General features: G+C 39.7%; 1 protein-coding gene across 1 annotated transcript; it reads right to left on the bottom strand.

The window, feature by feature from the left end:
• Nucleotides 1–6019: 6019 nt before the first annotated feature.
• On the bottom strand, nt 6020–89711 carry gabra3 (gamma-aminobutyric acid type A receptor subunit alpha3). Its single transcript, XM_068331793.1, has 11 exons — nt 89259–89711; nt 63832–63935; nt 48001–48122; nt 43157–43224; nt 26321–26541; nt 23046–23128; nt 22612–22755; nt 20004–20156; nt 16454–16659; nt 11229–11267; nt 6020–11086 (listed from the first exon to the last, which is right to left on the bottom strand). Exons 2-11 carry the CDS (start codon nt 63915–63917, stop codon nt 10766–10768), a joined length of 1443 nt encoding a protein of 480 aa, XP_068187894.1. The 5' UTR covers nt 63918–63935; nt 89259–89711; the 3' UTR covers nt 6020–10765.
• Nucleotides 89712–138514: the final 48803 nt, after the last annotated feature.

A 138514-nucleotide genomic window follows, 5' to 3' on the forward strand; every position in this document is an offset into this window, starting at 1 on the left:
CATGCTCATGGTGCAGCTAGACGAGCCTAAACTACTTCCATATGCATTTAAATCTGGATGATTTCAAAAGTTAGTTAATATTCCATGATTACTTAAGACTTCATTGAAGAAAGCAGATTTGGTATGGTTACAGGTTTTAGTCGGGGCTATTAAAATGTTTATTTTTTGACATGGCTGGAAAATGTCTTGTTTATTTAAAACCTTTCATTTATTCAAAATGTTTACATTATCAATACATTGTGGGGGGGGGGGGGTGTCAACAGTCCAGAGCAATGGAGAGTGTGGAAAAGAGGTGAAGAAGCGTGTACAGGCAGGATGGAACGGGTAGAGGAAAGTGTCAGGTGTGATGTGTGATAGAAGAGTTTCAGCTAAAATGAAAGGAAAGGTGTACAAAACTGTGGTGAGACCAGCGATGTTGTTTGGTCTAGAGACAGTGTCACTGAGGAAAAGACAGGAGACAGAGCTGGAGGTAGCAGAGATGAAGATGCTGAGGTTCTCTCTGGGAGTGACCAGGAAGGATAGGATCAGGAATGAGTACATCAGAGGGACAGCACATGTTAGAGGTTTTGGAGATAAAGTCAGAGAGGCCAGACTGAGATGATTTGGACATGTCCAGAGGAGAGATGGTGAATATATTGGTAGAAGGATGCTGAGTTTTGAACTGCCAGGCAGGAGGCCTAGAGGAAGACCAAAGAGGAGGTTTATGGATGTAATGAAGGAGGACATGAAGGTAGTTAGTGTGAGAGGATGCAGAAGACAGGATTAGATGGAGGCAACTGATTCGCTGTGGTGACCCCTGAAGGGAAAAGCCAAAAGGAGAAGAAGACATTGTGAGGGGGTGGGGGAGAGTGTCGGACTGTGGCGTAGTGAGTAGCACTGTCTCCTCACTGTCGTTCTCTCTGTGTTTGTGTGGGTTCTCTCTGGATTCCCCATCTTCCTCCCACCTCCAAAAGCATGCTGTTCATGTGAACTGATCATCAAATTGATAGTATGTGTACAAGTGTGTGTGTGTGTGTGTGTGTTTGTATGACTGGTAATTTGTCTTTCATGTGGCCCAGCGATGCGTCTGCGACGTGTCTGGAGTCTTTTTAAATACCTTGTTAACGCCGTATAAATCCCACTGTGTCTGAATGTGACAAGATAAAAACTCAATTTTGGCATCAATTCACATATTTGGATGAGAGTTTAATCTCAATCTACACACTGTTTTCACCGGCTACTCATACCCATCTCTGTCTCCCTCCTCTGCCTCTTGTCCTGACGTGTCATGTCTTCTTGTCTCCAGTCAAGTCATCGTTGGTACCTCTGGAAATCACCTCTGTTCGGCAGCTCCTTTCATGGAATATGTCCATCAGGCTGTATTCAGATCCATCCATGCTTGCAACAATACCTTGTTGCTAACAGTAACCGTAATCCAGTCCGTTAATCCCACTACCTACACCACATGTGTCAAACTCCTGGCCTGGGGGCCAAATGTGGCCCGCCACATGATTTTTTGTGGCCCGCGAGAGCATAAAAGGTCTAAAACAAGTGCCTAAATAGGTCAAAAGTGCTTTGAACAAAACTCCATTTCACACAGTGAGGTAATTCAGCCCATTTCAACTTCGACAAAAACATTTTGAACAAAGTTTGTGTCCTAACTTGTGTGTTATTTTTGTTTATTCACATTGATAGTTTGATCCTTGATTGATGGAGTTCTGTGGGTTTCATAACCTGAAAAATTAAAAGGATTTATGTTTGTAACTTGAATAAGTAATAAATTCAGTGTTATTTAACATTAAGGATTAGTTACATTTATTTTACATTACATTGATTTACATTAGTTACATTTATTAGTTACATCTGGCCCTTTGAGGACAGCTTTGAGGACAGTTTGACAGCTACCCTGACAACCAAAGACACGTATAGCAAAAATAGAGTCAGCAGCGGTTGAGCAGTGGGTGGTTGGTATAAAGGTTTCCCCATTCAGATATCTACTGCTAGTAAATTACATGAAGAGATTACCTGGTTTATATAGTGATGTCATTTCTAATTTTTTTTGCATGTTTAATTAGCTTCAGTCAAGGAGCATTTGATGCACATGCCATCTAACTGTGACTGCATATCAGCTGTACTGCCAACATTTCCCCATTTCATATTAAAGGTTTATTCTCTGCAATGTAAAATGTGCTTTGTTGTTTTAAAATATCTGAGAATTGGTATGACCACTGAAAGCATTCCACACATTCCATTCCAGTTTATTATTGTCTGTATTTTCTGCAGAGCGATACCAAGAACTGAACTCAATGCATGCTGACTTACATGATATGACAAATACCAACCTCTTCTGCACTCGTATTAATCTCCTCTGTGAGCTGGTTGACTTGAATATTAAGATGTATCTCTGCATCTTTGAAGTACATCACAAGACCAAGAGTGCAGTGTCTTTTATGCAGTTTATCATGTATTTTACCAAACATTCAGCCATGCTAACAGATGCTGAGTGTCTTTAAAAAAACCCCAACATTTCTGGGTGAAAAAAGGGGAAACAGTTTGTCAGGAACCACACAAAAAACAGAAAATAAATAAAAAACAGAAATAAAAAAGTGAACTATTTTCAAACGATGGTTAACAGAGGATAAAAATCAAACGGAAAGATCTTTTATGCCTGTTAGGATTACCCGGTGCCACCCTCATAAGTCAATGAAGATAAGATACCAGCTTCTCTCTCTATTCTATTCTGCACAACAGTGAGAGGGCACTTCTACACAACACCGACTTCACAACAGGGAGAAAAACACATTAGGCCGACTGCTAAATTATGCAATTTAACAACTGCATTATGTTTTTCTCATGCATGAATTATTGAAATAATTCTTAGCAATATTTTGGAAATGAAATCAGGCATGCTTATGTGAAAAAACATGTTTGTCGTTTAACACTTCAACCCCTTTCTTCCAGACTTTCTCACTTTCTTCGAACACATATGGATAATTTATTACTTCATACCACTCTGTCTCATATCTGTCTTTCATTCACACTTGTGTTATCAGCTTTCATGTCATGCTATGTATCTAAATTGCCATCTATCAATGAAATGATGAGTCACTGATTTATTCCAGTGCACTCATTTCTTGCTGCATGTTATTGGAATAAAGCTGCTGTTCCACCAGAGAATGACCTTCAGCTTGACTAAAGATTAATTTGCACACGGCCTTGGTCTCATTGCAATCAAATCCTCCATAGGTTTTTATGTGTATGAGATCAAGGAGATAAGAATAGCAATGGTACAGCTCACAAAAACAAAGCACTTGACTGTATGGTGCTATAGCTGATATGAACACCAGCCTGTAAATGTATAATGGATTGTTTCATTTATCACAGCAAGCAAGCAAATAGCTTTATATGTTCACATGGGGAGCTTTAGAGAGCTCATTTTCCCCTGGCGTGCTGAGAAAAATGAGGTGTTTTAGTCTTAGAGATAATAGCGTTCCTGTCTGGTTGAGGGAACCTACATACAGCCAAGATTGGATCGCGGCCAGATGACATAGGGTAACCTCAAAGTCCATAAAAAATCTTTTCTGAAAATACTAACCCTCACATTGTCACCCCTGTGTTTTAAGCAACACTCCATGCTTGAATAACTTTTATATTTTGACACTTTAGTATCTTTTAAATTGATGTTCAGAAATTTTCAGTTTAGACATTGTGGTGATTTTATGAGTAATACTGAGACTAAAAGAACTTATGCTTCCTGGGAAACTTTTGGCTGTATTTTTGTGAGAGAGGAGCTTTGAGGATTTTCAGCTTTTACTCGCTAAATCATTTATACATTGAAATGGGTGAATTGTTGCAGCAGCTTCAGGCCAAAGTTCACCGGTGCAGCCCTTAAAACATGTTTACATGCGAGGCTCTGCCTAAGAAAAATGGTGCTCTGTGACTAACTATACTACTTCTGTTTTATGAGGCATTTCTATCAGCAGCTTTCACAAGTGAGCACCGCTGAGCTGTGAATAGCAGCGGCTTTATGGGCAACTCCTTAAATACTGACCATTAAAAGACTTTCAAAACAAACAGTTTGAAGAATTTGATTTGAATGGTTTGTTGACCCTCATCAAAATCTAATATTGTACTGAATAGAATAAAATATATGACTAAAGCAAATAAAATATATGACTAAAGCAATACAGTGTTTATTATAACCTACAGTCATATATATTGGTTTGGTAATGCAACAAGAGCCATAAAAAAACCCACGAGGAAGTTGGTAACTACTGACAGCAAACTGCTAAGCATCGATCTTATGATCCCAAATGACATTTAGAAACCCTGATCAATTCATAAAGCAGACAAAATAATGCTTTTCCTCAGACAGCCCCTCCACACAACCCTCTGGGTCTGAGTCCTGGTTCCAACCTGCTCAAAACAGGTCAAAGCTGTCGATCATAGCACAAATTGTTAATCTGTCTGTAAACTCCTCTTTGCTAAGACCTCTGCACAATGCAGAAAAACTGCATTTATTCAACGGACCACTTTTCATTATGGCAAACCTGTCATGAATGCCTTCTGTAGTAAAATAGCAGCTTATTATTATTATTATTATTATTTGTTAATGTACTGCATAGTTGTAAATATTCTTTTAATGAAACATTACTTGTAAAAAAAATATCCGATATGTACTTTGGGTAGTTTTGAATGCAATTTATTGACAACTTCAATATTTTTTTTAAGTGACTTGTGTTTTATTCTCGTCTGAAGATGAGGTAGAGAATTTAACCCGAAGCCATTGCTCCCACCCACAAAGTGTGTAAACAACAAGAATTATTAAGAAGGAAATATACAACAAGTGAGGAGTGTAAATCAGTCAACAAGGAAACAGTTGTTCAATTGTTGTTAGGTCAGGTCCAGGCTTGTTCAGGTCTGGTAGACGCTCCAATCACTGATCCCAAACCTTTCCTGCAGCCACCAGTTTGCTTGTTGCACGTCTGGCAGGTGAGTCACAGTCATCAACTTAGAGCACTCTTGAGAAAATGAGAAACAGGTTCACTCCTCCATTCTCTCCATCTTAGAAAGTCGATACAGCCTCGCCTCTACACCTGCTAACCCCCAACTAGGATTAGCAGCTCTATGTAGCACACAGGTTGGTCTCATCCATTTTTTGATTTATTTAGTTGTCCCTTTATTTGTGAAAACTACCCAAATGCGTCATCTCCAGTTTCAGACTTCAGTTTAATGACTGGTGAGATCAACAGATGGGAAACTGTGCATCTCATGGACTCCGTTACATCTGAGATCAATCAGCAGAACACTGTGTGCGTTGTCTCTCTGAGGTTGTGTGTGACTGACTCTGTGAACTGCTGGGTCAAAAACAACCAGATGGTGTGCAACACTGGTGGAAATATAAATGAAAGAGCAGATTCACTCTTTGTTATGCTGTGGCCACTCCTGGAAAAGATGACCACTGATCAAACTGATAAAAGACAATTTAGAAAGATTTTTCTGCTCTTACACATGCTGGAGGGGTCACAACAAACGCGTTAATGCTTGAATAAAAATACTTAATCCCAATTTGTGCAATATTCTGGTTATACTAGCATTTTTTATGTAGGCTTTGTGCAATATTGTGGTTCTACAATTATACAGATATTTACTTGTCCAACACTGTGATTAGTGCGATATGTTGGGTAAACCTGATAAACAGGATTGTGTAAGACTGATCTGTACAGTTTGTATTGTGTCAGTGTCTTCTATCGTGTTATTCTTTATGTGTCTTGAGTACTGTGATGAATGGAGTCTAACTTATAAAATACGTGGCCTGCCATGACCTTATATGCCGTATTTGCACTCCCTAATTCAATCTTTAGCAAATAAATCAATGTAAACACGAAATGCCTTAATAATAATCTTTTCCACTGAACCTATAAAAGCACCTTGGACGGGTACACTGAGTTGAAAATTGACCCCTTTTGAGGTTTTAATTTTTTGACAAAGAAGGACAGTATAACTCCAAGCCAAAATACAACATCTTTTTAATCCGTATTTCCATTTGTTACATCTCATACAGTAAGACCATAAAGAAGAGAGGAACATACAGAGTCCAGTCATTGAGCATATACTGTAGAGAGCAACCTCCCAACAAAAACACAAAGTCCATAATGTTCCTGGAACTGTCTTTGTGGAGGAAGTCCTTCATCGTCTCTCAGTGCGTTGGGACATGCAGTGAAATCATCGGCGAGAGAACACAGTGTGTACAACTCTGCTTGCAGACAGCTGCTAATTCACAGTTAGGTTTGAAAAAGTGCACACAAGGTACTGATCTTGTAAGTAGCTTGATGAGTATTATCTCTACTGTACGTCTTTAAAATCATAACACGCAGTGTTACTGAGCTCAATGTAAGACAGCGGTACCTATCCAATGTAAAAATAAACGACGTGACATATCAATATTCACAAAAACTATTGGAATTCATTTCACAATATCTACAAATTCACAACTTGGTAACACGATTCTGAGAAATTAGAATTGTTGCCATTTAGTTTATAATAATTTGTTTATTTTGTCTAAGCGGTTTTCTACCCATTAAGAGATTTGCATCAATGCTGCAGACATTATGTCATATGAAACATATAATATTTTTAATGCTGCACTGAATAGCATAAATACACTCCTATAGCAATATAATGTTAATATACTGTATCTTATAGGGTGACATGTTTCTGCTGATACCTCTGGCCCCTGTGAGGAAAAGATTTACAGCATGAGTAATCCAAACTGAAGCTAAATGGCAACAATAGACTCCTCCTTATCAAAAGAATTTCAAAATAGTCCTGAATTACCACAAATGCTGGACCTAGTATGCCACTTGTACATACTTCATGCTTATCTCTTCAAACTATAGTTCATTTCATCTCTAATTCTTTTACATTTGCATGTTTGGAGAACTTTCGGACTTCCTGCAGCTCATCTTTAGTGTGCAGGTTTTTTGGGGTCGTAACTCTTTAGTGTTTCGTTCCTTTTTTTTTTTTGCTCACAAAAGGTGTGAATGAACAAAAATAAGGTGATCCCGAAAAACATTTTGACCAGTGAAGAAGTGGCTCAAAGCTGGCATCAAGCATGAAGTTATGAATATGAATATACAATGCAATTATAAATCATAAAATACATTCATGAGTGAAATAATATGGAATAGATCCAACTGTGAACTCCTGGTAAACCATTTAGTTTAATCACATACATTTTCTGTTCATATATCCATTTAGGGCACATTACTATCCTGTCATAACGATCAATATATTTAATAAATGACGCCAACCCTCAAAAAAACTAAATCTTTCACATTATGAACATCTGATGAATCTTAAAAATCACGGAAAAACAGAGTGAATGTATCTTTGAAATAGATTCTTGCTGGCCATAGGCTGGTGAGCACATCGGTTATACGGTACTTCTGAGAAGGATGATAGGGTAAACGCTGGACGGCTGCTGCTCCTCATAGCTACCTATGTACGGAACATCAGTCACATTACTAAGAGGAACCATCCATAAACATGAGCACTCTGCGTCACCAGCAGGATTTAAAAACCCTCAGCTGTATCCTGACTCACTTTTTTTTCCAGATAAAATGATCAGAATCCCATCTGAGAAAGGGAAAGTGACTCACTCTAAAGCCACATTTTGACATGATTCAGACTCGCCCATGAAGAATACCTGTCTGATTTGTGTTTCCAGTGGAGGGGTCTCATGATGTGGTTATAAAAACGTAATGAGCTCCACACAGGTCTCACTCAGAGTTTATATTGTCATGATATTTCATGTCAGTCGGAATTTTTTAGCGTGTGAATTGTTTAAACATGAAAATGGTTTACCAGGAGATATTGATTGCGTGCAGGGCAAACATTATGTCAGCAAGCATGTGGGACAAACACATCTGTCACATGCTTTGCTTCGATGCAGTGGCTTCAATGATGAATAAATAAATATTTGATCAGTTTGTTCATATTTATCCAGAAAAATAAGCCTTCATTTAGTTATATGAACACTGAGCCTTAGCAGTTAGGGTCTATCCATTAACGGAGGAGGCGAACAGATTTGGAGGCAGGTCATTTCTTTCTTTCTTTTCTTTTTTTTATTTGTGGGAATTTATTAGTCAGTATTTGTTGTGTGAATGAAACAAATATAAAATCTAGTGATCTAATGTTAATGAATATATACAGCACAATCTATTGTATGAATTTTATTGATATTTCTGGCCATTTAAAGAAAAATAAATACTTAAACGTCTTTATATTTGTCAATCAATTGCTGTTCTAATACTATATTACTTATACTTGTTTTACATCTAAATAATTCTATTTTTGCATGACTAAAACTTTTACTTTATCATTTTTCTGTGTTGAACATTTATGAACAGCTTTTATTGCTGTTTGTTCTGGAAACTATTTTCGATTGCTCCAGTTTTTCAGGGAGGTTTTTGACCTCCGAGGACTTTTATAGTTTGGACCTGAATGCATTTTCAGGCTGCATCCAGAACCATAGTTAGTGTGGTCATGCATACCTGCTTGTACACAGACTGACTTCCCTTTACTTTTTAATGTGTGTGACTGAGATGGATGTAGAGCTAGCTCGGTGTGTGTGTTAGTACATGGATTTAAACCGAAACCAAAAAAGGGTAAAAACATTTCCGGAACACTACGCCAGCCATGAATTATTAGCATCACATCAATATAAAGAAATAATTGATGTTTAAACTTGTTAATGCAGTTGTGGCTGAGGTTAAGAGCAAATAATTAAAGAGGAACTGTCAGAAACATTAATACTAAGCCCTAGACCAGAGTGACAAACACCATTATTGAAGGTTGCAGACATAAACATGTACAGATTGTCATGCATTAACCTATGACTGATACATTATATATGTTTTGTGTTATTAACACACGTGTAAAAAGGCAACAACACAGTACACTCATTATCCTATGCCTAACGCCGAAGGTAGAGTTTGAGGAGATTCACTGTGTGTTGGGATTTTATGCACTCAAGATGATGTGAGATGTCCAGAGTGCATCCCATAAAGACGCAGTGGACACTAGATCGCATCATATTTGCAGAAGCACGTACAAAAACACATAACAAAAACACAAAATGCAAACAAATTTTGGAGACTGTCACCAAAGCTGGAGATCAATATGATGTGCAACTTTGAAAACATGATCGCATGTCAATAAATGATCAGTTCGCTCATTAGTTTGCTCTTCAGTGCGATAACAACAATTACGTAACCCCTTTATCATTGGAGAAATCAGGCAGTCTGCATTCCCTTTACTGTCTTGGCAGCATTTTTTAGCGCCATAGCCCCCAGTGACGATAGTGTCGTGAATATTTTTTGAGAAATACTCTACAACTGCGACAAATGTAGACAATCAATTAGATAACAATATACTCCACACAATCAATTCTAAAAGGGCAAAAAAGTGAAATGCAGATTAATTGTGATGAAGCCAAAAGCATCTACAATGACCGATGCACAGAAAAGAAAGAGAGAAAAAGGTGTCTGGTGTGATTTAATGTAAAAAAAACACTTGAGTGTTGTTTGCATTGCCATGGAAAAATATGTAATAACTTCAGTCTGAGGTAATGGTGGTAGTTTTGCTTTGACTGCTCTGCTCATGAGCCCAAACATGAATGCACATCGACACTCGATCATAAAATCTCTTTGCTTCATCTTTTCTCAAGCAGAGAGGTCTGGTAACCTTCTGTACTAATGGGCCACTTTACACCGGGTGCTCGTGTCCATGGGCCGAGGGCGAGTGGGGTGGATGGGGCAGAGCGTGGAGCCTGCAGACACCAGTTTGCGTGTCATATACACACAGGCCGTTGTGCATATGCAAGCTGTAAATGTAAGCGTGAGCGTGTCAAAGCCTTTTTTTTTCCTATATCATGTGTGTATTCACCAAGGCACATAGCTTCTCTGTCACTGAATATAGTCAGCCAGTTAAAACAATAAGAGCCACTGGACTGGAAAAATGTACAGACAGTCTCATGGGATGCAAAAGCAATTCCAAACGATACTGCATTGGGTCTGTGAGATTCAGCATGAGCTGAAGGCCAGACACTGACGATTATTAATGATGTTCCTATGGAACTATACAGGCTGCCCCCAGCTAACGGCGCACAGTAAAGCAACCAGCGAATGGCTCCTCTGGCATGTTCTGACGCATCGCTGTGTGTCTGTGTGTGTACATGCATGTGGTTAACTGGATGGATGTGTCAAAACCTTATCATCGGTAATGAGCTACAATGAAAAATTCAAAGGCATGCTTGCTCTAACTTATTACAAGCAAAGCGCAAACATGTCAAAACATAGTGAAAACACAATTGAACTACTCTACGAAACAGCAAGCAATCAAGATAGAGCGAGGGGAAAGCTTGGTTTCTTACAACAAGGAAAGGGGCCAAAGCCAAGTGTGGAGGGGAGAAAAGAAAGCCTACACACAGACCAATGTGATAATGTGATCCCTCCGCTAGTGAATGTGAATCTACTGAATGTTAAAATTTGCCACCCATCTATAAAGACGTGCAAAATATCAAACAGTCGAGAAAAAACACATCAACCACGCTCATACACACACACACACACACGCACGCACGCACGCACGCACGCACGCACGCACACACACACACACACACACACACACACACACACACACACACACACACAATAAGATGCAATGGACTACAAATCTGTCTATCCTCCAAAACAAGACACATCAAGCTAACATTTGGTCAAATTCAATTTAGGTTGTTTTCCTCCATGATAGCAGGCTTTCTGTTGACATACGTGGCCCAGTAACCTAAGTTGAAGATGAAGAACAGAATTGGGAAAATGATGCGTGATATCTGGTCCACTTTGCTGACACGGTTATAGGACTTTTTAGCCTCCGTGTAGGGGTCATCCATTTTATGTAGATAGGACTGTTTGGCCGATGCCACGGGGGCACTCTTGGAAATGGTCGTCAAGCCTTGGTCTTTAGCTACGTTGATGGCATAGGTGGTTCCAACAATATTGAATGTGTTGTTGGCCTTTTTGGACAAAGTCGCTGATTCTCTTCTCTGAAAAGAAAGAAGGCAGTAAAGTAAACATCGTCAGGAGCGAGGCACTAGACTCAACAATACTTCCATTTGAACTCATAAAGAGGAAATAGAAGCAACACCACGAGACACGACACACACAAGAACAAAACAAAAGCCTAACCATATCTTTAATCCTGGCCATGTTAGCCTGAAACGGTTCCTGAAAAGAAAAGTAGAAAAGAAAAAAAGTTTACCAATTATATTAAAATTACCCAACTTACATACTCTATTCATCATGTGTCAATTCAAAACTGCATCATACAAATCTAGATTGTAAAAAGAAAAAAAAAAAAAGAAAAAAAAAAAAGTCATGATAAAAAGTCATGACGAAACGATCGGGCTGGAGTGCAGAGACAGGATTAATTATTATGTTTTTTGCGTCGCTGCAGAACCGGGATGGATGGATCTGATGCTGCTGATGGTTGCAGTAACAAAACGTAGAAGGAAAAACCCGAAACGGCCTGAAGACACTTCTGACAAAAGGTATCGGTGACAGTGGGGGGTCTCTTTGGGCAAAATGGTAAAACAAAATCATGTGTGTTGATGAATCTGGCTGGAGAAACTGCCTTCTTCCTACTAAACAGAAATCATTAGGAGGCCTTTCAGAGTGAAATCGCACAGGGAGACAGACTTTTATTCGCACTTAGAGAGCTCATCTTATATCACCAGAGGATTCTGTCAGCCTTGATGAGTACAGAGTAGCGCACACTGTAAACGAGGGAGAACAGAGGGCACTGGGATTGATCACGTGGCAGATTTTTGGTTTCATACAAGATGCGTATAATTTTTCTTCACACCGTACCACTGAGGGTTTCTGTAGCAGAAGCTAAAGTGGTATGTCTATCACTTTCAGGACTCCTTGTTTTGCTTTGAGCCCGGCTCTAATTCCTGCTCCACTTTTTCAGCTTCATTTAATTTCTTTTCCTTTTCTGTTGAATCCATCTTTTTAATTAGCATAACTAATGTCCCCTCTTTACCCTCCTCTAAAACGCTTCACGGTGGATCTCTTCCCGCACACAGCTTATCCCCAAATGTTTTGTTTGGTCTTTTATTTCCGAATGTTCACAGACACTTTCAAATGGAGTCGGAAAAACGGGTTTCACACGCAACACAATGACGGATACGTGCTTGGTCAATGTTTGAACTAAACCCCTGTGTCACTCTTATGTACAAGGAATCCAATTTTAGATGTAAGACGTGGACAGAAATGGGACATTATTATCTACAGGAGTCACAATGATGTGATGAAGTGGTGGATAAGCCTCAGACGATCTGTCCGAGGAGATGCAGGCAGCAGGATTGAGGGGGAAAGGCGTTGGGCGTGATCAATGTTTCCTCCTCAAGCGAGCAGGACAACAGATCCTTCAAGCTCCTGTGCAGCAGACAGCAGCTAACCAACCTAGCAGACGGTTGATTGCATTAAGGGGAAAAATGGTGAGCCGCTGCCTGAAGGGGTCTATCTCAAGTCAATTAGTACAGAAAGATAAAGAGTTGCACTGTACCCCCCTGGATAATCAGATCCTTTTCCAGGATATTGATTCGTCCACTTCTAAAACCACCCTGAGCCTATTCTATCACAGCGATGCCTTACATCAGCAGGAAAACCCAATGACTACTATAACGTGTCATACGACCTTAATCATAGCCCCTAAACTCTTTAGTCCTTGGCATTAAGGATTTTCTTCGCCCAGCAACCTGACAAACGAGCCAAGCAAAGTAATTTTCTGACGCTATGTAGCTTGGCCGGGCCCGCGCTGTAATATATATGGTCTAATTATTGGGGAAACCAAATGTGGCATTGGACTGTGCATGTTTTTATAAAGCTAACGAGACACAGCACATCACTCGCTTCAGGCCAGAGATTCTTGCGCACTATTCAAAGTCATTTGTTGAGCTGCCGGAACAAATATAAAAGGCATCTATTGACCTTGTCTTTGTAGTGTCTGCAAATTGCTGCATCCAAACATCTCTCTGGGTGTGATTGAGCATCCTGGGGGTAACTGTGCCTTATGGTGTTCTGCTGTTCGAAGCTCATGTGGCCTAACCTTGAGACAGTCTGTCCCTGTCTAAGATTGGACATGAGGTGTTGGCATATCTAATGATCTTAAATATGAGAGCACACACATGTGCATAAGCTTGTAAAACAAATTTTTTGAGGAACTTGCACAACCAAATTCTCTGCATGTTGCAGTTGCAGATGTGCCCACATTTCTGTTGTGTTACAGGTTACGTGAATTTGCATTAGTTAAACACACATTTTAAACACTTCTTTCATTTTTTTCTTCTTGTGGCTCATCTTCTTCATTTTCTCCTTGTCTTGTTCAGGCTCTCTTCCTAAAAGCAGCACCAAACCTTTGTCTACTTTTCACTGCTAAAATAATGTATTTGCTCCACTTTGGATTGAAAATTGGGCTTACAGTATAATAAACACGGCTTAGGATGGTTAGTCACATGTAACCACTCCATCTTACTGTATTACAAGGTTATTTTAGTCACAGATGTGACCGAAATGGAGCTTGCCAAGAATAGAATTGTGCATGACTACACCTGTATCTCAAAAAGTAACGCATGGAAAATATTTAATCAAAAAAAGTCAGTGGAATTCCTTCAAGAAATTGCTTTGTTTGGTCTTTCAGGTGAGTTTCTTTCCATTTCACTTCACAGAATTTCCATTCCAAACACAGATACAAAAAGTTACGCTTCACTAGCAAACTTTGTTGTACAACTTGAGTGTTTTCCAGTAAAATGAGTGGCGGTGTCAAGCTGGAATGTGCCTGCGAGGAGTGATTTTGACAGGCGGTGTCTCCTCCGTTCTTTTACAAACGGTTGTATTAAAGCGTCAGTAAATGTCACACTCCAGCAGTGAAGCCCACAGCACAATGAACTAGTGCTCCTGCCTCTGCTGATGAAACCAGCACATTATATCGAACACAGCAGTGTCCAATCATGTGTCATGGAGAGGCTTGAATATCCCGGCTTTCATTCCAGCCGAACTCCCCACTGGCTAATTTGTGTAATAAGCACACCTTCAGCATGCAAGCAGAGAGCTAATTAGTTAGATGGCTTGTCAAACAGAATGTTACGTGACAAAAAAAGGAAGGCGAATGGTACAGATGCTCCATAACCAGAGAGGTAAATTAGTGTACATTTATTTGTCCACAGCTCACAATTTAAGGCCTAAAAAAAAGAACAAACCTTGAGGCGATGGTGTCATTGTTTGGCTCAGAAAGCAGCAGTGGTTGAAACTCTCCTTCTAGCGATACTGCTTTAGCAGAGCTAAAACTCCTGCTCTGTCCTCACAGTTTTCTCCTTCTTTAAGTTCTCTTTATTGTTCAAAAATATGTTAAAAAGGATGTATAGGCTGATCTTCTTGCTTTTTTAGCAGATAAATTCCAGGAGGGAGGGAGATGACGGGAGAGCATTCTCTCCCTCACTGACCCCATTCTTTTTTTTATCTATTATGACAGACAACTGCATGCTCAGCACAGCCCCCGAGAAGGCAGCCCATGATGTTGCTATTAAGATGAGGCATCATAAAGGAAAAAAAACCCCCCAAAAAACCCCAGAGAAAATAAAATAACCTCCACTTTGCTCGCCACTGACTGCAAAGTTTTGCGGCGGTGGTATGCATTCCTGCCAATCACTCAGAGGACCAAATATCGAGCTATAAAAAAAACTGTAAAGCCTGTACTGATTGTGTCAAACAGTTTGTACTCTGGGAACAGAAAATAGATCTGTGACGCTGTTTGTAGCAGCAGAACAAATATGTTTCATTCCATGTTGTGTCTGCGGCTGATTTATGAGCTTCCAGCAACGTAACAACTGCTTTTACCTCGTGACTATTTACTGCAGGGACAGTTCCATAAGGTTTCAAATGTAGTTTTCACATATATATATATATATATTTTTTTTAAGCATAGCACCGAAAATCCTACAATTTTAAAGCTCTTAGCTCAACGCTGTTGATTGCTACTGCTAATATGTTTAGAATATCAATTTAAAAGTCTTTTCAGCCTGCTTACATTGTTGTCATTGTTTGGTTTTGCTTGTTTGAACAGCATTTTTGTGCTGTCATCCCAACCACAGTTCCTCCTAGAAAGAGATTTAAAGCGCAACAAAAACCTTTCATTAAAAAAAGGAAACACGATATAAAAGAAACTAAAGCGGTACATTTTCTGCTGTCGCTAGCATCAGAAATAAATATATACCAGTATTTGTTAGATCCCATGCTGCCAGAGGCTGGCTTGACTTTGTAAAATTGATATAAAAGAGATGTGCTGACTTCAAAAAACATCAGAAATACATTATTCATTGATAGATACATTTTTTGAAGAGTGGTTAGCATATTACTGACATAACTTGTCAGCACTGTAAATCAAAGTCACACCCAGCTCTCTCTGTTTTATAGAGTCACACATATGATCTGTATGAAAACTGGAGAATGTACATTTTCCTTATATCTGTGGGAAGACTGAGGCCATTTGAAGCTCCAGGAAGAGGCAATTGTTTAAATTTGTCTCTCTGGAGACAAAAAATGTGGCTGCTCTAATCCAACATCACGGCTCAAAATCTATTTCATTGATCAGATGTGAAATATCTTTGAAAAGCTGAGGTTACCATGAGAACCTTTCCTTTATGTGACAGCTTCAGAGAAATGCATCTTGTTAAAACTCCTGGCAAATAAAACAACAGTCTTTAAATTCAATCAAGCACTAAAAGAGACTTTGTGTCAAATCCAATATATTGTGTATTTATACTTTATTGCCTTGATGCAAATTTGCTCCCTGTCCCATGTCCTCATAAACAATAAACCAAACGCTGACAAATTAAAGTTTGCCAGTTGTGATTTATGAGATCTCATGCTTAAAATAAAAACACTGGCCTCAGGTGACTCATTTTAAATAATGCACACTCACTTCTTTAATCAGAGTGCTGTTACATGACACATAACTGCACATAAGCATGCCATCTTTCCTGGGGAGGATGAGTCTGCACTAACTTTGGGATGAGGCTTGAACATATGCTGCCTTTAGAAATCAAGGCCAGTGTCTCTGGGAGTTTACCACAGATCTGCTCTCACTGTTCCACCCCGCTGTCCCTGTTCCATTTGGCTGTTACTGAATAAATAAAAGCTATCTTTATAGTCTTTACATAGTGCTGTTCTGCTTTAAGAAAGCATCTTTCTATCAGCGGTTTCAAAGAACAATTGGCCTCAATTGTATTTCTTAAACAGGGTTATCAAATCAAATGATGGGGAACAATTACTATGGAAATCAACAGGAAGAAAAGACGTGAGAATGGACACTGTGCTCTGTGATGCATTCTGTATTTTAGCAAATCACTCACCCTTATTTCCATGCCCTCCTTTTTCCCATCCCATGCCCAGCTGCGCTTGGTGAAGTAGTTGACTGTGGCAAACTCAATCAGTGCAGAGAAGACAAAGGCATAGCACACAGCCATGAACCAGTCCATGGCAGTAGCGTAAGCCACCTTAGGAAGGGAGTTTCTAGCACTGATGCTCAAGGTGGTCATGGTTAGGACAGTGGTGACTCCTGAAGGTAGAAGAAAGAAGAAGAGCCACTTTATTAATCCCCTAATGGGGAAATTACTCTTTATACTCTATATACTGTATCTTTGTTAAATGGTAAAATGGAAACATCAGTAAATGGAATCTTCCTTTTTTTTTTTTAAGCAAACACTTTAAAAGGAAGTTTTGTTTTTACAACTGGGTCAAATTCTCTGTGGGTTTTATCGTCATTTCTATCAGATAAAACATTTTACTTACTTATTTCTAGGGATTTTAAGAACCAGGAAGCCATTTGTTTCAAAAGATGAGCTTGTATATTCAATTATAATTTAGATGACATGCATTTGTCTTGCATACAAGCCTATGATTGAATTGGCTTTATATATGATCTCAAACTCATAGGATCTCAAATACTAAGTGTTAGTTTTTTTTTTAGGTGAAATGACACCTTTAAAGCAGATAAGCCTACTATGATCATGTAAGAGAAACTTCAAACAACAATCATCTAAACTACTTAAAAATCAGAAGTTACAATAGAGGAATTGATAGAAATTAAGGTCCACTGTGCAGGAGTTTTGACTTTACATAATTTACTGTGACACCAGTTAGAGATAGATAAAACTAACAAAATTCAAGATGTAAACAAGTACTCTGGGTAAATACTGCAGGTTTAAACTAAAAGGAAGTAGCTTACTAATTGCTAGCTATTTATTTTGAACAGAAATGAAATATTCTTTTTGTATTCTGTTCCAACCAGTCTCTAGCATCAAGCTCTGTGTGGCTGAACTGCAAAGGGTAAAATATATACAGGAAGAATACAGTGCACATTCGCGCATCAATGCTCGAGACTTCACCTCATTACGGATATTTGGTATTCTATTGGCTGACGGCATCCGGAAGTGCGCTCCGTTCCGTGAGTCTCGGACTTACGTGTGACACATAAGTGCTTTAAACAGTCTATCAGAGTGTGGGAAAAGGTAATACAGATAGAAGGTGGTTTAATATCAGTATGGGGAGGGTTCATAAACGTTTAAATTATCGTAAATAATAAGATTAATAGTTTGTCGTTCTATCGCGGAATTCGTTAATTTCGTGTGGTTCCTGGAATGCATTAACCGCGAGGAACGAGGGTGCACTGTAATGCCAATAAGAGTTTCTTCATGTTCATGAATGGAGGCAGATGACTCTTAAGCTGTGTTCGTGCAGCACAAGCAATCTCAAGAGTCCTATTACGTACAAAAAGTCAACTGCAATCAAGACTTCAAATTATAATACTTGAAAGCAAAAACAGAACTCCATCTACTAAAATAAATGAATTTGGAATTGGATCCTTTGGCGTAAAACTCTTTGTAACCTTTCCATTATAACTTCAGTGCCTTTGGAATGAAATGTGTTTCGGACAACAGCTACACATCTGACCACATAAAAGAAATGAGCTCAACCATTTCAATCAATCTGAGTTGATGAGATAAAGGCAAGGTGATGTAAAAGAAAGCACTAAATCACAAGAGCGTTGGACAAATCATTTCTCAAAAGTCATGGGTAAGAGATTGTAATTGATATAGAACTTACTATTGACTTAAATTAGTGATGGATATTGAATTATAATCTGGTGATGATTTTTGCTTGACTTTAAACTTAAAAGCCATTCGTTGTTGCCTAATGACGAAATGAATGCTGGAGGCAGTATGCAAAGTTTATGTGCTCAAGGCGTAGCCTGTGAATATCTGTATTTCCAGGTCATGATCTCATCTTCAATGCACTGGTTACTGTTTACACTCTGATTACAAACCTGAATTTGGCTTCACATGAAAGCACATGCATTCATTTTACTTTTTCAGAAAGTACTCATGTGTTTTAAACTGCAGTATAGCTGAAACCTTCTGTCTCTTCTGCCCTCCACTGGGACTGGTTACCTCCATTTAACCAAAATTTTGTTCCCGATACTCAGAGCTACTTTGCTTTACATGCAGGTATCTGCATAACTTGACTATTTCAGCATTTTAACCGTGTGCTGTTTAATTAGCTCATCACAGCAGTGAAGGGATTTTTTTTATTTTTTATTAGCCCAGTGTTAAAAAAAGGCTGCTAATAAATTCAAGGATGTGGAAGTACTGGTAATATCAAGGAGGGAATTCTTCAGTAAGGTCATTAAAATGTGAAAGACTTTAAAAAACGACAAGATTTTAATCGCTCCTACATAATACAACCTGAAAGCAGGGAACAGAAGTGATGAATCAGTTTTAGCTGCTGGTGATATTCAGAACACATAACCGCTATTTTAGAACAAAAAATAGAAAGATATGAATGTTGCTGGTTTCCACTGAAACAATGACGCTGATTACAGCTCCTCTCATGAAGGAAAGGGTTCTTTAAAAATTAAATCTCTTATATGACTGGAATGATTTTCAAATAGTACAGTGTATCTGTATGAATGGAGGAGCTGATTATTCAAAGAAATGCACTAAGGTAGGTGGCTGTTTTTCATTTCCACACCGATGAAAGCTGCACCTTGCTCGGCGTGTTTAATCATCCATTGTCCAATGTGTGAACCTCCACTTGTGATTAAGTTCCACTTAAAAAAATTCAAATTACTCAATTTTCATTGATGATGCAACAATTGAAAGGAGATGGGAAAACAACAAATTAGATCTCATCTTCAAGTGTGTGTTCTTAAGGTGGATGTGCCTGATTTAAATTAGATCAATTATGATTCATAGCAAAGGACCACACCAGTGTATACTCAGCATTAAAAAAAATAAAATAAAAAATTAATGTGTCATTGTACAAAAGTGAATGTTTTCTGATGATTTTGTGTTTCTTTCTGTTCCTTTGCAGCATATATGTAATTTGACCATTATAATTAAGAGTCTATAGCAGCTTTGAAGGGATTAACTCTTCAGCACTGATGTGATTCTTCCTAAATGACCTCATGCTCAGTGAGTAATAACACCAAACGCAGCAGTCGGTGTCTCTTCAAGAGCTGCAGGACCTCGTCCATCACCTGTCACACATTTCCAACTTCATACCGTAAAACTTTACTCTGACGGATCTGAGTAATTGGTGTTTACAGTTTAAGAGTTAGGTAGAAGTCACTCCAGTGGAAAAACAATTACTCATTCATGCACTTGTGCACCTAAAAGCACAGAGTCATGTTTTGTTGATTATGTTATTTGGAGATTCAAATGGGAATGCTTTTTAAAGACTTGCTTTGTGATTTACCAAATCGTCTGACCGTGTAAACAAATGTGTCTGTGAATGTTTGTTTCGATCTTATCTCCATATGTCCACCAAATTAACGAACCATTTCAATTAAATTATTTAGAACATTTTCTCTGACTTGGATTAAGAACACAAGATGGCACTTACCAAATACAGTGCGAGCAGGAACCGATTCTCTGTTCAGCCAGAAGGAGACTTGAGATAGTATGACAGTCATGATGCAAGGGAGGTAGGTTTGAATAACAAAATAGCCAATTTTCCTTTTCAAATGGAAATATGTTGTCATCACTACATATTCCCCTGAGGGAGAGAAGAGAAACATAGAAAGAGATGGAGAGAAACACACACAAGGTCATAATTATTAATACAGCTACACCCACCTGGGAGCAATGCCAGCTGAAATATTTAAATGAATTAACATGAATGTTTTCCATCATCAAAGTAGCTCAAACATGGTTTTCACTTCCTCACATGAGCCATTAAACCATAGGAAAACATGGAAAATGTTGGTTTTTGAAGATGTCATTGCCCTTAAGGTTTTCCATAGAAGTTGTGACGTGTATGAAAAGGTCACATGACCAGCATGGTCAGTGGACTTTGTAGGAGTGGAAATGAAGGAAATGATGATATCATTTACTTGTGCTTGTATGGAAGGCAGCTCTACTTCAAACACAACAAAATACGAAGACAATTACTTGAATTCAGGGTAAACATGTTGAAAGAAAAGTATTGAAAATAACATTAAAGATAATCCCTTCTTCAAAACCTCCCCACCAAAACATAACAGGTCTGATAAAATTTTCAGTGACAAACTGCCCTCTTTACTCTTTAGGTGGATCTGAAGTAATTGGTCTTAAAAAAAAGCTTCACTTTTTAAAAAAATCATTTATAAATTAATTTATATTAACTTAGCTTATCTTATCTTATATCATCTAATTTTATCTTATCTTATTTCATCTCATCTCTCTTCATCTCATCTTTCCTCATCTTATTTTATCTTATCCCATTTCATCTTCTCTCATCTTAATACCTTTTATCTCATCTACTCTTATTTCATCTCATCTTATTTCACCTCGCCTAATCTTATTTCATCTCATCGTATTTCATCTCATTTTATCTCATCACATTTCATATAACTTTATCTCATTTCACCTTATTTAATTTAATCTCATCTTGTTTTATTAAATATCATCTTATCTCAACTTATCTCCTCACTTATCTTATCTCACTTCATCTTAACTCATCTCAAATCACTTTGGATGTATCATACCACAAACTACCAAATAAACATCTTTAGGTTGTAATTTGATATAACGAGTCTAATATTAGCTCCCCTCTTTTTGTGGATGAAAATATGAAAATGTAGAGATGCTGTCTCATTATCGTCTCATCTTCATCATGCAGGAATCTGTTGTCATTAAGCATAACTCCAACACGTCAACACAACACAACTGCAGAAACAGGAACTGCAGAAAGAGGAACTGGATGATGTAAAGCTAATTTTTATTCACCAAATGAAATCATTAGATGAATAGTCACACTTTGCAATAACACTCCTCACTGGTGGTATGAATAACTCCTGTTTTGTGCCCTTCTAACCCTTGATATTGAACATTTTCTTCAGCTAATATTTTGCAACTGATGGCAGCGGATGGCTCCGTTCCTCCAGGCACCACTTCTCATTGCCATGTCTGTTATCTGTGTTAAAAAGATGAGAAAAACAGCCCCTCATTCCCTGAGGCGCCTTTTCTAGCAGACTCATTGAAAATCCTCCCATTTCCTCATCATACTGTAGTCCATTTCATTTACAGTATAAATTTCATCTATATTTTTACATCCCCGGCTGAGTCTGTTAATGAAAGCACTGATGTTGACTCCACCTCAGACTTCAAATACTCTTGTCCCTTCATACTACATCTGCAATTTTCTAGCCCTTAACGTTAACCTCTGGAAAGCACATCACTAAAGGCAGGCTGGAGGACAGTATCCTATCTGGAGATACACAAGTGCTGCCATGTCAACATAGTCTTTGCTTTCGAGGAAAACGGAAAGTCAACAAGTCCAAATGACCTCTGTGACTCCGAAACTCACCCCACAAGAAACACACAAGCGGACATCTCGACTGCAAAACCACCAAAGAATATTTTATCTATACCTGTGCAGTATATACACAACGGGCAGGGATGTTTTCTTTTCATTTTCTGCCTACTATAGGTGAACCTGACTACAACAAAACACATGGAAATAAGGATTTTCACCTCTGGCACCTCATCGTATTGTTTTTATAAATACTCATGAATAGCTTCAATAAAGCTCACCAGTCATCATTTTTTGATGGACTAAATAATGCAGGCTGAATCTGGAGTGATGGAAATTGGAGGAAAGTGCAGACTGAAACAAAATAGTGCTAGAATGCTGTATATCAACAGAAAAGAAGGAAGTCAATTTATCTACTATAAATTCTCTGCATTAAAAAAAACCTCTCAAAATAAATAAGAGTTTATGTTTCAAAGGCAGGAGTTCCATGACATGACACATAAAATTTTATTTCTGTTTGATTTATCCTGCATGAAAATCATCAAAAAGAACTGTCATGGACACTTGTGTAGTTGACGCCAGCATTCGCTGCAGGCATAAAAGCTTAGTGAGGCTTGTTGTTGGGTGTAGGGCTTACCTGTTGTCTGTTCAAATATGCAAACTTTGACTGAATTTGAAGCATACTGTATACCACTCTCTGGGATGACATATAGAGTACCTGTGCTGGAGCTGATGGTTTCTTTTCCAATCACGTGCCCCAGTAAGTCATACTGGTTCAGCCTGGAGCCATCCTCTGCAACAGCGACAGACCTCTCATCTCCCTGAGTCCACAGGTAGATCACCTCATTATTGGTGTAGGCATCTGGCAACAGGGAGGAGGCAAAATTAACACCGGATAGAGATAAATGTACGGTACGAAATCCTGATAAACATTATGTAAGAGGGCTCACAGTACAACATTAGTTCAGCCTTGGCAAAGAAGTCAGACTTAGACTTAATGTTTTCTACAGGAAAGTATTAAAACAATTATTCTATAAAATCATAGTCATAATGTTTTGAGTACTTTTCATTTTTTTCAGGTAAAGCAACTCATGTTTGTAAAGATCCATCACTGTTGTTTCTGTGCTGCAGGTTTTTGCCGAATGGACTTACAACTTCCAAATTTCAGAGGACATGCGTGTGCATCCATCGGGAAATCCTCCAGGTGCATGGGACACTCGGCATGAATAGTCAACCTGAGTCAGGATGACACATATCAGCATTTTCAGTGTTGTTTTCTTATGCGCCATAGTAACTGCTTGCATATGAGAAAACTCCAGTCAGTTTAAAACAACAATTTGTTGACAAAAATATTTTTTTCTTGCCTCTATCCTGCAGCCACCGCTGATAATTAGTTAGCTCACTGACAACAACAAAATAATAATAAAAAAAAGATATTTCTGATGGCATCAGAATTTATTTCACCAGGTCAGACTGCTGAACCTCTGAGGAGTGGTGCATGTTATCTCACTCATACATGTTTAATGAATGTGGGGAAGACATTTACTGGGTTTAAACCAAGCAGCAACCCAGACATCCGTACTACAGTGGTCTGACTTACAGATAGCACAGACCACAAATTGTGCTATTTGCTCTCATAGCTGTAAACACTCTTTCATGGTGTAGAATATTCCACTGCTGTAGTTTGAAGGGGAGTAGTCAAATTATTAAAGTGGGCTATTTCTACAGACAAACCTACTATTTCTAATTAGCTTGTTTTGCTGCACTTGCAACAACCATGTCATCCTTTAATTGCAATGTCTCCCACTCCGGTACTGACTGGTTACTGATAAGTAGCTCAGTAATCGTGCAAAACGAATGCAATAGAATATAAAACAAACATGATCAACGCACCACCACACATCATACAACATTGAAACCAGCAACTAATTCAGAAAAATTAAGCCAACAGACACAAAAGCATAACCTAAATGAATCAGGAGGTGACAGACAATGCAGCCGAACCTATAATAAAGCAGATTTTCGTTGTGCAAAGGCAAAACTTCACATTAAGTGTAAAGGAAGCAAGACAGAAAGAATGCAGCACTGTGAGCTGCTCTCGAGGCTCCACAATAGCCAATCAAAGCTAAATACTAAAACTAGCCTGTTAGTATAAACACAAACATACTTATGTTTACCTGTTAAAGATAATTACCTTATTTTACCCTTTAATAAGTACAGTATAATTATCTAAATAGCAACCATGTACGCCCATCAAAGTAGAACAACAACTTCTTTAGCATTGATTTGCCTACTACTCTAACGCCAACTATCTCAGTTAATGGTGTTCATACATACTTAGAATCTATAACTGAATAATAATCATCACCGCCTACGTCATCCAGGATTGATATCTGGATCTGAATCAGTGCATAGTCCTTAATTTTTTTGTCATATTTCCATAAATATAGAAGAAAATGAAAATACTGCAGTGTCATTTTTTAAATATCATGCAGCTCTACTAATAACAGTCAAAACAAGGTACATCAGACTCATGGGAATTTAGTTTTACAGATTATTTTTGTCATTGAAAGTATACAGCAGCACAGTGAAGGGCAAACTGAAGTTTTGGTGTCAACCCTGAATGAGACACGTCTGCATTATGTATAACAGAAATTACCCAGAAATGTGTGTGTCATCAATATCAGTGTGTCACCCTCTGGGGACCATGAGTGTGCAGACAGTATTTGCAGGGCATGCTAGTTTTCTATAATTAAACATGTCCAAAATAATTTAAAATGAATGTTTTTCAATACATCTGTCCTCTAAAGCAGCATTGCACCAACTATGGCTCTACAACAGTATCTGCTCAGTCATGCATAAAGGTTCTAGTAGATTCTGGGTCTGTGCTGGTTATCATCAGCTATCGCTTCATAGTTGTGCTTATTTTAGGTGCCTGATAAGAAAGGAAGTCCAATTTGGGGATTTAAAAATGATCGCATTCCTAGAATGATGTGTTAACCCAGTACATATCACGGCCTTTGATGAGTAGTTTTTAAAAAAATATAAAAATAAAGAAATAAATTTTCTCTACAAGCAAACAGAATTACTTTAGTTAGCATATTACATTTGAAGTAAACTGAGGTGAATTGAAAATGAATGATAAATGGTCTGACACTAAAAACCAGACAGCAGCAGCACTGGCAGACAATACTGCCTCCCACAATTTGAAAATAATGACACAGTCCTGCTGAGCAGAGGCTTCGTTTCAGAGGCTGCAGACATGCTGATTAAAGGGTTTGAGGCAGATGTTTGGAGGGAAATCAAGTGAAGGTATCATGGTAATAATAGTGCTAAACATCTACCACAAAAATTGAAGTGTTGATATTAAAAAAATCTGCTCGAAAGGATGACGTGAGTCCAACCTCCGGTGGACACACCACCGGCTGAGGGACCTTCGGGGACGGATGCAGTGTGGATTGGTTGTCAGTTGACACCATGGGGCTCGACAACCAAATCCCTGGACAAAGAGTCTAGCTCTTGGGACATGAAATGTCACCTTGCTGGGGGGAAAGGAGCTGGAGCTCGTGAAGGAAGTTGGAAGTTACCCCTCGAGAGAGGCTGGACTCTTCACTTTTCTGGGGTTGCTCAAAGTGAGAGGCTGGCGGGCTTATAGCCCCACAGCTCAGCTGCCATACGTTGGAGTTTACCCCTGTGAAAGAGAGGGTCGCCTCCCTGTTACTCTGGGTCGGGTTCAGGTGTCTCGCTGTTGTTTTGGCAATGCAGAATATGTGGCCTTTCCGAATGCAACAAGAGAACAATAGATCCACTCCAAAAATGGCTCTTTGCTTTATCTGACAGAGGTTTATTGTGATTAAATTTACTACATAACTCCATCATCTCACCACACATTTACTCAGAGTACTTTCCACTCCTGCACAACAACAATGACTGTAATTCAGTTTCTGGCACTCAGTTAGATGAAATGATCAGAATTGATCAGCTGTTGGAACAGCTGTCCACAACTTTATTCTTAACCTCCTTTTATCCAGCATCACAATGAGGCTGACACCTGTGGTTTAGAGTGAACACTCTGCAATTGGGATACATAGTTTGGGAGCTAATGTTTTCTATGAGGGGTGTTACAGATAACAACACAATAAAAATCCATCATATGTTGTTAGGTATATTCATTCGTCACTATAGATTGTCTTTCAGCACCATTACATGACTGGAATGTAATTCTTCTGTAATTCTTCTTCAAGAAGTTGTAAGGCTCAGTGGCCACATCATCACAGTTTGTCGGAGTCTCTACAGTAAAATCACTCTGCAGACAACAGACGATGAATCAGAGAACTATGGATCTAGAAAATCCAGTGTTACGTTTTATGCTGATGACTCATTCTCCTTAAGAACAATTCTAAATGGCTGTGTGATTTGCGGCTCACCTCATTGTGTAGAGTAGCGTGCCATTGTCGACTAGTCGCAGCAGTTTGTTTGGAGTTGTCATGTTGTGAGCCACGGATTTCTTTCCGTTGTGGAAAAAGGTATCAGGAGTCCAGATCTTGCTGGCCAGGAGGTTGTTGAGGGGCAAAACCTGCATGGGCCCATCGAACTTTAGCCTCTCATCCCTCCAACTCTGCCTGAAGAAGACATCAATGGTGTATTCCTGTGTGGGCAAAGAGATGACACTATAAAATCACACACACAGGTTATTCATGTGATGGTAATATTGGCATTAACTGACCCATTAAGATAGACATTTAGGGCGTGCTTTTCTTGCTACTAGTCTACTGTGAGAGGCTAGTGCTGTGGAAAACGACACAAACATTAATCTGCAACACCTTTTCAAGATTAATAATAGTCTTACAACGAGAAACTTCATTAAAATTTGTAATTAATTAAAACCACTAGTATTTTTTTCCGAACAGCTAGGGAGATGATTCAAGTTCAGATATATAAAACAATAAGGCAGGTGTGTGTGAGCTCTAATCAGAGATACACAGGTGTATGCCATGCTTTACCATCTGCTAACAACACACAGCTTTAACAGCAAAGCAAACACATGAACTGATGAGCACATCTGTCCTCCATCCAGCACGATACGAACACATGTACTGCACTGTACCAGTTATTGTTGAGCATAATTTATTCTGAAAATAAGTTATTCCATCATCACATAATTAGTCTGTTAACAATACAGTATTTATCTTCCGAAGCTTAGCCACGGACTGGGGCACAAATGAGCCTTAGCCGGAAACCTTGTTATACATCTGTTTCATGTTTTATTAATATGCAACATTGTCTTCCTGTGTTGTCACCAACACATGAAAAGTAAATAAAATAAAATGAAAGCAGGAGGTAGCCAGTCAAAAGGAATTTATTTCACATGATTCATTCAAAGGGACTTGGTGTCCTAGCAACAGATTTCCCTCATTAGCTGCATACAGTGGCGGCGCAGTGCTGAATGCAACCGTCTCCACGGAGTGAGATGGAGTAAGCTGCCTGTATCTCATGCTACAGTACACATTATCGGTGATCAATAAAAGGATGCCGTGTGTTTCCCTTTGATTCTCTTTGTGCTTTGGCTTAAGCAATAAAAGGGCTTATGTACTGCACAGTTCACCGGCGGACTGTAACTGGATTCTTCATACTCATACAGTCATTTCTCAGTGGCTTTAACAACAGGAAGCCATTGTTATCAGCAGGAGAGGCTTATAGATTCCACACAACACATCAACAGGTTGCCTGTGATCAAATCACAATGGACGTCTGTTAATTCAAGCTTTCGTTCTCCAAAGCCACATTGGACACTTGACACAAACACAACACTAGGATTATTTTGTCCTAGAAGAGCACAGGTTCCCCGCCATGTTGCTGAACTGCTGATAGTCTGCATATGTGGAAAAATCAGGAGACAGAAGTAAGTGTGACACTCATTTCGCTCAAGCACGGTCAACTTTTTAGACATATTTGACACCTTTTCAGTAATGTTTAAAATGTCTACAATCTCTGCACATTTAATGCAGAATAAAATCAACAAAAGTATATCTTTCCCCAGAGGGGAACACAAATCCAACACCACATAGTTCCACCACAAATTCTGATAACTTGTAATTAGTAAAAAAGATTCTGAACCATTATATGCGCAAATGAAAAGAGGTATTTTAAAATAAAAGTCTTAAAAGTGGTGTTGAAAATGATACCATGGAAACCAAAAGAACAAAAAACATTAAACATCTAAGAAGGCATCTGACAAGGGAGCTCTTTGGCATTTAACAGGACAAACACTCCATACTAGTTAGAGTTGAACATTTTTCAACAGAAGAAAAAAAAAAGTAACTTAAAAACAAAACGAAACCAAAAAACAAAACCAAACTCAAATATGAAAAGTCCTCACTCTCAGATGTGTTTGACATGCTAGACGGATTTCATGACAAAATATCAGCCATTCCAGGACAGAAAATACTTACAGATGTGATGGATGTACGGATGATAGAGCGATAGTTATACAGTATCTGTCCACATTATATTAAAGTTTTTTGTGAAGTATACTCCCAGTGAAGCAACAAAGGACCCTCCAGGTCTCAAGAAAGACTGATGAGAACACACACACTAGCTCACACAGCATTTGGTGATTTATTGTTCTGGTGTCCGGTGTTCCTTCAACAAAAATCTCTGGCAGCACTGCAGTGAAGTTGTGTGTATCCTGGCACAGAAAATTCCTAGATCACTTAAATCTCCATTATCACAGTTATATGCAATTTTATACGCTTTAGTCTGGCCTTTTCTTTATGGGATCCAACAACCTTGCCAAATCTCATCCCAATAATGTAAAAAAATCCATTGCCCAGACAGACAGAAGTGTTCCAGTTGAGTATATTGCCATTATTCTGTTTCTTTTGGACAGTAATCTCAAGGAAATACAGGGAATTACTTTGAAGATTGATAGACAGGAAGGAGGAAAATTATAGTCAATTTCAACACAGGGCCAAATGGCACATAGTTCAACTGCCAGCCAGTGTTCCTCCAGGGACCGAGTGATTGATTTCTCTTTGATAGAGGAGACACAGCAGAGCCACAACCCGACATTAACATCTACAATATCTTTTTTATAGGAGCGAGAGACATGACAGGACTTACTGTCACAAACAACTGCAATTTAAATGATGCTTAAAACACATTCATTGCACCTGATTGACAGTCTTACAAACAGATTCATGAACGCACAATCACGACGGATCTCTCTTTTTATGGCTATATTCATATTTCTGGCATAGCGCCATTATTAGACAGCACAGTAGAGATTCAGCAAATGGGGAGAGAGAAAGATCATCATGTCACAACAGTCCCAGGGGGTTGGGGGGGTTGGATGAGGAGTACTAGAGTTTTATACATCTTCTGGCACCAAGAAGATGTGCCAGAAGATGTACATACAGATTCAACAATTCTTCAGCTATTAAATACGTTTCTATTCAATCAGTCTATAGATTATTTGTGTTTCATAAATGACTTAAATAGAAATAAACGCTAAACCTGACAACTGGATGAATAGTATGTAAACAACAATCATTACATGGGGCTGCAAGATTATATCAATTATATTTAAATTAAGTAAATTACTAATTAAAGTAAGTCAACACAGGATCAATACATTTAAATACAATACACCAAAATTGTCCATAGGTGTGAGCATGTGTGTGTCTTTGTCTTTTGTGTGGCCAACGGATGAACTGGCATCTTATCCAGGGTGTATCCAACCCTTTACCCGCAGTAAATTGGGATATGCTAAACCTGCAAAGCAGATAAGTAGCTGTAGATGAGGAGATTGTTGATGTTCTATCTACCAGAAAATGAATGAATGGATGAATGGCACACCACATGTAGGCGTGAAAGTGCTGCTGCCACCGACTGTAACGGATATGCAAGTTAAAACGAGGGCGCTAACTTACATAACTGACTTCAAAACAAGCCTGTTTAACATTGGATTACACATGGAAATCAAACCCTGATCTCCTGCTTTAAAAGGCCATTATCTGACACTAGGGGCTCCTGAAAAGGTAGAAGTGCAAGCCATCACACTTTCCTGGAATATGTGCAAATTTGCTTCACACCAGAGTACACGGAAAAGAAAGTGTGCTTTTTAAGACCATTTTAGTCGTTACCACGACATCAAACACGCATCCATCTGTTTTCTGTAGCCATTCGTCCTGCGATGGGCTCACTGTTGGCGCTGGATCCTACGCCAGCTAACACTGGATAAGAGATGGGGTTCACCAGGTCAATATGGCCACTTAGAGAGAGACAAATGACCAATCACAATCCCATTCACACCTATGCACAATCTCGGATCATCAGTTCACCTTTACAGCAATTTTTTTGTCCTCACAGAAATGTCCCAGGTGGATTTGAACCCAGGGCATCTTGCTGTGAGACAGCTGGGCTGCCTGACTTTAAAGATATGAAGAAAAATAAAGAAATGGAATAACTCCCCCCGGCCTCTGGGAATTCTGGGATCTTATTTGTTATGGTATTTATAGATATACTGCATGGGACTCCTTCCTCTATCCTCCAACTAAGTGGCGGGATCACAATCTCACTCTTAATATATCTGAATAGTCTACTTAAATATGTTTCTGAAGACATTTGAGGTGAAATTCCAGCTCTGTAGACACAGAATATTGATCCATATTTAATGAGCGCTGTGAGGTTTGACAATTTGATCCGAGTTTAGTGAGCTGTGCAACGTTCTTTCTATTCCCAGCTTCAGTGAGAAAATGAAGAGACAACCAAAAAGCATAATGTTTTTGGGGGTTTTTTCTTTTCGATTTGTGCATCTTCCTTCCCTCTGCAGTCAGTCTGCTTTCAGATACTGTAAGCTTCAGCACACACTTGGCTTATTGTCTAACTCTGCAACTACTGAATCACTGAAGTGAAGAAGTTTAAAAGTCAAATCAAGTTATGGAGAATATTGGGATTCTCATAAACCTGGTCTTTTCATCCACATTGCACTGGAGATTAATGAACTGAACAGACCTCTGTAAAACTATGTAAAACCCCAACATCATCCTACATGCAATAACTACATAGAGATGTCATATTTCAAATTATCCTTGAACTGAGGCCAGTGGCAGTGACACTGGTGTGTGAATGACTTCCACTTCTGAGGAGCAGGTGTATGAATGTTCGTGTGAAAGGGTGAATGCTGTCCAGGGGCGGCAGTGGCTCAGCGGTAGAGCAGACTATCGACACCGGAGTGTGAGCTGACACCTCCCACAGTCAGCTCACCTCCCGGCCACTGCCGAGGTGCCCTTGAGCAAGGCGCCGTCCCCTTACAAGGTTCTCAGTTGGAGCACTACCTGAAGTGGCTGCCCTTCACTCTCTGCCTCCCCATATGCTGTGATGTGTTGTGATACTAACTGCTGTGATACTAACTACATGCACACAGGCCCCTTGTGTGTTTCAGGGGCCTGCACAAATACACTGTATATATCCTGCATGTAACACAAAAATCACGTAAAAAAGAGAGTGAAAATAGTAATTTCCCCATAAATTGGGATTAATAAAGTTCTGCTTCTTCTTCTTCTTCTTCTTCAGTGCTGTAAAGCACTTGGAGTAGTCAGTCAAACTAGAAAAGTCGAATATAAGTACAATCCATTTTCTCTCATTTTCCCTTAGTGTGCTGAAATAGTAAATACTGTAGAATTGTCGCAGAAGTCCTTCAACTCACAAATGGACACAAAAGGAGTGTGCTTCTCGGAGGAAGAGGCGAGGTGGAGAGCAGCAGCCAATAGCAGAGCAGAGGTAGAGAGAAAATGATCAGGCTTGAATGGAAATGAGGGAACGATGGGAAAAATGGGCAGCAGGATGGCACAGTGGGTAGAGCTGTCGCCTCACAGCTAGAAGGTTCTGGTTTGAATCTGTTCTGTGTGTATGTGTTTGTGTGTTCTCCCCGTGTCTGCGTGGGTTCTGTCCGGGTTCTCCAGCTTCCTCCCACTTCCAAAAACATACACTTAAGGTGAACTGATCTTTCCAAAGTGCCTTTAGATGTGTGTGTCTTTCGTGTGGCTTAGCGGTGCACGCGTGTTGTGCCCGGAGCGTACCCCGCCTCCGCTGGGATAGCCTCCAGCAACTCCCGTGACCTGCTGAAGTGGAAGCAGTGGATAAGAAGAAGAATGAAAAAAATGAATGATAGGAAAGGCTAATAAGGTGGTAGTTAAGGATATGTAGACGACTGACAAAATTCAGTCCAGGCATTAAAAAATGACAGCGTCTGATTGGCTGGTAATGGCAGGAAGGTTGCATCTCATGTCTGACAGAATATTAATGAAGCCTGTTATCTTAAATTAATGACTTCATTAAATTCTAAACATTTATTTATGAGATCATATTTCAATAGTGTCACATTTTAGACTAAATTTGGTTTTACTTACGTAGCTGGATATTTTTGTCTACAATTTACGTCAGTTTTTGTCCTCTACTGGTTTTACAGTCCTTCTTTTTATTTCACTGAATTCCGTCTACCTAATCAAATGACATATTTGCCAATTTGAGGCTACATTATTTCATTCTCCAATTTACTATATAACAAAAATCAATGAATTTAATATCTGAGGGCACAGGAATGCTTTTATGGAGGATAGTTGAGTCATTTTTATTTATGGAGAACAATTATGAGTCTGTTTGTGAAAGTCAAAAACCTGATTGACCTTGGATCAGTAGGCACCTTGTTCTGGAGAGCAGGACTACAGAATGCCTTAGATTTAATACCAAGACTTTCACCTGATGACCTGAGGGGCCCAGTCAGGCTATAATAAGTGAGCAGGTCAGAGATGCATGGATAAGCCAAACCATTAATGCTTTATAGACCATGACAAGTACTTTGAAGGTCGTTCTGTGTTTGAACTTGGAGTCAATTAAGTGATTTAAGCACTGAATGAATATGTTCAAATATTTGTGTACTTGTAAACAGAGTTGCTTACATGTGCAGACCTGCAGAGGTCCCATCGATTGCTTTGATAATCCTGCAAATACAGCAGTACAGTGGCCTAATCTACTGGAGATGAATGCATGAACCAGTTTGTAGGAATCACCCACACATAAGTGGAAAGAGGATGCCATGCTTTCCACCATGCTGTGTCTTTTAATCGGGTGGGCTGTTATTGGATAACAGCATGCTTCAGACAATGTGGCCCTGATTCCTCTGGCCTGAATGAAGCTAACAACATTATACACCAACGCCATGAAAAAAGGGAACTGTCATCTATGGCTGCATATCAATACCACACTTCAGTCAGCATCAGTTATTTAAATACGCCAGGGAAAATGTGTGCTGACCTAAGCCGAGCGAAAATAACACTGACGCTGATTTAGAAAACAATTCTGTGCACATTCATTTTTAAAACGTCCATCTTCATAAAGCCTGAATCTGTGCATCTCCTCAGGCCTCTAGCCTATTCCACATTTTTATTTAGAAAGATGAGCATGTCATGTTAGGGATGAAGAGGCAGCCTTTTCCCAGTCCTGGAAATGTGTTTTTGCTGGTTTTCCCCCAATCGATGGGGCTTTCTTGGAGGGGTGTGCACTGGTCCCGGGGGTACTTGTTTAGCTCATTTGTGCATTGTGTGTTGTTTTCTCGTAATCCTTGATACAGCGCATTGAGATGGCAATGATAGCTGTAGAATCACTTTGTGGGTTTTTTTAGCTCCATCTCATCAGTCTTGACTGCAACTATCTATTCCAACACCCTTTAAAGTTGCTTGAGAGGAAATAGCACACCTTTGCACCACCAGTTTAGGTTAAGGATGGTGTTGTAAACTCAGGCTCAACAAACTCCTTCAAAGTTTGAGAAATCTTCACCTTCAAACCCAAAGCTGATAGGAATCATGCCTTTATCTATAACCTTTGATATCAGGGCTGTTTGTTCTAACATCAAACTTACTTCCTGAGACCTTTCTTGAACCTCGTACCACTGGGTGCTTTGCTCTCAGATGATTGTGAGTAGTTGACATGTGAGGATCTAGTTATACCTGGCAGAGCTGACATCACACCTCACTTTCCCCTTGTCTTAAGACAGGAGTTAACAGCAAACTTTTGACAGCTGTAGCACATTTCTCCTGTTCTGCTGTGGAACAGAGTCATGCCCTCTTTACAGGTGCCTTCTGATAATAACAAGTTCTTCTTCTTTTATTGGTTGCAAACAGCTTGCATATGCATTAGCACCACCTATTGGCAGTCTCATTACATTATTCCCAGTCACTGGTAAAATAAAGGTAAAGAATGATATAATGATAAAACACATCTTATTAATCTTATTATTATGTCATTCTTGCTCAAATTCATTTTTTTTTCAATTATACCTCTTTTCACAAATTGAACAACTACATATGATTATTTTGAAATTGTGCTACATTCCTACTGGATATAAAAATTCTCTCATTATTTCTACACAGTAATATATGGCGCAGGTTTAGTCTTGACGGGTTTGATTTAGTGCTCCTGACGATATATGATATCATGCCAGAAGGTTATTTCCCCAATTAATGTGCAGAGATATCACATGTGATGCATGTCATTATGAGCAGCTATCTTTTTTAAAATCCACACTGTGGGCATTGTGAAGATTAGCCAAATGTTTGATCAATGACTTTATTAGTAATCCGCCCCACTCTCAGGTTATCAATTATCCCATCATGCTTTCCTTCGTACATGCTGTTCACCTTTCTCTCCTGGGAGTAAAACCTGTGTAAGACTACCAATGAGCTGTGAAACCTGTACCAACCCCAATTACCTTTAGTGCTTTCCAGCTTCTGCAGCTCTGAGGTGTGAAACTGTTCTAGCACTTTATTGTGCTACACTTCACACACTACATTAAGTCCCACAAAATTTTAATAAGCAAAGAATCAAACTGCCACTAAAAACATAATGCATTTTCAATATTTAAGACACTGTTAAATGGTGACTGTGGTGAGCCTCTCTTAGGAAAACAAACAGGAGTGGCTCGTTTTAAAGGAGAAATAAGAAATATGCATGATGTGAGTTGCATAAACTGGCATTTTTCATTTTGTAATCTACCTGTGCCCAAAATACCCAAGACCTTTGCTCGCATTTTGGGAATATGAGTCAATTATGTAATAGGTCAGGCTGTAGATGCTTGCAATGACCATAAAGCAGTCAGCAACCAAATAAGTGTTGAAAATATAACTGAAGAAGGAAATTCAACCTTGTCCCAAAATATATTTGGCATTATTAATTTTAGTTTAAATTGGACTAAATCCAGAGTGTCTGTCTGCTTTAAGTTTCCTACAAATAACAAGATCTTTTATTCATGCTTGCATATTGTAAGGAAAACAAATAAAACAAAACTGCGGATATGTACGAATTACAAATCGTTCCTCATGATGTTGACAATAAACAATGTGAAAAACATTAAATTTCTTTTAAAACATTTCCTTTTGAGGTTTATTTTCGGGAGAACATATGTTCTGGGGTTGTCATGAAAACTAAACAAAACAAACTGGAAGAGAAAAATAATCAGCCTCTCTGCTTTTTATTTTTAAGATTGCCTTTATAGCCATGTAGAACTTTAACTTTAAGAATATAGTAAATAATTCAGCATTAAAGAATATATTACTGTTAAAAACAGATCCAAAACAAAAGAAATTACCACATGGTAAAAATGAGATGCTCATTGAAGTACTCAAAAACTGTTTTTTCAGAAGGGAGACTGCAGTGCTTTTCATCACACAAGACAAATTATTATAAAGTGTGACATAGGTTCCATAAGTCTAATAATATGAGTTTAACAACATGGGGCGGCAGCAGCAGCGATGGATGTGTCTTCCTCTTTGCACCGTGTGCTGGTTCAGAAAATTAGCATGTTGGCCCCTGGGTCAAAACAACAGGTGGCTCTCAACTGAAAAAGTCACTTCCCATCATTTGGTTGTCATGTTCATATGAAGTCTTCAAATGTCTCAATTACTGCAGCTGGCATTTCCTAATGGTTGCTGTGCAACCAGACTGAACCAGCTCTGCTTTCTGGGTGTTTCTGCCCTGTACATGAATCACACTATGAGCTGGGGAACATTGTGACCTCTGTAACAAGTGGAAAGTAATTAAGCCCTATTTTGAGAGTATAATCTTTTTTATTCTGAAAGGTTTGGAGAATCTGGGTCACATTTTAAAATTCTGAATTTAATTGGGCTTTCAACAAGGTTGAATTGGTTAATGCAGAACACAGGAGTTCACCTCTAAATATTTGTAGCAAGAACCTCCATCTGTTTTGTTCAGAAGGCGCTGAACCGCTCAGGCATTGCGGACAGGAGCTTCCTGAATTTTAAGCACATTGCTGTATTCTGACAAAACACACCGATCAGATGCTCCAGAACTGTTTACTCCCAGAAATTCAGAAACCCTGGTGAGATCAGGCCATTAAGGCCGTGACTTAGAAAGCACACTTCAGTGCAGTACCTGTGACAGCCTGAATCGCTTTCCATTACATCGCAGCAGACCTGTCAATCCCCACAAATGTGCGTGATGTTATGTACATATGAACACCTTCTGACTTAACCAGCAGAAAAATAAAAGAGATAGAAGAATTCAGCAGGAGAAAAAGAAACAAAGGAGGCTTGAGATACAGTAACACCCCTCCTCCTTACTAGGTATCAGCATCAAGATCGCAAACCCACATTTCGGTTCTTGGAGTGACGCTGCAGAAATCCTTCTGAGTCCTACGCGACTTTCAAAAGTGTGCCTTGTTATTGGCCTAATATTCCAGTTCCACTCCGATTATACAGTTAGCTTCCTCTCTGTGGAGATAGTGGGACACTAAAGGCAGACGTAGCGTATTGGGGCTCCAGTGAAGGCTGAGCGAGTAGCCCTCAGGGCGAGTGAGAAGCAGACATTTCTGGGACACTTAATGTTACAGAGCTGGGTAATTGGACCACTGGATATACACGACATAAAGTATGGGATGCCTAGGGTATAAAATGTCCTCTGTCTAGAAAAATCATAGATTTAACAGTTTCTGTAAGCATTTATGCTCTACATTTTCAAATACACTAACAGCATGGCTGTAGGGACAACCATGGTGGATGGACGGTCCTCCAGTGGGGTTCCACAATAAAAAATAATGTAAAAAAGGATTAAAGGGTTGTTAGGAAACCTAACAAACTACAAGAGGGATACATTTCCCCAAGAGCAACAAGCAAGGTGAGAGTTTTAACTTATTCAGTAAAAGTTTTAATGCTTTCACACACAGATATGCACAAGATGATAAATCCTACAGAGGTACTGACTCCTCTGGCAGCATCATCATAGTGAGTGGAATATCTCACCAACTAATAAAAAACAAGAAATATTCCATTAACATGGAATAAGATAAACACATCGTTCACATCATCAGAACCCGCCGTGTTTGATTATTGTAATGCTAACAGCGCTAAATGTACATTCAGAGGCTTTGTGAAAAGCCGCAAGCCTTTTCAAGGCTCCTCATCAACACATATCTTTCAATAATTCACGTTATTTGCTTGCTAATCCACCACAATGTAGATGAGGACCATTATCATATCTTGCAAAGCTCAAGATGTGCTAACATCTTGAGCTTTGCAAGATGTTAGCACAGGCAACATCTTGCAAAGATCAAAGTCCTTCTGTGCAGTCTCACAGATCTGTAACCATGGCTGCAGACCCTTTGTGCTAGCATCTAAAAATTCAATATACCAATATCAATATTCAGTGTTATTTGATGTTGAGTTCACAGCAACCTCCAGCTGAAGCCATGAATGCACCAAACAACACTTCCTGAGCGCAATGCGGTGCTACAGTGTATGAGAGACTTCCTCTAGCACCCTCCCTCCAACACAACCATATGGTTATCTCCATCCTCTAATCCTTCAACTCGGTCTCTCTCATTCAACATGAAACACAGCCTCAAATTTCTAAATAGCTTTTTTTCTCTTTACAGTATCAAGCTCATTAATTCATGTAGCTTGTCCTTTTTTAATGGAAGCAACAGCTGACGCTTTACTTTGGAATGAGGACAGAATCTGGGGTTAATTTTCTGCATCGCATCTAAAGGAAATATAGCATTGATAATGGTATATTACTTTATTTAGAAAAGCAATTTGAGAATAAAGCTTATTAAAAATGGTTTATTAAAGGGTCATTAAAGAATCTGGAGAGACATAAAGCAGCCATGACAAAGCATTGATGCAATAACAATATGACAACGGGAAGTAAACAAAGTTAAGAGATCCCTTAGCAGGCTACAGCTGATTTCTCTCACTTTATTTTAATGACTGGAAAGCTACCCCATATTAATCTTTTAAACTCTGGTGAATTGTCTCAGACAAAGTCTTCTATTTGGTGAACACATCAAGGAAATGTTTTTAAAAAGCTTCTTTCCACCTCTGAAATACCTCCAGGATTAGTCATCGCCTCCCCTTTAACTGACCTAGAAAACTGGTCCATGCTTTTGTTTCCCAGAACTGTTTACTGCAATGCTCAACACTCCGAGGCTGTCCTGCTCCACACTCAGAGAACACATCCGACTCAGTGTGAACCCACTAGCCGGGAAACTGGTGAACCAGAAAACACAACGATACGACCCTGACCTGACCTGCTCTGCAGTTGCCTTCATTGGCTTGAATGCAAACTCAAGCGTGTCTCCAAAGCCCGTATTTACTTAACAAAAATATCGCCAAATGGCTTGACCTGCAGTACATCACACAATGTAAAACAAGTTCAGCTCTGTCCCTGTGAGAAACATCAGTTCTTTATATCCTCTTAAGTCTAAAAAAAAAAACCCCAAACCCCAGTGTCCCCTGTTTTCGAAACAGGCACACATTCCCCCCGTCAGATCTATTCATTTAAGTCCAGAGTCAGGACCGATTTCTTTGTTGCGGTCTACTATTCACATTTGCTTGCTGTGCGGTATAATCGTTGGTTCGGTCCTCTCATTTCTCCAGGGCTGACCTTTGTCTAAATGTGTGGATGTCCTCCAAACCAATATATTAGCTCTACACTTCTCACGAAGCAGAAGATATGGAGGGTAAAGAAAAATCTGTAATCTTCACATTCCGAAAACATGTATTCAGACATAAATTGTGTTGCACAAGATGATGAGTTTACAGAGATGCAATTCTTCTGGGAGACTTCAGTCTGTTCGTCTTTTGAGGAACTCTTGAAAGGAAAGGACTTTATGCAGTGCTCAGCAAGAATATGAGTAATGTTCATGGGATTCTGAAAACATTGATTTAAAACAGATCCAGTTTTGTTTGGTCAGTGAATATATGATGTTACTTTGATTATATACATGGGATCAGTAAAAAAAAATGCAGCTACTCTGCATACATTGATCACCAGACAAACATGTGAGTGTGTGCTGATGATCTGTGGATTGGAAACCCCTGCCATGACCTTGCTTACTGTTCGGGACTAAAGCCCAGGTGGGTTGCCCGGTCCTACAAAGACATCATGAGTTCCCCTGACTGTACATGGTGACATTTGTATTGATTCATGATGCTGCCAAGTGGAGCATGTGAAGAGAATAAAAGATCGAGCCTCGAATTGAACCCTAAGAGACTCTAAAGGTGAAATATGCTGAAAAAGATGAAGTACTGTCTACTGTCAAAAAGAGAGAACTCTTATTTGCACACAATGCAAACTCAACATTATGTGGCAGAAATGGTGTCATAAAGGATTAAGGTGTTTATCAAAGATCTCACAAGTACAGTTTCTGTACAGTCAGTGCAGTATAGTCTCTGTGTCTTTCTGTGCTCATTTTGTTTCTCTGCACCATTCGCATCTCTTACTGGTCATTTTTTTGGCTGTTTTGTCTTTTTTCGTACTTTTCATTTTGCATTTTTTTTGGTTTTGTTTTAAATCCTGTTTTGTGCTTTGTTTGGCTTTTACTTTGTTCCTCCTTCTGCATCTTGCTTTGAATAACTAATAGCCAAGCACAGACCGCAAGATCTTTATGGCGACATACAGCAGAAGAATGGTCGGCCACCTTCGTTGGTACCATTTAGTACTTATCATGACAACATGAGGTATTTACAGATCCATCCCAAACTGCTTGCAGACTCATTGGAGCAGCTACTAGTAATGACATTACTGTACTAGTTTAATATTTAGGGTGATAAATCTGGATCATTACGTCGCTACTTTACCAATAGCACAAAAACTGTCATAGAGCGGAAATTGAACTTGCAATGCAGACATCCCATTTCAACATGTCTCCACATCCAATCTCTCATCCAGACCTGCTCAGCCTTCTCACTGCAAAGCATCACTAAAGCAAGCTTCTGCACCACGTCAGTCTCAATTGTGTTTACATCTACTTCCCCATGAGAGATCACATGAGGTGGCTGGCTGTTCTCTGAGACACGATAATCTTAAGAATATCCTGTGGTCTGTGAGGTGTCATCATTTTTAAATCTTACAGCGTGTGCATGTTTGAGATTAGAAAGGGGAAAATGTGTGCATTTTCTCCGCATGTGGGTGATGCAACCAATGCACATTAGCAGTCTGAGCCTGGGTTTTAGGTGTTTGATTGACTCTCCAGCAAGAAATGCTATCTGTCACTCAATCAGAGGCTCAGGTCCAGTAGACCACAGTGGGGTTCAATAATCCATCATACCAAAAGGGCCAGATCAGCTTTTCACTGCGGTGACAGTAGGAGGACAGGCTTTCTGTTAAGATAAGTAAACTATATTAAAAACTAAATATGGAGGAAATGTGCAATTGTAAAATACATATAAGCCTCTGCAATCTCAAAAATTTGTTACCTTACTTCATTTTACGTGTCCTTGGTTGCACATAAAGATTCATAGACAGATACTCATCCAAAAAGCAAAAGCACCTGTCAGTTACCTCAAGTTCAATGTGGTCAATATGCAAAGGTAATTGACATTATGGTTTGACAACTATCAATAAATAATGTTGGCTGCCTACTCAGATTGTGTGAACAGCTGGAAAATCTCATAAGCTAAATAGATTGACATTGACAACATGATGCAAAAGGTTAGACTGGTACTTGATGTGCGGCTCTCGAAGCTTGGGAGACAGATTGGAGCCATTTGATCAGTATATCAATGTATATGTTATTGATCATGACCTGAAAACATCGATTGATTTGAAGTATCTCTGAAAAGAGACCATAATAACTCCGTAAGTTGCGTACAAGTGGTGGTCATGAACCTGAATGAAACAAGACAACCACTAACAGGAGAAATGGATATGATCACCACTTTACAGTGTAACGCTCTTCATGGATTCTTACGTGTGTAGCTATACCATGACACCCAATTGGTTTCTCTTACCCACTGTTAATTATCTCAAAGTGAACCAGGAGATCTTCATCCAATCCGGTAATGTTTGAGTCTGACAGCCTGAAACAGAAACTATACCACAGAACTTTATGCGAGGAGACGAGACGAAGCGGCCGTGAAGTGAGACCAAGAAACTCAAATTCTCCAAAACCCACTCATCATCAGGCCTTATAGACTGTCAGGCACGCTCAGCGCTGAGCCGGTGGAACAACCCAGTGCTCCGAGCGGCCAATTAGAGCAGCATGATCAAATATGTCAAATGTTGGATCCCATACAAAGTGCAGTCTGCAGCATCTCCAGCATCTGCTGGTAGAAGGAGGCCATCAGGGGCTCAAAATGGACTTCCTCCAGAACTTAGGTTGAACTAAACAAATTGCCTTAAATGAGTTTGAGGATTTTGTTTTTTATGTTGATACAAATATTGTTTCATTTGGCTCTGCTATGATTAGTGAAATCTAATAATTAGTGAAATCTAATAATATCCAACCAGTGGTATTCAACACCACTTAGTCATCCACTCTTAACACCTCCATCGAAAAACCTTATGTCATGTCATGCTTATCCATCCATCCATCCATCCATCCATCCATCCATCCATCCATCCATCCATCCATCCATCCATCCATCCATCCATCCATCGTCCATCTTCTTGTACACAAGATGATCTCAGTTGTCTCCTTCATAGCCACTTGTCCTCCTTGCGGGTTACAGGTCTTCTGGAGTCCATCCCAAGTCCATTTCAACTTTTGATTGTGATTTAATTAACTAGGAGGAACTATTGGGTCTTGGTGAAAACATAAATCTTCTCATTAAATGTTCAGGTCACTCGATTTAAACAGCTGCTTCTTTCTTTTCACAGAAATCCTTAAAGGTAGAAAGAACTATAGATGGTGGCCACAGGAAAAGTAAGAGGAGATTGGTTTCTTGTGTTAGTTTGTTGGTTCTATATATGCTACATACGCTGTCCTTTATTGATTAGATGTTGCTTGCATCATGTCTCATATTCCTGTGTTCTCTCCTCTGTCTAGGTGCTGATGATTTGCACTGATGGAAGGAACAGCCATTCCCCACACACCTCCAACTCCTGGCCTGTGAAGCTGAAGAAAGCCTGAGGCCTGACTAAGAGTAGCAACACTTCAGATTTTTCCTTGTTTGTTGTTTTTCAAAGCAGCCTTATTCTGGGGATTTTTGTCTGTTAGGTTCAGACTGCTTTGTCGTGATCCGTCTGTGTGGGCAGGTCTGGGTGGTTGCTCTTTTTTTGCTCATTTTGATCAGCCCATCAGCTCTATTCGTTTTCTTCTCAAGGTTGGGTGGTTTATTGGTTAAATTGTGTTTTGTTGAATAAATGGAAAAATGGCCTTTTTAGCTGAACCCTGACTCATGCTGGTTCTCTATCGTCATTTTATTTTTATTGATAAAACTTCACTGGGGATTGTAACACAATTTCCAGATTGAAAGCATCCATTCCAGAATATTATTAATGTCAAGTGTAAAAAAAAAAAAGCTGAACTTAATGTTTGTACGACATAGTTTCAAACATTGTTTTAACCTACTGTGAAACTAAAATTGTGAAAAACAAGAATTCTTCAATGACAGGATGTTTAAGTACATTTTATCTATAGAAAACACAAAAACAAGTAAAAGAAATGTTTTACAGATGGGAACAAGCTGTTCTCACTCGTAGAAGCCATGAATGAGTCTCCACATGAAGAGTTGGGAAAAATACAGTTATTAGAGACATAAGAGACTATTAACTTGAGTACAATAAGAACCATTATGAAATGAAATTGTGTTATTTTCCTGTCCATTGTTGCACTTTCATCAGAGTTAAACCATGAAAAGTAAAAAAAAAAAAAAAAAATTCAGACAAATGACCTGCCAGGGTGTGATGACTCATGGACATGACTAAAAAGAGAAGCGCAGGGAGAATAAGGGAGGATATAAACTCACCATGTCTGTGTCTGACACCGGCCCGAAACTTGTCACGTAGATGTTTGTCCTCACTTCTGTTACGCTCTCTGAGAACAGACACAACAAGGACCAGGAAACATTACAGCGCACCCTGTGTACAAAAAGCTTCGCTGCAGCTCCGTCTGTGTTAAGCTGATTGTTTGTGTACATGACAGTCAAGTCTGCCTGTTGGCATTTAACTAATCCGCTTCACACAGAAACTCAGTCGTAATCAAGGGTTAGACTAACACTTCAAACACTGAAGATTTATTCGTGCTCAGTCAAGACTTTGGGCCCTGGTGGATGACTAAATACCTGGACTTTAACTGTGTCTGCGCATCATTTTGTCAACTTTGTCGGGCCACAAGCTGAAGATTTAGAGATCGCACTAGACCAACAGATATTTCCTCAAAGTAAGACATAAGAATTTCAAGACAGGGGTGGGTTTTAGCATCCCAACTATTTGGAGGAGGAGGTTATTTTTAATGTTAATTTCAGAGCAAAAATGTTGCTGTGAACAACTTCACAAATGGTTTAGTTCTGTTAAACTAGCATTGTTTTGGCACAAGCTTATTTTTTTCCCTACCACAGCATAAAATCTGCTTTGAGCGAGGCCCCATTCTGTATCTTTGGTGAGGAGACATCCCCTTTGACCCAAAGGGATTTTTTAGTTGGCAAGCTCCAAAATTGTTTGTTGTCGTGGATGCTCCCAAGAGACCGCTGGCTCAGGATCGAAATTCAGCAGTTCAGCATTACAGACGGAGGTCTGTGTGTATTTCAAATAATGGACCCATTTTTTTGCAATCAAAATCACATTAGAAACGAATCATGACATGACTTTTACAAAGCTTGCCTGCTCCTTTGTGGCTGTGTATGTATTATCACATATCAAGTTACAATAGAAGCTCACTTATTGCGTTTTATTGTAATGGATATGCAATGATTTTTTTTTTTGATATTTGTAAAAATTATCCCATTAGCATCTGCAAATGTCAGAAATGACCGCATGCATTCAGATGTGGTCATTTTTGACATTTTCAGACGTTGATCGAATTTCACCTTTCACAATATCTGACGGTTGCAAATTTGATTTCCATCTTGCTATGGCTTTTGCCATGCTTGTCGCATCATCGGGAAAAAGGAACATCTAAAATTCAAGAAGCAACAGTGAATTTGAAAAGAAAATGGCTTAATAGTAATGAGGTTATCAATCTGTGCAGCATGATAATTTGCATGTCAATAAATGTTCAAATACATTTGCCAGAAAAAAGTCCACTTCAAGAAAAAATTATGAATGTTTAATCAATGTTTCCCAATTTTAAATTTTGTTCAATACAGAATAATTTGCAGTGGAATAATTCAAAGTATTTAACTCTTAACTTTATTCTGAAGCCCTGTGTGTTCAAACTGAAGGCTAAACAGGTAGAGACAACATTATCAGAGACCGCATTTTTTGTTAAGATATTAAGTTTCTACACACTTCAATAATTCAGATAAAGCGATAAGAAAGGCATGAAGTTGAAAGTCAAGACAGATCAAAAACAGCCCTCCACACTGGGATGAATCAGCTCCTCCGGGCCGATGTGTAAAACAGGCCCTCGGGCCAATAGTGAGACAAATAGCTGCTCCCAGAGGTTCAACGGGTAGACTGATGAGCCCTTTCTCCAAAATTGAATAGATCCTCGTCTGTAACCGCGCCCCAGATCTAAGTGACCACCCACAGGTGAAATCTCCAATCCTTTAGCAAAAGGCCCCCCAGAGAGAGACGATCTACTCCCACATTAATCATTCCTGTGACACAAATAGCTCTTACAAATATGTGATTATCACAACACCAAGTCAGCAGTTTGCATGGCAGGCACAGGCAGGGTAACAAAATGAGTTGCCCCCTTTTTGTTTACAACAATGCACTAGAGCATACGGCAAAGCTAATAGATGCCGAAAATGAAATTAAATGGTTTTTCCCAGTTTCTATCCAATCTGCTTGTCTGAGACGGTCCCACATGACCGTGTCTCAGCAAGACGGTGGCTGGGGAGGGCAGGGGGTGGCCAACGGGAGAAAGATTGGCAATCTGGGTCTTGCACATGTAGAAGCTGCTAACACTGAATGAGAATGGCCAACTAGAGTATCTGTTTCCAGGTCGATTGGTAGCAAGTTTTGCAGCTTTATTCAAGAAAAAAAGTCTGTAGAACACGATCCAACATCTTGTAATTATTCATTACATATTTTGACAAATTAAATGAAGGAATAGTAGATCAGTCTGCAGCACAAAACGCCTGCTATTCCGTTCAGATGTGGCTTTTCTTGTTGGATTTGGACGTCTTGATTGTTTATAGCTTTGCTTGTATTTTCAAACAGACACAAAAACGTATCAGATCAGGCTCTTCTGAAAAACATGGAGTCGTTCCCTCAGCAAACACTTTTCAAATGTGTTTCCTTTCGGATGACTGCGAGAGGCGTCAGTGTGCAGGCACTTTTGGACATCAAACAGTAAAAAATTCAGTTCATGATTTGCTTTCCTACCCTAAAGTAAGAGGGACCGGGTAAAAAGAGATCAGTGCCACGGATGGATCAAGCCATCCAAGAGAGAGGATGGAAATGGTTTAACTTGGCAAACACTTAATCGCAGGTTAGTTGATGAGTTTAAGAAATAAACTGCACATCTTCTGACCGAGCCTGAAGAATTCAACTAATGGAAACGTTGTCTTGGTGATATGTAGACTGTATGTAAGGTGCGTTCACTTCAAACGAAGTAGAGCAAAAAGATGCTTGCTAACAGCTTTTTTTCTTTGTAAATACGTATGTGCTAATCTTATAACCAATCAGAATGGCTTATTATGGTGGCTTCTACCAGTTCCTTCTACGTTTCACTGCACCACCACAGGTTTGCACATCCCGTTATTGCAGCACAAAAGACCCAGTTGTTCAGACCTAACCGTCTCCTTGCCCTGGGAGATGTGAACCTTTGCACTGAGCAGAATATGACATTAATGTCTTGTGCCTGCTTCCTCTCTGGTTGCTGTCACAGAGTCCAGGTCATCTTGTCTGCTGGTTCTGGAGCCTGGTAGCGACGCTCGTGGCTTCAGTGGCGAGCAGTAGAGCAGAAATGACCATTCCAGCTGGCTGACTGAGAAATGGCAAAGCCTGTTTGAGCATGTGGGCTTGCTGTTATGCAGCGTCTTCTCCTCTGAGGGTGAATATTTGGATGACATGGCACGGGGGGATTTCAACTGACATATGTGCTTATTTGCCATTTGGTCATGATTGAACAAAAGACTTTACCCAAGGGACAGAAGATTTTGTGCTCAAATTGACCTGACTTGATTGTGCGTCTGGTGCTGTGTGTATCAGGTACTACTATGTCTCCTAATATCCCCTGGCTAGGAAATAGGGTTACAAAGAGCACAATTTTAATGGTGGCTGTTGCAGGAAAAGAATTTCAGGTCAGCTGGCAAAGAGGTTGGAGGTTTCCCCCCCCGTTCTGTTGAAATAGAAATATTCTACAATTAATTCTAGAATGTAAGAAATAATGACATTGGTGAAGGTTATATGACATTTTATTTTTTCTACTAGCAGGCACCACTGACTAGAGTGAATTGATTCAGCCACTAAATGGCTTTGCGGGCCACTTAACTTGCACAAATAATGCAAAAATAACGATGCGACTTTAGGGCACAAGGTGAATATATCTCTATGTGTGCTGCCAAACAAATAGCATTTGAGTGCTCTGCCGCTGATTGCACATATTTAAATTAAGTGAAACATTAGGCACAAAATTAGACTCTTTTGATGAAAATGAGCCTCATTGCAAAAATCAGTGTTACTAGCCATATGCAGTGAGGGTAAACATAATTTGTAAGAGTTTGTGTGAATTGAAGCATATTTTTAAGGGCTGTCATGATGAAATTTAACCACCAAAGACTTAATATTGATTTGATCGTACTTACTGTGCACATATCAATAAAATAGCCATACTAATCACTCCTAACTGAAACTCTCACGAAAGTTAATTAAAGAAGACTTTCATCTTTCTGCCTTTTATAAATACGGTTTTCACTGTGGCCCAAACCTCTCCATATCACCCGGCAAAATCACCAGTTCATCATTTTACCAGCCTCATCAGTCCCAGCAGAGTGATCAGCCCCCACTTCCACCAGGGTCTGGACTCTAATAGGGGATTTATCTTTTAGTGCTGCTCGGGGCAGATACTCTTCAGTCACAATCTCCCTGAAGATTCGATGAGAATACTCTCTTTTTTACATCTTACCTGTTATAATAAGCATCCATATTTGCCTTTTTCTCTCGTCTCTGCTGATTGAAATGAAACGTAGCATAACTTCAATCAAGAAGACCATTCTTATCTGTCATTTACATCACACCTACACTTCTCCTGCTTCCTCGTATCAGCTAATTAGAGCCATTAACTCTTTTGTCATGATCTCCTAATCCAGTCTTACCTTTGCTATTCTTCTCTCTGTTGCTGTCGGCTGTCCTTTAGGTATTTGTGTCATACAGTAGCTAATATGAATAATTTTACTAGGCTGCAGATCTCTATGGGAGTGCATGGGCTAGAATATGATTCATCATTTAGATGAGGCAGATAGTGGGATTAGTAAAAGTAAGCAGTAGAAATTTGCTCCTCAGTGTTTATACAGAATTTTAAAGTGACTTAAACGGCGCATCAGATGAACGCAAAAAAAAGAAAAACATATTATCCAGTAGAAATAAAAAGCAAAAAACTGTAAAACAATATTAATTTTAGTGCCTGATAGTTATGACAGTTATTACATGAGAATGAAGAGTCTTGTGTGCAGATGTTTATCTCACATGCAGCGTTGCTTACCTCCCAGCCCGGGACGTAGCCTGTTGTCGTATCCATCCAACAGCCTGTCTAGGATTCGGGTGAAAATAGTAATATTGTCTTTGCTATCATCAGGCAGTGGCTCTCTGTGTCCAACGACAGCCCTGCAGTCAGAAACGGAGAGAGGAAGGTAGAGTCAACAGAAAAACAAAACTAAACCGTGAATTACAAATTTATCACTCTATTGATCTGCCGATCCCCTGTTCCACTTCTAATCCTGGACATACAGGCTTAAATGATGAAAGTATTAATTAATATAAGGAATGATTTATGGATTAAAAACAACAGATACAATTTGAATGTAAATGATTCCAGTGAGAATAAATCATTTTGCAATGAAAGTTGATTCTGTTCACAAACTCAAACATTTAATTAAAAGAAAAAAAAAAAATCACAATATGTTAACCGGTTGTGTGAAGAACTTTCATCTTCCTGTTTAACAATTCACTTAATTTATAATCTCAGGGTAGCATCGACAACTACATGAATATTTATCCAATATTAATTAATATGTGATAAATGAATGATCTTATTAATGAGTCACACACACACACACACACACACACACACACACACACACACACACACACACACACACACACACACACGCACACACACACACACACACACACACATACAGTGAATTTACAGTAATGAATTATTTTCCAATAAGCAAATGGAAAATTTTGCTAGATAATTCATCATTTGCTCATCAGCCACTGGTTACTCATTTACGCTTAATAATCCCCTTGAGAACAATATTGTGGCGAGATGAAAAGGCCACTCACTAACACTGATGAGTTAATGAGTACTGTATTTAATTAAACTTCAATCCTCTGAGGAGCTGACCTATAATATCCAAGTAGTCTCTGTCAACAGGCGGCCTGTGTCCTGATGTGTCATCATACATGCAGCAGCACGCTGTTAAGTTTAATATTTGACGAGTAACCTGAATTTTGTTTCATCGAATCTACAAACTCATCTGCTACACTGCTGGTTTTTCTAGCTGAAGTTAAAGCGTGTATAATAAAAGCAATTAAATTGGTTTGAAATGGACAAAAAAAGAGATTACCTCATTCTCTTGGCAAACACATCATCATTCTGACATTTGTACAAATGACTTCAGCCTAGCTAAGTGGCTATTATGTGAACGTTTGTGGGTAAGAGATAAATATCAATTAAAAAACACAACTCCCTCATGGTTCAGTGGTGCATGGCTTAATAAACCAGGACATTGAGATTTATGAAGCAAACAAAGTTGTGAAAGCAGCATTAGCAGCAGCCCAATAACTAGAGGGACGTTCATCTGCCCCGGTACCGATGATCACATTTAGATGCTCGTTCGGCTGGAGGACAAGAACGCTGGAGGACTAACCAGTGACTCATCTCTTTAGAAGACTTCAAATTTTCAGAAAGTAAAATCCCATTTTTAAGGTCAATCTACTCAATAATTTTCATTTTTGATGATCACTGTTGTTCCTGGATTCAAAGCGCCTTGATTAAAAGTGCATTCAAACATCCATCATAAATTCATGTTGATAACATTTTCTCAGCGATGTGTGTTTACATTCTTTACACTGTGATTATATTTCCGACTGCAGCTACAAAATGAAACCTAACTGCAAGCTGCCTTTACGACTTCTGAATGACAGAATAAGAGGGGAGCTGAATGAGCTGTTTGAGAGAGCTGCAGAGGACTGTGTGCGAACTTCCAACTTCTCAGAGCGGTAACTCGACGTGAACCTATTATGTGGAAGAAAGAATCGATCACAACTTCCAATTGTTTTCAAATAACTTTCTCATCGAAACACTGCTCTTGTTCAACTTTTTACGGATGCATCGGCTGCTCAAGGACTGTTTGCTGGAGTATCAAAGTTGATGTCACCATGGTAACCATAGGTGAGGCGAGAATCCGTGTTTCAGTTTGTGGACAGAATGTGTCACGTCAAGGCCATCCCCTTCACATACTGTATGTCCTAAAACTGAGGATTTCTTTCCCAGATATGAGAAAAATCCACAGGAACCTTCTTTTTCCACAAAAAATATTGTGAGAGAAGGAAAAGCATCTTCAATTCTGAACAACTTTATTATTGTTCATTATTATTTAACTTTTATTTTGATTGAATGTGCCTTCATTTATTACTTCTTGCAATCACAACAATTTTTTTTTATCTCACTACAGCTTTTACTGCAACCAGTATTTCTACTGCTATACTATATAATAACTCCTACTATACTACTACTATTACTAGTATTACAACCACTATTACTACTCCTATCACTATTACTACTACTATACTATATTACAACTACTACCATATTACAACTACTATTACCACTACTAGTAGTACTACTCCTATTACTACTCCTACTACTATTACTATACTATATAACAACAACTACTACTACTACTATTACTGCTATACTATAGAACTACTATAGTAGTATAGTAGTAATCCTCCTATTACTACTACTACTACTACTACATCATAACTTCTGCTACCAAATTTACCGGTGACTACTCATCAACCAACCACTCCAAAGTTCAATGTTGCTAAGCAAAGAGTGCAGCGCTTTGTGACACAAAAGGCTATATGACGGATGAAGTTCTTCTTGGAGACCGTCTCGTTCAGGAGCGCTCATCGACCTCATGCAATGTCCTCAGAGACATGGCTAATAAGGACCGAACAAACTTCTCAAGAAAGCACTAATGATTAACCAGATGATGTCAGATCTTAGGTGCTTGGTTTCCTTTAAGTGCACTCCACTGAGTCTTTTAACACTAAGCTCATGATTTGCACTTCATCGAGTGCGGCACAGCTTGATATATTCCACTTGTCAAATGGTTACCTAACTGTATAATTAAGCTCTGAAAAATATGATAAAATATGACAGTGCCTCAGTGTACTCATAAATATTTGAAAGACTATTTGTAGATTTTCATTCATGCCTCTTCTACAAACGACAGGTACACATGTTCGAGGCTGCTACGACGTGTCAAAAACCACCAAATCCAAAAAGCTCTGGAAAGATCCAGGACCGGTTTAACTGTAATAGTTAAATTCTCACTTAACATGAATGGCGGCCTCTCTGGCAACACCAGTACAATCTCAAAAATTAATAAGAAACCCTCGGTTGCGTTAGAGAAACCATTTTCTGCTCCACATCGAAAGATCCACTTCAGAAAAACAAAGTGCTTGCGTGGTGCAGCATCTGTGTGCCTTACTAAGGCATGAGGCGCCCCCCCCCCATCCCCCGGCACAACTCACACAAATGTCTTCCAGTCTCAGCCAGCTGTTTAAATTCCCTGATGAGGACAGAGAAATGGGACATTCCCTGTGAATTTGACACAATTCTGTTAAAACGTCAGTTTTATGATCGAGCCAGCCGTTTATTTGACGTCCTCAGTCCCCATTATTATTCACACAGTCTCAATAAATGCTTATAAATACCTAATACAAAAGGAAATAAGGATAGAACAGTTGATATATTCCTCAGCTATTCAGAATTACAGAAAAAAAGGTATAAAGGCAACAAATTGCTGAACCAAACAACTGGTTCAGCAATTGGAACAGAATTGATTGGTTTCTTTTTTACAGGTCTTTGTGGAGGAAGGAGAAAAGGTAAATGTGGATGATGTTTTATTAAGTTACCCTCGTGCTCGACGGCATGTCTGCTCTCATTTCAGTGTGATGCTAAATGCCACATATTTTGCATTCGTTAGAGTCGCAGCAGCAGCAGCGGAATATCAATGATGTTCATCTTCACCCACTTCTGGGTGTCAGATTGTATTTTTCTGTGTGGTCTTTATGACGTTGCATTCCCACAGTTGAAAGAACGCATTTGATCACGTGCTGAGTTATATTTAGTAAAACTTAAACTTATCTGGTAAAATTCTGGAAAATATCCATGAGGTGATGTCATCAATAATAGCAATCCCAATCTGTAAGTAGTCTAGTCAAGTCACACTGCCAAACAGAGATTAATCTGTAAATATTTTGTGATTCAGCAAAAAATCTACCATCATTATTCCATGTAGTTTAAGTGTTGCTGAAACTTGTTGGTGAAGTGATTGCTGATTGGATGTTTGGCACAGGGTCACTAGTAGCCTAAAGGAATCAAACACATTTTATCTTTTTTTTTTGTGAGAGAGAACGGTTGACATTTAAAAAGTACCATATTGAAAAGTCACACTTCACACTTTGGTGACACAAAAATCACAACCACACTTTACATCCAACGTCTCAAAGTTAATGAAACAGGAAATAGTTCACAGTATGAGCCCATGGCAGGTTTGACTGAGTGGACGGCAAACAGAAAATGGATTTTTGTTGAAAACTGATCAAATATTTACATTGTGCTGGAAAGCTCTGTTATGTTAATGCCTCAAATTGTTCACCTGCAGAGACATTTAATAACAGCATTATGTTGGGGGTATTAGCTGTATAAAGCAGAAACAACTTCCATGTCTGCAACATAAGGACAAAATCAAATTAAATGTGTACTTTTAGCTTCACGTGATTTGTATTCCTTCAGAAGTCCACGCATATTGAGCTTAAATGTCACCCTGCAGAGTCAGTGTTTGTTAATTGACTGCTTTCTGTAGAAGCCATCGCTTTAATTATTGCTCAGTCCCATTTCTGCACTATTCTTCAGTTGAAATGAAGAGAACTCTCCTCTTACCCAAAGATGAGACAAAAAACACATAAAACATTATTAAATATTAAACTTGTGTACAAATATCCCCGATTTTATGGTGCAAACAGGGTCCAAAAATTACAGAAAGTCACACAAAGCAACCGATAAATTTCTTTGATTTTCAAGTTTTCGAGATGTTGCAGTCCTTTTTTTTACCATGATGTTCCCGGGTGCTGCAGATCATGACGAGGCCAGATTCTCTTGTGGAAGTGATAAAGTGTCATGATCTGTTATAGGAGAGTCTGTTTAGGCCAGAGTGAAAAATGTGTGTGGGCTGAAAAGTCTAAGTTAGTGGAACGGGCATCTACTGAGGACTGGATCTGATCCAAGATTGGTGCACAGAACCGGCCTGACAGGTGAATGATTGCAGCCTTGGTCGTGAGATGTAGTGGTGGTATCTCTGGGCAGTGGAGGTCCTGTTGCCAGCCAGGAGGCGCGGAGAGGAAGAGTGAGTGGAAAAGCCGGAGGGAATTTAACAGTAATCAAAGCTGTTTGGGAGGCAGCGTGTGATAAATGAGCTTCAGGAACTGAGAGAGTGATGGAACATGGACTTAAGGGGAAAGGTAGCAGCGGTGAAAGTTACAGTTTAAGAATGCAAATGTGGTAAAGGTCAGACAAGTCCCTGATGTTGAATATTTGAAGCAGCTTGAAACAATTGATTCAATCCGCTCTGCAGCTTACACTCAGCAGGCCACACATTTAATAAAGAGCTCAAGAAATGAGCTTTGAGAAGGGGGCAGAGAAAAGGTTGGCAGGAAAGGCGACCTATTAGAACATGAGTATGAAGAATTTGGGGGATCTATTGCAACGGAACATAACATGTTTTTGTTACTTTATAGTACTGGACTGTAACTTTTGTCTCTTTTGTCCGACCAGTTTCGATTCCCCATCATGTTTGGGGGAGGAGGGTAAAAAGAGGGCCGTTCACTTGGCGCAGTCTGCAGTGTCACAGCTAGGTGCCACTAAATCCTTCACATCAGACTCCAAGAGGGAAAACGTGTGATTAAAGAAGTATTTTGCTGCTGGAAAGATGAAAATTTTTGGTATCATCTTGGGGAAAAAAAGCAGATTAATGTTCAACAGCAGATCCTGACTCGGCTTTTGCTGAAACATGAAACATCACTGTTGCATTGTGGGTATAGTCAGCACCAGTGACAAGAAAGAACAGATTGATTATAAGAGATGACATCTCTCTGCTGCTTGGGTTTTCATTTAAATTCCACTCCTGACTGTTGACGATGTTAGCGCGAGGTTAAATCAGAGTAGTACATTTGAAATGCATCTTGTTGACGTGTTTGTTCGCCTCTTTTATCAAACGGTCTCTGATTCATCACCATGCCAACAAACATTTGGCTGCTGCTTCTAATTCATTTTGAATTTAAAGTAGGCACTTCAGGAAATACTGTGGCCTCCTTACTCCACTACTTCCTTTCGCTCTCCATGGCGTGTCACCCCGTCCGGAGTGATGCACGACGCTCGGGTGTCTTATGAGTGTTATTATCGGCGAACCACTACAATATGCAGACGACAGGCTCTCGGAAACGTCCAGCCGCTGAGTGCTGGGGGTGACCAGAATCAAATGGAGGGGATTAGCGAGGCGCCTTCTGAATACATTGGAAGCTGATTACTGTTCTTGACTGTTTATAAATGTATGTGGTAAAGAATAATTAATTCCATGTTCCTGTGATCGCTTCCCGCCATGTATGGAGAATGCATGAGGGATAAATTAGCTCGTTCTTGATAAAGAAATCATAAATTCCAGGGTTGAATTCATGAATGAGTTAACCTTTGCCACATGACTAATCTCCCTGACCAGATACTCCCTCATACATTTTCCAAACAATATATTGATAATGTTACGCAGCAGCGCATTATCTAGCATATTGTCTCTTGCTAACAAATGGCTTGCATAATTCAAAACCATGACAATATGACTGATTTTCAGTTTCCTGCTTCTTTTTCCTGTCTTCTACTTGCCTGTTTCCAGCAGATAATATGCACTGGAGGGGTAGAGTGGTGGTGGTGGTGATTGGGGGTGGGGGGTGCTGGGTATCTTTTGGGACAAACACATCTACAATTCATGAAAAGTTAGACTAAGAATTATTTTTCTAATTTGTGGAAACTGGAATTTGCAAAAGGAAATGTGATTGATGAAATTGAAAACGTGTTAAATAATCTTTATGTTAGCTTTTCATGGGCATTTTCACTTTTTGAGTCCAGAATGAATCACATGTAGTTCTTGACGGATTAAAATGAGATCTCAGACACAATAGTTCAACTTGAACCGTTATCATAAAAGACATTCAATGATTTGATTTATGATAAAACACCTGCAACATTCCCGCAAGTGTTTCCTCCAGCTCTTCCTTTAGGATTTCCAGCTCTGCTCCTGCTGGCTGTGCTGGAGTCCCACCAGCATGTTCTGGGTCACCCCCAGGGGCCTTTCCCCTGCTTCTCCATGCCTGACACACTCCTCAAGGGAGGCATTATAGGGACAATTTGAACAAATTCCCCAAACCACTGAGTGTAACTGTGTAACACATGTTTAGGTCCTGTGTCCACTGGGAATATTTATTCTTGACTGCTTTTATAGGTTTGCATTGACTTGAGAGAAAACGCTGTTTCAGGCACTGCTTGGTATTTGCATTGGCTTTCTTTCCTCAGAAACCATGAAAACGACTGCCAACTTGGGGAAAAGGTTGTCAATAGTTCAAAAATAATTACAACCCTGGCCAGCTCTTCTTCCCAAGCATCCATTTAACACCTCCAGTTTGAGCAAACCTCCTTGACCTCCTTGATAACCGTTAGAAGCCAAACGATGGAAACTGTCTGTCGAAGACAGTGAGTCCAGACATTGGAAGAAAGGGAGGAAAATAAAGCATTTGGCATGTTTCCAGGTGGTACTACCAACACTGCAATACTATATCCTGTACTTAATGGTGTTAAGAAAAAAAGGACACAAGCTTGGACAGACTGTGGAGGCAGGGTCAATAAATTCTGGTGGCACTTCGCAGCCTCAGCTCTGCATAGTTTTCTTTCGTGAGGCTACGGAAATGTGTGTGTGTGTGTGTGTGCGTAGTGTGTGTGTGTGTGTGTGTGTGTGTGTGTGTGTGTAGTGTGTGTGTGTGTGTGTGTGCAGTGTGTGTATGTGTGTCTGAGATTTCTGCCATCTGCTGAGAAATAACATAAATTTCCAAGTATTGTATTGAAATTCTCCCAAACTGAGATCTGCTGAGAGAATAAAGCAAAGTGTGAGTTGGTGCGTTTTCCAGCTGTTAGTAAAACAGCTTCAAAACTTTCAAACACACCTCTTTCAATTCAGTTCACATTCAAAATACTTCCACACACATTCTCAGTTCCTAGGTCCTTCAATGTAAAAGCCTCTGCCTTGCTTGATCTTTGATTTTAACGGTTTCCCTCTGTCTTGTTGACATTGATCTTCAACAAGCTTTAATTTGCTACATAGAGAAAGTGGGCCAGGAAATGTCTTTCCATTATCTGTTTACGCTCCAAAATCCATCTATCTATCTATCTATCTATCTATCTATCTATCTATCTATCTATCTATCTATCTATCTATCTATCTATCTATCTATCTATCTATCTATCTATCTATCTATCTATCTATCTATCTATCTATCTATCTATCTATCTATCTATCTATCTATCTATATATATATCTATCTGTATGTATATATGGGAGAAATTTACAAATTCATCATTTGTTATAGCTATTTGTGAGCATCCAATTCACGCTCAATGTGCAGATCCCACATACGTGTATCCATTAGTGAAAGGAAACACACATTGTGTGGAAACACAAATGAAATATGCCGGATAGGACAAGACCTCCCCTGCAGCAGAAGGAAATTATCTAACACAGATATGATCTGAAACATGCGATATCAACGCTTGTGACACCAACCTATTTTCCGAGGCATTTCTGGAAGAAAGCCGGAGCTTGTGTCACATGCAGCACTGATATCTACCGGGATTACAAAAGAGCAATCACCTGCATCAGCTGCTACAAAGAGATAATTTATAACTGTAAGCATGCCATAGCGCTCCATGCTATGCAATGCCGCAAAAACGTCACTCTTAAAATGATAGGGTTATTTTTTATTGAAGAACACAAGAACCACTGCTGAGTCCAGACAGTAAATAACTTCCCATTTCACCAAAGGAAAGCTAGATTAAAAACAACCCAGGAGCTGATGACGTTGAGAGTGGCATTATCTATTTTTAAAAAAAAAATCCAAATCTCATTACGGTTTCTATGGAATAAATTCTGACTGCTGCCAAAGGAGGAGGGGAAGAGGAACCAATACATCAAACAGGATGTGTTGAGTTTATTTTACCAGGCCTGGCTGCTCACACCTAATATACTCTCTATCCCGACAAGGGATTTTGCAGATGTTCTTTTTTTTTTTTTTTATTACCTAAAGTCCCTTGATTTACTGATCACGAAGCCACAGGTAAAAGACATACAACAGCATCTCAAAAGATTTTAGAATCGACATATGCGTCCCCCCATCTGGCTCATCCCATCATAGCATTTGCATCTGTGGAACAAGAGGCTGCAAATAATAGAGCTCTTCTTTCTCATTACCTGCATTCTTGTCAGCAGTATTATCTTTCCTTTGTCTTCCATCTCAGTGACACATGTTCCCACTCCCTCACTGATCCTTGTGTTCCTTACAGCTTAATTTCTCTGGCACTTTTTTAGCTGATGCCAGCAGTAAATGACAACATTTCCAAGTCATGAGGAGATCTTAATATTTCTCATTCTGTAGAATGTCTGCACATCACTTGTCTGTTAGAATACATTTGTCAATGTGGGTTTCAGTGTAAAAAATAGCCCACATAGTAACTTTTAGGACATTTAAGATGACCTTCCACATTCTGACTTGACCAGGGAATAAATTCAAGACAATGTAATTTGTAATTTAGTTAAATACGAGTCTGCAAAGTTTACCAAAATGTGCAAAATTGGGGTTGCATATAATTACATATTACCAATGCATCATTGGAAAAGGGAAAATAATTTCCACGTCACTAATGAAAGGATGGGGTTGCGAGCCCACAAGTGAAACAATCTGCAGAAGCACAAAAAAAAAATTACACGAGATAATCCCTTTTAATCACTTTAAATCTCTCTTGATAAATGTGATAGCGCGCGGCTGTGTGGGCGTACATTATTTCAATAGATTTCACTGTCCTACTTCTCATACTGATGCCTCTTTTTTCTTTCTGTAGGTATATGGTAATAGCGTTTGTAAATGCAATTTGTATGCATTTTCCATACGATGCCATTGCTAACAAGAGCTTGTTATGAATGTACTTCCGTGTCTTGAAAAAAGGTAAACAATGACACCTCCATGACAACGCGCTTTCTCACATCACACCTCTTCTTGTGACTCCTTTGAAAAAGCTGTTGGAGCAATAGGTACAACAAAAACTGTGAGGGAAGTGCTATCACAGTGGAATCTAGCAGCAGCCCTGCTGGCATTCATTAGTGGCTGGTGGAGAGCCTGAGGAACAATGGCTTCCTACCGAGCAGCGTGAATGAGATATGATCCTAAATGGCCGAAATGACTAACAGTAAGGAAAAGAAATGATGGGCCTGTAATCTGCATACAAAAGTATTCATTGTGCCAGTTTACACAGTTGTGTTTTTTAAAGTAATCTATAAGACACAGTATTAACACGTACTTAAACATTGGACTCAGCCAGTGCTTAAGGAAAAATAACAGTACCCAGGTTTAATGTCTGCTGCATCATCTTCTGCCCTTGCTCATTAAGTTTAACTGTTCCCAAACAATTTCCTGCTGTTTGGCCGCTATGTTAACATGACATAATGCCACCACTGCTGCCTGATGAAACCGGGTAGTGAAACCATCCAGAGGTTCTTTCAGATATTTGAATATTCATGCACAGTTTAAGAACAAAATATAAACACAGCACATTATTTTCTCCAGCAGGATGTGAGCTTTTTATGCTTTCCCACAAAACATGGGGGAAATAATTACCACTTTTCATTTCTCTATGATATAAAAGTATGAGTAATGGTGGATACTTGGTATGCTGCTTTCAACGACCCTCAACAATAAAGCAAGGACATTTAATGATTCGGGTCCCTGTGTTTTTGTTTTACATGTTTTATCACAGTTAGAACAAAATGCTTACACACCCATTCTACTTTAAGTCCAGCTCTGAGCCAAAAAGACTGAATTTGTGTTTGTCCAGAACATACAGCCTGGGATTTGGCTACTTCAGTTTGGCCTACTGCTTGGTTTGCACTCATCTTGCTCCGGACAATGTTTGATTTGTCTTTTGTGCTGCTGCATTCATTCTCATAAGCCATAAACCAAACAAACGTGAGAGGGTCAAGCTGTAGAGGACCTGAACCAACAGAATTAACAAACAGAAACCATCAACGCACCTATTACCATTAAAACACCAGTGCATCCTGACAATTCATTATGCAACACCAGCATTAAAATGGACAGGCTGGCTTTGCAGACTAAATGATATCAGTTTAATAGTTTAATATTTAATGTAAGCATGAAGCTACTTTACATGTCTTCATAGAGAATGAGTCTGTCCTGCAAACATTTGTGTTCAGAAAGCATATGGAGAATTAGACCCACCAGACCTTCAGTAATTATTAATCAGTCAGTTCCCCTAAAAGCTATTTCACAAACAGACGAAGGAGTCTGATCTTTTCTGTTGATAAAACATGCAGCACAGCTGACGTGTGTTTGTTATTCACATTAACGCACAGTCTCTATATGCATTTGTTATTTTCTTTGTCCTCGACTTCTTTCTTGCATGTTTCTGACCATAAATCAAACTTTGCAGCCTTGAGTGGTTTTAGTTTCACAGAGTTAGTTATGATGTAAATAAAAACAAATCACAGATCAGCCTTGTTTTGCCAAGAGCAAAAAAAAGAAGTTTATTTACAGCTCTGTAATGGAAGTTATTTAATTGCATATCTATGTTGTCCAAGAAAAGTCATTACAAACTCTTTGTTCACTACAGTTTAAGTCAGTCAGGGCTCAGAGGCACATTAGGTGTAAGGCTTTTAATCCGTACTGAAGGGGCTTTTTCATCGTGTTTCATCAGACACTGGTTCAGCACCAGAAGGAATCGGGGGAGGATGATGCTGGTGACGAGGGATATGGGATGCATTGGAAGGATTGTAGACAATAGTCCTTGAAATAAACAGCATAACAACAACAACATCTAAAGATACAGCTTGAGTAATGGATTAAATTAAATCTTGTGGGTCCATTCTGCACATTTCCAAGATTGGCTGGTCTGCCATTGTGTAGATGCCTTCAGGGAAATCTACACCAGCCCCTGTTTGATTCATGCCTGTTGGGGCTGTCTGCTAATTGGTCACTTTGAAGATCATTGGCCAGACGCTCACTCAATCAATAAAAAATTGATAGAACCTCAAAAGTAATTAGGGCGCAGTTCAATGAGATTTTTTGAAGTACTTGGGCTGTTGCAAGAAGGTGGTTTCACACACTACTGCTGATGCTATTAGCATGATAGCAGATAGGAACCTGTCCATTCCATTAGACATCAAGTTTCCCCGAAGCACTTTGTCTAGCAACTATATTTATTTAATTATTGTTTATTTGTTTCAGGGACAGATGCAATTCAATTTTCACAGCGTTTATCACCAACACTAAATCGCAATAGTCTTTTCGAGAAGGGTTTTATGTAGCAAATAGAATACTTGAAAGTAAGTGAGAAACATAAAACACTAGAAAAAGGACCAAATTGACAACTTGCTTTTATTAATTCATTTGTTTTGAATCTAGTTGAACGCTTTTGACAGCTGAACACGCATGAAACAGATCAGACTGAAATGAGATCAGACAAAAATCTATTTTTAGCGTTTTACGCAAATCATACATTAATAAAACAAAACCAAGGTCAATTGTTAAATTTAGTACCGCCGCCATCCATTTTAAGCATCCATTAGATTTTGAAAATCCTGTGTCCGCTCTGACCTATTGTACTTAGACTGATTGTACGTACATGTAATTCTTCAAGACTGTAGATTAATATGACAGGAACTTGGCCGGTGTTGCTGCTTCATGACTAGTGAAACAAGTGTAAAGTCTATGGAATCCATCCATGTCCTCAGCGGGGAAATTATATCACATCTGATGGGCCAACTCATAATAATGCAAGATCCAGCTGGATTTCTCAATCAGAGAATCATAGTTTTATCATCAGTAAACGAATGCAGGATGTAGACGTCCACCGAGAATGTTCTTTAATGTGATTTGAACTCTGTGAACCTTTGACTTTATTTTCTTTTACCTTCAAGTAGAAACTCTTTCTTTGGACCTTCAATCAACAAAGTGGCTCCGCCATGAATACATTACCTTTGTCCAGACCTCTGGCACATTAACCTTGACAAGCTACAGAAGCAGAATGTTATCTGTTGACCAGGTCACATCTCAAAGTGATGCCCCTCTCTGCCACGCTGTGAATAATTCATGTGAATTGGGGCGAGAAAGCGGAGGTGGAGGCCGAGGAACTTCACAGCCATTTCATAGACAAAGTGTACATACTGCACTCTCATCCTTATAGCCATTGATTATGTGCCAAGTCATTCGGCAGCTTGGTAACAGACAACAAACAAAACAGACAACGAGATGATCGGAGTGTCCACGCCTGTTAAGTGTTGTCTGAAGGAGGGGTGGGGGTGTGTGTGGGGGGGTGTTGGCGGGATGTGAGGCGCGCTGATGGATTGAAGAGGCCATAAACAGCCGGCTCATTTATATGTAATACATGGATTCCAGGGAAAAATAGCTTAATCACACTCATTCTTCAATGTGCAGAATTGGAGTATATTTTGTGGTGTGCTGAATGACTGATCCTTATTTAGCGGATGTGTCTGTTACACCTTAATCCATTAGAAAAGTCTCCTGCCTCAACTGTAGTAAAGCCGATTTGGTGAGCCGATAGCATCGGTGGGCATCAGGGAGGTGGCGGCTCTTAGAGAAATGGTTCCGGTGAAACTCGCACACTATGGGAACGTGAGTGTCCCGGTGTTCTGGGGATTAGTTTCATACCAGGATGGACGGTTAATACATTTCACATGCAAATTTCAAGACAAATTCCATTTTTGCTTGGGGTTTGGACTTTTCTGAGGGCGAGCACGTAATGGCATTTCCGCTGAAATCAGCTAAAACCTCATTTAGGATGAGATAAAATAGGTAAAACATGTAGTCAAAGGGTTTTGCATAGGGGCACTACATCAGGTCTCAAGTAATTGCAGAAAGATTTCTGAAAATCCTCACCACATGTCGCAGCCATGAATAATGGATTGCATTGACTGCCATGAAGGAAAGGGTGTGGTGATGATTTTCTATCCCTGAATACGTCAAGACTTCATACATTTTCCATTATTAAGCAACTGAGAATCCCTTCTGATGATTGATATCATTATTTATTAACTTCCTGTATACTAATACCCATAATGCTCTAACCTGCAATCGTCTTTCCTGGCTTTCCTGTATAACTGAACCAATGACATACTTTAAGTTCCATTTTTTTAACACACACACACACACACACACACACACACACACACACACACGAAATGGAATTTTATTTTTCCATTTTTAATATTTTTCCTCCCTTTGCACAAAGACATGTTTTTGCTGTTTGGTGAAGGCCGAGTACAGAAACATCAACATTGTGACATTGTGCATTGTTCAAATCTCTCTTTGTTTCGATGAAAAGAGGAAAGGTTTGAGCTGTGGGTAAATCTAGAACTGAATCTAAACCATCATTCCAGCTTATTAAAGTGGGAAAAGATTTAATTCAATATAAATCACTTTAGGGTCTTTTACATGCAAAACTGGCAAACCAGTTTGTCATGGAGTTGGATCACAGGAACATGATGATGAGGGTTCTTCCATAAATGGGGCAAATTAAGTGCCTAAAATATCTCTTAAGCATTGAACCTCAAAGACTTAAAGGGATGTAGCCCAAAGAATGCAGAACAACCTTACTTGAATTGATGATGAACCAAATATTTCACACCCTTGAGAAAGACACAGTAAGGCGTATCAAGTATTCGCCTGCAAGCTTTGGCCACTACCTTTATGGGTCACGGGTGTTGCTGGAGCTGGCTAGTGTGACAGTTTCATTAAATATACATCATTACAAGCACAGTATGGTCATAATGAGCAAGAAGAGCCAAGTGTCACAAAGACAAAGGAAACTTGGCCAATCCCAGTCACAGAGTTCTGATTCCTTTGCTGACCCTACCTTCGTCCAGCGCCAGTGAACCTTCACTCAGGTGCTGACGCTTAAAGTGGTTTACGCATACCTGCTTTAACATCCTACCTTATCACTGATGCCAACGTAGCAACGCACGCCAGCGTTTTCACTTGAATTTATAAGAAGAGTGATGAGAGTGACTCTTAGCCATCACCGAGTCTCTCTCCCCCTTTCTTCTTTCTTTCTCTCTCTCTCTTTCAATTTTATTTTTTTATTTTGCTGACTCTAAACACACAAACTGAAAAATATGCCCATGATGCAGGAGTAAAAATGCTGTGAATGGACAATCATGGTGTGTGCGGCACAATGCAAATTAATTCACCAGTCAGTGGAAATTCTACCAGTGCAGGAGACAGGATAAGTCACGCTTAGACAGAATAAGAGCAAACATAAACAGTGCAATTCAGGACAAGGTGGCCCAGGTTCTATTTCCACCCTTGCCAGAAAATGTATAAGTCACAGAGTTGACCAGAAAGACTTTGAGTGCCAAAGGTGTTTGCTAACGCAGGAGAAAATATCACTATAAATGTTTATTTCATTTGCAAAACTGACAGTCAAAGCCGAGACTATCAAGCTGCGCGATAACACATTACAGGAAAAAGAACCACAGGGTTAGATTATACTGTCTGCTACAGCGGTGAGCCTGATTAATACAGTTATTATACAAAGCACATGAACAGGATATCAACAGGAGAGACAAGGTGGTGGGGGGATGGTGGCGAAATGGATTAAGAGGAAGGAAGACAATAAATATCAAACGGAGGCCGAGATTGAGGAGCGACATTCAGTGGATCGTCGTACCTGGCTTCAGGAAGGAGGTTGAGGAGCAGGAGAACGATCAGCACGCACACGTCGACTGATTTAGGCTTCCAAAGTACAGCAGCCATATCAGTTCCAGACGACACCTGCAGGAGGAGGAACAGATGAAGCCAAGTCAGATGGATGTGAAGGAATTTATCAAATTAAGTTAGCAAAGAATTGATTTCTAATCATGCAATCCCCGCACAGCTCCCTCCTCAACCCCTTGATCGATACGATCGATGATTCTGCTTGACCTCAGAGTGATAAACTGACATTTTTATTCACGATGACAGGAGGCTGTCAAACCATCATATTTCTTTGTAGGATGCCACACAGATCAAAACACATTCAAGAGACTCAGACTGGGTGGGGGTGGGGGGTTTCTAACACACAACATGGGAAGAGAAGATCCTGACTCGTGCTACGCTCACGCTTTGTATAATTCATCACACATCATCATCTGTCCGTCCACCCTGACCCAAACAGTCGTTACATTCGTATGTATCACTTTTCACATGCGATCAGATCACACTTCATGTGTCAGTCAGCTGACTGGCACCGCGGTGGTTTCTTCTCGTCAGTGAGATCTGGACTTCGGCTGTTCTCTGGTCATCACTATCTTAATGCTGCTGATGCTGGAGGAAATGATCTGCTCATTAAAAAACAGTGGTTAACAAAGAGTCTCACCGCAGGAGAGATTTTCTTCTCTGTGCTAATACTTTTTGAACAATCCCGGACTGAAAGATGTTTTTTTTTTTTCCAATCACAGATGTGGCCTGAATAATTAAGCTTATACCTCAAACTGAATTCTTAAATATGTGTCAATCCACCTAAATAACCCCAAATCAAATCCAAATGAATATATGTGAGTTCTGTTACATTCATTTATTCATACATAATCTATTACAGTGTTTAGAATCATGAGAGCTCCTTTGAGCAGCGCACAAAACAATTTCAACAAACACTATGACATCACATAAATGGGGAATAAACACATCATGCAGCAGTACACAGTCTCCTCTTCTGTTCTAATAATTATTGGTGATTATTTTAACAAAAAAGCTTAAATGACCTCTCATTAAAAATGGATGCACTCAGAAAATGGAGAGCACTCCAATGAATGCAGTCTAAATTCATTAGGAAAATGAGGGAGAGAAAGCCAAGAGAGTGCAGTTACATGGCCACTTGAGCGTGCACACATGCAGCAGCTGTGTTGCACTTAAAAGGATTTCATTGTGCTTTTTTTTTTTTTTTTTGTGCGAGATACAGCCCCTTTTATTACCACCATGTGAAGTGAAGATCAAACTCTTTTTTTCCTGAGGGGGAATCAGTATTCATTGTGCTGCTGCAGAGGACTGATCATTACAACAGGAGGAAACATATGAACAGATACAAACATGCACTTCGGGTTAGTGTTCAATGTGGCCATAGTTCTGTATGACGCTGGTGACGTCTCAGGGGTGAATCACTTTAATGGAACAGCTCACTTTAATGGTGCTGTTTGTGTTTCTTTTTTTGTTTTGTTTTTGTAGCTGAACAAAAAATGTGAAATCATGAGCCACATCTAAGTCTTTGCACCGATAGGGGAGTGAGAATAAGCAGCCAATTATTTTACAGTGCCTCATGTGTGTGAAGAATGATGCGACTTCTGAGGTAGGGTGTGACCCACATGATGCAACACAATATTCAAGTTGGAGATGAAAACCTGGAGGGGTGATAGCCTTCGAGACACGACCCTCAGCTCGCAACAGCTTTGATATTCCTACTGACAAAAGCATGTAGTGACCCCACCCCGTCAGACCCCCGCCTGAGCAAATCCAGCAGCCAGCAGGTGGATAGTTAGATTCCTTCCCTCTTTCTTTCTTTCCTTCCTTCCTTCCTTTTTTATTTTTCTGTCCGTAATTTATGTTAAAACTAATTCTGGTTCTTTATCCATTTAAAGGCTTTATACGCCCCATAAAATGCTGCAGGGTGCCCTTTGGAGTCAAAGATATCATTTCCTTCTCTAATAACGTCCATCTGAAAATTGCGGCGCTGATTTCCTGACTCATTTTGGCCTCAATTTAAGTCATATCCACTCACATGGGGATCATCTTCACATATGTGTCATCTTTAAGGATCTAAATAACCCGAATGAAATCAATCTTTTAGAAACAGGCTGACTCTAGTGTGCCCCAAGGTTCAGTCATAACCTCGTGGTCATTTATTACTGGGTACCATGGTGGGTTATAGCTGGAAGGGAGGATGGGTCTTCAGTTAAAAGATGCGCCGCAGATATCAACACTAATGCGATCTAAACATCAAAGATAATTGCAGTAAAGAGTTAAATTGTTCTCATCATTTCGTCTATAAACTATAGAATCCCTGTTTTATTTACCGAATGCATGTCTCCTTAACACAACACCAATTAGAGGTAGAGTGAAAAATCACCCAGAATGCTTAGTCAACAAATCTATTCTGCTCAACAAGATAAATAGGTAATAAAAGACGGGCTGCTGGCCGCCTTCTGCTATTCTGCACCTGATTTACCAATACCTGTCATGCAAATTTGGGGCTCAGTAGTCCCTGCAGCTTGGATTGATCTTAAATGTGAAGGAAGGAAAGAAAGACATGGTGCTTTTGTTGGCAAATTAAAAATAGCTTGCCTAAGGTGACAGTAGAGAAGAAGCACTCTGCGTTTTACCAATCTTCTAACATTTGTTTGTGATTCTAGTGTCAGTCATTTTTTTTTTTTCCTAGGGAAAAAAAGACTATGTAATGGGGCTGCATATGACAGACTTTAATGGCTATAAATGCCTTTGATGCAGATGTGCTGAATAATGTGACTGGAGGATGATGCAGAGTGATGTGTCGAACAATAAAGATAGTAACTGGAAAGATAAGAAGTGGCATGGTCTGCGTTGTTTCCTCTTGGTAAGATGTCAGTTTGGGACAATTCAGCATCTCCTTTATTTTCAGTTTGACTGTCATTTACAGCCTTAGATGAATGTAAGTTTAAAAGTTTATGATGCTTTTTATACCAATAGTTCAAGCAGAGGATCTCATCATCATCAGCCAATGATGGCTCCAGTAATTATTGAAGTTAGGACACCACTCTTTAGGTATGTAGTCATGGCTGTTAAACTATAAATAGCCTTAAATCCTGTCACCTATGTTTTTAAATGTGACTGTCATACACCGAGCGTCTCCCAGTGATCTTTGGCAATTTAACTGCAAGTGCAAAAAGAATGTCGCTGCACCATTAATGTTACCTTCAATATATCAGTGTGTCAGGTCAGTGAGTCCTTTCTGCGCTGACATACCTTAGAATAAACTTTGTCATCCAGATTGCTTATCATAAAAATACATTTTTCTTGTGTCAAATAAAAACAAAGAGAAGAAAAGGACAAGGCTGAAAAACATCATGTATTAACCTCTGAGAGATGAGGAAAGCAGGAGAAGTCATCCATTGAATGAAGTTGCTTTACGGTTCCCTGGGGCTCAACAACCTCAACAACAGACTTGATAAGACAAACAGACAAACAAACAAACCAACGCAGGCAAAACATAACCTATTTCAGGTAATAACCACAACTGGGACAATGTCTGTGTTGGCAGTGAAGTGATGCCTAAGCTGTGCTAGATGTGGGAACATGTGCACAAGTATGGCCTGCATAAGATGCACCAGTAGATCTAATGAGAGGACCATTTGTCTCTCTTTTTTGGGACAGTGCATTAAAATGATCATTAAGCCTCATCACTACAAAAATGATCAATGCATCAGGCTGCCAGGAGAACCTGTTTATATTAGGACTCCTGACAATTATGTTTCACCGGTGATGATTTGTTATGAAACAGGTTCATTCCACACAGACGTGTAATGAAAGCACAGGGGATCCATCACGCACGCGGCGCCAGATGACACTGAGCCCCTGTTGCTGGTTTTAGGGCAGAAGAAAGATAAATTCTGTGTTGTCATTTTCATCTTGCTGTGCCAATGTTTGGCTGACAAATGTTCAGTGAATAAGTCGACTATTCTGAGGTGATGAAAGGAACAAAGAGACTTATAAAACTGCTCAAAGGGCTTCAGTAGTCCAGTTTAATTAAGTCAACTTTATTTAATGCCCTCCAAATGACAGACGAAATGACTTGACAAATGTTTTCTTTGACGCTAAACTTGACAGGAACCTAAAGACCGATCTGTTTTACATGCTGGTATTGCCAATTCTACAGTTGGATAAAGCTCGCTTTCATTTATAGCTCACATTTATACAGATGGGAAAATGTACAGCAAATACACAGGGGCACATCATTAGCATAAAGAAATTAATGGAAACATTACACCAGATGGAGTTATTTTTAAAGCGATTTGAATTTGGACTTCTCTCCTGCTGCGTGTTTAAACACACCTGACAGCAGAGAGGGAAAAAACAGAAATCTAGATTGTAAAATGAGCCAGACACTTGAATTTATTTATTTATTTAATTATAAGTGCTTGGATAAGAACGTGGTCTACTAGACGAGTGACAGCCAGAGTAACTTCATACCTGACAAACATAATCTTTCATCAAGGTTGTGCTGTAGCAAGAAACATGATAAAACAAAAACAAAAAGCAGACAGCAAGATTTACACGGTGTAATATTTAAACCCACCGACGTCCCATTTCCATTAAATCCTGATAGCTTCCTGGGCGGGGGGTGGATTGCGTCGTATATGATCACTCCTTGGGCTGTATTACCCACTTCTACCCATTGCTCTATCACCGTTTTCACACGTAGAAGCAAGGATTGTTTGTTAGCTGTATTTATGAAACCCCTTTTGCGTTTGGATGAAGTTGATTTGGCTCACACTTTGATTCAATATCACTACGAGCCTTCAACAGGTCGCGCCTGCGAAGATGGTCGAGATCTATAATGCTTACTCAGTTCAGCAAGTTTGCTCAAACGTATTGGTAATTCTCTGAAGATGGTGCTGAGTCTGCAATATTTGATCCCCATTTATAAAATCTGTTAACTACACAATATAGAACTGAGTGTGTTCCCAGACTTTAACAGTAAACTCAAGGAAAAGCGTTGACAAAATAACTACTACAACAATAACTCAGAAAAGTCCACAGTTTAAGAGTTATTCACAGTGTATTTCCTTTGCAGGAAGAAAATCAATTATTCCTATATTAGTTCTAAATGAAAGAGTGTAACAGAGAAAATACACTAATGCATTTCCCTGCTCGAACCACACATTGTTGTAGTGAGAAATATACGGTAATCAGTCAATTGTCACGGAAAAACTGTTTAGTACGCTGCTGGGAGGAAGACATCTGATCCAGTAAATAGAATAATGAGTTAAACTAGTACAACTGTTAGAATTAGAGACACACATCACCAAACTCCTGCAGAACTGCATATACTATGTAGACATGATGGATAAAAAAAAGAAGCAAAGAACTGGAAAGCAGCTGTTGAGCCGGGGACAGGGTGTCTGGCTTGGAGGAGGAACCTGTCACAGTTCATCAAGGATTCTTGGTGAAGAGCAATACCTTCTCTAGCACTCACCACCTGTGCTCATGTATTACCTCAGGCCTTGTTACACCGGTTGCAGCTCAATGCCTGCACAGTTTAGATTGCAAACCTTCTCTGTTGATACCTCACGTTCTGTTAGTCCTTTTGGCGACAAACATGATTGTGTTTATATTTAGATTTCAAAAGTATTTCAAAATAATGGAAGAAAAAAAGAAAAAGGCCACACGTTCAGTCTGAATAACAATTTTAAGTTTTAAGATGTATGGGGATATGAAAAAAATCATCACTTCAGGCAGTCGAGTAATTTCTGTAATTTCAACATTATTCTGAAAAGATAAAGCAAAACTAAAAAGAAAATGAGTGTCTGAGGACACAGAAACCAAACAGACAAGGGTAACCCTACATGCCCTCAATGGCGGGGTTGTATATTGCAATGAGTTTCAGCTTTTAGGCTGAGACTCATGGCTGCAGCCACAGCCATCAATTTATAATTTAGAAAGTATTCACTTAGCAGTGATGGTACAAGTCAACAGATCATTTCAACAGCAATGCTTCATTTAAATATCATTCCTCACCATGAGATCAAATAAAGTACTTCAAATGTCAAATGGACTATTTGCTAAAGCTGAGCTGATGGAATACAGAACAATAACATTACATGGCCAGAGAAGCGGGGACCCACATGAAGTGGAAATTAATATCTCACTTCATACTGTGACAAAATCTGCACTTCCTAAGTGGATTATGACTACAGCTGGAGCAAAGTCTCTGCCTGCTCGGAGGGGGGACTGAACTGGCTTACAATGGGAAGAACTGGACACCAGAACTACCTCACCTAAATGTTTACTGTATTTACTGATGATAAACTATATTCTTCAGGGGATAAAGGAATACGCTGGACTGCAACTACTTGATGAAGCATGTGGGAACAGATTTCTCCTAAAAAATATTTAAGGTCAGAAATTTCACCAATAAAGTTGACTTTCAGATATTGAACATGTCAGAGAGGTGAAGCTGCTGGTATCACAGCCAATATGCAACCAACAGGGGGGAAACATATTGATAATACTATTAAGACAATAGATAGAGGAATACCACTGCAGGGTGTTCCTCTCTTCCTACCCATGCTTCTAAATTTCTGGCAGTACGGCAATAATATCATCTCACCTTGATTACAACTCAGCAGTCTATTCGAGTACAAGTACGCGAGATCTGTCTCAGCTTAAACTAGCACAGAATATAGCTCTGAGGCTCGCCCTGTCCTGTCGGTTACTTGTGAGGGGGGTACAGAGAGAAAGCTACCAGTTATGGATCAGAGTGGAGGACAGGTTATTAATATGCAATAATTTTGTACAGGAATAATTTTGTCCAATAAATTTTATCTGCATCCACAAATTATTTGGGAGATCAATGCAGTTGTACGACCAGAAAGGTTCATGCATAGTTAAAGAAAATACCACAACAAAAAGCAGAATGTACAGCTGTGACATTCAGTTGTGGGCGGTAAGGGCCACCAAGGCCTTCTTTGCTGATCTAACATAACCAGAAATCATGACAGTATTTACGATATAAATTAATTACTGTATACTTTAATGCATTTTCCTTAAATAAATATATTAAAATCTTCTCCTTTCAGCTTTTCCCTTCAGGGGTCGCCACAGCGAATCATCCATAAACCTCCTCTTTGGTCTTCCTCTAGGCCTCCTGCCTGGCAGTTCAAAACTCAGCATCCTTCTACCAATATATTCACTATCTCTCCTCTGGACATGTCCAAACCATCTCAGTCTGGCCTCTCTGACTTTATCTCCAAAACCTCTGACATGTGCTGTCCCTCTGATGTACTCATTCCTGATCCTATCCTTCCTGGTCACTCCCAGAGAGAACCTCAGCATCTTCATCTCTGCTACCTCCAGCTCTGTCTCCTGTCTTTTCCTCAGTGACACTGTCTCTAGACCAAACAACATCGCTGGTCTCAACACAGTTTTGTACACCTTTCCTTTCATTTTAGCTGAAACTCTTCTATCACACATCACACCTGACACTTTCCTCCACCCGTTCCATCCTGCCTGTACACGTTTCTTCACCTCTTTTCCACACTCTCCATTGCTCTGGGCTGTTGACCCTAAGTACTTAAAATCCTCCACATTCTTGATCTCTTCTCCCTGTAACCTCACTCTTCCACTTGGGTCCCTCTCATTCACACACATGTACTCTGTCTTACTGTGGCTAACCTTCATTCCTCTACTGTCCAGGACAAACCTCCACCTCTCTAGCTTCTCCTCCACCTGTTCCCTGCTCTCACTGCAGATCATAATGTCATCTGCAAACATCATAGTCCATGGAGATTCCTGTCTAACCTCGTCTGTCAGCCTGTCCATCACCATAGCGAACAAGAAGGGGCTCAGAGCTGATCCCTGATGCAGTCCCACCTCCACCTTGAACTCCTCTGTCACACCTACAGCACACCTCACCACTGTCTTACAGTCCTCATACATGTCCTGCACTGCTCTAACATACTTCTCTGCCTCTCCAGACTTCCTCATACAATACCACAGTTCCTCTCTGGGCACCCTGTCATAAGCTTTCTCCAGATCTACAAAAACACAATGCAGCTCCCTCTGGTCTTCTCTGTACTTCTCTATCAAAATCCTAAAAGCAAATACTGCATCTGCAGTACTCTTTTTTGGCATGAAACCATACTGCTGCTCACAAATGCTCACTTCTGCCCTTAGTTTAGCTTCAACTACTCTTTCCCATAATGTCATTGTATGGCTCATCAGCTTCATTCCTCTGTAGTTGCCACAACTCTGCACATCTCCCTTGTTCTTAAAAATGGGCACCAGCACACTTCTCCTCCATTCCTCAGGCATCTTCTCACTATCTAAGATCCTGTTGAACAACCCAGTCAGAAACTCTACTGCCACCTCTCCTAGACAATTCCAAACCTCTACAGGTATATCATCAGGACCGACTGCCTTTCCACTCTTCATCCTCTTCAATGCCCTCCTCACTTCATCCTGACTAATATTTGCTACTTCCTGGTCAACAACAGCCAACCATTCTAGTCTTCGTACTGTCTCATTTTCCTTGTTCATTAGCTATTCAAAGTACTCTTTCCATCTTCCCATCACACTACTGGCACCTGTCAATAGACTTCCATCCCTATCCTTAATCACCCTAACCTGCTGCCCGTCCTTCCCATCTCTATCTCTGTCTTGCCAACCAGTATAGATCAGTCTTTCCCTCCTTACTGTCCAACCTAGCATACAAGTCATCATAAGCTTCTTGTTTGGCCTTTGATACCTCTACCTTCACCTTACGCTGCATCTCCCTGTACTCCTGTCTACTCTCCTCAGTCCTCTCAGTGTCCCACTTCTTCTTAGCTAACCTCTTCCTCTGTATACACTCCTGTACCTCCTCATTCCACCACCAAGTCTCCTTATCTACTTTCCTTCCAGATGACACACCAAGTACTCTCCTACCTGTCTCCCTGATCACATTAGCTGTAGTTGTCCAGTCATCTGGAAGCACCTCCTGACCACCCAGAGCCTGTCTTAACTCCTTCCTAAAAGTCATGCAACATTCTTCCTTTTTCAGCTTCCACCATTTCATCCTGCTCTGCCTTTGCCCTCTTGATCTTCCTCACCACCAGAGTCATCCTACACACCACCATCCTATGCTGTTTGGCTACACTATTGCCTACCACTACTTTGCAGTCACTGATCTCCTTAAATTTACACTGCCTACACAAGATGTAGTCCACCTGTGTGCTCCTACCTCCACTATATAGGTCACCCTATGTTCCTGCCTCTTCTGGAAGAAAGTATTCACTGTAGCCATGTCCATGCTTTTTGCAAGGTCAACTACCATCCGCCCTTCTGTATTCCTCTCCCGGATGCCAAACCTGCCCATCACCTCCTCATCACCTCTGTTTCCTGCACCAAAATGTCCATTGAAGTCTACAAATATGATATCTCTCTCACTTCTTATTATGCTCTGCATCACTTCATAAAAGTCCAACCAGAATTTCTCCTTCTCCTCCAGCTCACATCCTACCTGTGGAGCATACCCACTAACATCATTGAACATCACACCTTCGATTTCTAGCTTCAGACGCTACATTGGTGGTAGCGGTGGGAACCACTTGCAGTATTATGGGATGTATTTATTCACGTTTGACTAAGGAGAAAATCACTGAAGGCCTAGGTGTAAAATGCACGGCCTGCCACTGGTGACATTTAGAGCCATCCCCATGTGGAATAAACTACCAATCATGATCACTGAGGCAATCAATACAACAACAACCCTGACATGAATTAACATGTGATTAGATTAACAGCTGACATGCTGTCTCATATGTGTCACTGTGTGTTACTCAGCCCAGCACACGTTGTCAGTGCATTTCAGGGCCACACGAAAGGCAAACAAGTACTCACACCAACACTCATAACGATGGACAATTTCAAGTGATTTATTCACCTGAATTGCATGCACAGTGCGCCCTCGTGCATTCGTGCATCAACACTTGTGACTTCACCTCATCGCAGATTTTTGGCAGGTAGCCACATGATAGCGTACGCGCATTCTATTGGCTGACAGCATCTGGAAGTGTGCTAGTCCCGTCAGTCTCAGACTCACGTGTTCAAACAGTCGATAGAGTGTGGGAAAAGGTAATACAGAGAGAGTTCATCAACGTTTAAATTACCTTAACTAATAAGATAATAAGTTTGTAGCTCTATTGCGGAATTTGTTAATCTCCTGTGGTTCCTGGAACGCATTAACCGCGAGGAACGAAGACACACTGTATTTCGAAGTGGGAGGAAATGAGAGAACCCATGCAGCCATCTGGAGAACAAAAAGAAATTGAAACTTTGAAATCGACACTTTCTTGCTTTGAGGCGACAATGCGACCCACTGCATCATAGTACCCCCCTTGTATTTTTATAGTTATTAAAATTAATTAATATTAACCTATTAAATTAATATTAATTAAGTACAGAAAATGGATGGATGGATGGATGGATTAATATTATTAATCCATCCATCCATCCATTTTCTGTACCTGCTTCTGTCTGTTGTCGTGGGTGCTGGAGCCAATCCGAGCCGATTGGGGTTGTGAGGCAGGGGACACCCCGGGCACGACGCCAGTGCACCGCACAGTCACACATTGACATACACAAACACTCACGCATACATTCATACCTATGGGCAATTTCACAGTGGCCACTTCATCTAAAGTGCATGTTTTTGGAGGTGGTAGGAAGCCTAAGAACCCAGAGAGAACCCACGCAGACACTGGGAGAACATGCACAGAGAGGGACACAAACCTGGAACCGCCTTTCTGTGAGGCAACAGCGCTATCCACTGTACCACTGTGTCGCCCTATTAATATTAATTTGATAAAATTACTGTATGTACTAAAGTTACCCCTATATGGAAAATGTGAACAACACTGGACATGGGTATGATAGTGGAAAGGAAGCATCAGTTGAGGGATCTATATATGTATATTTGTGGCCTAACACATTATTGCTTACAATAGCTGACATTTTACACAAATTAATAAATTGTGACTAACAAGTTGGCACAGGAGAATATTTTTTTCTTCCCTTCAGATTTTTTTCTGGCTGTTTTCATGGACACACATGTGAGGCTGTTCTGTTCAATGACGCATACACAAATCATTTGTGAGCAGGAAATCATACCGCAGGTCAGAATAGTAGCCTACTACTGAGAGGTTGCCATGGGAATAAAAATGTATGTGGCATTGACACGCATGAAATGGATACAGCATGCCACACTGCAAGTAGAGAAAATATGAAGGAGTTTCCTGTGATTTGTTTGATGCTGTACAAAAAGACAGACCAGGATTAGGATAGCACATTGCTAAAAGCCGCCAAGCCCCAGTGGACCTGAACAAACCCCCTGATATCTTCAGGTTTTGTCAAAATCAGACCAGTGGATTTGAAGTTATCGCTTGATAAAACAGACCTGAAGTGCTTTTGAATGGTCACTAATGAGCCCCAGGGCAGCCTGCATTTGTCATGGTTAACAGCATGTTCCACTTGTTTGCATGCTGATAATTGTTGGATGATTAACCTGTCGATTGCAGACTTTCACTGTAAAAAAAAGTCTTTCTTATTAAATCACTGTTTAGCAACAAAATGTTTAGCACACATGGTAGCAAGTAATCAAAATCATATAAAACTCATGATGCTGTTATGTGATCAAGCTAATTAGGTGTAAAGTCATTTTCAAATCCATCGCTCAACTTCAAACAAACTGCCCTGATGCGAGACACTGAGTCACTGCTCCATCACATTTGTTTCCAATGGAATGCTGGATTTAAGCCAAGAAGCAATAAATTATGACGAAGGTTACGTTTGTGTTCATTTTTTTTTTTAGTGTCTCATAAAGTATATTGCTAACAAGCCATTTCAACCCAGAAGCAACAGCAGCTCTGTGATTTAAAACTTCACACATCCTAGTTTTGTTAATGAGCTGAACCCTCCATGTCACATTGGGGTTTTTAGGCACTGTGAAAAACACCTTTCCCACCGTTCGTCCAAAATACTCTGAAATGTAGGTCTTTTACTAATGAGCCATTAATTTAATGTACTGTATAGGACATCGTGGCTCAGATCATTCTGTTTTATATACCTTCCTGTTATATATAAGAGGAAGACTTGCTAGCAAATGAAGGGCTGCAATGGCATCCTCTTCCTGGTTGATCAGAGAAAGTACAAAACAGGTTTGAACAAAGAATTCACAAGGTCGTTAGCACTTCAGATAAACTTAATGATATTGAAACTTTCAAGAGAGGGGAAATGCATCATTGGGCATTTAATTGTTGGTCCATTAACCTTGTCTGTCCTTAACAGCATTCTAGGGTCTAGCAGAGTCTGGAATATCTAACAGCATGGATGCTTTAATGCGATAGCCCATTCACAAGATAATCCTCTCACGTAAGCGGAGAAACGGGGGAAGAAACTAGAAGAGAGGACATGGCAGACATCTGTCTGACTACATCTCGTCTCTGTTCATGTAAGAACATGAGATGGGCTGTTTATTCTCAAATGGGACATCCATGTCATTGCCATCAATCAAATGCTCCACATCACTTCCTACCGCTCCTGAGATGATGACAGTCTGTGCATGAGCATGCTAGCTTCTCCCACATCTTCATTTACTGGCCTTCCTCTTACACGATTCCTTACCAGCAGTGCAGTCTTGGAATGTCAGTCGGTCAACCCCTTCAATACCGTCATTAACTATCTCCCATAACTTTGATGGATTGCCAATTAATTTTTGTAATGACATTTCTGACCCCCAGAAGATGAATTACACTGATTTTTGTGTCTTTTCTTGAGGGCCCATAAGGTCAAAGTCTTCATTTATCCAGCTGGTCATTATGCTGTAGTCTGGTGTTACTTTTTGAAGAAAAACACTTCTTCCATCAACCCTGCTCTCTCGCTGCAGTGACTGTTCATCATTTAGCGTGGATAGATTATTAGGCTAGTCGAGATGTGTACCCAATCAAATATGGAGTGGGTGGTAAATGGGGCTTATTGCAGAGAGAGCTTCAGAAGGAGGATGCCTTTCCACATGAACTCTAGATGCTATGGCTCCTGAGAATCAGCTTGACACATTACCTAGAGTTGCCCTTGAACATATGTAGTACACTGGAGACTGTCTTTTTGGTTGGGGCATGACAAATCTTTACCCCACGATGAATGAGCTGATCAAAGAATAGGAAGTTGTGTTTTCGACAGTCTTCGATCTGAGATGTGGTTGTTAGGTGTCTTGTTGACCATTGATGGATTTTCCTGAAATACAACATGGCTGTACTCTGCTGGAAAGCACTTTTTTTTTTCGAAGTCCATGCTTTTCCATCTATGTATCTTGCACCATTTGTGTCAACTTGTGGAAATTTTATTCACTTTATAGCTTTGCATCGACTTTGAATGTAATACAGCTTTGCATTTGGTAGAGATTTGCCTTAAGATTAACTGAGGAGGGAGAACAAGGAGGGGAAATCACATGTTAAACATTATTTAATGACTTGAAGAGAGGCTATAAGGGTTAGAGCTAGGTTTCAGGCCCAATCTAGTAAAGACACTGGCCCCAATGATTCCTTAAAACATTTAGAACTCTGATCCTTCAAATGCTAAATGTCAGGTAAAACTAGGAGGCAGTTCCTGAGTCCTTTCATTGAAATATCAACATTAGATATGAGAAAAAGCCAATTAAATGTCGGCTCAATCCAACACTGACTTACACCTCAAAGTAAATGTTGACTATTATGATTAGTCTGGATTTGCACATTACAAAACCAATCAAGAACATGCATACGGCAAAGAATTCACAAATCACATTATTTTTAAGGTTGTTCTATTCAAGTAGGTCTTATTGCAGTAACAATGGACAGAAGATCTTACGTTACGGTGTGACTCTGAAGTGGCTCGATCTTTAGCTATCGATCACGTTAATATACAAGGCATTCATGGGCATGGCGGTGAGTCTGTGTAAAGAGAAGCTGTAGTCATTACTAATGTGAGTGACAGCTAAATGGCTTTCTGTAATTGGAATGCAAGGTTTCACTCAGGTAATAGTCATACAAAGAGAGAGAGAGAGTTCAGCACATGCATAGTCGACTGGCCCAACAGAATAATTTGGACCATAAATCAAACATCCATGCTCCGATTCACCTTGAAGCTCAATGGGCTTGCCTTTGCTGCTTCTGAAAGATCTGAAAGAGTGCTCTTGTTCTTTCCCACTCAAGACTTACTGGAAGGGCTCTAAGATTCACACGACAACAAAACAGGCTTTAAGGTGCCCTCTTTTCAAAGCCACTTAACAAACAAGTTTCATTTATGAGAATCAATGTCAATTGCTTCTAACTGATAATACCATGTGCATATTTTTAATATTGCTTACACTGGGCTTTAATGAGGTAAAACAACACTTTATTTAAACAAGTTGAAAACATCCTTGTTTGCAAAAGCATACATTCTGGAGGAGTCTGGAAAGACAGAATATCAGGGTATGAAATGACGGCTGAACAGAGAGAACAAGCAAGTAATCGGACCATTTAAGCAGTTGATTCCGCCATACTATATGCACTTTTATAAACGTCCCTATATTGAACAAATGCCTCCATTTGACTGGGTTTGAAAGAGGCAATTCACAGTTTAACTTATCGTCATTCAGCCAGATATGTAGGCGTGTGCGCCACAGGCGAGAGTTGGCCACCCATTTTCCCATTTGACACAGAAGAATATTACTGATGGTGTTCTTCCCTGAAATACATTAGGCTTGCAAGAAATATTTAATCTTATCTGAAGTGCAGATACGGTGCATCAAAAAAGACCTTATGCTGCAAATATGAATTCTATAAATCTATAGGCAAGTTTCATCACCTTCTTATTACACCACGCAGATAGATTGAAGACATATTTAAATTTGATCCCGTAACACACATACATAAATAAATTCATAGCTTTTTGAGTACCCTTCACCAATTTAAGCTACCTTTCCCCAAGTCTTGATAGTAATCAGCTTTCCCTTCAGTGGAACGAGGTGAGTGCGACTGAAAAAGGCTGTGATCAGCTTTGGGTGCTGCTATGAGTCTCTGTGGATAATATTTTTTGCTGGGGATTTTTGTGTGGCCAGTAAGATCCCACTTAGTATGAATGATGGCAGCTGTGAGGGTGCCTCTGGCATGTGTGACTCCAGCTATGGCAGCTTTGTCTCATGTAGCATATAGCACCAGCTGCTCAGGCTGTGTAGCACTCCAGTGAGCATGACTGATTCTGGCTGAGGTAAGCGTGTCCCTGGATTGGATGGCACACGTATCCACAACTTTTGCTACGTCTATGCACGATCGGGGCAAACAGTTGCCCGGTGCAGCTGGCTACTCAGAGTGTAGCTGCATTAGTCCAAAAGTGGCAAGAGAGAGAGACTGGGTATCTGTGACAAGGATAACTGTGGGTGCTCTGAGTGGGCAGCTCCTGCACAGGCTGACAGACTGTGGTGAGAGTGATTCTGGTGATCAAAGCAGCTTTGACTGCTGGTGCAGCAAGTTATCACTCTGGTGGAGCTCGCTGGTTGGGCAGCGGCCGTGATGAACATAACTACAAAAAGAGTGACTGACTGCCGCTGGGGTGAGCAAGACTCAGTTGAGCATTTTTCATGCTACTGTGTTTCTAGGAGCGGTGGTGTGAGGGGCAGATAAGCACCAGTGCTGCTGCAAACTCGGAACACGCTGGTGAGCGTGTTTCAGGACATGTGGTCACTGACCAGCTTCCTGTAATTAAATAAGAGGCGATGTAACTCGACTTGAAAAGCAGTCAGGCATATTTGGTGCAATTCAGCCATCATGAGTATCAGTGTATTATATATCACGTACAGTAGAAATCCTGCTTAGGTTTTAGAAGTACCGGATATGCATGGATGTGACATCCATAAAGGGCTTTGTACTGTATTACGTCATAATTTGTTCAGCACTGACTAAATCACCATCATATTTAACATTCTTGTCACAATAATGGAGTTGTTGAAAATTAAATTTTAGGTATTGTTATTTCTTTTATTATTTTTATTTCTGTCACCACACGTAAGTCACACTGGATCAATAATCGGCATGCATCAAGTGGAGCTGTATTGACATCTTTGTCAGAAGAGTTGCGTGGCACAACTTACATCAGGTCACCAAGCTGTTCTCAACCTCAGTGCAACAATCAGTTTACGAGTTAAACAAGTAATTAGTTTGAAAAGCGTCACTGAACTTTGAACTGGTTCCATTAACCTTGACAGATCGATCACAGTAAAGAGTTTGACTGAAGAGCCGGATGAAACACCAATACAATTATTCTTTGTGAGTTCATCTATACAGGATTAGTTATAATAATAATTCGTAGAGAAAATTTAAAGAAAAGTAAAGAAAAAGTAAACACAGTCACTCACTTGTTCAAAAAAACATCTTCATAAAATTACAGGTAGAGTGGACAGAAACATTCATGATTCAGATGATAACATGTCTTATAGGAATGGGTCTAACCCTTTTGAAATAAGAAAACAATTCTATAATATACAACTTCATTCCCATGGTCTTAAATGCAAACCATTTTAAAACAAATTACCAATGAATATCTGAATAGTTGCTTCTTATTATACGCCCTTAAATCTCCAAGTAATGTTTTTCATTTGACATCTGTCACTTTCTACGTAATTAAGATGCTTTTTTTGTATTTTGTAATTATTTGGCCCCACCCCTGCCCTATTGACTTATACCAAGATAATTATTTTTGTTCCATACTCAGGCAATTTACATTTGAATTATTTTTGAATTAACAGTTCAATTCCTTTTACTCCAAGTTGTCTTTCAACTGGATGGCCTACTAAATCAATATATGAGGTGTTTTATTTTGAAATGAATGTGCTTGAGATGGGAGTTTATCATAATCAAGTTCTGACTTCATCACTGAGAGTATATCAATCTCTGAAAAACGAAGTAGCTTTCATTTATTTTGGTCCCGCTCATACGGGGTAAACTAATAAGATCACAGTATGGTTTCAAATAAAAGAACAGCTGATGCTCCAAACACTGTAGTGAGTTCTTTCAGTTCATGAGGAACAGCTCTAATCATTTCCACCTATGAGTTGAAAGAGTGTTTCAAAGGCATGTTTTCGAGAACAAGAGCAAGGAGCAGTACTGGGATCTACGTAGTAAAAACAATAAGAAAATACTATAATAATTGCAGTGTAAAATCTTTCAACACATGACATCCCTTTCCTACGTGCTGACAACAAGTGCCGGGAATATTGAATCATTAGTTAACGTGTCTTCCTTTTGTGCGATGTGTTTTATTAAGCCTGTTTCATGACACAACTGAAACTCAATATACTAGAAATATCAGGCCAAAGATACACACACGCACAAAAAACAAGACAAAACAAAGACACACAAAGAGTATTCCCAATTAAATACATGATAACAAATTAGACATAACTACAAAACAGAAGAAACCTCAGAGCCTGATGAATCTACGGCTGAAGCAACTGAATAATCACTTCATCACTGGCAGAATTTAATTGATGCAAATGTTGATAAATGATTCATTGTTTGTCATTTTAATAATCAGTGGGTTTTTTGGGGGTTTTTTTAGCACAGACTAACGTGTTCATGCACTTCCTTTGATGGACTTCAAGGCTTTTTTGAAATGCCAACAATTGTTTCTGTGGCGGTTGTGTTCAGGCAGTCCTGCTTTTTTTTAATTTTTTTTTTTACTTTCCTTCATTCATAATGGAGAACAGGCAAAGTTGCCTCTTGAAAACCTTTACCGTAACTCGACACACAACACTAATCACAGACAGATGGGTCGCTCCAGTTTGTGAATGTGTGTGTGTGTGTGTGTGCTTGATAACATTTGTCATCTGCAGTGAAAATAGGAGCAAAACAGCCGACAGGAACAGATGATATGAAAGCCCATGGGACAGCAGCTGATCACACACAGACATGACTGGATGTGGACGCATCCATCATCCACAGGTGCTTATCCAATGAGTTCTGGAAGCTAGAGAAATGAATTGTTTTGGGATTGAGGTCCCACTATATCTTTCTAAAACTAGATGTCCGACAAGACAAATGAGTCAGGTGTAACAGTTAAATGTTTTCAAAATGGGGAGTGACATCCGATTTGGAGTCAGTCATTGAATGTATGTCTTGTATGAGGAATGTATGAGGAAATATCAGAAGGCAAGACAGGGAAGCTGATCGAATGGAAGACAGATCTGGACCCCCTCAGTTAACAGAAAAAAGACAAATACATAGCCGGTCAAGGGAAGGTACTGCTAATACTGGTCATGCACAAGCTACGTTGCTATGGATACATGTACAGTAATATATGGGGCCAAACTTCAAATACAGATTGAAAACGTTGAATCTGACAGAACATCTGGCAATTTCAAATGACAGAAAGCAAAGGTGCACCAGACAAAGATTGGTGTTTGTTGGAGACTGTTTGATTGGTTCCAATTTAGATTTAATGAATGATTTGAAATCCGTTCTGATAAAAAGTCCACGTCCATCAAGGTGACCCGTAGAATGATTTACAGGAACTCCGTCCGAGTTGCTGCAGCACGTCATCCTGTCCTTTTACAGAGCCGTGCTCACATGCTTGGCATGAAGTCAAACTCGCCCAAGGTGAGTGTCAAAGTATGACAGAGATGTCCTCTAGTCTGTGTGTGATGTTCACGGATATACATCGAGGCAAAACCAAAGGATGGTCGTCCAGCTCATCGGTATTGCAGTAGGACGGCATCCTTGCTGATCACAGCACAAAACCTACTTTCAACCTCCCGTCTGACTGGCATCAGTGGCTGTGGTGTTGTTGGCTCTTTATGCATCTATTTTATTTGTGCATAACAAATTATTTCAGATATTCGCAAATCGTGTCGCCACACTGACAACAGTACCAATAGTTTGCAGAGTGCATTTATCTTAATGTGAGGAGCTGAGGTGTTTTTAATGTTTTACAAACCGAGGTTACTGTCTGCACTGTACATATTTAGACAAGATGCAATATTATTGTAATTAAAGCTCCTCTAGCATCCTGGTAGCAACAAGGTTATACCATATTTTGCTTACAAAATATTAAGGTTTGAAATTGCATCTATCATACTGATCCCTAGTCTTCTATGAAATATAATAAAGTAGTAGGTCTGTTTGGGATTTGAGATAACATTTGAGATAAAAAAAACCCCCCAAACCCAAACAACACACCCTTTAAATGATCTTGTAATGACATTCTAAGCACTCACAACTCTTCAACACTTGACTGCCTGCTTTTTTTGTAACCACGACACTGCCACAGCACATTCACAATTTTTCCAGTAAGGATTGTAAAAGAGAAAAACGCCGCATTCCTCCCTGTTTTAGGTTTTTTTGACAAAGGATACCTGTTTCTCGTTGATTTTAATGGCTGCTAAAATGTGAATCTTTGAATGACCTGACAACTGCTTTTGTCTGAAAGTACGATTCTTTATACGCCTGTGTGCAGCTTGCTATTCTCAGACAGGAGCCTGCTGACAGATGTCAAGGTCAGAGAGGAAAGGTGACCGAGTTGTTTCTGTCATGGTTCAGAGCTTTTGAACAAGCTTCCTGCATTGTGACATCGCAATTAAGGTCTTTATAAAACATCTTTGATGTTTTTCCTCCAGTATCCCTGCTGTTTTATCTGATCTGATTATTTTACATTTATTCTTACAACTCCCTCTTTTTAATCAAGGCTTTTAGGTTATTCAGTCATTATAAGGCTGACTAACAGATTCCCTGTGTCAAATGCACACAATCTATTTTTATTTGTTGTTATTTCTCTTGACAGGACCCAGTCATGCTATAATTTAAACTATAAATCCCCTTGTGCATTTCAAAGATATTTTTCTACAGCCATCATCACACCTACACCATGTTCAAGCATGGCAATGCAACCTTGATAGAAAAAAAAAAAAAAACTCTCTAGAATGTCTTTGTGCTTTGCTGCTTATACTGCATTAGAGAGCAGACTGAGACAGCATGAAGGTTTAATGTCACAAGCTGAATCATTAGCCATCTGATCTGCGCAATGTGAAAATTAAAGTTCAAAATACCTGTTTTGCCTGACAGATTCCAGAATCCAAAGACATATAACATCCACTTATCTCTTAAACTGAAGTGGGACCACTCTGGTCATTGCAGGGCCACAAAGAAACCAATTATACTCACACTATGTCTAATTTAAAGGAACCTACTCGCTTATTGTGCATGTTTTTGGTGGCAGAAAGAAACTGAAGAACCTGGAGAGAACCCACACAGACACAGGGAGAACATGCAAAACCCTCACAGAAATGTTCCAGGTCCTCATGTGGAACCTGTGAGACATGTAAAATAATTCTTGGGGGAAAAGATCTCATAAGATTCACCCAGAGGTGCTATAGGCTGAATATACCTATTTGATGTACTCATTTAGAGTGAATGGCAAATCATGAAGGTGATGGTCCCCATTCCCAGAAAGTTGTGTTCTGGTTATTAGGGTATCACACTGGGTTAGTTTGTGGTACAATGGAGAATGAACCAACAGGAAAATCACCACCTCCAAATAAGAGGCCACATTTATCTGTCTGTGCATTTGGGCTAAATTGTTGCTTCTAGAAATACTTGAAGTATCTTTATGTTCATACTTCTCGCATCACACCTCACATACTGTATGTTCTTCAGCTTGACTGAATGAAATAGATCACAAGCAGCTGAAATGAGCTTCCTCCATCAAGCAGCTGGGTTCAACCTAGGAGACGAGGTTAGGAGTCCAGATACCTGGAGAGCGCTCAGAGTAGAGGAGCTGTCTGAGAGGAACCAGTTGAAGTATATGGAGCATCAAGTTTTGATTTTACAGGCATGTCCAACTGGGAGGAGATCCCAGGGGACGCACAGAACTCGCTGGAGGGATTGCACGGCTCATTTAGCATAGGACCACCTCAGGATTCAGCAGGAGGAATGGAAAGTGTTGTCTGGGAGAAAAAGCCTACATAGTCTGCTCCTACTGTGACTTGACCTTGAATAAGAAAGTGGGTGGATGGATGGAGGAAATTGCACATCCAGTGCTTCTCATAAAAGCTTTTGGTTTTGGCACTGAGTATTTATTATAGGAGAGAAAACAGATGCACGTAAAAAAACAAAAAAACAAAAAAACCCTTAGCGAGACAATTAAGCCTCTCTCTCCTCTCAATGTCACAGAAACCCATCAGGACTGTCGGGTGCCAATAAGCATCTCTTTTGCATCTTCAGCCAGAAACACCTTTTTGCAGAGGTAACAGCTGTGTGCATTGTACTGTGTGACAAAAGTAGCAGCCAAAGCATTATCATTACAATGTCAGGGAAATCGCCCACATGATGTGTTGATGACTACCTGGACTTCAAAGAGGCAGACAGTTATTACAGGATTTTAAAAAAAAAAAAAAGTCTGGGATTGCATACAGGAGGATATGCAACCACCTAATGGTTTAATTGTTCATTCCAGTGTGCTTGCAGATTTAAAAACACCTTCGGTGTCTCCATAAGCGCTTGATGACACAAAACTTGATTTATAAAATATGCACCTGCTGTTTGCTAACCTTTAAGAACTGTTTTTGCTTATCTAGGCTAGGGAGAAAAAACTGACTACTATTTTTTTTTTTACTAAGGCCTGAATATCTCTTAATTCTCTACCAACTTCAATCAAAAGTCCAATATTAAAGGTGTTACTTCCTTTTTTATGCAAATTTGTCCAATTAATGCATGACTGGAGCAATTCCTAATCAGGTAACCTTATTCCTAAATGTTTTAGGAATTTAAATACAGCATTTCATTTTCTTCAATGTGAATAAGACAATCTCAAGCATTTTAGGAGATTCTCAAACACATCCTGACACAATGTTTAAGGCTCCCAGGAGGTTCTGACATTTGTGAGATTTTGACTGTCAGCCTTAAAGGTCACAGTAAATCCTTGAAGACATAGAGTAGATGAAAATATGTGAGAGCAAGGGAATATTGATTGTCTTCATCCTTTAGATACATATACTTTCAACAGCTTGAAAAGTACTCTATAAAATCCAAAATATAAAATCCAAGTGATTTTATTCATATATATGTGGAAAAGTATCATTTAAATGCATTTTGGGTAGGTGAATTCTTGCTTTTGCTCTTCTGGTTGTTTTCTATGTTAAAAAAAAAAACAACAAGTGTGAGAAACACAACATGAACATCTGTGGTTGAAATGGATCCTGAGCAAATGTATGGTTAGAGGAAGAACTAATTTGTTTAGAGTCTTGTGTGTTAACTTATGCAGTGTTGCGGAAATTTGAATTTCTTTCTTTATCCTTATAGTTATTTTAACGACAGGCTGTAAACTACGAGAACCTAAATGGAAGAAATATACTTGTAATTAATGCCAGTGAATTTTTAACATCAGTTTGAAAGTTTTAATTATGCAACTGTGGCACGAGCTCCAACATTATTTCATCAAACAATAGCTCATGATTTCCAGTGATTTGCTCAGCACATAATTTGCTTCAAAAATAAACTGTGCAGCTAAATGACTGGTTTGTGCATTCACATGAGATCATTCTTGTCATGAGTCATCTGTTCCTACTAGAACACTTCAATTCAAATAATCTGGAGAATTTTTAGGCAACAATTCACATGCATGATCTGAAAGTTAGGAAGTGTAATAACCACAGAAGTGACTTATGATGCGACTCCTATGGGAGTTGTGCTTCAGTGATTAATATTATCCCTCTCCTGCACATAAATGCATAAATGATAGGAGCTCACCAAGACAGAGAGTACTTACTGAAGCAGGGAATGTGCTGAAAATTCTCAGTAATGCAAAAGGACTCTACAACCTTAAAAAATTCAATTTATTCACTTCGTTCTGAGAATCATGTTTGCCTGTGCCGGATAAATTAAGTGAGTGTGCCTTCAACTCTTCTTATCTGTATTAAACCAGCACTGTCTTCTTGTTCTCCTGCATTGTTCCACGTCTCCACATCTTAACTCCTGTAGAGTCAAGCTGTAAATTTCCCGTCAAAGTGTCTTGGTCATGACTGACATGATCTTGGTTGAGACCTCGACAGAATTAGAGAGCTCTTGCGATTACCTCCTGCCAGCTGTTATCATTATCATACGTGCCTTAGTCTCAGCTCTCCCTGAGCTGCATGGCCGTTCTCGGTGCACGCTGACATCCCTACAGCGAGCTTCTCAGTAAACTTATCTGTGAAACTGTGTGTGTATGGTGTGTGTGTGTGTGTTTTTAAACAGGAGATGTAACCTGTAGTGAAGAGTAACACTAATATTTACAATGATGAATCATTTCCAAAGCTGTTGTCAACACGCACCTTCATTTATAGGGCGAATATTTGCCTCCTGCTAAAAAAGCAACAAAAAAAGTGCTTCCCCCTCGATATGCCCGGCATTTCACCGCATCATGCCTCGCTGTGCCTCGAGGAACTATATAGAAATGCTAATCCCTGCAACGATCTTCCCTCGTCGTCGCTGCACGTCTTATTAAACTGCATTTGCATGTGCAATTCACAGAAAAGCAATAACAAACAGATCCTGTAATCACGCCTTTTCAGTCGGGAGCCGGTTAGTAAAGTCACAGAAGCCGCAACGTATCCGTCTGTAACTGTTGCAAATGGTAACACCTTTGTCCTCATCAAAATCTGCTCACCATGACACATTCCCTGCTGGACAATAAATCTGAGCAGCCATTTGCTGTGAAAAGAAAGAAGAAAAAAAAAAAAGGATGGTGGTGGTGGGGATGTGTGTGTGTGTGTGTGTGTGCGTGTGTGTGTGTGTGTGTGTGTGTGTGTGTGTGTGTGTGAGGGGGGTTCTCTGTTCAGTATGTCTCAACAGATGAAGAAGCTGGCAGAGAAAAGTCATTTAGATGTGGTCACACTCTTGAGTCCAGGGAGTCATCACATTATGAGCCATGCAGCGAGCAGACTGAGCGGCGGCGGGGGAAAGGCTGCGAGGAGCTACAGATGACTGTGCATTACATCAAATGAGAGGTGTGGTGGAAACACGAATATGTGGCGTACAGTGGAGGAAGTCTTCGGACGTGACAGACAAGAAGCACCTCGTGGACAGAACAACATCTTCCTCAGAATGAAATATGACTTGTAAGGTTGATCTGGCTGATGGACAGTAAATAAGATTACAGCCTGGCCTCTGACACTGACCGGCTGAGATGCATGAAAGTTACAAGCTTAAGACTAAGGAGACATCTTTCCTCCTGATCTGACGTCTGCTCTTTCACCTGTGCACACACTTTCACTCGCACCTCGACTTTTGTGTGAAGAAACCCCAGGTTTGGTTTTTTTGGGTTTGAAACCCTCTCCATTTCTCCCAGGTGGAAACCATGTGTTGCCCATGCATGTGACTGTTTTCTCTTATGGAAGCAAACAACAACAACAACAACAACAACAACAAAGCAACTGTAACTCAGACAGCATGTCTTATTTTTTGTTGACCTAATTTGAAGGTATTCTTTCAGGGAGGATTTGCTGGTCCTGCAGCGGGAAAATGTTGATAGAAGATTTGAACAATTTATTAGGGTCTGGTTTACAGAAAGCTCTAAGGTGCTGTTATGCATGAGCGTAGGGATATTAACTCATACATGCCATAACATGGTCACCCTGGTGAGGAGGGGTAGGGAGGATAAAGGGAGGGGGGGTTTAGTCAAGGTTAAGTTAGCCTCGGCTCAACAATCTTCTCACCGGTTGCGATGGCTTTTTTGTGATCTCCAACATGCTCAGCCAATAATAATAATAATAGTAATACTTAATATATATATTTTTAAAGAAACATGCATGACGGTGGTGTTACGGCGTAGGTGCGGATTTTTATGACCAGGAAAAAAAAAACGCGCCGACATTTAATTGGCCATTAAGGGAAAGTAACAAATACCGCTCCTGCCATGGTGTCGCATCGTGTTTCCGATTGACTGTTCTCAGAAGTCAAGATGGGCAAAAAAAATATACATATTTTAACCACAGTCATCATTTGAACTGAATAAAAGAAAAGCGCATTTGTTGCTCGCAGCGCCCCAAAAAACAGGACTTTGAACAGCCCGACGAAATGTTGATGAGAGCAGACAACAGTGGAGCATGCAGCATCCTCTCATCAGCACCAGCATCCTTCCTCCTCATGCGAGAGAGAGACCTGTTAAACCATCAATTACACTGCGGTAGCGGCACAAACAGCCAGTTGTAGCAGTGTGAATGAACACACTGCCATTGAGCACAATCGACAGCCATCAAACCAACAACCACGAATACCATAGGTACTGACTTACATTAAAAAAAAAAAAAAAGAAAAAGAAAAAGAAAAGAAAGAAGGAGAATAAGCTCACCAGCAGCAGTACGGGGGTCTTCTGTTTTCCTCTCTCTCTCTCTTTCTCTTTCTCTCTCTCTCTCTCTCTCTCTCTGGAGCGCCCTCGGAGTTCTTGAGGTTCTGATGTTTGTTCCGACGCTCAGCTGTTGTTGCCCACCAGATTTGAAACCTTTTTCTTCCAGCGGTGTGAAAAAAAAAAAAATTTAAGGGAAAAAAAAAAAAAAAAAAAAAAAGCAGCGTCGATTCTCGAAAAGCTCTGCCCTCTTCAAACTAACCTTCCCGCCCCCCTCCTTTTACCCATCTGAGATTGGTGCCTTGCCAGGAGGGGCAAACCCTTAACCCGAGGGGGTAATTTAGAAGCGCGGATGTGTCACACGGATCAGTGACCGCGTGGACATGCGGTGGATGTGCGTTAACGGACCCGCTCGTCTGTGATGCTCTCGGCAGCTGGACGGAACTCTTTCCTCTCTTCCCCCCCCACTGTGCGTTAATGCACGACAACCTCCCGGACGGTCAAAGGCAGTGAGTGGGCCCACTTATTCAGGGGGGTGGGGGTGGGGATGGGGGGGTTCCAGCACTGACGCAGGTGCCCAAGGTCCAGCCGCGACTGACAGAGACGCCGCGCTTCTGCGCCGCTACTGACAGAGATCCAGCTGTCTCATCTGAGTCATTGCAGTAGCAGGAGATGGGAGCAGATCAGTCCCACTCTCTGACCTTGGGGGGAGTGTGGACTAATCATACAAACTGGAAAAAATGGGGGGGGGAGAAAGACAAATGAGACACTTGTTCTCAAGGTGCCCTTGCGCAAGGCATGTAACGACACCCTCTAACCTCCGTTCCAGACTGCACCGACAACTCCCAGGTGTTTTTGTGTGGATGCTCTTTGCAGCAGTCTACCGACCTGCTTTTTGTTCTATTTTTAATAGACTTGAACAGAGAAAAATTACAACAGGCAAAAACAGACAAAAACAGATCTTTAAAATGGAATGTCACAGATCTGCGTGTCTAATTATTAATTTAAACATTTTTGCTCCTTGGCTATCTTCTGACGGCTTGTTTTCTTACTTTGAAAGCACCCCCCCCTCACCCCCGCTGTGTTTTCTGAATTTTACTTCTTTTTTTTTTTGCCACACAGTTCTAAAGCAAAAATACAGACAGGAAGTAGAGCAGGGGCTTTACTATTGATCTATGGTCAGAGCTTTTTATTTGGGAGGGGGAGGGGGGGTAAGATGTAAAGGTATAGGTTAGATGTTTGTGCATGTAGAATTTTCTGTTGCTGCCCTGCCTGTGGAAGGCTGGCTAAAATGTTAATGGTAGAGAATTGCGCCGACCGCATTCTATCACATAAAACATTTCTCATTTCATCATGTTATCATGGATGATGAAATGAACTGTCAATGTTTATATAACAAGGTGGGAAGTAGACACATAAAACAACACAATGTGACTTAAACGTACACACAACAATATTGAAGACTTAATTAATCTACTAAACCTACATTTGTCTCCATTGTATTTAATGTTATTTATACTTTACATCTATATTATGCAAGTCTAAGACTTTTTTTCTATTAGGCCTGTTTAGTTTTATTTCTATTTCGTCTTTTAGTTTAAATGAGTCATTCAGCAAAGATACTGCAGTAATACACCATTAGCATGACTCAATACACACAATCAGAAGCTATAGAGTCGCTCCCTTTGTTAAATCCTCTCAGGGTAAATGCGTTCCAAGTACATATTGTGTGCCAAGAGAAAGGGGTTTTTAGTCCTACTGGAATCCAAGTGCTCGTATCCTGTATGAAACATACTGAGTGCCTTTTCCCATTTCTTGACACCAACATTCAGTCGGATTCTGAGATTTTTTCCAAAACACTCTACAAGCAAAACAAAAAGCAGCACTTCTTCTAGGTGAATGCTCTATACCCGTCTAAAGGCCTGGAACAATTTTGGCTGTTTTTTGTGAACCAAACTGATGTTGTGTTTTTCTTCCATCAGTCAAAATGAGCATCTTCAGATTCTGATGCTCTGGTTTGGTGGCCTATTTCCCCTCCATCTAATCAATAACTGCTTTGCCAGTGTAACAATCTATATATCACCACCTGTCTTTTCTCACCTGGTTCTGTCTGCTCTCTCTCTCTCTCTCTCTCTCTCTCTCTCTCTCTCTCTCAAACTATTTGTATCTATCATCTATCCATCCATCTAATGCCACGTTGGCCTGAACAACATTAATGCGTTTGTTAACTAGTGAAAAGCATAATCCAGTGGTTAGCTAAACTGACTAGTTTTTACTAACACACATAGGATACTAACAGCAACAGGGTCCTGTAATGTCATTTTTTCAATTTTTAATCCTCCACCAGATTAAACAGAGCAGAATATTGCAGTGATTTTGTTTAGAAGAATGGAGAGAGAGACGCAGTCATTCCTTTATCAGGACAGCACCTGTGTCCCAACTCTATACCAGATAGCACTTTTTACCAACGCACGAGGACGGTCAATCATTTCTCATAAACCTAAAGCGTACAGTCACACAATCCTGAAACCCAAAAATGTCACACTTTAAACCTTAACAGAACATTAGTTAAACATCGCTTTTTAATGTGAACATTATGCTGCTAGCCTATGCTCCTAACTATGAGCGTCACAGCATTTGTGCTATGGGAAGTATTTTCTCTGACAGAACTGTTTATGTCCATGCCCCGGAGGCTCATGCAGGCAGACTGCTTAGCGAGTGGTTAACCAAAGGAACACTTAATATTCATGAGTAATAAATGAACAAGTCTTTCAAATGAAGTCCTTTGAGGTTTAAGTCATTACATCAACTCAGACTATAGGCCAAAACCTTCAGGTTACTTTAGTAATTGATCTTGAATGGATTTAGTATGATAGGCAATCAATTACTGAATGGGTTTACCGCTTTTAAGTCAAGATATTTTATACTTCTGTTTCCCTTATTTTGAAAATACCTTGATTTTCAATCAGTTTACAAATGTTGACCATTTTAAAACCACAAATGGCGAATCTAAAGGCTTTTCACAGCCTTTTCTTCATTGTATTCAATGAAGAAAGAGAAACAATTGCAGTTCAGATTTTCCTCAATATTAATTACGTTCATTATAACAGGAAGTCAAATAACCTGTTGAAAGCTTGCTTCATCTAATTCACGCATTGCGTTACTGTATGGTTTTTCTCTAAGGGAAAGTGGGGTGTGTGAGATTCCTCTGCAAGGTCCACCGTGAGGTTTCGTGTATCTTAACCCTAATTAAGTTGCTGTGGGAGGATTTCTCATTATTGTTGATGATGGTCTTAAGGTTCATGCGCCATTTCCATTTATCATTTTCATTTATTGTTTCAGTGTGAAGCCCTTTGAGACAGTAATTGTAATTAGAGGCTGTAATAAACTTGATTTGCTGTGAGCTCCTGTGGGTGAGGAGAGGCAGAGTTGCTGGCCGGTTCTGCCAAGGAGCCTGTGAACCACAAATGGAGTCTTGTTTGCTTCATCAAGGAGGTGATGATTCCACCAGCGCTGGTATGTCTGTTAGCAAGGATCACACAAAAACTGTGTGTTCGATTTTCATGAAACTTGACAGGATGATTGGAAATAAAGTGTTTAAGTGATCTGAATAAAACTTTATTTTATTTGCTCCTGTCTAAATTAATCTGACCTTATTAAGTTAGGCTAACTTAATTCCAGTCATGGTAATAATTGGATTAGTATAATTAAATTAAAAAGCACAGTGGCAAAGCTTTGCAAAACCTTCGTGTGCCCTTTTAGTTTTTAGGGTGAAAATATTCAAATACCCTGAAACTTCATGGCCCCCCTGACCACAACATCTGGACCACCTGCTGTGAAAGTGCCCCCTCATTTATTTCTTTCAGAATATTTGCTTCATATGTTACCATCTAAACATGAAACTTGTATCAGTTATCAATGAATTTTGTATTTAATTGAGTCGTCTTACCTTTATGAAGAACGAGGCTAAATGTGAGTCAAGCACAAAAGGTCCATTTTTACATTTTCTGCAGTTACCAAGTGCTTCCTTTCAGTAATTACTTGAGCCACCATAATGATGTCCTCCAGCTAATAATTATGAGCTCTGGAAAAACTGACACTGCGATGTGAGTATGTCTCAGCTGCTTTTGATAATCGGTCCCAGATGAAATGACTGAAGACTTGTCAACTTGTGAAGAACTGTATGTAAATTAATAACCATTGCACAATAAAAATAGCTGTAGAACAGACCATAGAGGAATGGTGCATTGGGTAGACATTTAAAGATTGCATGTTTTAAGATGGTTGAGCATTGATCCGTTCATAAATTTGAACCCAAAATATTTATTTATTTATTTATTTATTTACAAATTCTGCACTCCCTGCAGCATTCGGCGTTAAAACTATGGACATGAGGCTCCAAGGTTGCCAGGAGAATTTGAACATGAATGAGAGATTGTTATCACACAACTCCATTAATCTCCAGAGGTGACTTTGAACGACAAACTCGATCTTCAAGAGGTGCCGCTTCCGTAATGTTGCACTTCACTGTGCAAACACATGCATGTGAGTGTCATGTTGGACTGACAACAGTCTCTGTTAAAAAGGCCGGCAGCACTTGGACTACTCCACCCCTCTCCTTAGGAATGGTATGTTCCGCGCCCCTTCTCCCAAGTGATGCAGTCCATCTACCCAATGCAGTTCACGGAGACAATAGTGAAGTTTGAAGAGTTCAGTAGTTACCCTATTGTTTTTAGGCTGTTGTGTGCGTCCATACCTTCGTTTTGTCTTTGCACCTAATGACTGTGACCCTTTTGACCCTTTATAACCAGAGACGTTTCTCCTACATTTGTTGAACTGCACCTTGGTTGAATGTATATGTGTGTGTGTGTGTCCCCAGGTCTGAGTAACAGGTGATGTCAAGCCTTATAAATACAGATAATACAAGGTGATTTGAAAACTAGATGTTCTTCCTATTATGCAAACAGAGCAGCGTGTAGACGTCCAGCAGCTATAAGAAGCTGCTTAAATTAATGAATAGTCAAACCCATTATTATTCATTTGTATATGCGAGGTGTTAAATTTAAAGAAAATATATACACATTTACACACAGGTTCACAATGCCAAATCAGCTAGCCATTAGGTGAACCTAGTTAGCGCTAATTACTTTCAGCATTTGATGCCAAGCGGCTCATTGAAGCTGCCAGCTCTTCATTCAGCTCCTTTGTCATTTAGTAATTCCAGCACCCAGCTCATTCTGTGGATTTATCACCTCACCTTCTCCTTGTCTATAAGTAATAAATGACATACTTACCAGTATGCTTCCATTGGACAGGTTCTCATAATGTGCCTCTTCTATATCTGTGATTAGTTCTGGTTTTTATAATCCTGAGCTGCGTGGGCTCTGACAAGGAGATATCAGCACACGCTTCCAAAACACAACTGCCTTGACATTATTACAACAATAGTTGACGGTGTTTCTGATTGAAAGGTGCAAATGCACTATGGAACTAAACTTTGCATTTGAATGTTGCACATTACTTGTGGAGAAAGCACTTGGATCATCATGCAAAATGCAAGCAGCACAAATCAGTGTCAACCGTGTAATTAATCACTGAATGGTTTTGGGAGTCGCCTCATAAACACTGTCATTGTTCCAAAACAGAGGCTGATGTTAATTGCTTTTGAAAAATATTGTAGCTTGTTAACAGGTCTTCCCTCCATCCATCAATGTGTCTGTTTGCTTTAAATGTTTTCCCAGAGTCTCATATAGGTCACCATCACTGTAATGGGTAAAGAAGACAGAGCTACTCATTGTCAATCCACAATATGAATTTTCAGTCTGTTATTGATTTTACACTATCATCTGATCAGCTGACATTTAATTTTTTTTATTTAGTCTTTTTAGTAAATACTTTTGAGTTTATGATTTAAATGCGTAATAAGACCATCATCTCAAAGATGACGGCAAACTGACATTGCACCATTCAGCTTCCAATAATCCCAAAAGGCACGCTAGTATTTTCCTCACACGTTATGCAGGTTTTGTAGGACAAGAGGTGCTTGTGGCCAAACACAGCAATGTTCCTCAATTCTATTTCTTGGCACTCTATGTAGTGCTGGTTTTCTATCCAATCGCCTCATTAAATGATGCTCATTGCATGTTCCCCGTATTCCAATACTTAATCAGTCACGATTGGATGGCTGACATGAAGGCCAGTGATATATTTGTTTTTTCTAGATGTGTGAGTCTATCTATCTATCTATCTATCTATCTATCTATCTATCTATCTATCTATCTATCTATCTATCTATCTATCTATCTATCTATCTATCTATCTATCTATCTATCTATCTATCTATCTATCTATCTATCTATTTATATCTATCTATCTATCTATTTATATCTATCTATCTATCTATCTATCTCGCAGGCACGCACGCACACGCACACACATACACAGCATGCCTTGTGGGACTAGGTGAGCTCAGAAGTGTTGTAGCTTATTAAACTGTCAAGCACGGAGAAGAAGTTTACATTCCTTCTCAAAAACCATTCTCTGGAGATTGCTCATATTTGAATTAGTTGATGTCACTGAACTGGTTGTGTGTCATGGTGTTAATTTAAAAAATGAGTCTTGTCTTACTTAGCCAAATATCACAGGGCACCCTATATGTTATATATGGATATATGCATGAATATATTTGGATATGCATACATGTGTACATTTTATTAAGTTATGCATGAACATGAAGCCTATATTAAATAGAGCTATTCAGTAATGTATGCTTCATTGTGTTTATGCTACAGAGGTCCCCTGCATACACTGGATAATTTATTTTTTTTAATCAATAATTTATGCACAAATACAGGGGGCATTTTGGGGAGGTGGGGGTTAGGTCAAAGATGCACATGGCAGAGAATTGTACGAATTGAAAACAATTTAATACTATTTATAATCAAAATATATATTCTATTTTTCGATCCTTATTTAAGTTGTTTTATTTTAATCGATCAATGTTCTTATTCCTTTTTCTATCTGGCCTGTTCATTTTATATCTATTGCTCAGCAAAGATGCTGCAGTAAGACATCACCAGCATTACTAAATGTACACAATTAGACAGGTAGGAGGAGACGACCGTAATCAACTCGTCCTCAGTTGCTTTTCGCATTTGTGGTTCACGGGGTGTTGCTGAAGTCTACCACAGCTGACAATGGGTGAGAGGCATGTGTATCCGTGTGTGTGTATATATACAGTACACACACAGACACACAGACACACAGACACACAGACACACAGACACACACACACACACACACACACACACACACACACACACACACACACACACACACACACACACACACACACACTGTATATATATAACACACACTCATACGCATTTGTGACGTTCCAAGTATGTTATATCCAAACAGTATTTTTATCAGTAAATACACCTTACAGTCTAAATCTAAAAGTGAGTTTAAAATACTGATACAGTGATACCTCTACTTACGAATGTCTCCAGTTACAAAATTTTCTACTTACGAAATTTCTCAGCAGGAAAATATTGCCTCTACTTACGAAAGAAATTTTGACTTACGTAATGTAAAAACACAGTATCGGCTGATTCTCGAATCTCCCACAGGTTCTTGAACGCAACATTCTCATAGCTGCTCTGCCATTGGCTATTACCTATTACGTATCTTCGGCATCCCATTGGCTAAGAGGGATGCCACTCCACCTCTGTGTGGAGCTAGATCGGTGGTTATGTGGTGTCTTCGGCATTCGGCACTCGACCTGTGAGGTAAGTCTGATAGTTTTGCGCAAATATACAGTAATAACTTTTTGAGTACGTATTCGCTATGGATCCCAAGAAAGTGACGGAGAAAAGAGGAAAAGAAAAGACGAAGAAAAGTTTTTTTGTCCATACTAAAAAAAGGAAGAGATAATAGAAAGCATGAGAAAGGGATGCATTTGGTTGAGCTCGCCAAAGATTATGGCCGTAACGCATCTACAATCGACACTTTAAAGGTAGTTTAAGGAGTGTAAGGCATCACGTGGGGTGGTTGGAGAAGTTTCAAAGGAGGACTGGAATTCACTCTGTTTTGCGGCATCGTGAGGCAGGAGCGAATGAACCAAAGAGGGCAAAAAACAACCAGGACAGCAGTTAAAAGGTAAATGACCATCATTTTTATTCTTTACTCTATTCTTTGTTTTTTACGTTATGCACAACTCGCATTTTTTGTGTAATAATCTAACTGTAACATGTATTTGTTACATGATTTGATGCATTTTTATGCTTTTTAAAACATTTATGTCAGAATTTTTGGGGGCTTGGAACGGATTAGGGCATTTGCATGGAAAACACGTCTCTCCTTACGAAATTTTCTACTTACGTAATTTCTTCCGGAACCAATTAATTTTGTAAGTAGAGGTACCACTGTATTTATTTGGAAAGAGAATATACAGTCTCCCCAAGAACTGCCACCTTATAGTGGTGGGGGAGTTTGTGTGTCTGAATGATCCCAGGAACTATGTTGTCAGGGGCTTTATGCTTCTGCTAGGGTTTCCCTTTGCAATCAGGTCCTGGATGACAGGCCAGCCTAAGAGCAGTACCAAAACCCCGACGATAACAAAAATATCAAGGATGATATTGCTTGGTATGACACAACTGGAGCCCCACCCTGGAGCAACGCCCGGGATTGGGCTTGGTGGTCGGGCCTTTACCCATGGCGCCCAGCCTGGCTCATCCCGAAAGGATGATGTGGGTGGACTCACCACCCGCCGAGTAAAACCATAGGGGACAGGTGCAGTGTGGATTGGGTGGCAGTTGACAGCATGGGGCTCAACAACCCAATCCTCAGACAGAGTCTAGCTCTAGGGACATGGAATGTCACCTTGCTGGTGGGAAAGGAAGTTGAAGTATTGAGTAGATATAGTCGGGCTCACGTCTACCTACAGCTTGGGCTCTGGAACCCAAACCCTTGAGAGGGGCTGAACCCTCCACTTTTCTGGTGTTGCCCAAGGTGAGAGGCGGCAGGCTGGTGTGGGCTTGCTTATAGCCGCACAGCTCAGCCATCATATGTTGGCGTTCACCACGGTGAACGAGAGGATCACATCCCTGCGCCTTCAGGTTGGGGACAAGTGTCTCATTGTTGTTTCAGCCTACGGGCCAAACAGCAGTGCAGTATACCTGGTGGTGGACACTGGAAGTAAGGGATGCCATCAAGCTGCAGAAGGAGTCCTATCAAATCTTGTTGAATTGTAGGACTCTGGTACAGGCAGGCCAGGCGTACTGCAACTCGAGTAGTCGCAGAGGCAAAAACTTGGGTCTGGGAGGAGTTCAGGGAGACCATGGAGGAAGACTATTGGTCAACCTCGAAAACATTCTGGCAAACTATTTGGCGACTCAAGAAGGGAAAGTGGTGCACAGCCAAAACTGTTTACAGTAGAGGCGGAGAGCTGCTGACCTAGACTGAGGATATTGTCTGGCGTTGGAAAGAACACCGAGAATCTCATCAATCCCGCTACCATGTCTTACACAGAGGAAGCAGAGGCTAAGGTCTCAGAGGTGGACTCGTCCATCACCCAAGCAGGAGTCACCGAAGTGGTTGCCAAACTCCTTGGTGGCAAAGCACCGGGGGTGGATAAGATTGGCCCTGAGTACCTCAAGTCCGTGGATGTGCAAGGACTGTCATGGTTAGCACATCTCTGTAACATCGCATGGCAGTCACGGACAATACCTCTGGATTGGCAGACCAGGGTGGTGGTCCCTCTTTTAAAAAAGGGGGACTGGAGGGTGTGTTCCAACGATAGGAGGATCACACTCCTCAACCTCCCGGAGAAAGTCTATTCCAGGGTACTGGAGAGGAAGATTAGACCTATAGTTGAACCGTGGATTCAGGAGAAAAATGCAGTTTTTGTCGCAGGCACAGAACACTGGACCAGCTCTATGTACACATCCGTTGAGTGCTTGAGGGTTCATGGGATTTTTCCCAACCAGTCCACATGTGCTTTGTGGATCTGGAGAAGACATTCTAGTGTCCCTCATAGTATCTTGTGGGGAGTACTTCGGGAGTATGGGGTTTGGGGCACTTTGCTGTGGGCTGTCCAGTTCCTGTATGACCAAAGCCGCAGCTTCGATGGCATTGCCGAAGTCAGACCTGTTCCAGGTGAATGTTGGACTTAGGCAGGGCTGCCCAATCCCCGGTTCTGTTCATAATCTTTATGGACAGAATTTCTAGGCTCAGCTAGGCAAACCATGGAGTCTGGTTTGGGGACCAAAGGATTTCATCTCTGCTTTTTGCATACAACGTCCTGTAGGCCTCATCAAACCTGAACCTTCAGCATGCACTGGCACTGTTTGCAGCTGAGTGTGACGCGAGTGGGATGAGGATCAGCACCTCTAAATCCAAGGCCATGGTTCTCGACCGGAAAAGGCTGGTGTGCCCTCTTCAGGTTGGTGGATAGTCTTTGCCCCAAGTGGAGAAGTTTAAGCAGTGACGTGTGGTCAGGGGAGGCAGGTGAGGCACGGCCTATTCAAATGGAGGATTACATATTACAAACTGAAGGAAGATACTGACAATTCCTACAAACAAGTTATTGATGCGTTTGCTCAGAGGGAGCGGCACATGGACTTCATTTATAAGTAAACCTGACATATTAACAGGTAGGTAACAACATTACGTTTTTTTAATCAAATATGCTTATTTGTGTGTGTTACAGTTTGTATGTGTAAACATTTCTGCAAATAGACTTTAACATAACCCACTCACTGTTGCTAATTAAATGGTGAATAAGCTACACTGTAGTTTCGTAAGTTTGTAAATCTGATCACGTGATCATGATGACGTCGGTGCCTCACCAGCCATGAGCTTTACCACACGTCACTGAGTTTAAGTACCTTGGGGTCTTATTTACGAGTGAAGGAAGGATGGAATGTAAGATTGACAGACAGATTGGTGCAGCTTGTGCTGTGATGCAGTCGCTGTATAGGTCTGTCATGGTGAAGAAGAAGCTGAGTCATAAGACGAAGCTCTTGATTTATCGGTGAATCTATGTTCCTACTCTCACCTATTGTCATGAGCTTTGGGTCATGACCGAAAGGCAAGATCCTGATACAATCAGCTAAAATGAGTTTCCTCCATAGAGTGATCCAGAAAAGAGACCTCGGGGAAGACCTAGGACATGCTGGAGGGACTATGTCTCTTGGCTGGCCTGGGAATGCCTCGGGATCTCCCTGGAGGAACTGGAAGAGGTGTCAGGGAAGTATGGGTATCCCTCCTTAGACTGTTTCCCCCGCGACCAAACTCCGGAAAAGCGGATGAAGATGGATAGAGAATATACAGTTTTTAATATCTGTCAAAGTATCATCTAACTGTCACATTTCAATTCAAACATACATGTGCAAACACATACATCTATTTGGACCGAATAGACAGTTTAAAACAACAACGTGCCATAAAAAATTCAATATTAAATTTTATGCATGAATTGTTTCACAACATATTGTAATGAGAAAGGTTTTTGTTGATTCTGGGAACAGGAATTTCATAAGCCAAATGGTTTCTACCCGTCAGCCCTTTTTTGGAGGGGGGGTGTTGTTGTTGATGTTGCAAATGTGATGAAGGTGTGAAGGTAAGGTGTTGTAATAACATGTCCGAAAAAGAAAATAAACTAAATAAACTAAACTTATTATCAGATAGAGTGATAGATAGATAAGTGCAGGTTTTATTAGCTGTTCCCCTGTCCTTCATGTGGTTCAATACTATTGTCAATAAGATTGAACAAATAAGGTGAGAGGCATTTCAACCTAACCCTGGTTGTTGGAAGTCAATAGAGAGCTCTTTATACTAATGAAATCAGTGATATTTTCATGGAATACTTCGACCAAAAATGGTTACAAAAATTTTTTTTGGACATTTCCTGCCCTAAATGTTTAAAACGGATGATATGTTTTTGGTCATCTTTCATATGTAATGTCTTTGCTGATGAATGCACACATCGGAACAACTAAAAAGAATGAAGATGGTCAAAAAGCGAAACTGGTGATACAGCATTTGACCAAAGCCAAATCTAAATTGGTGTTTTTGGTCAAATGTGGATTTAGTTAACCCATTCACACCAAAATGAGGGATCAATGTTTGACAGAAATAGTTGAAATGCCCATTAAATCTAAGACGCCTCTCACCATCACTGCAAGCCCCAAATGTTCCACAAAAGGCAACTTTGGGATACAAGTCAGAACAAAACACTATAATAATGTATTTTTTAACCCAGATTTCTGTGAAGCTACATCATTCTCAGCTGTATTTAAGCTGCTGAAGTTAAATAGAATAATAAGGACACAATGAATAATGCACTATTAATGTTAATATTAAAGGAAAGAAATCTGATGGTAGCTTGGCTCTGTAGTGGTAATAGTACCACTATGCTATTGACAGTCCTCATAAAAGTCTAATAACACTGGAAGAAGATCTGCATTATAAATTCCATTTTGTAAATGTAAGAGAGAATTTGGCACGTATTTCTCACATTCTAATAATGATTATAAAGTAGTTGGGTGATGGAGGAGATTTCCAGCTGTAGCCCATTGTTTGTTTTTAATTGCCGTTCTTGTCTCCAGTGCACATATTGAAGCAGGAGGGATCAGTCGTAAGAACATTTTTGCAAGGTCCACACATTAGACCATCTTCATGTCAACGGTAACATAATGTTTTTATAAGATAAAGCTTCTTTAATATGTCAAAATGTATTTGGCACTTTACTCTCAGCATCCACTATAACAATGAAGCACATAAAGGCCACATATAGATTTTACACTTAGATACAGGACACTTGATGTATTTAATTTATAGCTTTCTCTATCATAAGGTTTAATAGTTTATGAAGTAAAAAAAACAAACACTTATCCATATTATCTATTTCTGCTCATCATCAGACAGACACTGGTGATTTGATTTACATGGGGCATCACTGAATAGCCGCCAGTCAGTGCTGCACAAAGTTGGTTTGGGATTTTATGAAGTAGAATCTTCCAGAATTTTTTGGGAAGTGGGCGTTGAAGAAAGATGGAACAGAACAGTTAACAACCTTAGAGCTGGAATCAGATTTCAAATTAAAAACTAAAAAGTCTTGCAGGGATAAATTACTTCGAGCAAATGAAATTTGAATTGTAAAAAAATGACACAAAATCCTACCACTTTTGTAATCATGTCTTCCATAGAATTAAATATTTTCATTGGTGAGGCTACTTGACACATTTTTTGAGTAAGAATTGATTTGTGAAAAAAAAAAGGGAATATGTGATGAGTTTGGACAACATAGATGGAGTTTAGCTAGAAAGAAGAGAGACACAGAAGGGTTTTCAAAAATTTCGTCAGGGGATTGAAATGTAGCCTCTCTGTCAATACAGTTGGACCAGCATCAGACCCATTTACTGCAGTCTGTGGGGGCAGGATTCAAATTATACCAGCAGAAATGACTTATTGATGAGATGTGAGAGACAACTATACATCATTATGGCATTTAATGTGGGAGAAAAATAAGAGAGAAGTTAGGTCAGTGGGGGTACACACAAGAATGCATAAAGCGGCCATATGAAAATATATTATCTCTTTTAAGCTAGAGAAAACAAATGCCAACCCATAAGAACAGATGTTCATATAAGGCTTCATCATTCAGCTCAGTGTTTACTTTGAAGAGCTTACAGCGCCAAGGTGATAACAGAATAAATGTATTACAGTAAACATGGAACTCAAACCTTAGCTACAGAGGAAATGCCCCCAACCCGGATCCAAGACTGAACAGTGAGCATTTTAAATGTGGCCAAGGTTTTCAACAACAGCAAAAGGCATTTTCAGAGGCTGATTAATAAAATAAAAAATAAATAATAAAAATACCAAGCAGTGGGGAGTGTCTGAGAGGAGGGAACCAAAGTGTAAAAAATCGTCTTGATGAGTTCAAGTAAGTTAATATGTACAATAACGGCAGCTTAAAGTTAATAAAATTAATCACTTGTGAGGATAAGTCGGACATTTTAATCCAATTCTCTCCACCCTCCACGTGAAGGCGTGGCTGGAATCTGATTATAGTCGTTAATCATAATGATGTAGAGAAGATAAATCACCACTGGATCCTAGATTTCTCAGAAATAAAAAAAAAAAGATTGATTATCTTCCATTTTTTTGACAACCAATAAAGCCTGTCTGATGATTGGAATTGATCAACATGATGGCAGAAAAAGGCTGACGATAAAGGTCATGACCTTTGCGGTCACCAGAGGCGGTTTGTTAATGAAAGGCTCTGGAACAATTACAGTGTCAGCCACGGGATTCTGTGTGATCAATGCACCAATATAACTTCATGTGTACAGTAGCCTTAAGTCCACAGAAGCCCCCTGAATGCATTGGACATGTCAAAGTGTGAAAATCAACTCTCAAGAGAGTTCAAAGGTCACAGTTTAAAGCACATCAGGCTCTATGTAACGATGGCCACATTTTCCAGTACCTTGCTTTTTTTTTTTTTTTAAATACATATGAGATCTTGAAAAAAGTGCTCCTCTCTGAAGTGTGTGCATGCCACAGAGGAATATGTAGGCTTGACAGCACCAGTGAAGCATATCAAATCAACAAATACAAGACTGCAGTAGGTCTTAGTCATCATGTGGTTCAGAATGCAGAGTTATACTTGTGAGCAATGGTCGTTGTCACTCTAAATAATTCTCAAACACCTTGATGTTCTTCACCAGATTCTGCCTTTTGAATTTTATTCCCTACTGAGCGAAGTTATGTGATCGCCCAGGTTTGTCTGTCTGCTTGTCTGCAAGACAGCTACAAAAGTTATGAACAGACTATGAAGATTTTGGATGTGGATGAAGTATCTGGATCCTTCTTTTCCAGTTCAACACTGTGAGATTAGGCCCTTTTCATGTTTTACCAAATGATGAATACTGATGACAATAAGTGATGAGTCACTGTGCAGAAACAGCGAGGGGCAGAGACATGACATCATGACCGACAAGTAGCTGAGGTGATGCAAATTCAGTTCATGCAAATAGATTTCATTTATCTATGAAGGTAAAAAGTTATATTTAGACAAATGAGTCATCAAAGTGTTATACTACAAGCGCTTGATTCCAAATACACAAGTTGGTTCTCTGGGTCAAGGAATTAAGTAAATATATTTGATTTGGAATGAAGCAGATCTGAATAAAGCAGCACCTTTGTGATGACATCACCATAGTGTGTCTTATGCCCCGGGTGCTCTGATATGATTATTGATCCTCATGGTGATAAAGACAGGGTTGCATATGATGTTAAGTGACAATGAGGTTGAAGGAGGAACATCTTCTTCAAGTCCATGTAGTTGAGAGATGCGGTAATATATATTATTTTTTCATTAAACATTAAGAAAACAACAAAAGTAAATCTCCAAAATGATACCCAGATGTTCTTTATTTTCAATTTACACTAATATAAAACATAGGAAATTTCTGTTAATCAACAAATCGTTTCAGGATTGAGATCATGTCACACAAAGCCTTGAATTTATTTGAGAACTTAAAAATGCACAGAGCTATATTATATTAATTTTAAATTGAAATTGTGAAATATCTGCTAATTTAACTTAGCATAACTGGAACGACTGCAAATGTAGTATTCACACTTAGGTTTTTGCCCGGATGAAATAAATAAAACAGGACACATACTAATTTTTCATCAGCAGGTATACCATGCTGATTTGGACAGAGCCAGGCTAGCAGAGCCAGAGATCCTGTTTCCTGCATTAGCACAAAGCTAGAAAGAAGAGGCTGGCTTTAGCTTTTTTTTGTGCAAAGATGACTGATAATTCCATGGCCTGAAGTATGAAGAGATGACTTACACGGCCCTCGTTCCATGCTTGTCCTGTCACGTTGCAGAATGATCGTGCAGAAGGTTTGAAGTTAATATGAGGAAATGGAAAACACAGCCTCCATGCAATTATCTGCTATTTTGATTCTCAGGATTTATCAACTGAGTAGGTCAATGAGGTCATCAGAGGAGGGTGAAACCCTACTCCTACTGCTACCTACTCTCTAAGATTATCCACAAAGGAGGCAAAAAGCTCTGCTACATATGTCTGGTTTACTAAAACCATTTTCACAAAGCTTCACATCGCTGCTGGAAATATATATATATATTATCTTCTGATATGTGTGTTTCTTCTGTTTCTTCTGTACAAAATAGTTTAGCTGATTACACAACTTCACAGCATGTACTGTAGATGTTCTGTTTGCTGAGCAGAGAGCTGTTAGCTAATGACATTTTCTGATTCTAACAAAGCACACTGGAGCCATTATTCCTCCTTATATGCTCCCACAAGGGACAATTACCAGAAAGTAGTATCAGGTTTTCACCGTTCCTCAGGTGATGCTACACACACGAGCCAACATTCAAGGACTCTCTGTCCTCTGTATTTGATAAATGAAGATTTTCATAATGATGTGACCGTGCCATCACGATGCAGGAGATCATTTTGAATAACATATTCAGAGTTTAGTTTACTCCGAGCAGAGAGGAGGAGAGCAGTAGTGATGTAGTTTGCCATAAATTTAATCTTCTACAACTGAGGCCGTGGAGCTAGAATGTCAAGGTGAGAAATGCAAACTGGAACCTCTAAGACATCCACTACTAATGATCGAATTTCTCCTGGAAAATATTTATGGAGGAGGGGATGAGTAGGGCTCCCCTGCAGGTATCACAGTGGGGATTTATTCCTGTGGCATCCAGTCACGCAATAATGACTGGTCCTATTAACCTCACACTGGAAACCGGCTTTACTTCATGAACAAAAGAGCGGAAAGAAAGAAAAATACTGCAAGAAAATTAATGAGGAGGTGATGTCACCTAGTTTACAGCTAGTACTCCCAACATTTACACTCTTTGGGAGCAATCGTTCTTTCAAATGCAGTTTATTTGTTGTCTCTAATAAAAAAAAACAACAACCCAAAAACAATTACAGGTTAGTTTTCATGCCTGGAAAAGAAGACTGGTGGTGAGTCTCGTGGTTTTGTTTGGTCGGGAAGCTGAAAAGCTTCTTTTGTGTTTATTTGACTGTGTAAAGACTGTTATCGATATCCGCAATGCCATTGCTTACGATACTCAAACACACACACACACACACACACACACACACACACACACACACAGACTAGCAGAGAAGCATAACGATACTCCGTCCCTGGGCGGCCAGGTGGTGCAGTCGGTAGTGCTGTTGACTACTACGAGAAGGTATGGAGTTCAAATCCACCCGAGGAATTTGGCATATTTGGGTTTCCTCAAACTATTCCAGCTTTCTTCACTAAGTCCAAAAGAACTGGATTATGAGTGACTGAGTGAGAATGGTTGTCTTTTTATGTGAGGCTGTGATGAACTGGCCAGGAGTCATCTGGAATGGGCTCCATTGTCTCTGCAACCCTGAATCGATTAATATTTAGTTAATGTTTCACAGGAGTGCTGATTAATGAAGCACTCATGTAGCATGGCTGTTAATACCACTGCTGGGAGGTAGCTATGGTATGTATACACCAAAGACTATAAGTGCTGACAGTGTGCTAATTCTCATGCATCTACAATGGAAGTTTCTCAGCTCTACGCTTGACCTCAATGATATTACTTTTACCTTGGAGCCTGAATCACTCTTAAGTCATGTATTATAGTAAATGCCTTTTCTAATCAAGATTTCAATGGTTACATAGAAGTGAGACTATAAAGACTTCTTTGTCTTCAATAGAAAATACATTATGGCCTCTCCTTGAAATTGGACTTGTCCTGGTATATGCTGGTCTGGATGACCATGAATGGATGTTCTGCAGAAGAGCTTTATTATCAGTTGAGCGGTTTGATGGCCATCAGCAAAACATAGAGCATATGGTCCACTCATAAACATCTTTCCTCTTTACTGCAAGATAAACTATGTAAAGCAAGTCTAAGACACGGATGGATGCAGAACAATGAGGGCTCCACTCTTATTTTGTATTTTAAGCATAATCTTTCTCTTATTCAGAGAAGTGACATATTGCAGTGTATTCATTTGACAAAGTAAGTTTCACGATAGCCTTGTCACCGATTCCTCTTCCACAGGAGTGCAGATAGTGGAACACGGCATAAATTACCAGAGCTTGTCAGGGAACTTGCTACACAAAGCAGTGTGGTTTAAAGCTGGGTATTTTTTTTAATTTTAAAATCAAATCTGGAATTTATGTCACTTTAATTTATAGTTAAAATATAATATCAGTCAAAAATGACTGATATCATGGATAGAAAAAGAAAGCAGGCTGGTATGCAGAAATAGCTGCCAGTGTGCCCAATTTCTGTTTTAATGATCAAGTGGAGAGATTGCTTCAGTCTTTTTTTTTAATCTCTGTCGGACCTGATGAAAGATATTTCTCCTTTCAACAACCCCCCCCCCCCACGTGGATTAGTTTAGCCTCTGATTTTGCTCTCAGCACAATATTCACATCACCATCCACAATTAGCACAACATGTAGCCACTGTACTTTTTTTACATTAAAAGTGGAGATCTTACCCCTTAAGCCTTTGCTACACCAGTTTCTTGATTCCTTCAGTTAGATTCCTTCAGAGGTATTAATTCCTTATGAGCCAATGCGCAACCTCTGATCTACTGCACACCCCAGGGTGCTCTAAAAACCAGTGTAGAGCTTTAGTTTGCCTTTAGTTCTTCTCCATAAAGTTTCTTTGATAATGACTACAGTTATTGTTGTCATTTGTTGTAAGTTTTCCTGAACAAAATCTTAACATAAGGAAGAAAAATAAAGTACATATTCTATTCTATATATATTATGTATAAAATATTTTAGGGAAATAGAAAAACCATGTTTAATAATAAAAAACCATATCTATATCCAAACCACATTAAAGGGCTTATTATCTTTCAGTACAGTCAGGCAAATGTAAGACACCACCTGCTCATCAGGAGGTTTACAAACACACACACACACACACTCACACACACACACACACACACACACACACACACACACACACACACACACACACACACACACACACACACACACACACACACACACACACACACACACACACACCAATGGAAAAGCCATTCGGGCGTCAGCATTTCACGTGAGGAGATTTAAAATCACAACGGGGATCAAGCCACTGACCTTCTAATAAGTGGATAACTGCTCAACTAAAGGTCAATCAATTAAAAGGATTCAATAAAAAAATAATATCAAATATTATTATAAGACAGCTCTTCCACCTGAAAGCACTATTGGCTGCTCCTGCTGATTTTTCAAATGACATTGCCAATGCAGTCAGATGACTTCTGCATTTGCATCCAGGTTAGCTTGAATTTTAAAGAGCTGTCACCAATTTTATCACTAGTCAGTAATGATCTAGTTTTTATCCTACTATGTACATCCCTGTAGACAAAGTCGGTGTCTAGTTTTTGTGTAAGTGATCAAATGCTTTAAGAAGCAACAAAATATTTTAGGTTTAGTAAACGCAGGGGTATAATACACAAAATGATAAAAAAGGTTTTTAGAGAGAGTTTATAATCCAGGGTATCAGCATTTTGGTAAAATATTTAACGTTTTGCTTTTACTTTCAAATAAGCACAGGAGATTTTGAGCGTTACCCATCTGGAGTCTCACCACGGAGTGATGTATTCTCAGGAACACCGAGCACAGCTTGAAATTCCAGACAGACAGCTGCTGAGAATAATATTTTCGTACCGCATGTTGTATCTGCAAAATGATCACGTAAAGCGTGTTTTCATTTAAAGTTACCCTCCACTATCATGAACGTCACAAGACTGGATCTTTTCCTGTTGTGCATGCACAGCAACCCCCAGCAGCATAGTTGGAGCTCTTGCCAAATGTTTTATCACAGCTGATACATGTTGGGTATTTCTCATTATCTATCTGGAACAACCCTTCAGTTTGCCAACAACTGTACTCGGGAGATTTAACGGTTACTTGCTGAAAACAAGCAGCAATGTTGTGTAGAATTTCCAGCTCATTCATTACAGCAACAATCCATGGCGGTAATCAATCCTGTTAATAATCAGTTAGTGATTTAATTCAGCAATAACAATGGAAAAATAAAAGGAAAGCACAAGAATATTTTAACTAAAAGTGCACTGGTTAAATGCTAAATTTCAACAGGTAATTAAAACTAATACAATTCATTCATATCTGATAGAAGCAGTTAATAACTTTTTTCTTTGGTCTGTGTTTGTGTATTATGTAAGTATATTGGACAAACCAGAAACACAACAAAACAAAAGTAAGTTGAGCTGAAAATTATTTCAATTCATTTAAAATCCAATCTTGTACATGAAACGATGCTCTCAATCAAAATTTCTCTCTGATAGATGAACAGGGTCATAAGTTTGACGAGGATAGTTAATGATCGAGCTAACGACAACAATAACAATACACATTCAGAATCATTCGATCAAGTATAAAAAAAGACTTCCAGTTCATCAGTACAAACAGTACAGTCAGTACAATTATGTGCTACAAGGGATTCTTGTCATTGTTGGGGGTTTATGTTGCTAAGAATATCTGCTCAGCTATTATTCCTCCATAGGTAGACAAAAAAAACCATTGTCTTAATTAATGAACATAGCTACTATTACTGTCCACAGCTTCCAAGCCAGTAAGTTAATAATGAAAACTTTTGTTTCACTTTTTCGGAGCTTGCCAGCAGTGTGTGCTAACTGGGAAGCTTAGGTCTATCTAGTAAAATTACTTTTTTTTAAAAATCCCAATGAGTCTTCCTGGTTAAATGTAAAATAAAAATGAGTATAAAATGCATGATTCCTATTATATATTAGGATTTTAAGGCTTTTTGCAAAAATATAATAATGCTTTAAAAATGCAGTACCCTGACTTCAGAGGTGCAGTGTCTAGGATTTATGGGGATGAAAAACAATTTTTTTTCATTGGTGTACAAGCTTTTTTATGTCCTTACAGTTCCTCTCTACAGAAGGTGTTTGGTGTTTTTTTCTTATTACATTTTTAGCAGTCACCATAGGGGCTGGATTGCATTATTTTCTTTTAAAATACAACCTAAAACTCAAGCAATTTCTTTGTCTCTTTCATTTCTGCCAATATCGTGTGAATTCAGCCAAACACAGCAGCGCCGTCAGGTAAATGCTGACAGCATTATGCTGCAAGCTGCTGCCACGGAAAGACAGATGGTCAACACAGTTATTACAATTCATCATCTGGTAAACAGGAATGCCCAAACCAAATTTTATCCTAGTCGCTCCAATATGTTTTGAGATATTTCACTTAAGATTACAAAATGTCAACCAGCTGGGGGTAAAACCTGTCAGGATCATCAAGTCATCAGGATAAGGATCATCTGGAAAACATCGTGTAAATGTATTTGCTTTAGGATAGGTGGGAACAGCAATACATTTGCCTGTTTGAATTTACGCTGCTCATGTCCTTTTTGTTTTAGTTTGGTTTTTCAGCATTTGGCTGCATATCAAGTAATGCCTGATTAAACTTCGTCCAAATTTTAATCACCCACCAATATATGAATATTCAGCCTTGAATGCTTAACGAATTAGCTTCATTGTTTCAAGTCAGCTTAAGATGTTACAGTTTTTAAAGGTTTACAGGTTTGTAGCAGTAAAATGGAAAGGAATTTTTTTTTTTTATTCTTTACAATACACTAAGTTACGCAATTACTCCAGCATCTCCTAATCATATGCTGAGCTGTAATGTTGGGGATTAGCCTTGGCCTATTTTTCCCTCTCACACCATAGTACAGAAGCTTTTCTTCATACTTTTCTGTCTTCATCCTCTTCCTCTTTGGTATTTATTCTAGTTCTATAACCCTCCATGAACTTGCAGGATCCGGCTGCCTTTGATAAATTAATTCTGGTGCAGTTCTGGTGCAGCTTTAATACAGTTAATCTGCTATTTATGTTGTACTTTATTATGTTGTTATTCCCATTATCTTCTAGCAACTAAAGTCGTGTATAATGCAGAGGTGAGCTTTGTTTTACTGACTCAAAGACCCATTCATCACTGCACCATTTCTACTCAAGTTTATTGGCCTGTCCTGTTCAATCAGGGACTTTTTCAAAGGTAGACTGTAATGGAACTCTGTGGCCTTGTTATTTGTGTTCTTGTAACACCAGATCACCCGGTGAAATTCCCGCCTATAGCTGCAGTAATTGTAAAACACAAAATGAATTAGGGTTACAGCTTTTGTATCGTCTGCCCTCGCTCTCCTCTTTTGGGCAGCTGATGTGACAGCAACGTTATGTATAGTCCTTCCACCATTTATATGACACCGGTGCCATGGATATTCATAGCTCTGTTCAGTGCTGTTGTACATGCACCAATACTCTACCTTGAGACCAGTGGCCTTTTTAATAGGAGACATTTTTAAATGTCACAGTAAGAAGAATACTGGTTTAAATGAAAATTAATCATGTACTTGCTCAGTAGAATAAGACAAAGCCATTGTTAAAGCTGAGACGTCGGTAGTTTTCCTACAATTAAAGGACAAAATAAGCTGTTACTGCTTTTGTCTGTTTGCGTTTTTATAACAGCAATACTTCTGTGCACACAACAAACCATTATTTTTTGTAGAAATCTCTGGTAAGACTTTTGAACATTTCCTAGATTAAAAGATGAATAGATTTGGGCTTACAGAACAACTATTACAGGATACACATTAATCAAAAATCAAAACATGTATTTGAATGTACAGGAAGAGGGTAATGTCTTGCCATTGGACCTTTGGATATGATTCATGTCAGTGAATGGCGTTATGCGTTTGTTTTTTTATATGACAATGTCCACTTTGACCATATCTGAGATCCAACATGAGTCAGATTTAAAGCAGACTCATCGTTATGTAAGGGTGTCTTGGTTTTCACTGTCTTTATTGGATGGATCATCCCAATGTATAAAAAAAAATGCTTCTGTTTCCTGCAGTGCTGCTATCTGTCCTAAATTTTTTAGTGTGAGTTGGCATGTTTTGGTAATATCTGGCATCGAGCTGTCTGCCGCCTCTTCAGTAAAACAGATTTAGGTCTTACCTCAGTTGTGGTGGTCCAAGCACAAAGAATTTAATCTGGAAAACTCAGTAGCAGTGTCTCATTCTAGAAGTAATCCATTTTTGTGAATAATTCATGAAGGAAGTCATTTCTTTTCAACCAAGCATCATTGTAGAAAGAGATGTGCATCCACTCAAGAACGAGAGGCCCATGGCTGTGATAAAGATGGATGCCCACTTTAATTGTGTCCACCTTCAATGAACGATAGCAATAAAATAACTTTGTTATCTAGCTTTTTGAAAGCGAACAGATGCATTCTCTTATCTGCATGGTGATCTGGAAAAAAAAAAAAGCTCCCACATGATGGGTCTGTGTATTATCTTGAGTAATTAAATCATGATTTCAGCAGACACGGTTGTCATAGCTTCCCAGATGTATTTTTGTCTCTTTGAGCACCATGAGATGAGACCCATCTAGTTTCCTTTGTATATCATTTCCTAGTTTCAGATTGAATGAGTGAACTAACTTAATAACATAAATTAAAGCAATAAATATGACAAACATGGTTGACAAGCTGTTGCGTCTGGCTTCAAAAATGTACAAAGACATAAACCGACAATGGCCTCACTGCTCTGTATTTTTCAAACATGTAATGGGTTGTCTCAGAGCGCTTTCCAATCTCTTTGAATTTTGCTCAACAGTATTGTATATAAAACACAAATTACGAGGCGTTTCTATTTTTGACATTTGGAACCGGTTGTCAGCACAAGTCACTGATTGTTACCATGGAAACATTGTTCTCAATCACATTGACCCTGGGGGTGCTATGCTCATGCATTAGTCAGTCTTAATTGTTATGAGTCTTTTTTTTATAAAAATGAAATGAAGAAATAGGTTAAGACAAAAGCAGTCTTCTCCCATTGTTCAGTGGGCATTTAGTAAAAAAGGGGGACATTAAGAAGTTAGGCAACCAAAAAAAAAGAAAAAGAAAATAAAGGTAATAATTTTCAAAAGGAAAATTATGAAGAAAAACCTCTGGTATCCTGTGAGCTTATAAGATAATAAAAACAATAACCTTTAAATTCAGAAGGGCAAAATTTGCATATATTATATTTTGACTCTTATTATTTTTTATAGTTTTCTCACAAACAGCAAATTTCCTCTAAAATATATTGCATGCTGAAGCATGCAATGATACTTGGAAGCTGCATTGGCTTTATGAAAGTACAGGATGAGTGTATGAGGTGATGTGAGAATAGAGCTATTCCGTATAGGCGATGAACACATATATGTCATTACCAATGCACATTCAACCTGCAGGGGATTTGATCATGTAACATCCTCTGAGATTGTCACTACGAGCTACTGAGATTACAACCTGCAGTGAAGTTCATACAACTCACAGCCGAGAAGAAGAAAGTTACACTTTTATGTTGATGCTGTCTTCTCTCTGTGCACCTTCCACATGTGCAATGAGGGGTGGGGGTGGTGGTTTTTCCTAGTAATCACTGACATATATAATGTATAATATGATTCACCCACTACAAGCAAAATTTCAGATTTCATTATTTTTTGAGAATATATGTAAATGTATAACTTTAAATCTTTGAAAGATTCTGTCTGTCACAGTTTCTTTTCCCTCAAGACCACATTATTTTAAAATAATGACACTACTATGGTATATAGCGTAGGGCTCCCATGATGGAGAAATGTAATCTTTGCAATCTTTACTTTTCATGGTGTGTCCTTCAGGTACCATTTCTTATCTTAGTAGACACTTACTGTATCTAAGTGTCTGCTCTACTATTCATTATCATATTGTTACAAATGACTTTAATAAACAACAAAATATCTATCTTAAAAATTAGAACAATGTCTGTTTGTCATACAGGTCGGGCATTGTCTTACAAATATAAAGGAGTTCAGTCTGCATAGACTACCAACAGATCAGTCCTATGCAGGCTGACTTCCTGATATGACAGGCCCACGGCTGTTTTATGTGTATCATGCACACCGATGGCAACAAGCACTTCTTTCGGCTTCATGACGAATGATGAAACAGTCAAGTTCTTAATAATAACAGCCACTGCTTCATGAGAAAAACTGGACAGACTAGGTTGAATTCAGTGCCCAAAGTGACCTTGGCCATGTCTGGAATGGCAAAACAGGATGGAAGAACTGACAGTGAATATAAATCACATAGCCCTTTAGCTGATTAGAGTGCCATATGCAGTCAAACAGGACAAAATATGGTGGCCCGTCCAAGTGCCACAAATAATGCATCTGGCTACCAAGGTCCTAACAGGTCTCCAGAGAATGACAGGTTTATGTGCTGACTTCAAATGGTGTGTGTCCTAAAAAGAGCAAACACAGTGCATTTCAAATGGTTTACCATCACAAGCAATTCAACTTCTAAGGCTGCAGCTCTGAACACCAAATGGTAAGAAAAGAAAAGCTTGCTGCGAAGCACAGCTGCAGGAATGTGAGGAAACAGACAATGGCAGTGTTTGAAGGGGTGCACTGTACAAGTGGAGCTTGTACCCACTTTTAAAAAGTCCCTCATACATAAAGTCCCCAGGGAAATTAGAGTGATGAGAGGAGTTACATGGTGGCTTTTTGCAGTGTAAGCTGTGGGAGATGTTGTGTGAATAGTTGCATTCTATGTGATGAGATATCTGTTGTGGATCTGGCTGTATTGAGGCAATTATTTAGTCTAGCGCTTCGGCAGGAAATTCACTGCTATGAGCTGTAATGAGTTCCTCTTTTCTTCTGCACTCACGAGCAGTTGTAGAAACAGCAAAATAGAGACTTGAGAGAGATACGAATATGTGTTTAGCTGCTGCTGATCTTTACATATTTGCATAAAGACCCACGATTTAAATGAGATATGCCCTTAAAATGCAACAGTCCTCATGGGGAGGGCTTCTTATCCATGACCCAGGAGGTCTCTATAAAATGAACAATAGTTTAGAACTCATATTTATTTCTCCTGAAGCTAACTCAGCAAAGTTATGACTCACAATCAGCATTAAAATGAGAGGTATCATCATCTCCGCACCCCGCACAAAATACAGTTCTACAGAAAATCACTTCACATAAATGTTTGTCTGAGACTTAAAATCTTTGAAATAATACTCTCCAACGGATCAGTGTAGGTGTACTCATTCTGTGCTCCATTTCTCTGCAGCTTCATGTTTGGTGTTAAGTTGACATTTGCACCATTTGTCATCGTTTGTGTTTAGCTGGGACTGGTAATGCTGGAGAAAGATATTTTCCATTTCAGCCCCATTACCGACTTTAGCACAGTGGCTCATTTTAGGTTTGAGCAGATATTGGTTATTGTTTTTCATTCCCCAGGTTAAATATGATGGCCTAGGACTGAAAAACAGGATTTTGGTAAGGTCGGTCTGTGGAGGAGAATGTGGACTGGTGCAGCATTCAACTTTGAACTTTTTATTCCCATTTACTATGGTTTGATTGACTTAAATGTCAAACTTTATTAGGAGAATGCACCCTGTATTAGATGCATTGAGTTTTATTGTACTTTCAATGGAAACATCAATTTTAGGTAACTGGAGAGAGAGAAAAGAGGAACAGTCCCAAGAGACGGGGTGGAGGTCAGGGTTGATGCTCCCCTTTTGCATCCTGTGTGGAACAATCACTCTTCACAGATGTTTTTCTACATCGATCCAGTTTTTTGTGCCAATGTCTTGTTACAGGTTTATGTCAGAAGCTTTGTGTGTGTGTGCCACAAATCCTAAATGTGTGACACAACGTCAGTTTGTGATGAGCTCAGTTTGGAGGATGCTGAACAGAAGTTTTCAGCAAAATTCACAAACTTTGCTTAACAAAGTGTGCAAGCACAGTGAATGTGTAACATGTAGATTTTTTTTGGCAATGTTCTTTTTAAAGTAGGTTACTAAATGCATATTTTTATACCAGTATTAGTATAGTACAATGTCCTAATGTCATTTTTACTCCGTTAAAGAATCATTGTGCTTCTTCTAAGGCAAAAGTTCACCATCTTACATCATTCTTCAAAAACTATGTAAATGAACCCAGATTTAAACTGAGTTCATTGCTTCTCTTTCATACGTCTGCAGTGACGTGTCCTTGTGAAAAGGAGAGAAGGGTTTGTCTTATTTCCAAGAACAAGATCAAAGTTTTTGTTTTCAGTTAAAAAAAGCCACAACCTTATTTTTTTTTGTTCTGTTTTTGATGCCAACCAATGCTAATTTTGTCTTTCTGAAAATAAGGATGAAAAGGATCACAGAGAAACCTCTGTCTTTGATATCACGAAGGAACAGAGCAAAACTGATGATCAGAACATCCGTGCTATGGGTCATTCGGGTGACAAAGTGCTGCCACTAACTTTTTTTATAATCTAATAATAACAGCTTGCTTTATAATTACAATATTCTGTTAAATATTATCTCACTGTAACACTTTCAAATGCAGAAATTAATGAAATTTTAATTGATGTACAATATTATATTTTGTATAGGATACAGTTTCAGCATCTGCTAAAGATACAGTTCCTTAATGCAATCAGCTGAATAAGAAGTTGTATGAATAAAATCTGTTTCCATCTGTTTGGGGAGGTCAGAGTTGGCCACAAAGAGGTCACCCCTCAGATGGAAGCATTCTATTTATATGTGCAATGAAAAATAAGGAAACAGAAAATGCTGGAGTTTTTTAATAGCTATTTTCCCTTCAATGTTTAGTGATGACTTGACCAAAATCCTTCAGATTTCAGGAATGACCTTTTAAGTGTTTGCAATCCAAACATATGAACTATTTGTCTTTCTGCATAACATATTAAAGCGAAAGAGCAAAGACAGTTAAGAGTATTTATTGACTCCATGTGTGACTTGAGTGCCCATTTTTTGTCTCTAGAATAGATTTTCTCAGCAGTTCCGATTAGAGCTGTAGGTGAAATGAAAACCCAAGGCCATTAAAGGGCCAACACCCCTTTCCTAAAGTCAATATTTCTGGAGGAAGTGTGCCAATACTAAAAATATTAATAAAAAAAAAGAAAAAGTCTCAGAATTCATGTTATAGATCTGTTGAGTTATGAAACGCCGCAGACCCTCATTGTGGAGAAACGGCGCAGGACTGAGACACCATCCAGAGGATCAGAGTGGCATTACAGATAGGGAGTAGAAATATGAGTAGGAGTTGAATTTCTTCTCCTTCATTCATCTGTGAGAAGTCTTCCTGAATCAAGGCAGTGGTCACCAGATGGTGCTGAAAAGGCAGGTTTGATCCATGTGTTGCTGGCCCAGGAAAGGAGGATGAAGGAACCAGGAAGTGGAGGGGCACTCACGATGAGATAATCATCATAAGTCTCTCTGCCGTGCAGCCAAGTGACTGATAGTGCCTTTAAATCTGAAGTGGGGGTGGGGGGTTATAATATAAGCTGTGAAGGAAAGGGATGCTTTGCACATTACAAATTAGAGGCTCAGCGGGATATTGCTTCTTACTTCATGTCGTCACTCAACACACTACTGCTACGCTCATCAGTCTGAGCCACAAAATGAATGGAAGTGAATGACTGTTGCTGGGACCACATCTCAGAAGGAAACATCACACAACAGTAGTTCAATGCTGGGTCACTGAGTCACTGCATCATAGCTGCAAGGTCTTTGAAGGTAGTTATACAGACATTTCATTTAACAGTAAGCAAAGTAGAAAGTTACAGGATGGAAGTTCAAATGCAGATTTAGATCCATGGGATGTTGGGACTGTCAAAATGTAATTTCTTTGGTATTTAACTGTCAATCAATACTATCACCAATTTTAGCAGCAAATGATCATCTAGGTAATATTTACTGGTATTTAATCTGTTTTCCATCGGCTTCTTAATATCTAACTCATTCTGATTAAAATAACTCTATATAATCTGCATCCCTCTTGGGTATCCATGTGTATGTGCATTATATAGGTTTATTTGCATAAATGAGCTGTATTTAAATTAGGATTTGATGTATTTGTTTACCTCAGGAACAGACTCAACTATGTGAACACAGTAAATAAATTTGACTCTGGTTTTCGCATTGCATTCAAGACATTTTCAAAGAAATAGACAAACCAGAATTGAGTTAAATGCTATACTGTGTAAATTTCATCCATGTAGGTGCAAAGGATGTACAGAAATGGAATTTCTGTGTATATGTGCAATCTATTAATTGTGCAGGTCATAATTTAAACTGACATTGCTAGATAATAAATATATTCTACATGTAGTTTTTGGTGATATACGAGTGTTTATCAGAGAAACAAATCAATAAATACTGCAGGTACTAAGATGCACATTAGTCACGTTTGAAGACCTTACACCTGACTTACAACTTTATTTTGGACTAAATATGCTGTTAAAATCAGCATTCATCCTAGAGAGGGAACCTCATTTTATAAAGTAAAGATTAAATACAAAATGTGAAGAGCTAAGTAAATTATACCAAAGAAATGAAATGTTCTATTTAATTTCACACACTGGATGTCACAATGTCAGATGTTCAGGAGAGTGTCATGGGTTTGCGTTGACTGTAATGAGATGCCAGACAGTAGGGGAACTCAGGACATTTTCCAAAAGCACAGAGGTTGGCACTAAGATAGGCGGTGGGCAGGGAAATAGCAGCAGCAGATGGGCGTCCCATTAACAGTTGTCCCGTTAGCGACGAGGCCAGCTGCTCTCTGGGTCTCTCTCTGTGCGACTTCTCCCCTGAGTCGACAGAATAAACACAAACTTGAGCACATAAAGCTGTCTATATTGACCGGACCGTGTGGTCTATATGAACGGTTACAGTTGTGGGATACCTCAGAGTTCAGTTTCAAAGCGACTTCCCCTCTGATCACACCCAGCGTCACCGTTGAGGTTTATCAGCATGCTGTGACAGTGACATCCCAGCCTTTGGGTCCACTTGTACATGATTGGTGATGAACTGGATCATTTGGTATACATCAAATGGCAATAAACGTAATCACAGTATATGTTATAATTTAATTAAAGAATTGTAACATAATGTGTCACCACTAGTCTTTTGCATGCATAGTTAAGAACAGTCCACATTAACAACTCACTCGGTTTTGCACACTGTCTGCAGTGAGAGTACTTAATCTTGTGGACACACACCGTAATCATAACCTGCTAAGATTCTGTATTTTGTATGAAAATAGCACACAAGGATAGTCCAGAGCAAGGTGTATGCAATATAATGTATTTAACACAATGTGAACTCAGCATGCAAATACTTGATTATGAAGGGTGTTTCTTATAAATACCTTTTGGGGTATAAAAATGTGTGTGCACTTGTGGTGGAAAAAGACAAAGGCAGCAGCCCCTCATGTCGTTCATCTGTTGCTTTAATAATGACAAATGGTAATGATGGGATTTCCTTGGACAGAAAAATGGGCTTTGTCTGTCACTCACTCTGCCTCACCATTTGACGGAGAGGGATGTTTGCACGTCTTTCCACCATTTCGCTCACCGATCAAACACACACACATACATAGATGCAGACAGACGTCTGCCCTTCCATATACGCATCCTAATTTTCCCACAACCTTTCTCCTTCCTCTTCTTCTTTTTTCTTCTTCCTCTTCTCTTAAATAGCTCTTTGTTCTCTACCCATTTCTATTTTTATCCCAACGTTCACAGGAGGAGTCAGAGAAATGACGAGGCTTGGGAGACTAGCTCATCTCCATGGCAACTATATTGCAAGCCTTTATTGTCTGATATGCTTTCCTTTCTTATTATATACAGCCCTTCCTCTTCTTTCAATATCACATTTGCTCAGGTCCTTGTTCTACTGCATTTACTTTCCATACGCTCCATGGAGGTGTTTTTCCCATCTATGGATCCTCTCCTGGATCCTCATCTCTCCGTGCCGTCTACCCCTCACCAGCCCCCTCCCCCAGGAGTGGATTGAGCTGTCTTTTCGTACTCTGAACAAATGGGCGTGCTGTTGTAGAGTGTGTCTGTGCGAGCCCACGCTTCACTCATAAGACACAGTGTGGATGCCATTCGTTTTGCCACCACTGCGAGGCTCACTTCCATGAGACTGAAATTCTCTGTGGGCTTTGAGCGGTTCAAGGGGGTTTCCCCATTTTCCCCCCTTTAACTGGATCCTGCTGAGAAATGCAAATTTACTGGCATTCTCCCAGGTTAAAAACTGCAGTATGGCACCTTTTGAAACACGTGCCAAACTACTGATCTTATTTTTCCTTTATTTCACCAGAAGAAGACTTCAAACGCTCGTCTTGCATTTGTAGCAGCATTTATTAAGATATTTCGAAAACTAAGCTTTATTTTCTGGAGAAATACAGAATAATTTCAAGATACTATTTGAAATCCTGTCTTGTCTGTGTTTGCCAGTAACACTGTTATTATTCAACTGTTTCACAACTATGATTCAGTGCTTCATCAAAATATTTGCAGCCATTGTGGGGTTTCTGTCTTTTTGAGAAACTGCACATGCATTTGGTTCCATTTGCGGGATTCCTTCTAGTCACGTGATCGGGCAGCATCGGATTCAAGTGGGAGCCGCTGTGTCCGGTGGCGTTATCTGCACAGAAACACACAGGAAAGGGAGAGCACACAGTCACAGGCGCTATAATGGTACCAACATGAATGGGGTGGGGGCTTTCTGATAAGAAAAATAGCTATTTGACAGACATTTACAATGGGGGTGAACAATAGATGGATAAATAACCTCTTATTTAATATCCTACGCACTATAAAAGAAAAACAATGCCAGGTGAGATAATGAAGTTAATTATGTGTTGCCTGTGATGCCAGCAGCCCACAGGAACTAAATGCTCCCCCATGGTCCTCCAGAATGCCCCTGCAAATAATCCTTTCCACTGTTCCATCCGTTCAGTCGCCTGCCTCTGCATCACATGCCAGCAAAGGGAGCAGGTGGACCCAGCGGGGCCAGGTGGAGGCTTCACCTGTCACACCTCCAGAGCTGTCCTAAACGTGCCGACTCAAACGTTAACGGAGAGACAAACATTTTAATCTTGCTGCGTCTCAGGGCAGTTTCAATACAGAAACACATGAAACAATGTTCTTTACCATAAACTCATAGGTATTTAATAGGAAACATTTTAATGGACCACATATAAACAGCAGACAAGACAAAATTTAGGGGCTAATTTAAAGGGGATTTTTTTCCACACTGGCCTTAAATGTCTCGTTTTTTCTGCAGAATAATACGATGCTCTTTATTTACACTGCAATAAGATTCATGCATCTGGGCTTTCTCTTAATGTCAATCTCACTATTTCCTGTCACGGCCCCAGTTCCAGTTTTCCCTTCTGTCCTCGGTATCCTGAACTCACTCCCTCTCAATCCACTCCTTCCTGTCGCCTGTGTTGCTGCAGCCTCCTGCTTCCCATCTCCAATCAGGCTCCATCCTACTTAAGCTGTGCTCAGACATCACTTTGTTGCCAGGTTGTCAGTTACTCATCCTACTCTTCAGGTTTCTTGGGCTCTGATTTTTGCTTGTTTGTCTGTTTCTTGCTTTTTCTTCTGACAACTTGTCGTAAGTTTTTGATTATTAAAAGTGCGAACGTGGAATTCTCCCCTTGTGTACTGCATTTGGGTCTTAACCACACCCGTGACATATCCCCTGCTACTGGTTAATTATTTCAGTGCATTCATGTGCACACATTTGGAGCACACACTTGATAAGTAGACAGTGTGCTATTGTGAGTCATATAAGAGCTGCGTGCGAGCCTTGAGTGACAGTCAAGCAATCCGCAACAGTATCTAAGGTCACAGGCCTCCACCCTGAAATATAGCGCAATCAATAGTGGCAATGAGATGTGGTGTGACGAGTGGTCTATCAATACCCCCAGGCAGAAGGAGGTGGATTCATAAATCAATCCCATCTTTCAGGTTCTGATTGTACAAGAGTCCTTACAACAGCAGGACAACAGTTCACGTCAGCAGTTTGCTGTTTTACTCAAATAAAAACAAACCCCTCTTGGCAAAAACCTTAATAGAATTTAATGAAGTTGCTCCTTTCATGATGATGAGGAAGAAATCTATAATATACATATCATGGGATGTACTATATATGTATAATACATCAGGAATGACCCCCATATGTTGAATGGAGAAAACACAACAAAGCATCCTCACATAACTCAACAAACATATCGGTGATTTTGAATGGAGGAATGACAATGATGGAAAACACCATGATTTTAAGCTACAGGTCCAATGAACACTACTTAATAATTCAAGATTGACAACTATAATCAATTCCAAGTGTCATTAAAAATATATGCTTCTTCCGAATCATTCCTTGGCCTTGCTCGCTATCCCAGCGGGAACCGGCATGACAAATGTGTAGAGGGAGAATCGCATACCACTCCTGTGCTGACAGTGTGGGACGAATGATGGAGTAGCTTCTAATGTGCTTCACGGGGAAACAACCAATCGCTTTACTAGACCGCTTCTTGACTAACCACAGGATGTCAAGGGGTACTTATTGAGATCACATCTATCTGTCTGTCTATCTGGGTCTGGAATGTCCTTCTCATGTTGAAGGTTGTACATTCGTCGATACAGGCGCTTTCCATCAGACATGAGTGGCGGCAACATGATATTCTGTGTACATCCCATTTCCCTAAAAGGGTGAATATGTGTACGAGGGCACTGGGGTGTGACCCTTGGTTCCACAGTTACCCTCAGTTGGGAAATCAATGAAGCGCGTGTGCAAAAAGGCTCCCTCAGGACTGTCCACATCTGTGCATATCGGCCGTGTTTTGTCATCACCCTTTTTTTCTCAGCTCTGTCAGATGAGATCAGCAGGCACAAATGTGTCACATTTTACACATCTACTTTGGCTCCTTGCACACAAATAACCAAGTGATGCCCAGGGGACAGGCAACCCGGGTCACACTTCTCAAATCTTAAAATGTATTTTTAAAAATAAGTCGCATAAGTGTCAACTTTGGAACGTCTCGATGAGTAAATAAATCTAACGATGGTGTAATTGTGTCAGGATGAATAAGATGTGACGAAAAGTTGCTGCGGCATCTGAGACATTTATCGTTTGGACTTAAGCGTTGTTGTCCAATCACAGTCATCATTACGGTTGATTGAAATGATCGACATTTGACCTTTACCCCACAACCGCAACCTGTGCTTTCTAATTTCCTTCACATCCCGTTTCTTTATTCTTCTCTGCTGCACAACCCATTTAATTTCCAGGCCCGTCAGTCGTCTCTGGTCTTGTTTTTGCTTGATACTATGCAGTATATGACTTTCTCCCCTCCGGTCTCTTCGACATGCAGAATACTGAGCTGTGCACATTTAGGTTGACAGATTAGTTTACATTTGGTTTGACACCACAGTAGAAGGGCTTGGCTTGCCTGCAGTAATGACCGCTGCTTTGTTGGTAGGTTTAGTGTGAAAGTATGGCCTGCCAGGAAGACATGGAGGTTCAGCCTCTGATCCAGTAGGACCTGCACAGTTCACAGCCCCTTGCCTTCGGAATGAGGTGAATCATCTATATGGGAATCCATGTATAACAAGTAAAGCAGAAAGAACCCCTGGGGAAGATTCTGTGTCTAAATTAATGTCCACTGAAGGCTGCATTACGGAAGAATGCATAATCAGGCTTCAAGTGCGCTTAATTCTACAGTGACCATCTCAGAGAGAGACACAGAGACGGAGATAGAAAACAAATCAGTCAGTGCTTATTTGTAAAATTGACTATGATTATAGTATATGCATTGCAGGCTTATTTATGGTATTAATCCCTTTTAATAGCTCTCAAGTCAGATGCTTGTGATATGAATTAACATCACTTGATTTTAATCAGTTTCAGCAATTATAATTAGGTTTAAATAATCTTTCAGACGGTGATGGACACGCCAATGTGATGCAGTATGTACTGCCTATACCTGATTAATTAATTCTCATCCATGTGAAGCCACCTTTCTGTAAGAGTAGCGCAGCTGCTTGGAGATGGATCGGGTCCCTTGGCTAACCCCACCACAGACAGCGGACACAGGCCAATGCACTCACACACACATACAGATGCACACACCTACTTTTCCCTGGCGTGGAGTCTACAGCTGTTCCTGTGGGATCTGCAGGACTTCTATCCTCGAACCCAAAGTAAATTCTGCATGATTGTAAGAAAAATATATGCTCAATGGATGATTGTTTTGAGAGAAAAAAAAACAAGTTGTTTAAGGAGACATGTGGAGGCAGAGAGCTGATTTTCTTAGTGTGACAGTTTTGCAGCTCAGGCAGATTTGTACCTCTGCTCTCATGCTTTTGGAAGCGTCTTACAAATTACACAATTGCTTGCCCGTAAGCAAGGCATTTAACCCTGAGTTGCTCCACTGGAGATCCCTGGTGGCCGATGCATTAGGTCCTGTCTCGTCGATCGTTGGCTTTGACTGTTGTTATTGTGTGACTATAATATGACGCTGGGTAGTTTTGATAGATATTCCTGTTCAACCCATTACAAAAACATTCGTGTTAACCAAGATTTAAAAAATTGATAGCAATTGTGATTGGAATCATATCAATGCTTTATATGTCAAGACACACTGTTTTCTCAAGCTTCTCAATATCTAATGTAAATGTAAAAATGCAAATGTAATCAACTTTGTTAATTCCCGTAGGGAAATTATTAGTTCATTCTAGCACACACTGGTGGTTAGTCACATGCGTATATACAGTATAGCGGGTACAGGCCCAAAACACACACACACACACACACACACACACACACACACACACACACACACACACACACACACACAAGGGGCCTGTAGCCATGCAAGAGATGAGGAGGTAGAGTGGCAGGCAGATCCTTCGTGGTGCACCCTAATAGGCAACTTATATGGTGATGGTGCCTTGCTGAGGGGTGCCTCGGCAGTGCTCGAGTGGTGAACTAACACCACCCACAGCCAGTTCACATTCCGACATTTTTGACCGACACGGGTCACTAACCTGTCATCTTCTGGTTCCCAGCCCAAGAATTAGTGGACTGAGTTACTGCCGACCCGACACATGCGGACACAGCTATACATTAATGTTTACATTTTTTGTTATTGTTGTTGCTGTTGTCTCACTTGTTTTTGACCAATAATCTCATTTATTCATTAATTTTAAAACAACTTTATCATTATTTTACAGATATCCCAGTTTATATCTTATATTTTATGGTACTGTACTGTATGGTATTGTATCATACATCATGACATAACATTTTATATGATATTGTATTTTAATTCCATGTTTTATCGTATTGTATAATATGCTATGGTATGGTTGATATGGTATGATATCATATCATGTTGTTTTGTATCTCATATCTCATCTAATTATACTGTATGTTATAGATTTTACTAGATTTTACTCTACCTTCCGTATGTGGATTTATTACACACTAAAATATCAAGAATGGAAATAATTAATTTGAAAAAGTCATATATTATTTACAACATGAAATTGAATATGACCATTTTTAAGGTAAAAAGGGGACATACTTTACGAGACCCCTCCTCAGTAAAAGGCAGTCATTTATTGATCTTGCCTCCATCAGTACAGCCAGCGAGGCATGGACAGCGCAGGGGTTGCTCACGAATAAAATGATATTGCCCTCAGGTCATTTTTTTCTTATATTGAATATAACATAAAAGCTTTAATGTGACTTGGAATATTAAAGGACACTTATGTCACTAAGTAGATGTAGTCAACAATATCACTGTGAGAATATTTTGTTTAACATTTTTGATTATGTGAGCAAAAGAGGGACATTTCCAGGTAATGATTCACCATAACTGTATACAAGAGGATGCCTTTGTGGCTTGATGAAGTGGGAAGTTTTAGATTATGCCTTAACTCTGTTAGCCAGGTTAAGAATAGCAAAGAACACCCTATTCATTACCCATATAAACAGAGAAAAATGGAAGACATCCAGAAATCTATGAAAAAAAGTGCCAGCAATTGAATAGAATGGGAAAACATGCCACTGCAACCATCGTCAACCAGTTGACATACAGTACTTAGCCTAGTATCGTTGTTGGCTTCAGTTGTTTCACTGTAATCTCCATTATCCACTTACTCCAGGATATATGAAGTGGCTCTGGACACCTGAAGCATGGCGATCCACTTTAGTGGTTCTGCATGTTCTATGATCTGGATTGCATGAATGCCGTTCCTGTTACACTGCTAAAGAGCAAATGTTAATGAACAGTGACCCATGACTTTTTACCCAACACCACAAGCCAATGGCAATGTAGATTATTCGAGACATTAGATCATATAACTGCAAAATTAATGACATTACATTTTTATCCTTGTTGTGAGCATGCAGCCATGCTAGCATTCAGCCAAAAATGACTTCTTGCTTTTTGCCATTGAAGTGCACAAAATAAAACAATTGATTTTTACAGTCTCCTTCCTTGTAGTAGGACTTCAATTAGAGAGTGTTCCTGTTTGGGACACAGCTTGACTGTTAGGAAAAGATTGTGTCCTTGCATGTTTTGTAATTAATGTGTTGCACCATTTATTGTCAATACTTGACAAAAGTTGGTGACCCCCCCCATGATGGGATTTTAAAGCGGAGAGACCATGAGTTGCTTCCAAGTTCTTGGGGTGCCCCATATGCATTGGACCGAGCTTGTTCAGATCGAGAACAGGCTCGGATGCCTCTGCTGTGATCACTGTACCTCTGATCAAAAGAACCGAGTCTCTAAATCTGGTTTTTATTCTGAAAATGAGGATTCAAACAGACGGACATAATTGTTTTGGCAAGAACGACATTTGTTTTAAATCAGTTCGGCATTTCTGCCAAAAAGACCCTTCTGATCTTCTGTTTCTCCATCAGGGGGGAATTTCATCTTTAAAAGGGACACCTGATAGGTTCCTTCCGCGGATGGGATCACACCGTTGAAATATTGCAGAGATGCGGTATATTGTAGTACATCACAGCACTCTACTACCCGTGTGATTTAAGGTAGCTGCATCCAGCAATGACACCCGTTGAAGAATGGTGCACTATGTACCCATAGACAGATAACAAGATGATGCATCTGGGTGCAAATGACAGAAAATGCCCCCCACCCCCACCCCATCATATCTGACTGGAATGGCTTTAAGACAACTTGTGTGATGTTTGCAGATGAATATGTGAAATTGAGGATTTAACCCCATGACTTTTTTCACTTGGATCTTTGACTCTCCAGAAATGTTTAAAAAATATGGCTAATAATCAGTTCTATAACTGATTCTATGAATGACTGATGTATTTAATAATTTAGACTTTAATTTGCCATCCCTGAAAGTGGGTTGAGCTATTGTGAATACATCAAGCAAGGGATTCTCACTCACTGGTGATTCATCTGAGAGACGACCTGAAAGGGGATTCCATGCCGGTCAAAGTTGTTTTGGACTTAGTCCAGACTAAATAGTACTTTTTTTCCAAATAAAAACATGATTGGAGTCATTACAGTGGAACATAACACATAAGTCATCTAGATCAGTGGTCCACCTGTGTCTCTGACACTCCCACACACATGAAAAAATTTAACAGGTTCTGGATTACGATGGTTATCCAGGGCTTGGTGTCCCTCTCTGGTGACTGACCTCTGGTACAGGTCAGCCGGTAACATAATGTACAATTGCAAGTCTGGGCTGCAGCAGCTAAACTCATTGTTCCGGCTCTGCCTGTGTGGGCACAATAATTTATCTGTCCAGCTGAGTGGCTGAGAAGTCACAAAGGCCTCATCTGAAGCGTAGGTTTTCCTGCCAGCAGACGGTTGGCCTTGGCATGAGGTGGGGGGTGGGGGCAAACAGCTAGCCTGTATGGCTTTCGTGGGAGGATCCAGACTCTTCGTCACATCAAAATTTCAGCCTTAACTATAAAAAATCATTGAAGCATTGAAAATGGTAAATATTTTTGACTGGAAAGTTTAAAAAAAAAGATGCAATCTTACATCCATCTTTATGAGTGTATAAATTTGTGTGGCATGAGTCTGTTTTTTTAACATTGGAGTTATAAGCAAGGATTTTTGTTCAACAGCACCTCTGTAGCTGTGTTTTTCTCAGTGCAGCCCTGAAAAATGGGCATTTTGACAGAAACTGGAAGCTAAATCAGCAGAAGTGGAAGTGTTGACAGGTGTGAGTAACTGGGTTTAGGGTTTGAAGGTCTACTGTGTCGTGGGATGATGGTGACCATGAATGTCCTATACATTATTTTTCCATTTGAATTTTTCAACTTCAGTTATTTGATCAATGGGTTTTTGTTGTCGAGTGAAATCTATTTTATTTTCAGTGCGCCACGTGCCCGACGATTCGTAATGAAAAAGTTCCGGTGATAAAACAGAGGCTCAAGGTCGGCTCACACCTGGAGCTGATTCAGAAGTGAAGATCAGGTGAAATGATATACGTAATAAACAACAGCTCCACATTACTGTAAAGGGGTAATAAGTAAGATTTTACTGCACCATCAAACAAAATGACTATAATATATCTGGAGGAGGTTGATGGGATTATTGATCAGTGCAAGTGAATCAACACAACTCAGAAGGCGCTGAGATTTGTCCCCTTTTTTAGACATGCAGCTTCTTTTCCATTTGAATCTTAAGAGGTTTCCTTCTGTTGTTTGCGTCCATTCTTACCAGTGACCCATTTTTATTACCTATATTATATCCTTTTCTCTGCTTTACACATCTAATTAAGAGTTCTTCCTTTATGGCAGCACAGCAGCTGGTAGGCATCATTCTGGAGGGGTTTGCCATGCAGACGTGTGACCTGACAATAAGATTAGGGAAAGCATGTGGCTCTCTGAAAGACAGTGAGACGAGCTAAAGCTCTGCAGGAGTTGTTTCAAGGATGGAGGTGAACAGCGAGTTCCGTGTGTAAACCTCCTTTTTAGCAAAGATGACTGGATCTTCTTCGTTTATTGCATTTCATGGAGATTTTGAAAAAAAAATCTAAGGAGACAAATACATATTTTAATGGCAATTCACAATATCACAAATTCTGACAGGATAGAAATTTATGGATGAATTGGGATCAATAAGTCTGTAAAATAAAAATCATATTGAAGATTAGAGATACAAGATCAAGTCAATTGATGTCTGCAAATCTATCTTGCTGATTGTAAATTCTTGCTCAAATCTGTTTTTTAGTAGATTTTATTGTATCTTTGGCCGTGCATTTATGTGTTCATGCTCAAGTTTTCATGAAAAGATACAAAACATGATTCTTTTTTGTCTTTCATAGCCAGTTTGCTTAGCTAAGACTAGAAACAGCCCTAAACAGAAAAAAAGCTTGGTGTTTTGGTGTATGTTGGCAAGGAGCGGTGACTCAGGAGGCATGCTCCTTGTTACCTGGCAACCCCAGACCTGACGACCATCAGATCAGATAACACTGTGTGTCATTCCTGAGGACATGAACGAATAACTTACTTGGGTTTTTTTTTTTGGACATGCTGCAACCCACTGGTGATGGCAGGACATCAAGAAGTAGCTGCCTCCCAGTTGTTGTCACACTTCCGGTTTGAATGGATCAAACATGCCCATCTATTATTTAGTGAGGCTGAGAGGTGTTGGTAGGAGGAATTGCTTCTCCCAGGCTGTGTGCTAAGCTAATCTAATAGCTTAAAGCCAGTGGATTCATACTGAAAATTCAAGAGAGTGATATTGATCCTATCAGCTGATGCCCAAATGTCCTGCTATCATGTGCTCTAATGTCACGACTGCAGTCAAAGAGTATACAAACCAAAAACAGAAAAACTCGTGTTGGACACGATACTGAGATGAGACACTATCATTGAAAACGCTATAAAATATGAATGTCTTAAAACACAAATGGACATATGTATTCTATTTGTGTTTGAAAATATTAAATCAATAAAAATTTGTAACAAAAAAAGATTAAATATCAAAAATCTTTTCTAGGACAAAGAAAAAACAAAAAAAAAATCAAGACCATGCTTTTGTTTTACTAATTCCTGCACGTTACATCTGCAAAACTGCCAGCAAATGTGAAGTTTTGTTTGTGAAGCTCTTAATTTAATTTGGTTAATTAAATGTTTGTCAATAATTACAACCTTTTTGAGTTAAACTGAAGAAACTAAATAAATTAATCTTAAATGCCTTGTCTGCATGTGACTGTGCAAGCCTAGCATGTAGTGTGTAGCTATAAAAATTGATGGCGTCCATCCATGGCTCATTAAGCAAATAAGATAATATCCTTCCACGTGCCTGCAAGACAAAGCTGCAGAGCCTTCCACTAATTTGCTTTATGACTTACGTCTCGGAGCATGTGTGATGAGCTATGATAGCCACCTCATCTTGTAACTTTTGGCAGCTGTGAGCCATCTCATCAATTAAAATTCCCATTGGAAGGTTGAATCCCAAAAGAAATTAGCGAAAAATTATTATCCACATATGATCTGCTTATAGCTGTGTAATTATACTTGACCACATTTCATCCTGCTGTGCGACGAAGGGACCAGTGGAGTCAGTCACTTTATAATTAACCTGGATGAATGTGGCTCAAAACAGACTCATTGGTCTGAGCTCAAATTATAAACTGACTATTGAACTCTGAGCCCTAACCTGTGATAATTAGTCATGAATTACAGCTGACATTTGCTGATTCCTGGGACCATTCTTAATTTAGCTTTAGTTTTCTCGTTTAAATATAAACACTTGGTGTATTTGCATTGATTTTTCTGCGTTTTAACTGTGAAAATTTTCCTCGACAGCGCAAAGCTTCAACTGTAAACAAATATATATATAATAAAATAAATATTGAAAACCACATTAATTTTTTTTTACAACTGCACTTAGCTTTTTGCCCATACCGCTTTTAAAACACAGCACAAAGATTTTTGTTGTTGTTATTTAATATAGTGTATGTATCTGAGAAAATGGAGTGCAGTGCACACTCAACATCCGGCTTAATGGACAGGACACATGCTTGATGGAATGTGGTTCAGTTCCTGGGAGAGCTCCCTGCTGCTGTTCCTGATTGGAGGAGGAAAAAAAACCTCGAAAATAAAAATCTTTCAGTCAAAAATACACAAAGGCCAATTTTAAAAAAAGGTTTATCCGTTTTTTTTAATGTCTCTGTTTTTATTAATTTATTTATTTGTTTATTTGTACTTACTTCTGTCTGTTTATCTGGCTCACTTCTGGAACACTTTCCTGCTTCTACACCTGCAATAGACTTAAAAGCTTTTCAAAGCATCTCAAAATATTTATGAATCCAAACACACTTATTTTGCTTCAGCAGCTGACCTATGAAGTTGAATTTCCAGTCTAAAGCACGAAAGTCCATCTGGGCAATGCAAGAGATGATTGACTCACTATTGGGGGGCTGGGGGGTTGGCGGCTAATGGCACTAAAAGCATCTTTTCGCACTGAGGTGGATCAGGATACTGGCACATGGTCTACTGTGCTAGCTTCTTTGAAAACACAAGATTGCATAATTCTATGGGGCTGGTAATTATTGCATGTACATGTGTGTTTTTCTATTTGAGAATCTAAGAAGCATCACAGCCCTCATCCTATTGCCTCTATTTCAACTCAACCACGAGGCACATCGCTTACGGTCTGTTTCAATTTTGTGAATTAATTATTCTCTGCTGGAATTGTGTTAGAGTGTGCATGATTTTGTGCGTGTGTGTGTGTGTGTGTGTGTGTGTGTGTGTGTGTGTGTGTTTTAGTGGCCCCTCCGTGTGTCTACTTTGTTATTGCGAAGGAAATGACAGAGGCCTGTATTATTTCCCATCTGCCACATCCAGACCTCATATTTTTGAATGTATTAACTCTGTGGCTATTGCATCTCCAACGCCAATCACATTCCTTTGAATTGCAAAGAAAGATGGAGAAAGCAAGAGAGGCAGGAGGACCTGGTGTGAGGGTACAAGGTGACTAACCCCACCCCCCCTTGTCATAAAAAAAATCCTAAATGGAATTATTTGCACTGGAATGCCTCTGCTGACTGAATTTTAAAATACCTTTGGCATCATTGTTTTTTTGTTTTTTCCCTCTTCTGTGTTTACAAGCTGCAAGCAGTCACGCAGCTGTTTCCATGGCAATATCTAGCTGTGTGAGGAATTCATTAACCCTTTCTCGTAGGAGTTCCGTGCAGAAATCCCACGTAGATTACAGACAGGAAAGAGGAAGGGATGCTACAGAGCTATTTTTGACAAAATGCTACTATTTATGAAACGCTACACATTTTTGGTCGATGGTGGTGACTCCCTGATTGTTTCGCTGCTGAGGCTTATTGTTTTTCTGTATTAAGCACACAACTGTAGGCTGTTGCATAAAGCTTTGACATTTAAATTTTACACAAAGCTGCAATGCGATGCAAATAAGGGAACTACATTAGTTACCCTTTTGCCAGAGGGGGTGTTATAGCTTCAAACCAACTGCGATGGGACAAACGCTAACACTGTATTTGAGCAGTAAGTGATGTAGAAGGAGAATGTGAAACGTGATACTCACACATGCAAAAGAACTTGCATACACTCCCTCTAATGAGGGAGAGAGGAGTGATGCTGTTACTGACGGCAGACCTTGCTGGCTGACATACATGTCACAGATGTGCTGTTTTTATATTGATAAACCATTGGGAAGATTAACCTTGTGCCAGACCTTTACAAACACTTAATTAATTATTTTGCTTCTATCAATAAAAGGCCGCGAGGGTCTAGTTAAATATGTAACACCTGAAGTGTTCTATAAATGAAATGCAATGAGAGGTAAGGCTCAGAATTAAAGATTCCTATTGTTTGTTCTCCATCAATAGCTATTTAGCATCGAGTGTTGCGCCTCGCCCATGCTAATTTTGGAGCCTGCGAACATTGTGACTGTTTAAGAAATGCACTACCCCCCGGTGTAGAGGACAGGAGTGTTTCAGGTCAGTTATTCTGTGCTACCTGCAGGGGTGGTGAGCCTTTTGTTTCCTCCCTTTGAGAGACAGACAGGTAGGTAGTGTGTTGAGATGCTGGTAGGGTGTGAGCTCTGTATTACATGTAACTGCACCAAAAAAAAAAAAAAGATGTGAGAACAATCTTAATAACGACAGTGTGACATCTATTTTTTTGCTTATTCTGATAAATACTACTCCCTGCTGGCAAGCGTGCCACGTCATCATTATTGATCTTTTTAAATTCGTATGATATTTCCCCTCATCTTCTTTAATATCAGTAATTTCTTTCTTTTTTTTTTTTTGTCATGTTGGTCAGTTATGGTGAGGGTTGCAAACCCTGTGTCATATGTCACTCATTCTAAGCTAAGGTCAAGCACTGCACACATTTGCCGTGCTGTAATTTATATTGTATGCTGCACCAGATAGAGGATAATGATCGGCGATGGTTATTATTGATGTGATGCAGAGCACAAAAAGAAAAACACTGGCATGCTGCTATTCTGTGAGCCGCCTATGATTTGAGTGTAAACTGCGCTCCTATTTTTATTTGGAACATTATAGTGCAGTTCATCCTAAAAAAGCGACACAATACACTTTGTTTGGGCTTTCATAGGTTACATAGCAACAGTTGTCTGGTAGCCTGCTTTGAGGTAGTGATTTAGAGCCGTGTGCCCTTAAAGCCTCCAATCTCATCTCTGCTGTCAAAGAATGACGAGGTGTACGTTGAAGTTGAACCTTCATTTTCTCAAAGCTTACTGCCCTGTAAGATGCAGGAGGGGAGGGCGGGTGAAGTGAGCCTGTGTGTGTGTGTGGGGGGGGTTCTTTGTCTGTATGTGATCATGAAGCAACATCGCTCAGTCATTCTATCTAAGCATAAAAATTAGAATTTCAAACTGAGATGATTCGAGTAGACTAAAAGACAGAAAGTGAAAAAGCTGCCACCATTGATTGATGCAGATTTGTTTTAGGTGTTTTTCATAAAAATATTACATGTGGTTGAGGTTATTTTTTTGCTGTTGCAAGGGATATTTGTGTTTGAAATAAGTCAGCTAGTGTTTAGTGTAACATGATGTATCAGTGGAAATATGTTGGAAAGCATTTATGTTCGTGCTGTAGCAGCTCATCTTAATTTAAGGCAGCAAAGACATACTAAAACTGATGGGTTATTAACTGCACAGTGTGTTATATGCATGAATCTCTAATAATATCCTGTAATTCTCCATAAAAACAAACCTTTCACCAGTTCAGCAATTCTGTATTAGAATAGCATGGTGGTTATAGCCTTAGCTCCTGCCCCATAAGTTCTTACCTGAATCAAATGTGTCCAAGTCATTCTTTGTTTGCCGTGAGCCAGGAAGCCACCTAAGCCATGCTCTGTGTCTTAGTCAAATCGTTTTTGCTTACCCTTTGGAATCTTGACTGAGTTTGTTGCCATGGCAGCAGCATGCTGGGACCTAGAATGGTTTTCATTGTCCTGGTGAAGTCACATCACCTTCTCCTCCATCTAGTAAGTCAAGTCCGACTTACACAATGCATGAACGATGTAGGTCATCAAGTTCACCGTCTCACCAGAGTGGACTCCTGGTCTGCTTCTCCAAACCAGGGTGACACAGCAGTGATGCTGAACGATTCAACACAGAGAAGGGGTCTCCTCTCTCAGCGACTGCACACGAGACGCAGCTGCTTCTCAAACTCGTAGTTGCAGACTGCAAATGAAAGTCTTTGCATTCTGTAATCAAAGGGTGCTGCACAAAATCCCACTGCACTGGAATGCTAAGTGTACCCCCATTAAGTCACACCGCTTTTGTGAAACATGTAAAAAGATGGTGAAGTTGCATGAAGAATAAAACACTGAAAGTTCACTAAATGCATCATGATGGATGTATCATCTGTTACTGGGAGTCGATTGGGTTGTTTGACAGATATGAGCAGAGAGAGAAACGGGGGGTGACTGGAAGGCACCAATGCATAAACCATGTGATACTATTTATATCAGAGGAGCAAGGGTGACCCAGTAACTCACACATGTTATGCAACATAGGAATTGAGCAAAAAAGAGCACGAAACACGCACATCTCAGGGGCTTGGGTCTCCTTGTCATAGATGCCAATTACAGTTAATTGCAGTAATCACAGAGTGAGAATGACTCCGAAGGAAAGCACGGACCAAAAGCTCCCCGAGACTAAAGGGGATCCATCCAATGTACTGTGTTCCAGCTCCATTTTAAACTCTATGTGTATTGTACCATCCTTCTCTAATCTCACTCTCATTAGCATACTTTAATCTTCACTTACACTTACAATAACCATCCATCCATCCATCTATTCATCCATTGTCTTGTAGACCAGACGATTGCAATTGTGTCATCTCCTGCTGCTTATCCACCTTGCAGGTCAACGTTCTGCCGGAGCCTATCCCAGCTGGCTAGGGGCGAGATGCGGGGTATACCCCGGATGAGATACCAGCTCATCGTGGGGCCACATCAGAGACAAACATCTATGTAAACTCAGCGTCACACCTACGGACAATCTGAAGTGATCATTTCACCTGAACTGCTGCATGTTCTTGGAGGTGGCAGGAGACAGAGAACCCGGAGAGAATCCACACAGACATGGGGAGAACACACAAACTCCACACAGAAAGGAATCGAACCCGGAACTTTCTTGTTGTGAGGCAATAGCGCTACCCACTCTGCCACCCCCCACTCCCAGTAGAAGAAGTATGACAGAAAATACAAACCTGTAGCATAGAAAAAATAGAGCCTCTAAACTGTGGCCACATGAAATGATTTCTTTTACAGCCTTTCATTTCAGAGTCATGTAGGATTTTCTTTAGTAATAATGTCTAGCAGTGAGACAACAACTCCCATGATTCTTTGCTCATACATGTCATTATTAAATTGTTTTGTTATGAGTTGTTCCTAATAGATGTGCAAATGTGATATACTTCGTCTTAACAGAAATATATATTTTCTTATTCGGCAAGATTATTCTGAAGTTCTCAAGAGCATTTTGTGATTTCTCTTAAAAGAAATATTGATAGTTATAAATTATTGAGTGATTCATTTTTTACATGTTCTTAATTTTCATTTACTTAGCAGTTTGTCATTTCTGGCATTGCACTTAAAACAATAGATGAATTATTGATTAATTGACAATACTTGTAATTTTATAGAATTTTGATTGAAAATACAAACAGAAAATCATCAAGAATGTCTAATTAATGACATTTTTAATTTTATGTCTCGACAACTTCTTTTTCAGTAAATAGACATTGAGATAAAATTCAACTTCTGGTCAAACAACTGTTTCCAATGTCATAACTAAACTTTTACCTAGTTTAATTGCTTAATTTAATTAAAAGATTTTACAACATTTTTTTTCAAGCTATAAAACCTTACAGGTATAATTATTCACTTAGTGTGATGGAACAAGGATGAACTGTTGAGGCCAGTGTGTACATTATATATCAAGCCATGTTAATCGCTCACTGGTGGCAGCCAGGTCATGGTCAGTCGTGGCGCCCTTGATACACAGTACAGTACACTAATTGAAATGGTTTTCTACTTGAAATGTCCTCAAAGTGTCATCGCCATCATTTGGAGGATTTAAGACACACAAAAAAAGGTTGTCCACACCAGTAAAAATCAAAAGAACATAAAAAATAAATAGTGTTTCTTTCCTTTCGGCGCTGATCGGTTTCCTGTTTGTGACACACAGATAGCACAGTGTGAATTGTTCTGGTTTTTGGAGGACAGCAGAGAAAATTGATAGGCTGACCTGTTATTGAATGCTTGTGAACATGACAATGATGGCAACTAAAATGATGAGGACAATGATGATGAAGCAAATTGCAATATCCCTGACGTGGCACATTTCTGTTATAAATGTAAACGGTGGTTTCCCTTTCTCTAGCAGCAATGGCTCCATGCTACATCAGTTGCTGAATACTTTTGTCCCACTGACACCACGGTGGTGCCAGCATTGAGTCTACTCCTTTAAATGAGCCTTTGCGCATAGCCTTCGCCACAACTGCATCAGTGCTGGCTGGGTTGCTTAGCAACTGGACAGCACAGAGATCCCTGAAGAAAACCTCCTCTGTATAAAATACAAGCTCGTGTGATTCTTGAATTGTGATGTGCGCGTTTGTAATTTCCACTGAGGATGTTTTTGTGTTGTCCAAATGTGAAAAAACGAAATTAATTGGTACTGAGATGATGAAACATATGAAATAAGTTTTTTTTTTGTTTTTTTGTTTTTTTTTTAATGAGTGTGCGTATTGTCATGATATGTGCGCGCCTCTGTTGGCTGATGGTTGTGTGGGGCGACGTGCGCGTCTCCTCGCGTGTTTGCGTGTGAGTTTTAAAAAAAAAAAAAAAAAAAAAAAAAAGTGGGAGAATTGCGTGAAAACACACCGGCAAACACTTGCAGCATCCTAATGGCTTTCAGAGAGAATAGAAAATTCAGCGCATGAACAGCTTGTCGCTAAGGAATTCACTTTAGGTGTTTTCCCCTCCCTCCCCTCCTCCTCCAATATATTATTTTATTTATTTTTTAATCGCAAAAGCATAGAAGGCGAGAATAGACAGGCTCTTCTCATCATGTCTCCTCGGACTGTTGATTCTCTGTCATTTGTTGAGTGTTTCCAGGAGAGGACGTGCGGACCACATTAACGTGTCCAAACGCCATTTAAACGTCGGGCGGCGGAGCCAAGTGGACTTTCCAGATCGGTTTGCATCCCTGATATGAAACACCGGCACTGTGATGCATGCATTGGCGTATTACGGGCCATCCATATTTCTCGGCATCTAATTTTTTTTTTCAGCAGAGGAGTGATATAGCCTGCTCTGACGTCTGCATCAGATATTACCCAGTGCTTTTTCAATGTGCATTTTCCCCTCAGTGACTTTGCGCTGATCTACATCATCAGCGGCAGCAACGGGGGGGGAAAAAAAAAAAAAAAGGGAATGAAGATTTCATTTGTTTTTTTTTAAAAAAACCCACCGCTCCCCTCCAAGACGACCAGCGTTTTCCTGCTCAAACAAAAACAACAACAACAACAACAAAAAAAACAACAAAATCTTTTAACAACATCACGTTGTGGAATAGTCTGGCGCCAGAGCATCGCTGGAACCATGCCTCTTCTGCAGATTTGGACTGGGAAATTTCATCCACCAATTTGATCATCAAGAGGCTGCTGCTCAGTCATTCATGCCAGTGTTTGTGTTTTTAAGAGGAAGAATACTTGTCATCACTTTTAAAAGTCTTGTGTGTGTGTGTGTGTGTGTGTGCTGTTTTT

Source organism: Antennarius striatus, chromosome 13, assembly GCF_040054535.1.
Source record: "Antennarius striatus isolate MH-2024 chromosome 13, ASM4005453v1, whole genome shotgun sequence".
Taxonomy (NCBI): Eukaryota; Metazoa; Chordata; class Actinopteri; order Lophiiformes; family Antennariidae; genus Antennarius; species Antennarius striatus.

Bases quoted from the DNA above. Each gene is read 5' to 3' on its own strand.
- gabra3 (XM_068331793.1), bottom strand. From the start codon at position 63,917: ATGGCTGCTGTACTTTGGAAGCCTAAATCAGTCGACGTGTGCGTGCTG. The intron at 48,123-63,831 runs GTACGACGATCC...TTCTGACTGCAG, and splicing joins AACCTCCTTCCTGAAGCCAG to GGCTGTCGTTGGACACAGAG. The intron at 22,756-23,045 runs GTAAGTCCATTC...CCCTGTTGCCAG, and splicing joins TCCTCTGAAATTTGGAAGTT to ATGCCTACACCAATAATGAG.